A 111,091-nucleotide genomic window follows, 5' to 3' on the forward strand; every position below is an offset into this window, starting at 1 on the left:
CACTAACACTTAACTTTGATGTCAAGTTGAGGGCCACAAAATATCATCCCGCGGGCCGCAATTGGCCCCCGGGCCGCGAGTTTGAGACCCATGCCCTACACAGAGAAATGACACATAATACAGTAGAAAACCACTGTGAGGATTTTTTTTAGAAGCCCCCTCGTGCCGCCCCCATGTGTTATGAAAAATGCCGCCCCGGGCGAATACCCGCTTCGCCCATGACAAAAAACGCTACTGCCTGGCTCTGTCCAAAGGCAAAACAACATAGTACCTCTATATCTCACAAATCAACACGTCATATCTTGTGGTTTACCTCTGTACGGAGAGAGTCTAGCTGTTCCCCCCTGTTTCGAGTCTTTATGCTAAGCTAAGCTAACTGTCTGTCGGCTGTAGCTTCATGTTTAGCTTACTGTAGCCTACAGATATGAGAGTGGTATCAATCAAGAAAGTGAAAAGGGGTATTTCCCAAAATGTCTACCTACTCCTTTGAGGTTATATGATGCTAAAATTTATAGTTTGAAATTGACGGGAGTATGCTTTTTGTAATCTGTTGTTGAGAGTTTTATGAAACGATTGATACCACTCATGTCTGTACTCCAGATATAAGGTTACAGCTATTACCAGTTTGACTGGAAACAAGGCCTGGCTCTGCACCAAATCTGCCTACTGGCACCTCTAAAGCTCACTATTTAACACGTGCATTGTTTGTTTAATTTCTACATAAACCAAAGTGTAATAAGACAACTTGTGGTTTAATGGGTGGATTTTTTTATCGTTGGACAGAGCCAGGCTAGCTGTTTCCCCCTGTTTCCATTCTACATGCTAAGCTAACTAGCTGCAGGTGTAGCTTCAGTACAGACATGAAAGTGTCAATGACAATAAAAAAATATCAATTGTCTTATCTAATTCTTTCCAAAAAAGCAACTAATTAACATAAATCCCAAAATGTTGACCTATTCCTTTACACGATGCATAAAAAACAATTTTAATATATATAGTAAAAGTGCTACATTTCTGAATTTTTCAACATTTCTGAACAAGGCTGCATCTTGTTTTTTTTTTTTTTTTTTGGGAGGGCTTCTTTGGCAATAAGACACAATGTGTAAACTCCCAACCTAAATAACAACACAATAGCCTATAGGCATGTAAACCTTCCCCAGTCAATCACAGGGAAACTTTTTGGAGTTGTTGTTATACGTCCCGTTGTATCCCACAGATTTCTTACTCCGGGGAAAGAAGTCTGCACGGAGCAGGCGGTAGAAATAAACCAGGATCATAATATCCATCACGATCATGGAGATGAGGAAGAATAAACCATTGGTCAGCCAGGCGTAGTTGTGGATGATGTACCAGGTGAGGTAGGCCTGGGTGCCAATGCGGAACGGGATGTAGGTAAGGATGTTGACAACTTTGTTGATGTGGTACATGGAGGAGGACTGAGCTCCCGCCAGCTTCATCAACAGCCTCAGGTGGAGGGTAACACTGTTGACCTCCACAAAGAGAGCGGTTACAGCGCCAGCTACATACAGCTCAGTGTAGAGGGAGTACAGGAAACACGAGATCACCTGGGGAGAGACACACACAGAGATATGGAGGTGTTTTTAGAGCTACTCTCCTGTGTTCAAGTTATATTTGTCTTTATTTGCATTTCCCTTGCTTTTGTTGGTTACTTTTCCCTTTAAGGCATATTGTAAGAAAATCCCAAACTGTCACAAAAAAACTGTGTGCATCAAGAAAAAAAAGTTCAAACTCATAGAGGTTGAGTCTAAATTCTAGTGAAGAAGCCAACGTTTTCAAAAAATACCAAATTTGTATATGCAGAATGTTTGGGATAATGCAAATAAAACAGTTGTGTCAGTACTTATTTCCTGCTCTGGGTCTGTTTTTTTGGTATTCAGTATAAATCAATAGCAGCATATGCAACACATTGTAAAGCCTTAATGTATAACACAGGGTATTAAGCGGGATGAGCATATTTCTGACAACGTAACAGGTTTTTATTTTTCTTATATGACACTTAGAAACTAGAGCTAAAATCAAATCAACATAATAACTTTCCTTTCTCTTCTTCTTCTCTGTCAGTCTTATAAACACGTGGAACCTGTTCAGATCCTCTTCATATCAACTATAACTATCTTTTCTGAACCTTAAATGCAACCTCAATTGTATTCAAAAAGACATGAAAAGAAAATGTGGCATGCGGGCATGTTGTCTTACCACCACGTGATGGACTAGGAATTCCCATGATGCTTTAGCATGTCCTGTCAGGATAATATCACCTGCATCCTGCACAAAGTATCCTGAGAGGGCAGAGAAAATGAAACTCTCTCTGTCACTGGCATGAGAGGAAGAGGACAGGAAGTGGATGAGTTTGAGAATAAAAATCATTTCACATTGAACTGTGCATTTGATTTTCAGATTTTAGGTTAGGTGGAGCAGGGACTCTGAGCAGTTACCAACCATAGTGAGTGTTTTTTTTTAATGTTTTACTGCACCGATACACTGTAGCAATAAAGTAGCAATTTCAGCTTCAAGAGACAACACATGGATGAAATAATATCTTAGATATGGTGATGTTAAACATGTTCCCAACATGTTGAACCCTTTTAGGTCAAAATAGCAGCTTTTAATTTTGTCTTTTTTGTAAAGTAGAAATGCAAACATTAACTTTTTGCCACTAAGTACTTATATCAAGACGTGAATCTAAAGATCTACTTTCTATCTGAGATTTTCAATAAGTTGCAAAAGGGGGAGGGGAGAAATTGACTTTTCACCATGAGTCTGTCCCTCTCAGCCCCCTACCATTGTGTCACTTTGTCTGCTGTCTTATAGGCTATATTAGCCCTCCTACACAATCTGGACTGTGCTCATAACATCTCCATCTCCACCTGTTATATATTGTTCTTATTCTTATTTAATCAGTCAGTGTATAGGTTATTATGTTAATATTTCATAGTCATAGTTAATATTTAAATATGATCTACTGCACTGTTCAATCCCTGCACTGTTCACTTTTGCACTTTCACCATTGCACACAGTCTACGGACTACAGATGGAAATTAGCCCTTGGGCTACAATCTGGCACATTTACATGTACTGCTGTACTTGTTCATCAATGTGCATTGTCCTGAATTAATAAATTTAATTAAATTAAATAGTACCTTCCCTTATGATATGATGGTCTTTGCATTTCTGTGAGTGATTTTGATTCTTATGTACTAATATGTGTATAATATGTGTGTATATGTGTTTGTTTTGTTATGGTTGTCTAAACTACTGGATTCCTAAAATTTCCTTCGGGATGAATAAAGTATCTATCTATCTATCTATCTATCTATCTATCTATCTATCTATCTATCTATCTATCTATCTATCTATCTATAATGCAAGACTTCCCTTGTGTCACTTGTTGTTATTCAAGAGACATTAACCGTTCTTGTTTTTATGTTGTTGTCTTTCAGCATTAGCATAATCAACTTTTATTGTATAGGGCCAAATATGTATGCATTATTGATAGCTTAATGGTTTCATCTCTTGTTAGGGGGACCTCTTACCACCAGTCCAGGGACAGTGGATGTACAATAGCCTCCAGGTGCATTCTGGCACATTTTACTGTTATGTATTGTTTGTGTGCGTTGTCCCTGATAAAAACGTCAATGTTTGCTTAACTGATCTCAAAGCAGTTAAAAGTCTCTCTTCATCATTATTGTTAGAAGACACCAACAAAACAATTCAAAGCATAACCCCGGATATTAAATGTGTAGTGTGTAGGCCCTATTTAGCTGCTAATGATACACACAACCAGCCTCTGCAAAACAGGACCTCCCATATCTGGCCTGGTTGGCCTCAGTGGAGCTAGCTGCTGTTTGCGGTTTGTCCACAGGGCTGATCTCCACAGATTTGTGTCTTCGTTGAAACACATAAGGGACTTAACCTAATACAGTACAGCTTAACTAGACCACAGACTCCTCTGTGTTTATCCTAGGTGTCAGTGGTGATTTAGAAGAGATGCCCATTCGTCTGGTCTGAGATTGAGATGAGAGGGGTGGATCTTTATGTTGTTCCTCTGACAAGCAACAACTGGAAAGGTGGCGGCCTATGCCCCCCAGATGAATTCAAGGCTCAATTCAAGGATGGAAGAGAAAATTCCATCAATCACTACATCACCCACGACTCTCTCTAAGGCAGTAAACAAGAGCTGCAACAATCAGCTGATAAAAAGATTGACAGAAAATGAGTTTGCAACTATTTTGATAATCAAATAATCGTTTTAGTCTTTTTTTTTTTGCACAAATACATGAAATATATTTGAGTTTTGGACTGTTTTTAAGCACAAATACATGATATATATATATTTGGGTTTTGGACTGTTAGTTGCAGAAAAAGGCATATAAATCCACAACCTTGGGCTGTAAGAAGTTATAATTTAAGCACTTTTAAAAACAATTCTGACATTTTAGACAAAACTATGTATAGATTAATGAAAAAATAAGCAATAATGAAAATAGGGCTGCAACTAATAATAATCTTTTTATTATTTTCTCTATTAATCAATTAGTTGTAAGGTCTGTAAAATGAAAATGGTGAAATATGTGATTCAGTGTTCCCCAAAGTCCAAGTTAAAGTCCTCGAATATCTTGTTTTGTCCACAGCTCAAAGATATTCAGTTTACTGTCAAAGAGAAGAAACTGTAATGTATTTACATTGAACTAGCTGGAATCCGAGAATTTGTACCAAAAGCAAAAAATCAATTATTAAAATAGTTGGCGATTAATTAAATAATTGGCACCTAATTGATGATTCTTTTGCAGCTCCAAAGGAAATAATCCTTTGTGCGGCCCTACATCAAACACTACAACCAAGATCATGTTTCTTTACACAATTTTTTTTTGTTGAAAAGTTCACTAACCCATTTCTTTAATTTTTCATTCATTACAAAACCTGGAAAGTTGTTTCACTTGTTTTCCTGAATTGCTGTTGTTTCCCATGATACATTGAGTTCACTCACCTGTTGAGATGCAGACAAGCAGGTAGGATAGGGGCGTGTGGTAAGAGTAAATGTTGCTCAACATCTCGGGCCAAACCGCCACACTGGAGAGGGACACATGTTATGGATAGATGTATTGGCCTCACTCAGACATACACAACTCCTGGACATAGAAGTCTGATTAGGCAGAGACATCAGCTGTTCTGCCTTTGTTAACCCTTTGACCAAAAGATAGATCCCTCGTTTTCTTAATTGGAGAAATAGTGATATCAATGTTTCATCATTTCATTTTGAAACCCTTTACTTTCTGGCTTATATCTGTGTCTTTATAAATACCATTATTTCTACAATTCTAGGACTATTTTTTTGCTCTGATTTTGCATTATTCTTTGTCACTTCTTACTGCTGCTGGCAAAGGGGGCACACCTCAAAAAGCAAAGGGTTATCTGTGTCTCCTCCCTGTATAAACACACCATGGCAGAATTATTGTAAAGAAATGACCTATAACCCTAATGTGACTGGTAAAGCAGTGTACTGATTCACATGTTCCCTTGGCACGAAAACTACTTTTGAATGTGGAAACTTACTTTCTCTCAATTGTTGCTAATTCACATGATCCCTAAACGTATCATTTCATAAGCCTGAGTGCAGACAGCCTAAGAAATATGTCTGTGTTCCTTCTTCGTTATGTTAAAAGCTGAGTCACAATGGTCCCCGCCCAAAAAAAAGTTTCTTATGATGCTTTCCAAAGAATTGTTAAGCCAGCAGGTTTTTCCAGTTGATGTATCTGCAAGCTGTGGCTGGCAGTTGGCAGCTGGCATGTGAGGCTGAAGAAATAGATTTCTTTATAAAATTCTAAAGTACAAGCAAATAGCGATTACAGTTTTATGCAGCTCATACTGTACAGTGGTATTTCCCTCCCCACTTAAAAATGCCATTCTCTCCCCCGGCCTTTCCCTCACCCTGCTAAACATGCCCTTCTTTTCCAGGCTGCCACAGACTGTCACTGCTGCACTCACACATACACACAGCCCCATAACACATCATGTGGACTGTGAATGGACAATGGTGTCCCAGTGTGGGTGGATGGATGGATAGAAGGGTGAATAGACGGATATCTGGATGGAAACTTACCAGGTCAGGGCCCATGTCCCAGTCAGCAGAGAGTGCACCACTGAGACGGAGAGGTTCTTCCACTTCCAGGTACTGAAGTCATCCTGCCTCACCACTTTGGGCACAGGCAGCCTTTGCAGCAACCGGTGGATCACCCTGAACATCAGAGTAAACACCAGCACTGACGCGCCTGGGTGACTCTTCAGCACAGGAACCAGAGCCTCCATCCTCTCCTCCTCGGCCCCTGCTCTCCCTCTGTTTTTGAGCGCTTGCTCTTATTCTCTACCGCTACCTCCCTTCGTCCTTTCCTCTCTTGTCTTTTTCACGTCCCTGTCAACAGCCTCTCAGCTCGGTGATGGACATGGATGTTAAACTTTTTTTCAAGTCTTCTTACCGCAGAGATGATGTCCGACTTGTGCTGCAGCCTTTTTCTTCTCACGCGTTCAGCGCCCCGAGCCCGTGGAAGGAGTTCCTGTAACAGCTCATTCCGAGGAGAATGAGTTTGTCTTGTCTTCACGCAGCTCCTTCCTTGTAATGCTATGCGTTGCCACTCTCTGAGCGCATTTCCGTGCGGGATACAGAGAGAGGGAGCGGGGTGGTTGGGTACTGCTGCGCCCTTTAACCACAAAAACAAGGAGGGGCGAGACTGCGATCACGTTACCCAAGTAACAAAATCACAGAGCAGGGCTGCCGAAACTGATTTTGGGTAAGCATGTCAAAATAGACCAATCAAATAGCTGCATAGTAATCGCCTAACTTTTATGTCTGCTACAGTCGCCCCTTATGTGCGCATGTAACTGTGCGTTAAGATCACGCCCCCTTCTCTCTGCCTCATGAATCTAATTTATTAATATTAATAACAATACTGGCTCTGATAAGTAGAGCCAGGCTATCTCAAACGCAGCGTGAATTTCTTTTATTATGCTACTGGCGCTAAACATTTAAAAGCCATATGGTAAGCGTTTTCGTGGAGAAGGAAATTAAATCTGTTTACACTGTGCGAGTCGTGGATTCAGATCAGTTAGTTGACAGTAGCAATGCCAGAAAGTTAAAATACAAACATAAACATAGGCTAAGTGAAAGTGCAGATGTAAACTAATATTAGAAAAATGTATCTAAATCAGAAGTGTGTTAACTAGTAACTACAGCTGTATAAATGTAGTGGAGTAAAGGGCACAATGTTTCCCCTCTGAAATGTAGTGCACAGTTGCATGAAATGGAAACCAACACATCAAAGATACTTCAATATATGAGGTTTATACTTCAATACACTTGGGTTTATACTTCAATAAACCCACTTTTACTCCACTCCACTCAGGCATTATGCAAGGCTCTTGATTGGTTTTGTACCTTTCTTCTAGGTATGTTTCCTTGTTGAAGTTGAGAGATGAGGACCCGTGGTATACCACAAGGGCCACACTTAGGTCCTTATTATTTTCCCATTGGCCGGATGCAACTGACTCGGCCACATTTTTAACAAACATGGCATACATTCCATGTTTATGCTGATGATGCAAAACTGCATTTCGCCTTAAACCATGTTGCACTGTCAAACATTCAAGCCGCCTTTCCGATCTTTTTGTTTGACAAGCAATTGTCAGGGATATTCAATCATCTTTTACAACAGTGTCTCATCTTGTAAAGTAGTCAATGCTTTAATCTCCTCTGGACCATATAAATCTCTTTATTATGACCAAGGCCAGAAGATGCTACAGCCTTCAGCCCATCCAAAAGGCTGCTGCTACTAAAGTATCAAACTGGTAATTATCAAGTTTCTTTATTTCATATTGTCATCTTTTCTGCCTTTGATTATGTCTTACTACCTTAACCAGTTGCACTCCATCAAGGGGATATTAAAGTTCACTTGAACCTTTATAATTTAAGAGGATTTTCATGATAAGTACTAGAATGATGGCTTCAATGCATTAGATAATCAAATGCAGGATTACATTTCTTTTAGGTAAATTGGTGATAATGTCAGCAGTAAGTATTGTAAATATAGATATGATTGATAATACACGTCTTTGTTGTGTTTGGAGCATAACAATGTAAACCTGGTGTGTTAGACAGGCAGCCTATGAAGTCCTCCTTCCTTGGCCATAACACTTTCCATAAACACAGCATGGCTCTCATCTCATCCGCCACAGCTGGCCTCCCTGCAGCCCAGTGGGGGAAAAGGCAGTGAGTGTGAGTAAAACTCATCTGGAACAGCACAACACACACACATACACACACACACACACACACACACACACACACACACACACACACACAGCTGTCTGTTTGAAATAAAAACCCACTCACAGGGAGTTTATTTTCCTTTACCTACTGAAGGTTTTTTCAGTTTTTCAGCTCATCTAAGCCTGATGCCTTCTTTTTTATTTTTGCATGATTGTCTTCTTTCCTTTGAAATGTATTTGTTTTTGCTTTTCCACACCTATTGCAGGTATCGGCTACTCATCAATTGCATGTAGCCTACTATTAGCACTTACTGCACTTCTCCCAACACACAATATGAGACCAGCACACCTCATTAAGTCTCACAGGCACTCATTCCAATGGAATGCCATTCCACATCATATCAGAACACTATCATCCATCACATATTTCAAAAAGGCATGCAAACAGCTCCTTCTTAACAGTTCCACTTGCACACATTGATTGCTCATGTATTGTCCAAGTCTTGTTTGTACTGTCTGCATTTGTCTGTCCAGCCCATGCTGATGTCCTGTACAAATGTTTTTCCATACCGTAGCTGTATTGTTGTTTTAGTCGTCCGTTTCTGTTTAGTCTATGTCGATGTCCTGTACAAATGTTTCTGTCTCGATGTGCTGGAACTACGTTTCATTTTTTATGTTTCTGCAGAAAAGGAACTTGCTGGAAACCTTTTTTTAAACTGAGTCAGGCCTGTTTATATTGTAGCTCAATATTATTTTTAACTTACCTGTATAATAAATGAAATTAATTGGAAAATTCCTCAGTGAATCACAATATGCCACAATTACTTCATTAGTTTTATGATAGCTGCACTTGCAGTGGTGGAATGTAACTAAATATATTCTCTCAAGTGGTACTTTTTACTTAGCCTTATTAATTGACAGTACTTATTACAAAATAAATAAAATACAAAACATAAATCGACAAAGGACCACAATGGAAATAAACCCCAGGGCTTTATTGTGTTATCCTGACGTTGTTTTGTTTTTTAAAGTATGGTGCAAATCTGTATCATATCTTATAATAAAATAGTATAATGTAAATCTATCAATCAATCAACAATACATTATGACTGTGGTTATTCTAATAAGATACCTGGCAGTTTTTACAAAACATAAATATGTAGCTCCATTCTTACCATCTGCAACATTAATGATGTTTCTGAGTACTGTTATGTAGATTTTAAAGTATATTTTGATTCTTCTTATGTACTTTAACTCAAGTATGACTTGAGTACTTTTACACTGTTGTATCTGTACTTTTACTTCCTTTAGTACTTCTTCCACAACTTGTTGCACCAGGTCAGCCAACCTCTTCTCTTCTCTTATTTCCTGTTAGCTCTTAAATCTCCGGTCAAACTCCACTGTCAAATAAAGGCAAACATCCCTAAATAATACTAAGCCAAAGCTTGGTATAATTATAAATAACACACCAAAGCTACAGCGTTACTCAAAAATAAACCACAAGATGGCGGCAAAACCTCAAGTAAAGAGCTAGCATTTCATAATGACTGTAATGACTGATTCTGTTTTTCTGCTCAGTGACTTTCAGTTCTTCATCAAACCCCTTGGTGGCATCTCTCTCCAGAAACCTCCAGGAAGATCTCTCTGAGATAGTGATTGTTGAGCTGTGATAGATAATTACCTTGTGATTAATAAGGCTGCAACTCCTTTAATCCCAAAACAGTCTGGCACACAGCTTCACATCATGTGTTTTATGTGTCTGAGAGACAGAGAGAGAGAGAGAGAGAGAGAGAGAGAGAGAGAGAGAGAGAGAGAGAGAGACCCTTGGAATAATCCAAGGGTCGTATATCGTATATCTTTGACTTACATCAGTTATATCAAGACACCCTGTGGTTAAAGAGTAAAATGTAACTTAATATAATTTCTTGTGTTTCCTAGTGACCCTACCTCTGTTTATTTTGTATAGTGTGAAAGAATGCTTTCTCGCATAGTTTTTTCACGCACACCTGTAATTACACACAGCTTGCATTATACAAAGAAACAGCTCAGGATTTCAGACAGAAGATGCAAAAGGTTTCGTATTGCACTCAGGCCACAGCAAACACCAGAGACGGTTGAGCTGTTCAGAAGGCCTTGCAATATCATGTGTTTGTGCCTGGCTCAGCACTGAGCCTTATTGATCTCGGGGGAGGGGGGGGCCTAAACGGCCAAACAAAAATGGGTTTGTCTGGTCAGAGGGAGATTTAGTTTGATTCTCGAGCAGTAAAAGGTAAAAATAAAGGTTATGTAAACTACATATGTTTTAAAACTTTTTTTTGACATTGGTTAAAATAATTGATTATGTCCATACTGTGTTTGTAATTCCACATTTGTCAAGTTTTAACTGTTAGGCCGGCAAAGTGCTTGACAAAAACTAACTATAAAACAAAAAAAGGGTGAAACTTACATAGCATACTGTACATATGCAAAAAAAATACATATATATATATATATATACAGTATATGCACATGCTCAAAAAGCCTGTATAGAGAGACTTGTAACAGTAGGAAAGCACGTGTTACTCACATCATTAACAATTCATTCATTTGATTAATAAAACATGTGTTTTTCCTGCTGTGTAACGCCATAATGTCTTGTTTGAAAAAGGCCTCTGACAAAGATGAGAGAGAAAGAGGTGAGCGCATTGCTGTGATGAAGTAACCACCCACAACTTCCTGTCATGTCTCGAGAAAGCTCCGAAGATTAATGGATCATACCTGGGGTTTAGCATCAGTTTCACTGTCCTACACAGTGCATTCCTGGTCACTGACTGTACGGTTGGAGAAAGATCTCCGACAGCAGCACAAGGACAAGTATGTCACTGAGCTGGTCTGAGGAGTTCCACATACACTGCAAGGCTCCTTTAGGTGCTCATTTGAGATATTATATCCCTGAGAAAGAGCAAACTACCTACTCACCTCCCTCTGCATAGCTCCACTTGAAAAAAAACTGCAAATTGCAGGCCTTGAGAAAAGGTTAAATTACATGAAGATCACTGTTTGTGGTGATATATCATTATTTCAGATTGATGATAATAGTGGAGGTATGTATACTTCAGCCCAACACAGAGCAGGCTTTGTCACAGCACAAAGCATTTATTATCCCCATCATGGCTGAGAGGGGAAACAGTGCTCATGCAGCCTTCTTCCTGCTTATATCAGACAAGGGGAAGACGCTTTATAATCAACAGGCGTCTGGATGTAAAGTCCATGCTCAAGACGCTACGCTAATCTCATCTGTCTCACTGTTTCTCTCACTGTCTCCATTTCAGTTTTCACTTCACTTGATTTGTTTCCTGTTGTTGGACGACACTGAACACATTTTGGATATGTCAATACTAATAAAACTGCACTGCATTAGTGACCTTGGTCAAGCTAAGTTGCTGTTAGTTGAAACATTGAAAATTACAACATTAAGCATGACAAAATAACGCCAAATTGCTCGCAATTATTCTGTTCTGATTTCTTTGCTTTGTGCTGTGTTCAGTACAGCTGCACAAGTATACACGTTCTGATGGTTGAAGAAACAAAGTCACCAACTTTAAAAAAAATATGACAAGCAAACCATAAACAGATTAAATATATTCAGAAATGTGCTATAACAAGTCAGGCCATTAAAACTGAGGGAAGAAAAGATAGGCACATAGAAATGACATATTAATAATATATTTTGACTTGTCGCCATAACTGGCACACTGCCGTGAAGTACTGCAACACTTGATTAGAACAAGAGCCATTAGTAATAACACCTGTACTTACCCAAGTGTTTTCTTCCTTCTACTGTAATGGCCTGACATGTTACATATCTAACCTATCATGTACTGTTCATACTGTATTTGATTTACATTGTATACTTATTTATGTCAGGTACCTCCAGCTGTTTATGTATATCAGGTCTTATTATTGCCATGACTTGTACTTGCAGTGCCGTAAAATACTATGTAAACCTCTTGGATTTTGTAGCATTTTTGCATCATTCGGTCACAAAATGTGATGTGATATTCTTCAAATTAACAATAATAGATAAGCTATATTTGCCTTAAATAGTTACATAAAAACAATTTCATGTTTTGGTTTATGTATTGAATTGTTTGCTTTAACAAGTCAAAGTAAGGTTGGAAAAAGAAAGTGAACTACTGTTGTTATTAGCAATATTTATTATTTATGTATTCATATTATTAACCTTTTGTTTTTTTTTCTTCTTTTTTACAGCTGTTACTTTAAGCACATGTTTTTTTCTGCACGTGTTGATCAATTATATTGTTTCAGGAATGTCTTGACCATAAATGGCTCTCTTCCAGACATGTCACAAAATCTCAACTGATTTGAGGCCAGAATTGACCTTAACCATTCTGACACATTGCTTTTCGTTTGTCTGAGATATTTTGTACTGTGTTTAGGGAAATTTAGTGTTACATCTCCCAACTTCTATTAAGTAGGCTATCAGATGACTGAAAGCTACCCTGAAACCTAAACTTTAAAAAATAATTTTGAATTGCTTTATACCCTTCAAAGTATTGTTGGCTTGCTCTCTTTTTTTATCTCTAAATCTCATCCTCTGTAACTGAAAACATGTATTAAAATATGTGCCACCCACTGTAACTTCCATGAGCCTCTCTTTGTTGAGATTGGTATGCATGGCAGCATCCCATATTAGGATGCATTAGAGAACGGTTCAGCGCTTCACCTTTTTGTCCCTCGTCGCTTCCTGTAGTAGTTGGAACGGGTTGCCTGGAGACAGCGGAAAAGTTTGGGAGCAGCGATGGAGAAGTATGAGAAAATCAAAGTTGTCGGAAGAGGAGCTTTTGGGTAGATACACTCTGAGTTTATTAGCACTTCGTAGCTGTTACACACGTATGGTATTCCGACGTAGGTGATAAAATACAGCGTTGTCAAGCGTAAAATAGGAAAGCGAGAACTCCGTTTTCCCTAAAATGTAACGGGATGCGTCAAATGTACGCCGCCCCCAGAAGAAGAAAACCACTGAACAAAACATTTCTGGAAATGAACGCTAGCTAACGGTTTAAAAAAAAGCAGCTGTGTGAATTATCTTAACGCCAAAGACACTCTGGGTTTTTTATTTCTAAACAGACTTTGTGTGGCTTTTCTTTTTCAAAGGTTTATTTTTAGCTAACTAACCTAGGCTTTGGTTAGTTCTCATCTCAGTTAACGGTATTGCATTCACATCACTTTGAATTGCTAGCACTAACATTTGAAAGACATAGCTGTTGTTTGCAGATAGCAAGTTGCTGGAAAGGTTACTATAAATATACTAATATTTACTGTAACTAGTATCCTAAACATTAGCATAACGTTACTACTTTTTCATTTTTTCAGTCACACTTTACAGTGTAGCTAGCTATTTAAAACGTCAAAAGGTTTATTCACTCAGGTTCTCTAACGTTACTGTACAACTGTACATTGTCAAAGTGGTATTCTACTTGAGTGGTCCCACTTTTTCAGAAACAGGATACTGTAGTATTTTATACACAACTAGCTACATTTTTTTAAAGATTAGTTTTTGGAGGATTTTAGTCCCTTATATCCACAGGACAGATGAAGACATGAAAGGGGAGCGAGAGGGGGAATGACGTGCAGCAAAGGCGGCGGTGGGTGCGTCGAGGAGTGATGTCTTTAAACAGGATGTGCGCCTGCTCTACCAACTGAGCCAACCCGGCCACACGACTACCCACATTTACATGAAATTGTAACAGTGACTTTGTAGCTAAAAATTTTACACTAAACAGGTACAGTCATAACATAACTTATGATTTTTAAGGTGCCTATGTGACAAAAATGAACTTATCATTATCAACTTGCAAATACCTGCAACTTAAAGAAAATAATGTAAATCTATATTACAATACATCTTTATTTGTACTAAATGTGCAGTGATTGTTTTTAAAAGTGATTTTGGGACTAGTCTAGACTTCCAGGGCGGAACACCCACTACTCTTCCTCACAAAGCCTCACATAAGCGAATGGAAGCACCATGTTTCATTAATTACCCCATTTTCTTTTTCTTTTTTTTAAAAGTATTTTTATTGGGTAGCAATAGACAGTACAATTCCACAAGTAAAACATAAATAAAATATCTGTTAACAAATACCCAAATCTTACCCACTCTCACTTCCATATCCATCACTTCCAGTGGGTATTTTTCCCCTTTTATAAGTGGACAACAACATTAGAAGTGCATGGAATTCCTCCGGTAGTTCTTAATTTCAAGTTTTCAAAGCATTTTAGTACAAAATGTATACATAAATAAAAGACTCAGGCTCATCAACTTTTCTTTACATTATTTTTTTCTTCAATTTATACAAGATGCTTGTGTCAAAAACGAAACTAGTTCCAGTGCTCAGTAACACTGTCACACCAGAATTAAACTACCAACAACCATCCCGCTAGTTTCTATATTGTTTGTGGAACAATGAATACATCAAATATCTCGTCATTTTCCTCCCCTGTCAGGATCGTTCACCTGTGCCGCAGGCGCGGCGACGGGGCCTTTGTCATCCTGAAGGAGATCCCAGTGGAGCAGATGTCACGAGACGAACGCCTAGCGGCTCAGAACGAGTGTCAGGTCCTGAAACTGCTCAGCCATCCAAATATCATAGAGTACTATGAGAACTTCCTGGAAGACAAGGCCCTTATGATAGCTATGGAGTATGCACCAGGTAAGCTTACTGTAATATCTTGTTACACAACCCCCTTTTGTTCATTGTCTAATGGTTCACTGTTCCCATGGTTTAGTGCTGTAGGGCTCCATACCTTTTCTTTTTCCCATATCAACATCTAATTTTTTATCTGCATGGTTGTGTTTTGAGTTGATTAGGTAACATTTCTTTTATATATAAATATATGTATATATAGTTATGTAAGGTGTTAAGAAAGTTAGATTGCCATCAATTGGTCCAAAATTTCTTCAGCAAAACACAGTATTCAGCCTAAAATCCTCAGATTAGGCACTTTTAGCTGTTTCTGTGTTCAGGTTAAAGACCAAACCTTTGCTGTCAAAGCTTCTTAAGCTATGGATACATTACATTTTCTCATCCTTGCAGTCTGTTGCTTGATTTGCAGGTGGAACCACCACAGCTTACTTGACTGTTATTGATATTTGAAAGTGAAATACAGAGGTATCCCATTTGCTGTTTTTCATGCAGGTGGAACCTTGGCCGATTACATACAGAAGCGCTGTAACTCTCTGCTGGACGAGGACACCATCCTTCACTTCTTTGTACAAATCTTACTTGCCCTGTACCACGTCCACAACAAACTTATTTTGCACAGAGACCTTAAGACGCAGAACATTCTTCTTGATAAGCACCAGATGATCGTCAAAATTGGTGACTTTGGCATCTCTAAAATCCTTGTCAGCAAGAGCAAAGCTTACACGGTGAGCTGATTCGCTTTTGGTTTGGAATGGTGATTATGTCAGCAACATACATAACCTCATAGGTTGAATCCTAACCCAAATCATCAATTCCTCCTTCTTTTCACTCTGCAGGTGGTCGGGACCCCATGTTACATCTCCCCAGAGCTGTGTGAGGGAAAGCCGTATAACCAGAAGAGTGACATCTGGGCTTTGGGCTGTGTGCTCTATGAGCTAGCAAGCCTTAAGAGAGCCTTTGAGGCAGCTGTACGAAAAGCATTTCATTTACAAGAATCCATTGCTTACTTGGTTGAAGTGATTTAAATAATATTACATTTGTGTAAGCTTTTAAAATACCACTACCAATTTTAAAGTGTGGTACTAATGTGAAAATATTCCTCTTTTGGCAGGGATTTTGGGAAGATGACTGCAGATTTTTCATGTATTTCTAATACGTTTTGTAATTTTAATGTATAACCTTCTTACATTTTGCTTTCAGAATCTACCTGCCCTCGTTCTGAAGATTATGAGCGGAACATTTGCCCCAATATCAGACCGGTACAGCCCAGAACTCCGACATCTCATCCTCAACATGCTCAATCTGGATCCATCCAAACGGCCTCAACTCAATGAAATAATGGCTCTTCCCATATGCATTAGGCCCCTCCTAAATCTCTTCACAGATATAGGCAATGTCAAAATGCGCAGGTACTGCCTTAATCACTAATCATTAGACAGGCATTTTGACGCACATGATATGAGATTAAGACTTCATGTATTTTGTGTAAAGAATTTTTTCATTATCTATCTTCCAGGATTGAGAAACCACTGTCTGCTGTGCAAACTGGACATCATGGTAGACCAGGAGGGAGAGTTCCTACCAACAGGTCCAGAGGTCAGGAACTAGCTGCACCAGATAGATCACTGTAGGCCTACTTTAATCACACATTTGACTGATTATTTCTTGGGCATGCACAGATGGATCAGTGGGTTTAGGATCAGGGAAAGTGCATTCCCTCCCGCTGTCGTCGGTGTACACTTGGGGAAGTGGAATCTCAGCGCCTCTCCGCCTCCCGATGCTCAACACTGAGGTGCTTCAAGTGTCTCTGGGCCGCACTCAGAAGATGGGGGTGACCAAGTCTGGCCGTCTGATTACATGGGAGGTCTGTATTTTAAAACTTGTTTACAATGCAGCTTTTATGTTTTCTCGAATTCACTATCAAGAAACAGCTGTGATTACTTTGCACTCCTTGATCAACCTGTTGTTTTACGATGTCTGTTTCCTTATTCTTACAGATAACTACCCATAAACAGCTTAGCTAGTTACAACTAGCTAGTTCAGTTATCTCTTTTCAGCTATCAAAAATATCAGTGGTTAAAATCTGGTTTTGGTGTCAGTCCCTCAGAAAGCTTCTTTGTAGACTCAATAGCCACATTAGAGGGGAAATACTACACCAGCAGTTACTTCAGTGCAAACAGTGCCATGAAAACATGTTTTTGGATCAGAATTTATGAAGAACTTTTTAATAAAATAACAGCTGGAAGCTGTTGAACATCACAGATTGATGCTTCCTAATGGTGTATGAGAGGGTGGATTGTTCTTTTGACATGTTTCGTTGCTTATATTGTCCAGTTAACTGTTACATTTTCACTGTTTTGCCCCCTTTAAGACTAATAATTCTTTACTGTAACAGACTCCATCAGTGGGGTCTGGTGAGGCCAGTCTGCCCGGTGTGGTGGAGCAGATGCAGCCTCAGTTCATTTCCCGTTTTCTTGAGGGTCAGTCTGGAGTCACCATCAAGTCTGTATCCTGCGGGGATCTTTTTACCACCTGCATGACAGGTTGGTGGGCCGGCTGCTTTTTATAACTGTCATAGCCATCACACCCATGCTCAGTTAGAGTAGCAGGGAGCTCTGCTAAAAGGAAGTCAAGGTTTAATCTCTGTTTTGTGCCCTCGCACGCTGCACCACATGACCGTAAAACACTGAGGCAGCATTTGAACGTACTTAAAAGTGTGTATACAGTCAGCTCTTTTTCCAGACTTGATCAGATAGCATGGATCCACTTGTAAAACAAACCTCTCCATCCTTGCCTAGCAGTTTGGAAGTAGTTTTCCTTGAGCTTAAACTGTAGTGCTATGTTAGTCAGTGTGCTTCAGGAAGCTGTTGTCAGTCCTTCCAGCATTGTAAAGCAGATAACAGAGGATTAAAGACCCTTCCTTTTAGCTCAGTTTCCTCTTTTTCATCACTTTTCACTGCACTGACACAGATTAGCGTTTCCTAGATAAGGATTATAAGCATTGCGTTGGCCTACAAAATAATACACCTACATTTATCAACTAATAGTGTCTTAAATCCCTTTTTTATTTTCAATTTGCAGACAGGGGCATTATCATGACGTTTGGTAGTGGTAGCAACGGCTGCCTAGGACACGGTAACTTCAATGATGTAACACAGGTACGTGTCCATTGTTCAAAGGAAAATTTAATACTCGTATTAAATGAACACTTAGTTGGCAGTTTATTAGATACACCTAACTAAATGTAATTCAACAGTCCTGCAATAAATTCTGCTGGTGTTTCTGTATGTGATTAACAGCTTTTTTCCTGCAAAATACAAAACATTTACAATTTACAACATCAACACATCCCCTCCCTTCCTGATCGCCCCACTCATCATCACTACATATATCGTAGGCCTCGGTTGTTAATTTAGTTAGGTAACCCTAACCCTAGTCAAAAATGAAGACAAGATAAAATAATAACCAAACTATTCAAGGCAATGCAATAAAATAATAACAAAATAGACAATAAGCACATATATTACGCCTCTCCATAACACCTGGCTTCTTAGTAGCCCTGCAGAAACGCTGCCACACTAGCTATTTAACAAGCCCACTCCTGGATTGACGACTTCCCTTCATTCCTCCATCCTCTTAGGATAATCTGTCTGGCTATCATTAAACTAGTCTGGACCCAGCTTCTTATGTCTCCTAGAACAAATAGTCCTGATCTGAAGAGAACCTGACTCCTTGCAATCAGACATGCTGTAGGTTATCATGTAATTCTGTTGGTGGTTTAATATTAGAAATACCTCTCAGTATGCTGTAATGCAGTACAGTTAAATTGCACTACAAACTTTATCCTCCAAAATGATAATACAGTTTAGTCAGCACTTCTCTAACTTTCCATTACAACCATTTGTATGACATTAAACTGTATTTGTACCTAAGAAACTGGCGGATCTAGATCTATTTTTTTCCGTGCTGTGAGAAATATCCTAAATTACGAAAAAACATGCCATTAAAAAATCTGTCATTGTAGAACAAAAACTTCAATCAAAAGGACAATTTTGGTCCCTGTGAATTTATTTTGGCACATTTGATGGACAGTTAATAGCAGAGAGGCAGACAAGAAAAAGGAGAGAGAGTAGTGTGACATTAAGCTAAGGTTCCTGGCTTGATTCAAACCAGGGATGTTTAAAGTACATCTGTACTTGGCATCTGTACATCTGTACTTTAAATATGACAATGATGACATTTATTTTCTCTGTCTCTGTTTTTGTACTCAGCCCAAGATAGTTGAGGCACTCCTCGGCTACGAGCTGGTTCAGGTGTCATGTGGTGCTTCCCACGTACTCGCTGTGACCAATGAAAGAGAAGTATTTGCCTGGGGAAGAGGAGACAATGGTATATCATGAATGAATGGGTTGTTTTCAATCTATCTTAGGACTCATCTGTTTGTGTTTGTTTGTTTGTGACTGATTTATGACAAGAGCATCTCAATACACAGCTTGATTGTTGGGTCTCTATCCTTGTATCTATTCTTCTGTCTGGAAGGTCGCCTTGGGCTTGGCACCCAAGACACCCACAACTCTCCACAGCAGGTGTGTTTACCTGTGGAATTTGAGGCCCAAAGGGTGATGTGTGGAGTGGACTGTTCCATGATTATCAGCACCAAATACAGCATTGTGACATGTGGAAGCAACAGGTAATTACTCTATATTTTTCCACCCAAAACCATGGCCATTAGTGTCTATAAATATGTCACTGATTGACGTGAGACATATACGTATAACCTCTTTTGGGTGAATGGGGTGGCGATAATTTAAATGATATAGTGGACAGATATACTTTCCTGGTGCACAACCTGTGAAGCAGCATTCTCCTAAAATGACAAACATTTTTCTGTCATTGGTAATCCGCCCTTCTCCGGGAGGTTTTGGACAGGATGTACTGTATAGTTGTGTAAGAGTAGGACAGTAAACACAACAGCTCATTTCAGGTCTCAGTATGTATACATATGTCTCTGTTCCTTCATAAGTACCTTGATTTTGTTGTTTTGTTGTGGTCAGGTTCAACAAGCTTGGGTTGGATAAGATAACAGCTGGAGAGGAACCAAATCCCTCCAATCAGGTGGAAGAAGTCCATTCTTTCACTCCTGTCCAGTCAGCTCCACTCAACAATGAGAAGATTGTTCACATTGACATTGGTACAGCACATTCTGTTGCTGTTACAGGTAAACTATTCCCATTATAAATATAAAATTTGAACCAGACTCATTTGAAATGATGCATCTATGACGATATGAAATAAGAGACGGTCTCTGTTTCAATAGCGCCAGCCAAACTAGTTTTCTAGGTTCTTGCAGCAACAAATTGAGCGAAACGCTGCTTGGAGAGATCACTTCCAACATGTTCAGCTTTTTCAGTACAGCTAAAGTGCTGAAGCTAAACTAACATGTGAAAAGTACAAAGGGCACTCTTTGATTTTTACAGCACATCAGGCATAAAACAAGGCCAATAAATAAATCAGAGTTTTATTGTGTCAAAGTAACACTCGTGATTTTTAACAATAAAACATTTGTACCCCCTATTTGCCAGAAAGGGGTCAGTGTTTTACCTTTGGCAGCAACCAGCATGGCCAGATGGGCTGTAGCTCCCGTCGTAGCAGCCGTGTTCCCTACCCGGTGCCTGGGCTGCAGGGCATCACCTTGGCTGCATGTGGAGACGCTTTTACCTTAGCTATCAGATCTGGTGAGTAAAAGTGACTATATGTGATATTTTGACTGTCCCAGTTTATAAAGGTCAAGCACTCCTCCCCAGGTTGAAGGCTGGGGTGTATGAGAGGTCACCGGATAACTTGAACTATGACAATGACAACAAAGCTAACAGGAGGGTCAGGGAACTATTACTCTGTCTTTATGGATGTAAGATGACATCTGGTGTGTAAAAGACACGCTGGATATCCCTCCCTGCTTGCTATTTCCGCCTTTGGGGCTTAGTGCTGCCCAAGACAGTTGTGATTGGTATAAAGAAATACATAAAAGCCAGGGCGATTTTCCCCTATCCCAGAATAGATAGGTGGTGTAGCCACACCATACTCCATTGCTGACACAGTGCTGTGGATATGGGTCTGGTAATGTGAGACTAGGGAGATATCAATCAAGCAGAGTCTGCAAACACAGACTTTAAGTCTTTGAAGTTGTTCATTATACAGTGTTTTTTTTTATCACTTTCTCACTGTCCTGACATTGTAGCCAAGTGGCATGTCATCCTCTCTGCTGCTATGCTGTAAATGAGAGGTAAATCCAACACCCTCTCTCAAACCAGAAGTTTCCAACAAGCACTTGTGCTAAAAACAAGAATTTTCCAAAATGACAACCTCTTTATTTTCACTCATTGTCAATCGCTCACTTAAAAAAGTTTGTATGTATGAGTAGTAGTTGCACAAGTAGGGTCATCAGGGTTCATCTCAGTTCTGAACTGAGATACATTTCTCAGATATCTGTAGTTTATGTGCTTTGGAAGAAAAGAGGAGGATTTTAATGAGAGTCACACAGTTTCAAACAGTCCCTGTGAGCAACTATGTGACCACTACAACCTTAGTGGAACTTTAGGTCAAAAACAGAGCTGATTAAATGTTCAATGTGATGGACTTTGTTGCTCAAACACGTTTCAAGTCTCTGGAAGTTTATTTTCATGGCAAACTAAAATGAACTGAAGGTTTAATGGTTACATGGAACATATGGTATAGTTAGCAGTAAAGTAAATGTAAAACATACAAATCCACTGGTCTGGTTCTTTAAACACACAATTTAACAAATTGGTAACAGATGTGTGCATGTTTGTAAGTGTGTTTTGAGGGTAAATTGGTAAAAAGTGATATTGTGCCGGCGATTGGCTCCCCGGGGAGAAAGCCAGCAGTGGCAGCCATGCCTGTAGGCTTCCTTTGCTCAGGGAGTCTTTGTTCAGCTTTGACTTCCTCCAGATAGAGCCATTGTGTTGCCACTGCAGGAGAGACAGAGCTGTCAGTTAAAGATTTTCATGGATTAATGCATCCTGAGTAATGGTGACCAGCGCCTCCTCCTCCTGCTCTTCACAGATGGGGAGGTGTACACCTGGGGAAAGGGGGCCCGTGGCCGCCTTGGAAGAAAAGAGGAGGATTCTGGGATACCAAAGGCGGTGCAGCTTGACGAGAGTCACCCATTCACGGTGACATCGGTGGCTTGTTGTCATGGCAACACTCTGCTGGCAGTGAAACGTAATATTTCGCTTATTAGCTTTTGTTAACAAACACTGAGATGTTGGGATGGTGATGAAATGTAACAGAGAGTGCTAATCCCCAGATGAAAGACAAGCTGAACTTGAGACAAGCTTCTCTTGATAACATTAACAGAGATGCATGTTTATGAAGAATTGAGAAAGGACTCATTTGTAAGTTTGAAAGCTCACTGGCTAAAGACATGACTATATCTTTGTTTCATACAAGCATACATCTTACAGCATTTCCAGTCAAAGGCGCTCTTATTACATTAACAAACAAATTCCTTTCAGCTACACTTGATCAGAACCTTTCTATCTGCATAGAAATAATTCAGTCAAATATTTGCATTGTGGCTATTGATTATAGACTGAACTTCATTACATGGCCATAGACCTCTTACTGAGATGAACAGAAAACAGCAATTTGCCCCTCTTTCTCCCGAAAGTGATGGTGCAAAAGCAACAGATTGTAATGAAAGCAGTGAAGGTGGGGACAAATAGTCCCTCTACCCTCCAAATTGAAAATAGCTGCAGATTTAAAAAAGATTAAAGTGCATCACAATTTAATAAGTAACAGAGATGTTGTTAATCCTCGCTACAGGCTACACGGCTGCTGTTTAAATGTTTTTTGACCTGCACAATGGGACAAGGACATGGAGACCAACATGGATTAATTACACTCATAGACACCATTATCGTAGTCTGATACTGATGGACCAGAAACTGATAAGCATATTACTAGGAGGGGGAATTAAAACAACAGACATGAAGCTTTTAACAGTGTTGCATGTCCATGTTGAACTGTGCAGTCATGTAACTGGGAGAATCCAGATTCATATTGATTGATGTAGACAAGATTGTATTGATATTTAATTAAATGTCAACCACTGATGGTCTCATTATTGCCAAACTGATTGGCCTACAGTAATTTGTACAACATAAGTCATGTGTAAACATTAAGGGCCAAAACTAACAAATATTTTCATTATTGATTCTTTTACTGATTATGGTCTCAATCAGTTGAATACATGGTTTGTCTAACAAATATCAGGAAAATTTCAATTGTAATTTTACGGAGCCCAAGATGGTATTTTTAAATTTCTTTTTTTTTCTGATCATCAGTCCAAAATGTGTTCTTTTAACTATCCTCCTGCTTTTTACTCAGTTATCAAAATAGTTGCCAACAAATGTTATGTCAATCAACTAATCTATTAATTGACTATTTTGAGTATTTTGAGTATCTTGAGCTCTGAAGACATTTCACTCTGTCCCTTCTGCCATCTTGTTTCAGCTTTGCTTGAGGAACCTATCCCAAGATGATTTTGTCCTAAAAACAAACCCCCACCCCCTCAGCAGTCGCCAAGAAGCCCGGCGGTGGCATGAAGTGAAGCTTCCTCTGAATATAACTCCTCCCAGAGGCCCATCTGTGCTGCAGTTGAAAGATTCCCTTTCACACTGCAGCTGTGGCCTCAGAACTCCACTTGGTCTTCCTCTCTGTCTAGTTTTTTTTTCTCTTTCCGGAATGAATGTTGGTTTCATTTGGCGGTTTGATATCATAAAGCAAGGCACAGAAAAGGCAAAGTCCTGTGTGTTGCAGCAGGTGTATCTCACAACAGGAACAGGTTAGTTAAAGGACTGTTGCAACACTTTTTCTGAAGATGGATTACAGGAAGTCATTAGGCAGCTTTCATGTGGTGAGCTATTGTTGTCTATCACACGTGGAGTTAGCATGATAAAGGCCAATAAAAGTCTAACTGGTTTGAGCTCCCTTAAGCCTCTGGTGAATGAGAGGACGCAGTGCGCAGAAACGACAAGAACAAAAGCCACTTGACTGTTTAGGAACTTATCAGTCAAATGAACCAAACACATTAATCTAAATCACATCGTCAGCGCTCACATTGTGCTTTATCGGATTAGTCCTCCAATACATTTGTAACTCAACAGCAGAATTCAAACCAGATAACGATGTGTTCAGGGTTCAACTGATCAGCGTCTTTACAACTTAATGACTGTGTTCCAAATCTTGTTCACTCCTCCCTATATAAGAGAGACTCAATAGTTTACTCTGCAGGGAGCTGTAAACATGGACACCAATTAATCATCCTCATCACTGACATCTATCAAATCTGAGAAATTGCATTTTGTGATTGTTAGCAAAACATTGTTGTGTTCCATTGTAGGAATCTTTGAGAGCACTACTTTATGGAGGATAGATGTCACACTCTGACACTTTGGACACTCAGAGAAAATGTTGGACACTAAATCAAGTGCATTAAATAGACTGGTACTGTATTTTTAACTGAAATGTGTATAATATTTATAATGAAATGGTATGTGTATTGTGTAAACTGTATTCCTAAGATGACCTAAGACTGTTGAGAAAAGAAAACTGCCAAAGCGGTGGAAGAAGTACTCAGATATTTTACTTAAGTAAAAGTAGCAATACCACACTGTAGAAATACTCTGTTACAACTCCTTCATTCAATGTTTTACCATATAAAAGTACAAAAGTATGAGAATCAAAGTATAAAAGTACTAATTATGCAGAACCGACCATTTCAGACCATAATCTATGTTGTATTATTTGAATTATAATTAGTGATGCATTAATGTGTAAGCATCACTTTGATGTTGCAGCTGGTGAATGTGGGGCTTATTCTTTGTCGAATATACTTAATCGATAATAATGCTTCTAAATGTATTAGTTGATTCATTTTTGCCTTAATAATCTGAAAAGTATATGCTGCCAAATAAATGTAGTAAAGTTAAAAAGTTCAATATTTGCCTTTGTAATGTAGTGGAGTAAAAGTATAAAGTACCTTAAAATAGAATACTCAAGTAAAGTACCTCAAAATTTGCACTTACAGTATTTGAGTAAATGTACTGACGGGTGTCTTTTAGTTTCTGGATACCTGAAATGACATTTTGAACAGCATAAACCATGCAAGCTGTTACAAATCCTGTGCTAAATCTTGTATTTTAAATGAGATCATGGTTTCCCAGTGAATAGCACTTAGTTTAGATAAAATATTTCAGAGAATGTAATGTGTCTCATGGCTGCTAATGGACTCCTGGAAACATGACTGGGAAGGTTGACCTTAAAATAAATCACCATGTTAAAATGAATAGCTAACCTGTAGAATAATGCTGAATCTCTCAGTGACAGTCTGATTACCTTTGCTTTTATTCTTCCTCCACTGCCCCAATTATTAATTAATCACTTTTATTGTAGTTTTCATACAGATGTTATCAGTTGGTATGATTATTCTAACTATAATACTATATTAGTTATACTGTAGATGCGTGTGTTTTCCCCAGTGTATTCATAATGATTCAAATAAGACATCATTTATTCTTCAATATATCATTCTGAAGTAATTATTCCTTATTTAAGAAGAGTTCAAACCTATTCTGAGGACATGGATCATCCACATTGTTGTAGTACATGATGATGTAATGATGATGTAATCTGGTGGCAATCCAGCAGGTAGAAAATAATCCAAATAGGTGTTCTTCATTTCAACAATCATAAAATCATATCCGGTTTTAGTTTTGGGTTTCAATGAGTGTAACAATGTGAGTCAGGTTTTATTTGTAACGTGTAAATGCAAATGGTGCGTTTACATTATGGAACCATGAAATACATGTAAACACTATATTATTCATTGTGTGTCTGCTCTACCACCAGAGGGCGTCAGTCACTTCTAACCGTGCCGTTGGCGTCTGTATTAAGTCAATTGGACTTTTTTTATAATATGTATTTGACATAAATATTACCAACAAACGCATCTTCACCTCTGTTGTTAATAATTAGGACTATATGTTTAATAAGTATAACGCCAGAGACAGTTTGCACTCATTATAGGCTTGTATCAGACAAATAAATAATAAAAAGTAGCCATCACATTCCATAGAGGCATTGAAAACAAGTAAAGGATTTCTCAGCAGCCACACATACGCCTTAATGAAAAGCTCAATAAAGAGAGATAAGAGGGATAAATAGTGTGAACAGGGTTTCAGCTTCTTGACTCCTCCTGCGTGGAGAAGGGGGCGGGACTCGGTGCACCTAAACAGACGGAGGGGTTATGCATTGTGCTCAGTCTGTCAGTGCTGCATCCTTTGAGGAGGAGAGGCCCACACACATTAACCCTGAGCTGTGGACGTGCACGGAGAAGGGCTTTCAGGACCGAGCTCTGATCGTTTCCGTAGCGTTTCCTGGACAGCAGCGTCGCTCCTTTGTTGCCATCAGTCGCCGGGGCTGCAGGAGGAAAGACCGGACGACTCGTCTCCTTAAAGCCCGATCGCTCGGTGGCGGAAGGGACGTGATATGAACCCCTCGTCGGCTTAAACGCCAGTGCAGCTAAATAGCCCCGTTTACAGGGGGAGGGGGAGGGGGGGAAGTCAACGGAGGATCAGAGAGGACATTTCTACCTTTTAACCTGCAGCTGAAGGCCGAGAGAATATCCTCGGAACCTGTAGCGATGCCCGGGTTTGATTACAAGTTTCTGGAAAAGCCAAAGAGACGGTTCCAGTGTCCGCTCTGCAGCAAGGCGATGCGGGAGCCGGTCCAAGTGTCTACCTGTGGACATCGTTTCTGTGACACCTGTCTGCAAGAATTTCTAAGGTACGGTGTGTTTGTGTGTGTGTGTTTTTTTATTGTTGATGAGAGATCCACCTCTGCAGGCGATACTGGAAACCGCAGCACAGCCTCGTATAGTTTCGGTCAAGCTACAGTAAATAAAGAATCTGCGGGTGTGTCTTTCTCACCTTTCCTTACCAGGTTTTACATTCATTTTCAGTGTGTATGCACACTGCACGCTGATGATGACAGTAGGCTACACGGGGCCTGGTAAACAGCGCCTGCATTGGACCCCCCCATGTTTTTTAGTTTTAGGTGTGTTTCTTCTCTCCACATATGCAATGATTTAAATACAGTTATGAGCCACTGTGTCAACATGAAATCATGACAAAGGTGCTTTTTGTGTTGGATCAGTCATGCAGGTGTTTGTGTTGTTGAACAGGTAGCCTAGAGGAGGTTGTCATTGTTTTGCTGAAAGGAGATCAGTGCTTTTTGTTGTGGCTACATCATCCGTGAATCAAAAAATTAGGCCTGCAATGATGCTTATTATTCATTATTGTGTGATTTTCTTGGTTGTTTTTTTCTGTATTCAATATTCAGGGTAAAGTCTCTTTTTTATATTGTGGTGTCTTTGTCCTTCCCATCCTGTCTGGGTTTCTGCCCTGGGTTTCTGCCCTGTGTGTGTGTGTGTGTGTGTGGTGTGTGTGTGTGTGTGTGTGTGTGTGTGTGTGTGTGTGTGTGTGTGTGTGTGTGTGTGTGTGTGTGTGTGTGTGTGTGTGTGTCCTGAGGGTCCAGGATTAGACAGATTCCTTCATTGGTGCCAGTCAGGAGCCCACTGAGGGACCTTTCACTCCTAGGTCAGCAGTCTGAGACCCCCCACCCCCACCCCCACCACCCTAATCTGCTCAACATTGAAGTCTCTGTCAAAACTTTTAGAAAGAAAGCCTTTGTTTTATTTTTAGGTGGACTGCTCTAACTGTCCCAAAACCAGTCACTAACTCCAATATCCTAAAGGCTATAATACCAGCCACAATGTATCTAAAAACTATGCATCGTAATACTTCCATCATAAACATCTTCCGGAGTAGACAGAGTGTATGCGTCTATGAATAATTGCTGTTTTAATCTTAATTAAACCTTGACTTTAAGTTTTATTTTAGTAGTTTTCTTCTTCAGGCAGATCCAGAAGTATAGGGCTGTGGAGCTGCACGTTTAGTCAATGAATCAATTGGTCAATCAACAGAAAAATAAAAATAATACTATAATCATTTAATTAATTTTTCAAGCAAAATGCAAAACATTGCTGAACAGGTTCTGCCTTTTTCTCTTCTATAGCCGATGATTGAGCACTGAATATCTCAAATGGACTGTTGCTCAAACAAAATAAGACTTTTGAAGACGCCACCATGGGCTCTGGGAGACAGGGATGGGCTTGTATCCAGGGGTGGAACACTACGATCTGGATCAATACATCAGTATGAAATTCCCACTTGATGTTTATAATTGTTATTAAGAACAATAGGTTGTTTTCCACTTAAACGCCTGATAGAGCTCAGTGATCAAATTGTCAAATCATATTTTAGTAGCTTTTTTGTGAATTGATATAACTGTTTTGATATTGATCAGGCCCCTAAATTAAATTAAATTGAAGCTGACTTTGTGATATTAGCAAATATCGTATTGTTGTCCAAAGAATTAATGGAATATACAGTATATCGTGATGAAATCTGTGATGTACACCTTTCTATAGGACTTTTTTTATAGACTTAAACGTGAATCGGTCAGTTGAGAAACGAAAGTCGAAATATTTGATTGTGAAAGTTATTGTGAAGTTGTTTTCTTCACTTGTTGACTTTTTTTGTCGTATTGACTGGAAGATGTTCACGTAGCTCTCTAGGTCTGGGTTCTTGTCTCTTGTGTTGTTGTATGAACGGCACAATAATAGAAACTATTAGTTCATTCCTATGGTGTGAAAGAAAGATATTCTGTATTCACTCCCAGAACAACCGCACTGATGTTTTTTTCATGTCTATTGAGTTAACATAGAAGAGCAGTTATTGTGCTGCAGATGAACATCAATGTTGACGTGTTGCGTGAATCATATCAGAGCTTCAGTGATGCGTTTGGAAAGATAAAAAGATGAAGACATAACAGAAACTCACAGAGCTGTTTGATCGCTTTTGTTAGAGAAACTCTGCGGAGAACTTACAGCTTCCAAAATAGTTAAATATAGCATTTTATGGTCAGAAGTCAGTGTTCCGGCTCATAAAAACACTGTGGTTTGTTAGTCTGCTATTATCTAGTAAGAAAGCTACTCAATCTGACTGCTCTGCAGTTTAATTTCAGTTACAAAAGTGGCCTTTCTGTTATTTTACTGTCTATAGTTTTACTTGATGAAACTTAATGCCCCCCTCCCACTAGAGGGAAACTTGCCAGCAGATAGAAGTTCTTTGTATACAACACACTCTTTTAGAAAAAGACAACTATGTATTCTAATCATGAAATATCAACTTTTTAGGCTTCTTGTGTCAGAAAACCAGTCTGCTGGATGACAGCAGGGAGGTGGAGATGTGAACAAAAGCCCAGAGTACATGAGCCGCTTTGTTATGCACCTTGAGTCATGAGGGAGCCTCCTCTTGCTTACTAGACAGCAGCAAATTGCATCTGGCTGAAAAGCAGAAGCTCCGATGAACAAAGCGAGCGAGGGAGGAAGAGTTTGGCTCAACGCTTTGTCTGCCTCATCCTGCCCGCCTCCGTCTTCGTCCTTTACTTTGCGCTCTTTTCTTACTCCCACAGTAGAACTGAACGCAATAAAAACTTCCAGATTTGTGAAAGTTTTTGTTGAGTAACTGTTTGCTTCTGTTTGGGCGGGATGTCGGTGCAGATGTCAATATGATTCTTACCGCTCTGGCCTGCACAGGCTGAAGACGTAACAGCTGAGCAACATCTGTTAGACCTGTACACCTTTCACACGCTGTCTGCACAAATAAGTTTAACAATGCCCCTTTATGGCAAGGCACCCCTCATAAAGGAGTTATAACTATGATGATATAAGTAAATATAACTATTGGCAGTATTTGTGCTTAATATATCATTATAAATGGTTATAAATCATCAACTTTTGAGTTAAAAACAACCTTTTGATTGTTTGACTAATTGTTTTCAGAGAACAGCAGACAATCTTGTATTTACACCTAATGATTACAACTCTTTATGACTGACTCATTAACATTTAAAACAAATGATCAAAGGATATGATCATTTGTTTTATTGTGAGATAATGATAATATATAGTGAAAACTCATGAGTAACTACAATAACTGTTAGGGAGAACTGTTTATGTTTTGTTACACGTTTCATTGGTCGAGCTCTAACTGATATCACAAAAGTCTGCCACAATACGACAATACGAGACGATATATAAGCCCATTTAACACAAATTGAATCAATATATCAATCCAGATCATTACACCCCTTATAATGATATAATATTTCAGCAGCTCTTCACCTTTGCGAACTGTGACAAACAGAAATAAAGCAGCATTGTCCCCTCTTTGATTAACCAAGTGTGCCAGTCCAGGCCACGTTCAGCTCTCTTTGGCCTATGTTTGTGAGGAGAGTTCAAGTTTATTGAGGCTGACAGACATTACTTAGCTAATGCTTCGCCCATTGTGCAACTAGCTTGATCCTTTTCTTGTAATGAAGGCTAACTAACATCCAGTCTGGGCTTGCTAGCCGACTCTGCCCACTTTCTCCCTGGCAGCTCTGCCGCTGTTTGCCCAGCTCGCTGCTCTGTTGCAACAAGACAACATTAAGAATGCTATTGCATGGCATTTCTTCACTGGTAATCATCCTCTCTTAACAAATAGTCCTCAATACTTTATTGGCAACACTTTTGCACATTTCACATTTATTATCTGAAACATCACCCCTCCCTTCTGGGTGCTGCACAAGAGGAATAACAGTTAATACGTCATCAATAAATGTCTTAGTCATAAAGTCTGCAGTTAGAAATGTCATAAATCTTTAATAAAGAGTTCTTATATGAATCATGCAATTACAAATGTTAATAACTCATCAGTGAAGGAGTTTAATCATCAAGTCTGCAGGTATAGATGTTAATTAATTTAGAAAAGTGGAAATAATATAAAATAGGCCTTAAATAAAACTATAATGAAGCTGTAAGCAGATACAAGGTCATTTTTACATTTGTGTTGTATTTGTGTCAGCAAGTACATTATAACATCTCTTATAAAGTAATATATAAAACATATGAGTTATACTATATTGCCATTTATTATCTATTTCTACGCCAGCCTACAGTTATGGGTGCTTCACCACAGGAGGCGTCGTAGTTGTTGACTCGTACACTCATAATCACTTAAATCGGCTTACAACATTTCAGTGTGTTAGAAACCCAATTATATACATGTACTGCTTATGAACGCTAAAGGGTTAATGGTGTATTTTCACTTCAAAGGTTGTCAAAATAAACTTCCCTGTGAGGCACTCGAGGAAACGCATGGATTGTACTTTCCCATGTGTCAGCGCTTAGAAGAGCCGGTGTGTGCCTCTTCTGTGTCCAAAGGCATGTTAGCATGTGATGCTAATGGGATGTGTTTCCGCTCCGGATGAAATGTTTAAATACTTTAGAGTCCTGGAGGCTGCCCCCAGCACTGGGAGGGAGAGTCCTGGGGTAAAAGCAGCCCAGCCATGCAGATTTAACACTCACTGCAATCAGATATGACTCACATGCTTCAACAGTTGAGTGTGTGCTGACCGGGACTGGCCTTTGTTTTAGCAACACAGACTCTTTTAATAAAGGAGAGTCCACACTTGGAATGTAACACAATGTCTTTCACTGTGTGAGGGCTAAGCAACTAAGTAGCCCTCACACATGCCAGGCCTCATGGCTCATCAGTCCTGGGTCTACTGAGCCACAGTAATGCCATACAATATGACAGCGGGGTCTCCGTGGGCATGATGCAGTGCTGTGCCGCGGCCTTACCAGCGGTGTAATTGGTTTGTTCGGCTCAGGAGCTTCTTCTTCCATGCAGTCGTGTCGTGCTGCAACTGCTGACTTACCCAGAGTCACGAGGAGCCCCAAAGTGGGCTAATATGAGATTTTGTTTCACAACTCGATTATTCACAGTCCAAAAGCCAGGGGAGGTTTTTTTGGGTATGGGCTATGATTCATTTTAACTTTGACACATCCACAATTTTTTCAGTCCTCATTGATGTAGGTGATACTCCCTCTCCCATGCTTTTATAGTCTGAATGTAGTATGTAGAAGTACTACAGCCTCTTTTACAGTACTCTTCTTCCAGCTGCCTTATTTAAATGTGTGGGCAGAGTTTAGTGGAAGAAGAATCAATATCATTTTATGATTAGTGACCTTTTATGACGGGTTTATAAGGTCTAACTAATGGCGTTATTAATGGTTTATAAATCAATAAATCAGGGCCGCAACTAACAGTTATTTTCACTTGCAACTAATCGGTTATGTAATTTTCCAATTGATTGGTTAACTGGTTAGTCCATAAAATGTCAAAAAAAGTTATATGCCATTCAGAGTTTCACAAAAATCCATAAATGACCTCTTCAAAAAAATCTTCTATCTTCTAGTTTTATCGAAAGAAAGCCAATGATATTCCATTTACTTTTCAAATTTTAAAACAGAGAAAAGTAACAAATGAAAAAGAAAAAAAGATAGACAAAACGGTTCATTGATTATCAATATTGTTGACAAGTCTATTTGGTGATAATGCAGTTATGAATGTTGGTAATCCATTTATAAAAGACCTTTTCTTTTGAGCCATGAAGTCTGCAGTCAACCATGTGAATAAGTTGTCATCCATTTTCTCATCTAACTCTTGGCAAGAAAGCAAATAAGCTTATTTCCTCAAAATGTACAGCGCTAAAAAGACACGTGTCCTGCTGGGGGATAAACACTTCTTTCACAGCCTAGCAACCCCAAAAGTTATTTAGATCAATAACTGATCTTTGAAGCTCTAGAAAGTGATGTATTGACCATTTAAACACTTTGTAAAGGGAGATTTATAAGAAAGTAGTACCATTAAAATCAAGGCGTTTGGCTCCATCAACAAGTGGTAATCAGGGTTATTTCTACCCTTTAAAACACATGATGAATCCACTTCTGTCCACTGTGTGTGCAGCCGTGCAGAGGGATGTATAGAGAGGCACTTTGAGTGTTTCTTAAAGGGCTAAATGAAGCTGTGTTGCATTGGTGCCCAATGTTGTGTGTCAGTCTGCCACTTGAGGCAGCTGGGGCTTTGTGTCTCAGTGGGTATCTCTATCTGAATGGGAGCAATGCCATGGATGGCTGATGAATGACTGTGTGTTCATTAGCATCTCCGTCCCTCAGCCCCATCACAGAGACATTCACAGTCCCCCGCAGGTGTCCTCAGGCTGCACAGGCATCCTGGGTCCAGATCCGGAGAGTTCGGGGGAGGGGGGTGGGCTCTGCTGTCCCATCCTGTCTCTGACGACAACAACGGTGGTCAGTGGGCTGCACACAGAGAGAGATGTTGTCTGGCTGAGTGAAAGCCCTTGGGCCTCCGCTCTACACTGTGGGGTCTGTGAAGGCCTTTTAGAGCTGTGCACTGAAGCTGCTGTCAGCTGATGGACTTGGGGTGACAGAGCTGGGAACAGCCCAGTAAATCTGAACACATCAATGCATGGAAGGAGCCGCTCACTCGGAGAGCACAGCAGCATTTATCTAGGGAAAGGACACTCAGTACTCTATACTCTGCCTACAGTATATGTACCTACACCTCCATGATGTGCCGTACCTGTACAGCCAAGATAAACATCTCAACATCTCTACTGTTGAAGTTATGCCGCCCACTCGTCTCTCTTATTGTAGCGACTGAATGTTCGTGAACGTTACACGTCCTCACTCTCATGGACTTTGTAACTTCTGATTATATAAAAAGTCACTGAAGTTTACTATGGCTGTTTACTTCCTGCTGCTTCAACCGTATTACAAATAGAGTTTCTGAAGGAAAAGCGCTTCACATCAAACCTGTCTGAAGCATTTTATTCAAAATCTGGACTTTGACTCATGGAGTTTGGTTCAGTTTAGGCATTATGAACCAAGGCTGCAGCTATTTTCATTACTGAATTATCTGCCATTATTGTATATATTTAATGGGCTTATCGAATTTAGTCCAAAAGATGTCAGAAAATAGTGTTAAATTACTTAAATTACTACATATTTTTTTATATATATAATCAAAGTTACTGTCCAGAATCTAAGGATATTCGGTTAACAATAAAATAAAATGGATAAAGCAGCAAATTCTCACATTTGAGACCTCAAACAAGCAAATTATTGACATTTGTGCTTAAAAAATAACCTAAATTATAAATAGGTAGCCTAAAAAGTTCCAACCTGTTGTGTCTGCTCATGTATGAACAATTATGCACCTTGACGTCACTGCACTGAAAATGAAAGCCTGAGCAGGAAATCCAAACAAACAACAGGAAATGACCCTAAATCACAGTATTTTATGGGTGTAAGGAAATGAATGTTGACCTCCGACAGCCGGTAATTTACTGCACTTTGTGGTTTAGAATTAGTAAACTCTCACTTTGTGTAAGCACCAGGGAAGGGGGATTATTACAGACAGTCCAATAATTCAGTTTTTACTGACTGAGACAATGAGAAATGGCCCATGTGGCGATTGTTTACATGCTCTGATTCGCCTGTAAACTTTCCCACTGTAGTTTAACTTTATACCCCTTGTCATTTGAAGCGTTTCCATAGAGCTCCGTCACCCCAGAGACGGACAGATGTAAGCCAGTCTGTTTCAGAATAAGGTAATATGCTGCGAGTCTCCTGGGAGGAAGCTGAGAGGCTTTAGAGATGCAGCTGTGACGATAACATTGCTGAGAGAAAGTGTCCTGACCATTTCTCACAGCTGCGAAGGTCCAGAAAAAGATATTATTATTATTATGAGACATATTGTGACAGCTGCTTGAATGTAAAGAAACGAGAGCAGGCACTTAAACTTCTTCGGTGGATTTTCTCATTGAGATGTTTTGGCCTCTCTTTGTGACGGGGCGGCTCTCAATGTGTCACTGTCAGGTCACATCATCTGTCTGCTGCGAGGGAGTGTATTAGTGACAGCCAGTTCAAGCATAACTCATCGCTTTTTTTGAAAGACTTCAGAAAAGTGGAGGATTTTATTTGAATCAGAGTTCCGTCAGCTGCAGCTTCAGACAGGAATACATCCGTAATTATCCGGCTTGTTCAAGAACTCTAAGCCTCCCGTTGACTCCTACATGAACCGTGACTCTTTGTCCAAATCAAGGGACCACAAACCGTGTCTTTTCCTCGCTATGCGGTCCAGAACAATGTAAAAGTTTAGGAAAAAGGCAATTTGTGGTTTACAGAAAGTCTAAAAGCTGTGACTCGACTTTCACACGTAGAGGACAATTTCAAGTTACAGCAATTATGATTCTGACTTCATGTTACATGAAGAGCTAAACTCATTGTTGCAGCTGGTTTGGCGGTTGTGAAGTAGATCGAAAATCTTATAGCTTTGTGCTTTTGTTTTTCTCTGTCAAAATAAAGACATTGTAGACATTGCAAATTGTAGAATTAGGAAAAAAAAAAACTTTTGGTCAGTAGCTTAAACTTTGGGTCTTCAGGATGAGGATTTGACACTTCATTTACACATTTAACCCTCATGTTGTCCTTAGGTCAAAATGACCCGTTTTCAGTTAATTTTCTTTTTTCTTTGTCACAAAAAATGGGCCACCGAAATAAGCGCTGAAAATCCACAACATTAAAAATCATCAAAAAAAGGCACCCACAACATTGAAAAAGTGACACAAATGTCGGAAAAAGTGATAATAATATTGAAAAAAAGTGACCATTGTTGACGTGAAGACAACACAAGGGTTAAAGTGACAAAGGTGTTTTTTTTTTTTTTCATCTTATGACATTACTCGCCAGGTTAGTTGCTGAGATCTGGAAACATGGCTGCATCTCTAAAAACAAGTTTGACGAAGCAGGAAACAGATCTACAACCAGATTATCTAAACCACATTTGAAAGTAGGGAAGGTAGTCAATTAAATGGGCATTTTGTCAACCGTTGCCAGTACTGCCCTCTAAGATTGAAGTACTTATCTATGAAGGGACAGGAAAGAAAAGGGGTCTTCTCTTCTCTGGGTATTAATTAGATTTATATTCATACACTTAATTAAATGACACTAAATTAGCGGCAGCAGTGTGAATGCAACGCCGCTATAAGAGCCAGTTATAGACATGCCTCAACTTGCCCTCCTCTATTAGAGGTCCTTTAAAATGAATCGCAGCCTTATGGGGCCAGACAAAGACAGAAAACATTCCAGCTATGCAGCGAAGCACCTTGCCTCTCGTACAGCGAGCATGCTGCGACCAAGCTGCCAAACCCAGCCATGCTGACGCTGGACTGCAGCCAGTTGGCCCAGATCTGACAAGCACGGCTAGTGCTCACACGTGCCCGGGTATGCATGCTATGTGAAATAGCTTAGATGAAGGTACGTTTGAGCCCCTCAGAAGGTTTGTAGTTGGGGTGTCAAACAGCAAATATAATTTTATCAGTTTAAAGCCATTTCATTGCTCAGTCTGGCCTCATCTGCACTCTGCTCCCTATCTTATTAACTGATCCCCCCCTCCCCCCTCTTCCAATCTGGTTGTGTTGTGCACAGGTCACTGAACTAGCTAGAAAGACGACTGAGAACATGCACCCAGCAAAACACACATGTTCAAACTCCCACAGAAATTATTCCAGCAGGATGCTTTTTTCATTTTTTTTTCCCAAACAGTTGTGTTAACGATTCGCACACCATTAGTTGATGAGTCAGTTAACATAAAATAAATTGGCATCTTTTTTGAATATTAATTAATGCAACTGTACCAAAACAGTCCCTTGTTTCAGCTTCTAAATGTGTCTTATGTGATTCAGTTGTATGTATTTGGGTTGTGGACTGTTGATCAGACAAAACAAGCCATTTGAAAACATCACCTTGGGCTTTCTTTTTTGTTTTTAATCTATTTTCTGACATTTTTATCAATCAAGTGATTAATTGGTTAATTGGGAAAGCAACTGGCCAATTTATTAAATGAATAAAATAATGAGTTAGTCGCAGCCCTACCAACAATTACTACTCCCACTTATATAGAAAACCAATTCAGGAAATGACTGATGCAGCAAGCTAATGATGAGTCCATTTCTCTTGAATTTGAGTCAAACTGAAGAAGGAAGGTCATTTTATCATTCATATACATCTAAGGAACTTGTCCATCTAGCATAGAGCGTGGAAAGTCGTTTTCTGGAAAGTGCACAATATGCCGCATAATCCAGTTTTATCATAAACCCACTGATCGTTTTAACTTTGTCCCCCTTAATATGAGATGCTCCCGTGATCCTCTGGCAGAGGTATTGTTTGTATTGGGGAATTGGCTTCGCCATGAGGCAGCTGAGTGACCGCTGCAGTGGTTGCTGAGCTGACAGGCAAGGCATGCGAGGAATCTGAGTCTGAGGTCTGAAAGGAGAGCAGCTGGGAGCGGAGAGCGCCGGGAAGTGAGCGTCTCACTGCCAAGGCACCTGTCCTCAGTGAAAGGCTCCTCTGTACAGCTGAACAGGTGTCTGCAGAGCAGTTAAGCCCTTCACTTGAAGCGAAACACACTCCTGAATTATAGTCATTTATCTACAGGGGCCCCATCAATGTTAAGGTCACTGGCCAGTTGCCCTCTCATCCTTTCCGCTTCCTTCCTGCCAAGACTCTTCCACCTTCCTCTCATCAGCTGGGCTGTTTGCTGCGGTGGTCCTTTAACCAAACAGCTCAATGACTCTGTCAAATACACTAACTCCCTTGTGTTGTGTCTCGCAGCTCATTCTCAGATATGTCAACACAGCGTTAATGCTCTGAACCCACTTCTTCCTCCCTCTGCACAAGCCAACTATTGATCCCATCAAAGAGCCTGCGCGGGAAGTCGCTCCGTCAGGTGCACGTCCAGATGCATCATTCAGTCAACTCATTCAGGGTGAAGGCGTGCTTGTCTCTAGACTTTCTTAGCTCACCCAAACATGGAAGAAATAGCACAGGATTGGCTGATTGTCGTGGTCAATTTACAAAATGGGACACCTCACTTGGCAACTTTATTATCAATTAATCTGCTGAAGACTTTTGGTCAATAACATTTCAGAAAATGGCAAAAAGAAATTTCAAATTGACCTCTTTTAAGTTGCTTGTCTTGTCCGACAAAAGAAATCTACGTACTACATATTACAAAAGGACCAAAGAAGCAAATACTCAATTGAGGAAGTGGAGCCAGCAGAAAATTTGCCATTTTTGCTTGAATATTATTCAGAAAAAATAATGGTCAGTTGTAGCCCTTCAGGAACATCTCTTCCTTTTTAATCAGCTTGTTGCAGAATGTAACTGTGAAGAAATAAACAGCTGAGTGGTTGTCACACTGCAGTCAAAGCACTGCAAATAATTTAGCAAACCAAAGATCAAAAATTGCATATTCCTCTGTGATTTATTTTTATGAGGAATGGGTGACATCTCTAATCGCTAATTCTGCTCTTTATTTTCTTCTTTGCTCTTGTTACACTGATTGAAAAATCTTGTAATTTATCTCATTGTTGCTCCGGGCAACAGGGGCATGTTGAAGATTTCATGCTAGCCGAACAATGCAGCTGAGGCGTTTTGAAACAAAGGAGGCGAATTGACGTCAGCACCTCGCCTCGCTGAACAAAGAAATTGCATCCACAAAGCAGAGAAGTGGACAACTGCAGGAGGCGCAGCTCTGAGCTGGCTCACAGTCAGTCAGAGGGGGGGGCATGTGCAGGCCGGGGGCGGGTTTCTGTATCGTTTTAATCTACATGCACTCTTTACGGATTCAGACAGATAAGGGAAACAGCCACATGTCTGAGATTATAACAGCTAATAAGAGCAATGAGTAGGGATTGTTTATTTTTGGTGAATTTGTGCATGTGTCTGCAAACTAAACACACATACACACACCCATACCCATACCTAAAAATCCCTCACCTTCCCTCCCAGTTACCATGGACACAAAAGCACAGCATCTAGAATTGTCACCGCTACACACCTCACAGGCCTGAATCAGCTAACTGACAAATCAGGAAAAGGAGCCTTTCCACTCACAGTTCATTGGGAATGCTAAAAGAAATTCACATGAAGTATGAGGTTTTCCTTTTGGACATGTGAGAGGAAAGTGAGACGTCACGTTGACTAGTTTTTGAAGGTGAGCCTCATTGAGGAATCAAAGACGAGGCTGCGAGGGGGAAAAAAGTTTTTCTGCCCGAGAGGATCACAAGTGACTCATGACACATCAGACTCATGGCTGTGCTTCCGGCACTCGGCTGTGATAACGGTGAATCACAGCGAGGCAGGTCACAGACTTTGACAAGTGGAAATCCAAATCGTTATCCCGTCTCTATTCTGTCTAAAACAAACAATTAAGGAGTGGTGTCTACACATTTTCTGTTACTTTTAATGATTCTGTAGGATTGGACTAGCAAAATAATGACTGTGTCACAGAGGGCATTGCACATTTTTCTTCCTCTTTTTGTGGGAACAGAAATAACTCACACAGTAAAGCTGATAATGGTTTACCCACACCTGCTATCTGGCGCACACATAGCAGGGCAGTGTTTGTGTTGAGTGCAGTACTTATCTATGAAGGACAGGAAAGAAAAGACAGCTGGTAAACGACTGCAGAGCTGCTTTTTTTGTTGTTACCAGCAGTTGGATAGAGCGTGTCAGTGACCCACCGAAAAGAAACAATGGTGGTTGATCTATTTCTCCACAGTTAAAACAATTCAAGTTTTCATCCAGATGCAGTGCAGTGATTCATTAATGGCATTATTCCATTAATGGTACCTGCTCTGCTTTGCTCAGCTGTGGTGCCCCGTCCTGCTTTTCCATTGCAGATTAGTATCGCCTCATGCGTGAGGCGAGCCGTGGCTGGTCGTCATAGCAGGAAACTGACGTGACCTAACGCGACACACACAGAACATCGAAGGTGTGTTGCTTTTGATTCTGGGCATGTGGCTGTTTGCCAGAAGACATATAAGTTTCAAAAGAAGCTGGATGGAGCAAAAAACAACAACCGCTAAATAAACTATTTAAACAGGGCTGGTTTTTCCAAGACCCGATAGCAGTGGCGCTTACTGCCAGTGTTGGTGGAATAGCAAGCTAGCGTTAGCAAGCTAACCAAGCAGCAGACTTATAAATAAATACCTTTTAATTTAAAAGGCACGCGTTATACCCACTGATGGCGGTCCGTCCACGGCTGCAGGACCTGGAGCTCACCGCCAGTGTTTCAGTTGGACTGTTAAAAGGGTAATTAAAAGGTATTTACAGTATTTAGAAGCGAGCTGGCTGCTAGTTAGCTAACGCTAGCTTTCCCGCTGTGTGATGCGAGAGAGCACATTGCAGCGGCAGATTCGAGAGGTTGTAATCATTGAGTTGTAGTTGTACTGGAAAAGTGACTGAAGTGGGGAAAAAATAATAATAATACGAGTACAGATTTTTTTTCTACAAGCTCTCAAATCATATTCTACAAGTGCTCACATTGCATCTACGCGCTCTCAGATTTTGCACCATATTTACCTTCACAGTTTTCACGTCAGCTTTTGGTATCGCCTCAGCTCGACCTCGAATGAGGTAGCACCAAAAAAAGTACCTGTTAGCAAGTACCAGGGACTTTTTTTTGTAATGGAAAACCAAAAAAGGCGAGTAGATTATAGTTGAGGCGAGTAGGTACCATGCAGTGGAAAAGCGCCATAAGATTAACAGCTGCTCATTCCCTTGTTGAGTGCCATTACAGAAAAAGAGGGCGCAATGCCAGTCAATCCACAAACGATTGCACGTAGGAAACGTGATAAATGTCAAATAGATGTGGCAATTATGTTTGTCTCATTATTCACAAAGTGTGTTTCCATTGCACTCTGTCGTCTTTTTGTTGTTATTGATAAACCAACTTTTCCTCAGACAAGAATACTGGCTTTTGCGATATTTCAACTTTATTGAATTGACGGAGTGTTTTTTTTATTAGATGCAAATTGAAAATGGTGGATAGAAACTCACATGGACACACAACACAATTAAAATGTGTAACTTTGAAACAGGATAAATTTAATCTACTGTAACTCTTTAGCATTTTAGCAAGCAGAAATTATTTTGTGAAACGGATTAAACCCCTATTTTTTTGTGTTTCATTTCCTTTTCTGGTGTATGGGGTGAACAGGTGCAGGGTAATAAAAAGATCTGTTGTCCATAAGATGTTACTGGTTGGAGGGATTATCTGCCCTGCCACCTGCTGCTGTTGGTCGCAGAAGAGGTAATGCAGAAATGAGGTGAGATAATCTGCCTTTCTGGACCTGATAGTTCAACTTGGTTGCAGGTATTGTGTTGTTTTCTCTCTCAGCTTGTTTACAACTCACGTTTGCGCCACATATTTTCAAAGGAGTGACAGTCACTCTGCAATAAAAGAATAGTTTTAATCAAAGGGTGATGAGAGATGTGTTTTGTGAGGCTTCTTCCCCAGAGGCATGCACTAGATCTGCATGTATTAAAAACAACTGTCTTTGTCTGCTCTATGAGTTTTGGCATTGAGAGCAGACTTTATAAACGCTGAAGGGCTTACGAATTGCTATAAAACGTGATTCATGGGAAGAGAATGCAAAGCCACAGCTCGTTCTTCTCTCCTCTGGTGCCATGAGCTCTTGTGTCTATTGGTGCTGCTAAATCGTGAAACTTTACCTCTAAGTGGCTTCTGATTAATGCCTTTCCTCTGGTGGCCAACAGTGGAGTAAATTCTCTTTAAAGACAAACTGTCCCTCTTGGCCTCTGGGCTGGGATCTTGTTGGGGTGGGGGGTGGTTTTGAAACTCGTATAACAAACCCCCCAGAGAGCAAAAGGAGGTCGTTATGCAGGAATAATGAGTTGTTAGGACCAGCTAACAAGCCACTGGCATCTTCCTCTTCGTTCTTCCACAGGAGTTGAGGACGTCTTGACAAAAAAAGGCCTTTTGGCAGTTAATTCACGCTGAAATCCACACCACTTAATTTTGGAAATGGATTGTGAATGATCCTACTTTTGTGATGACCTCACATACGGCATCTTAATTGGTTAAAGGAGCATGAAACCTCTGGATGCAAAATCCTTTTTTAAATTTTAATGGCTTTTTAACACAAACACCTCATGGGATTTGGTGTTACGATTGATTTTTTTTCTTTATCTTTATTACTGTGAGGGAGGATAGTAGAACGACTCCATTAAAGCTCTTGACTGATGGAGTTTGCATATTTCAAGATCACGCCTCCTCTCTGGGTACTTGAACAGAAACTTTCCCGGCATTTAAAACTTGCTTGAGTCTCTGATTTATGTGAGTGGTATATCTGCTAATGTCCTGACTAATCAGAGAAAGTGTCTTAAAAGTGAAATGCTTTATGATGCAGAATATCTGGATGTACAGGGCATTAACCTCCTAACCTCCCTATCCCAACCATCTGTCACATATTCTGGCCATCAACAACACGTTTGAAGAGATAGATCGATACAGCTTCCATATCTGTCTGCTCACTATGAAGCTAACAGCTACCTGTTTCCCCCATTTCCAGTAATTATGCTAAGCTAATTAAGCTAAACGGTTGCTGGCTTTAACTCCCAGCAAGAAAGCAAATAAGTCTGTTTCCCAAAATGTCCTCAAGCTGAATGATAGGCTCCTTTTTTATTGCAGCATAGTGATAATTTCCTCTCATTCTGAAAGACGGCTTGTACAATGGCCTGAAGCGCAATGCTGCTTCCACACAGTTTAATCTGTATTAGTGCTGCGATTTCATGCTGTGCTTTTCGACGATTGTGACTCCAATAGCTGATTCATTAATGCTATTTGAAGGAAAAATGAGCTGACTGTGTCTAGTGCTCCTTCTCCAGCGCCATATGCATACAGTTGGCAGGCAGATCTCCTTTTTAATAGGCCAGGCAACGCATTGGCAATCTCAGAGCCCCTCCATCCAGTGCACGCATTCCACAGGATTAGCGTGGCAGCTCCTCGAAGCCAGCCGCCGTTGCTGCAGATAGGCCTTTTGAGCAGAAATCTGTCCTCTGAAGCTGAGCTAAAATTAGACCAGCCATCTGTGATTAAAACAGCTCAAATGTACACGTGTCTGGAGAAATTTACAACATGTAACTGGTTTCATTTGGGCTGAGTTGGTGAATAACAGTTGATGCACTATTCTTCGCAAATGTGTGACAGTGGGTAATAAAATGAAGAGTGGGGTTATTCACACTTAATGCTGCAACCTTGACAGCAGCTTTTAGCACTTTTCACAGACCAGTAGGTGCTTCTCACATGTGTGACATGTTAAAGCTCAGGACTTTCATTGATCTCCGGGCACAGTCCTCCACCCGCCCCTCCACGAACCGCCCTTCAACAAGATCAAACGTAAAGCATCTCCTTTCAAGCCTTCCTTTCCTTTCATGTGTGCAGTGCAGGCCTGGGTACGCCTCCGTTGTGGTGGTCTCTTTTTTTTTCTTCCTGTGTACTACGTGGGTGAGGGTGACTGTACTGCATTGCATGCATGAGCTCAGCTCCCGATACAATTGATGGAACAGACTTCTCCCCCCCCCCCCCCCCCCCAACCCTCGCAACCGCCACCCTGCACCCAGATCAGCAGCAGTTAATGAAAGTGGATTGATTTTCTGTACCTCCTGCATATAGAGCATAATCTGGGGGATGAAATCGACCAGGAAAACAAAGATCCTACATAAAATGCATATCCTGACAAACAGTTATTTTAAAAAGGATGTTAAGAAGTTGTTTGACATTTCAGGAAAATGTGCTTACTTTCTTTTCTTAGATGAGAAGATTGACACCAGTCTCAATCTTCTCATCCAACTCCCTGCAAAAGAGCAGTCAAATATCTAACTCTTTCTCTAATGTTTCTCTGAACTCATAATATCGTAGGTGCGAGTCAAGAGCATGTCCTACACAACTGGAGTTTATGAAGGCTATAAATTCATAGTCAACAGAAACAAACTGAGAAGAGCTAGATTAGCATTCCATGTTATTACACTACCCTCTCTAAAAAGACTCCATGTCAAAGGCCGATCACACTGATGGAAGGAGACAGTGTTAGGGGATTATAAATACTGCTAAGCGCGGTCTACCCTCCTCACACACTTAAGGATGGATTATGGCATCTTGCAGGCTTGGGCTCAGCCTGCAGATGGCTGCTGGTCCTCCCTCTGACCCTCCTTCCATTGATTCATCCATCCTTTCTTCCTTCCTTCCTTCCTTCCTTCCTTCCTTCCTTCCTTCCTTCCTCTTACTTTCTTTGTAGCCAGCTAGTCCTCTGCCAAATGGCTCTTTTTTTCCAGTTTGCTATCATGGCATGGTGTTTTCTAAGCTGCCCCTCTGGCAATTTGATGAGTCACTGTATTAATTCCTCACAAATTCAAACCAACTGTCTGATTTTGGATCGCCGGCTTCTCTGAGCTACGTTTTATAATCACACCAGCAAAATGTTTCAGTCCAGCAAATGTAGTTCTGAACATATTGTAAAAAAACTAAATAATATTAATATACTCCCCCTCATATGTAGGTAACATTATCATAAATGGAAAATGTATTATGTCATTTGATTGAGATATGATAGGATATAAGATAGAATTTTAAATATCCCAATTGATCAGCACTTGCCATACAAAATAGGAGTGCAAATGAACAAAATACAAACAATAAAGATTAGATGTAATAAGGTGGAAAAACTAAATGCACAATGCCAGAAATGTATGGTAAGTGTCATAATTGAAAAAACGGGTTAACAGTAAACTGCAAATCCCAAACAATCCCAAAAATAAACAGTATTATTACACCATTAACTGCAGAATATGTTGATCAGAAGTCCCTGTTTTAGAATATTGGTTTATTGTATGCCATAATTCCATAATTTGTCCTATTAATGCAGAAAAAACAGAAGTTTTGTGGGATGTAGTTTTATTGTTTTTAAGCTCTTTTTGTATTTTTACATTTCAAATAAAATGAGTGGGTTGGCATTGGCAACAACATTTCTGTACAGAGTCATTAAAAACAGCATTAAATACACAGTAATATGACTCTTTATCTGCTGGCAGTGCCACTGCAAAACTGACATTTAAGAAAAACAAACTTTTTTTTTGACCTTTGGACGCTTTATAGCTGTGTGAACTCGCTAATCACAACTCACAAATGTCAGCGCGGTGAGGTGAACTGCAAGGAGAAATGAATATCATTACATAAGTGATGACGGCATGAGCAAGCATGGCCTCAGGTGTCCTGACCGTCAGGATCCACAGTGTGTGTTTGTAAAATTATCTCTGTAACTACACAAAAGAAAGGAAACAAAAGCATCAAAACACGCTTTGTAGGTATAGTCTCAGTGTAGCTCATAAGAAAACCTGCCTTTCCAATGTTTTTTCTTTTTTCTATCTTGGTCCCAGTAACACACACACACACACACACACACACACACACACACACACACACACACACACACACACACACACACACACACACACACACACTCTCACTCTCACTCTCACTCTCACTCTCTCTCTCTCTCTCTCTCTCTCTCTCTCTCTCTCTCTCTCTCTCTCTCTCTCTCATAGTAGTGCCTTTCTCCCACTTGCATCATTTTATTCCTGCTTTGTCAAGGCAACATAATAAAATAGTATTCGACTGGACAAGGACGAATAAAATAGAGATTTTAAACTGCACTTTAGAGTTGAGCTGTGCTTGATTTATATGAATACGTGTAATCACCATTGGAAGTAGTTTAATTTTCCGCCTGTCTTTTTAGGGTTGTCAAACACCGAGTCCGCTGTAATTTATGTCTGTCTTGTTGATGACCATGACCTGCAGACTGTCAGCCATTGTTACTTCATCGTAAACAGCTGCCAGTGGCTGTTAGTGACCAGCCGAGGAAGTCGGATGGGATTTTACACGTGTCATGTTCTGGACAGGCGGGCACTAAAGCAGGTTCCTGAAAGTCATCATTAATCTTAATGTAGAAAGAAAGAATGAAGGAAATAAAACATATTCTGTTTGCACCAGACTAGGATTAACAGGTCCTTTTTAAGAAATCAATAAAAGAAGTCTGTTCACTCACATTTACTGCCCTTATACTCGACCAATTGTGAAATAGTAAATCACAGTGGGCTAATATTCATTATATGTCTCCTGTGTTTGGTGAAATATGGTCAGTAATTAATGAGAAGATTATTTAGAGCAGATTGGAACATGATTAAGCACACAGAAGACCTCAATAAATTTAAATAAAATGACAGGAGGATGGCATGTTATACCGGTCTCATAAAACATAAAAGAGAATTTAAGTATCCTCTGTTGAACTGGCTAAAAAGGCTTTGCTGGATACTGGAAGGGCAAAAATAATCCTGCAAGATTTTGTATTTAACTTGCTTAGTTTACAGGGACAGCTGCTAATATTAGTGTGAATCAACAGATTAAACCAGTTCCAAATTTTGATCACTTAAAAGGTTTAGAGCTTTCGTCTGAAACCAATGATAGTTTTCCTAATTCGTTAATCCGCCAATTGTTTTCTTGAATTGTGAAATATTCCTGTTATGATTTACGAACACAACACGTTTAAATTGCTTGTTTTTTCCAACTAAAAACCAAAAGACATTCAGTTTAGGGCTGACTTTAAAATTTCTTTTCATAAACGCTTACTATTTACATCAGTCGATAAATCGTTTGGCCCACGTAACATCAGAAGCTTTTCCTAGAGCCAAATGTGATGTCATCAGATCAAAAATATTCCATTGTCATAAAAAAGCAATATTTCACATTTGAGTAGTTTAAAGGAGGGAATATTTGGATTTCTATCACAGATCATCAACATAGTTTCTAATTGACATCAACTCCTCTCTTTACACTTTAGAAAGTTGCAGTAGTTTATGTATTTTACAGCATTAGCATGTATGGCTTCCCTACTGGAGATAGAGATTTTGTTGATTTTAGTCTTAGGTGTCGGACGAGGTGACCAACAGGCCGAGCTCCGTGTAAAACAGGCTCTTTTGAACTCATTAAGTCCGATTGTGTACGTTGGATTAATGTATTAGAAGGTGACTTGTTCATAGACATTAGCAATGCCTTTCTATAGAAGTGGCAGAGGAGGATGTCAGAGGGTTTATACACAATATGATCTCTGGCAAACTACAGGTATTGACAGCTTATCTTGTAGGTATTAAATCCCACACAAGAAGCTGTCACAGCATCACTCTGTGTGGATGTCCCACAGGAAGCTTGTGAAGGAGCAGTTGATCCACCTGTGGGTAGGTGTGTCATCACACTCTGTGAAAGTAGGAGCTGCTCCTCCCTTTCCAGAGAAATGAGAGGGCTTCAGAGCGCTTGGACGAATGCCAAATCAGCCGGGGGCGAAGGGAGCTTTGCGCTCGCGGTGTATCTGATTCCACAGGTGGAAACACCACCCGGCCTTGGTCCCTGTCACTCAAACCTTGTTTAGGGGCCGCTTTATTAAGCACTGACTGCTCACATTAGGGCGTTAATCCAGCTCGCTAAGGATGAGAGGACGAGCTTCTGCAGGACAAACACCTTTTGCAGCTTTAAAGTCCAGGTAGTGAGAACTGACTTAATGAACTATAAGATAAGAAGAAATTTGTTGACACAGAAAATGTTCTTGCATCGTCTGCTCCATCAATCAACAGATAACATTAAAAACATTAAAAAAAAACATTTGTATGGTCACCCAACAAGCACCTTTCTGTTATGCATTCGTACACACAAACACACCACATCCAAACTAGTAATATTAATTTAAAAAGTTTGTTATGATTGCCGTCCTACAATGGTTTACAGATCACATGTTCATGTGGGGAGGTGGGGGTAGTGCATAAGAATAGATCAGAGAATTATGCTGAAAGATGACAGTACACATACTTGATTAGGTGTATCCTCTACAGAAAAACTATTGCTCCAAAAATGCTTGAGCAACAGAAACTCACAGGCACTATCTCAATTTTCATTTGGAATAAATTACAACCCATTGTGGGTTGTGGTGAGACAGCTCCAGAGACAGCTGGGAAAACATAAAAAGTAATCTATTAAATCTTTGGAAAAACATTTTTTTTCTCTTTGTGAAGCTTCCATAATTAAAGTGGAAGTAGCCGTCCAAAGTCACTCATATCATTTTAATGTCATGACTGCACACAGTCTTATGCACACAAACTGAAAACCAGCCTAGATTTGGAGTGATTATAGGAACTCTATCTGAGATAAAAACACAATTCCTGTTTTCTCTTCCACTTCCTGAGGGGAGAAGCAGGGAGTTTGGTTTCAGCTGTGAGACGAAGAGCCTGAACGGAGGGCACTGGTGGAATTCAAGGTTTTGTTTGTGTTTATGTGAAGTTAATCCTGGTTAACTTGAAAAGACAACAAAGGGTTTAGCACGAGGATGAGCATACAAGCTGGCGTTGAGCTCCAACAGGAGATAAGCGGTCAGTTTAGTCCAGGCTCCTCAACGCTATGTGACAGAGGTCTGTTTAGAGTGTTAATGTGTCACAGACTTGCAAAAGCCTCATACTTTTGATTTAGTTTGTTTAGTGTGTCTCGACAGCCCTGGCCTCTCCAATGACAAACACAGGGAGGTTTGTTTAGGAGTCTCTTAATATAGAGCAGGTTTCAAGGTTACTGTCACCAACATGCCTGCTCTGTGTGGCCTGCAGCCTGGACGCTGTCACCTGGAAAAACACAAAGGAAAAAAAAAAAACCTCTGCTGTGTACCGGTGAGATTAAATCTGAGAGATTTGTGCATCTCACCGTCTGCCTGTCAGGAGGCGTGCGCAGAGTGACGAAGCATGTTGTGACGGCTGTACTCGTGGTATGGGCGGGATGAATGGATAGCTGTTTAATCTGCACCTGAAAAGAAGATTTGAGAGGGGCCAAAAAGAGGGGAGAGGGATTAAAGGTCCAAGCCAACGATGGGTCTGATGAGTGGGTGCATTTCACCTGCAGAGGGGGGTGAATGTGTTTGCTACAAGCCAAAACAACGTGAAAATGTGTGTGCCTTTGTCTGACAGTGAATTTGAGGTGATTTAAACATGATGGTCTGGGCAGCAGAGCAGCTGAAGAGCCCCGGCTGCTCTCACAGTACGAGCGGACAGAAGGAGGTGATGAAATTTTAATGAGGTGATTGTATTATACTGCATGCTGTCTGGTCTTAAGCTGCTCCCCTGTGACATCCCAACACGAAACACTTGTTTATCGGCCTCTCACCCTGGATGTTCACTGACGAGGGCGTGAACTCTGGTCAAAGACAGACATTTGTGTCAAGTTGTTTTGCCTGGCTGTTTGTGAGGTGCAAGTTCCTGCTTGCAAGGATGTGGACAAAGGAGTTGTCCCTTTTATTCTTTGTGTAACAGTTATGTTTATTCTTTAATGACTGCATTAGGGCCGCAACTAACGATTATGCCTTCAGATTAACTTCTCTTTATTTCTATTAATCTAGGGCCCAAGGTGACTTCATCAGATTGCTTGCTTGTCTGACCAACGGCGCAAAACCCCAAAATATTTGTATAAAACTGTATGTCTAATACAGTGGTTCTTAACCTGGGTTTGATCGAACCCCAGTGGTTCGGTGAGTCAGTCTCAGGGGTTCGGCGGAGGTCAAGACACACACCCAACTCATATGATTCGTGATGACACGCCCCGCTTGGCCATCATCAGAAGGGTTCGGTGAATGCGCATATGAAACTGGTGGGGGTCAGTACCTCCAACAAGGTTAAGAACCACTGGTCTAATACATGACTTGTAGGGTGAATCAAATATCACCATTGTTTTCTGACGTTTTAAGCAACTAATTGTTTCACAGGTTTTCAATAGAACTTTCTTGTGATAACAGTCAGAAACATTGTTCAATCTAATCAATCAATAGATCATTCTGTTTATCTATTTCGATTTGTTTCTTCCATTAAGTGTCTAACATGCGAAAGAAAGATAATTTGCTAGCAGCTGTAAGCATGTAGTTCAAGCTTAATGCTAAGTGTGCTAACATGCTCACAATGACAATGCTTACATGCTGAAGTTTTAGCAGATGTAGTGTTTACCATGTACAATATCTAGGTAAGCATGCCAGTATTTTCTAATTTAAAGCCACTTGTATGGTGAAAATGCTAAACATCCATTGGATCCAAGTAGCTGCTGCTTTTATGTTGTTGTTTTTTACACTTATTGGTTTTGGCCTATTGATCAGACAAAAGAAGGCATTTTAATCCTTGGCGTCTGTAATTTAATTTTAAGCCATTTTCAAAAATAAATTACAACATAGTTGTCAGATTGATATGAAAAAAAAAGCCCTATTTGTGATATTCAGTTCTTTTTGGTCATGGTGCTCTCAAGTCTCTTCTAGAAAGCCCTTAGTAGTCCGAGACGATGAATGTAATTGAACTGGAGTTGCATTGCACATCGGCCCAACGTTTCACTGCTAATGTGCTGTCACAAAGCGGCAGCAAATTTGACTCACAAGTGACCAAGACCAAGTTGAGCTCTATTCTCAGCAATGGGGCCCGAACACATGAATGTGTGGCTGGGGGAGCTTCTCTGCGACCAGGGGAGGAATCATCCTGACAGTCTGTGACTTGGCTCTTTTCGCCTGTCTGCCTCTCTGTGTGTCAGATACGGGGCCCGAGCTGGACTTGGCCCCTGGCTGTCCCCTGTCCGGAGCTGAGTGCCTGTCGCTTCCTATCTCCTCTCGCTGCGCGGTTGTGGTGCTCGCTGTACTCCACAGTGTGAGACGATTCCTCGGTGATGGCGATGAGCACTGTAAATTATTTCACTCTACACATGAGATGCTGACTTGGCTCTCCTTGCCTCTAATCGATTGACCCTCTTTTACAGCCCTTTGTGGCTTGTTAATTGGTCTCCAGCTCCCAGCTGACACAGTGACCCTAATGGAGGAGAATTACTGCTGTCTCGTCATGCATTAACCTCCCTCCTCCAACCCCCCTTTTCATCAACCCGCTCTCCCTCTCAGGCCTAACCTCTGCTCCCCCCCCCCCCGGGTTCATAGCAGCTGGATAGACGGGGCAAAATGCACATGCACTCCCATCCTGTCACATGTCGCTGTGCCTCTGGGAGCCACGGTCAGGTGACATTGCAGCCAACCATGTTAAAGCACGTGGCAAAATCACTGACTGTTTACACACTGTTGTCCCTTAATTAGTTTAAACATAATTTAGGCATGGTTGGGGTGTGAGTGGCCTCTTTGCAAGGGGAAGACGGATCAAGCTTCAGGGCTCGTGACTATGGAACAAAAGAATCCTTTCTGTACATCTCTGTTGTCTGCCGTTTTAGTAGATTTTATATGAAAAACAAAACATATTTTGCTGCATAATTCATCTGGTCTCTGAAATTTCAAAATGACTTTCATGGGTTCCCACAATCCCAAACTTGACATCTTTAAATGTCCGACCAACGGTCTAAAACCCAAAGGTGTTTGCTTACTGTCCCATAAAACTGGAAAAAGCAGCAAATCGGACAACTAATGAATCTTAAAATTGTTTTTTTCGAAATAGTAGAACTGGATATAAAGACAGGCCATGAGAGCATCTCTGATCCAGAAACAGCAGGGGAAAGTTGTGACACCGCTGACATCTCAAAAGATGGCCTTTTCTGTATTTTTTAAGTCTTGTTTGTGTGTCTGGATGGTTTTGCTGTGCAACTGCAAGCTTAGATCCTGTTTAGCAGCTTACCCCTACTGGCTGCTGCCTCTATTATTTACAAGTGTGAATATTTCATGATGACATCAGGGTAGGGACATCCTAATGAGCCATGGCACTCGCTCATCTGGCCCTAAAACAGGCCAGTAAGGGTTCCTCTGTGGCGCCACCAAATGAGCTGGAGCCCGTAATAAAATCTTATTTTATGTTAAACTGCTGGAGGAGAAGAAGAACAAAAAAAAAAACTCTACTCACTCACAAATCAGCAAATCGTCTGTTTTTCCTTAGGAAGAGCCTCGAGCTTGAAGGCGTGTTTTACACTGCTTTATTCTCAGGAAAACAGAAGTCTGTTGAAACTAGTTCATTGTTATCTACACTGCGAAAGTCTAGATAACATGTTTTTAAGCTGGGAGAGAATTTCTAGAGTATCTGGAAAGTGGATCATCAATCAACTCTTTATGTATTAGAAATAAAGCAATCAGGCTCCAATAGTTTTGTCCTCGGTTGTAATGAAATCTGTGCAGAAGTTTCCTCTGAGAGGGAGAAGATGAAAGAGCCAATGCCACTGAAGCCAGAAGCTCAAATAGCTGACTTTATTGTGCATTGTGTGTGTATATGAGTGTGTGTGTGATGAGTCAGAGAACTTCTCATATTAAGAGTGTTTGAAGAGACAGAATAAAACCAAAGGCGATGCCGTGCTGTTCTTACAGGCTGAAGTGCCTTTTAGCTCCGGTTGTTCCCAGTCAGGGTCAGAGTTAGTAATCTCACTGAACCCTGAATGTGATTTTAAAAATGTCTGACTGTCCTCATGAGATTCTCGCAAACTGTTTTTGTCTGCAGTCATATTTTCTTTGGAGTGATCCTAATAATAAAACTTCTGTTTTGTTGCAGTGAGGGTGTTTTCAAGTGTCCGGAGGACCAGCTGCCATTGGACTATGCCAAGGTACAATTAACACTCTCACCGCAAACTATTATCACTCAATCGTTTTTTTAAATTTATTTTTAACATTATTTTTGTGGGGCTTTTTCCTTTTTATTTGATAGTGACAGTGGATAGACAGGAAAGGTAGGAGAGAGATAGGGGATGTCACGCAGAAAAGGGCCGCAGGTTGGACTCGAACCCGGTCCGCTGCAAAGGACTTAGCCTACATGGGGCGCACACTCTTACTAACACATTTTCTTCTCAAATATGATAGTAATAACTCTATTTATATAAGACTTTTCAGAGTCATGAAGCCGGATCTGTGAGGCTGTACTCAGGCACAGTGGTGCTTAGAGCTAAAGGCTAATGTTAGCATGCTCACATGCTCATAAAGACAATGCTAACATGCTAATGTGCAGCTTTAATATGATCATCTATTTAGCACTAAACACAAAGTACATCTGAGACTGATGGGGATTAGTGGCGGGCGTATCGATCTAAATACAACATCGATACCAACGTTGGTATTGGTATTGATCAATACCAGTGTAATGAGATAAATACTTTAGTTTTAGTTTCTCTCCAGTATGCATCGCTGTAGTTTCATCAAAAAAGGCGACCTGGCTGTCTGTGTGTATGTCAGTGCCGCTGCTTTCAAGTGCCGCTCCTGTCACACATGCTGTCACAGCGCAGAGAAGGCACACGTCTCCTTCTCCCGCCTCTTGTGATTTGATGTTGTACCGCCACGTAACTCAGCGGCGCCAGGCAAACAAGCAAGCAAGCAACCAGGCCCTGCGGCGGCACAGCACACACAAGCAGGACAGAGATGGAGCAGAAGAGTGTGGCTAGATTTTCACGCCAAAAATGAAACAACGGCAAGCTGTATAAATTGTAAAAAGTCTGCAAAATACTGCGGTAACACAAAAAACTTTATACAAGCATATGAAAAGTCAGTCTTGAGTTTTAAATTAATAATCCAAAGGAAGATTCCCTTAAAGGTCATGTCAATGCATTCAGATTTAGCAATTTGATGATTGCTGCAACAGTATATTGGCCCTAAGTAGGCGGCTAGACATAAATTTTGATAACATGCATTGCTATTTTTCATTCATTTATTGTTGAAATGGGGGCTCAGGCTAGTGTCTCAGGACACAATGAACACATAGCTAAAAAGTTAAAAAGTCTCTGCAAGTACCAGGAGGACTGGGTAGGGAGATACCTCTAGATTACTGCAGTTTTATGTGATGTAAACAAAGTGTTTTGCAATGTATGTAGGAAGGAGTTTGGTATTTCACACGGGGGGGTGGGGGGGGTGGGGGGGGGGGAGCAGCAAACTACATAAACACTTTGGACTCATCCTTCTTTAAGCGGAAGGATGAATCCATGTATAATAAAAGCTGCTGCTGAGCTGACCTCTCATCCTACAGATCGATGATTTTAATGATTTTTTATTTGTATTTTCAAGGTTACATGACAGACAATTGAATTCCTAAATACATTTTTTTTTAAATTATTGTTTTGAAATTCATGTTACTCCCCCCACATCTCGTCCCGTCCTGAATTCGACCCATTCTCATCTGGTCACCCTAGTCTATACATAGTTTTTGAGGAAAGCTCAACATATTATACCTTAAAGCCAGAATCAGTAGTTGCATTTTGTTCAGTTCTTCTGAACCACACATTTTCCCCTCCCCCCAAAACATCCATTCCAGAAGAAAATAAAACTGTAAACTGAAATTTTCAACTGAACTGTTGCTCTCTTCTTCTTTTTTTTAAAGGCTGTTAGTCCGATTTTGCCCAGAGGGGAAAAAGCTAGTGACTAACTGTATTTAGAGTCAGAGGATGTGTCTCTCACTCGTGATATCCCTGTTGTAAAGTGTGAGAGTGCAACAAAAGGATAGAGGCTTAATTCTGAACTATGCATGAGAGATTTAAACCAACGAACAGTTAATGATCATCCCTGTTTCTGAGCAGCTTTTGTCATCGATTTGAAGGAAGACTGCAGTATGTAATTCTCCAATGCGGTTAGTTAGCATTAGCCTGAATTAGCCATTAGCCCGGAGCTGCAGCAGCGCATGTCTGCATGCCGTGCTAAGAGTGATGAAGGCGCCTGTAATAGCAGGGACTCCCATAGGGAAGGATGTGCTCATGGCACACCTGTCAGACATTGTTATTTACCAAGGCTCCCAGTCGCCTGCAAATTACCCCGTCCTGGTGGTCTACTGTCAGGGTTATTGTAGTGCTCGTTGCACACTGTCCTTCAAAAAAACATGCACAAACACAACCTCGCTCCAACAGAACAAGATGGTTGCAGTCATTAAAGGATTGTGCTGCTGCTACTGCTGCTGTAGTAGTAGTAGTAGTGTGGGACTAACAATGGCTAAAGCAGACAGAATAAACCCCCAAGTAGAAGCTCCAGAGAGCTTAACCCCCCTGATCTGCCTGGGACTAAGTTATTAAAAGGTCATTATTGCCGACTCCCTGCAGATTCCAAGACTGGAACAATAAGAGAGTGTTTCAGTCTGCTTCAGAGGCTTTTTTCCCCTCTTTAACTGTGCTAAAAGAATGTGATTATGGCAGCATTATGGCTGCTCTAAAAGTGCAGCAAGTCAAAGCATCTGTTTTAATGTTAGATATATTAGTTTGAACAGGTTAAAACACTTATTTAGTTTGGCAGAGGCATCAATCCCCTAACACAACAGCTAGAAACAAGGAGTGAGAGAAGTGTTTTGGTGTAAATTATTTTCCAAAAGAACTTTTTATTTGAAAGATATGGCTCCCATGTTTCGACACAGAGGCGCGTGAGCACAGTCAGGCTGTAACTGAGCTGTTATGTGTTTAGAGGGCTGGTGTGACATTTTGAGGAAGTGGCTTTTCTTGTTTGACCAGTGCTGTGCTTGTGTGACAGCATGGGGGGATGGAGATGCAGAGCAGAGCGTTAAATCCCCGGGACAGTGGACTGTAGGGGGGGATTTGGGGTGTTTGGGCAGAAAACTAACTTATGCCCATCGTTCTGTGTCTGTCTGTCTGTCTGTCTGTCTGTGGACATTGTATGATATGATGTAGAAACCAACATGCATTCAGTCTTTCCTACTTTGCACTGCAACTGCTGCACAACAATATCCCTCGGATAAATAAAGAGACATCGATCAATACCAATCTCAACTCTGTGCATTAAGCTGCAGTGAAGAATGTTGTGTTAGCTTATAACAGCTAGCCTGGCTCTGACGCCAAATACGGCGACCAACAGCTCTAAAGCTGATTTACTTACAGTGTATTTAGTTTGTTTAGTTGGTTTTAAAAGGGGTTAAATGTTCACTAGCATTAGCACTAGCAAAATTATAAGTGACATGAGTAATGAAACTGCAGCAAATACGTTTATTTCTGAATTCAGATTAACACAGATGATGCTAAACTATTTAAAAATGAGTCTGTGAACGCTGACAACCACAAATTACCCTGCCCTAATATCATGTATGGACCGCGTTCCTGTCTTACTCTAAAATGTCAGTTTTTTATGCCCTAAGAGTATAAGCCCTGTTTTCAGCTTCATAAGTATGCATTTTTTAAGCTAATCCAATGGGGTTTTACATGGTTTATTGGTTAAATGCAGATTAAAACCCATTTTAAACACATTTGCTGTATGAAAGTGGTATATTACAGTCTTCCAGCCTAGTTCCTGCCATTGCCTCTCTGACCTCCTCCTGCTTGTGTTCTTCAGATCTACCCAGACCCAGAGCTGGAACAGCAGATCCTGGCGCTGCCCATCCGCTGCATCCACAGTGAGGAGGGCTGCCGCTGGACGGGCCAGATGAAGCAGCTGCAGGTGAGTAACTTCAATGTCCTCTCATCTGTTTCCCCTCCATCTCTGCTAAAAATATATAAAGCACTCTGACTTGTGTATTTCCTAACATGTGTGTGTGCTGTGTGTTGTGTCTCCCTCAGGGCCACTTTTCCACCTGCGCCTTCAATGTGATACCTTGCCCCAACCGCTGCTCTGTCAAGCTTACGCGCCGCGACTTGCCCGACCACCTGCAGCACGACTGCCCCAAGCGCAAGGTCAAGTGCGAGTTTTGTGGCAGCGAGTTCACCGGGGAAGCCTACGAGGTAAACACCGACTCCAAACCTGTTTTTGTTTTCATTTCTTTCCCTGTTACAACTCAGCAGGAGTTTGACGTACACAAACCACAGTGACGCTACATAATTTCCATGCCTCTATGAAAGGCGTTTTTGTGAAAAGCAGCAGTAGGGAGTAATGCAGGTGTGTCAGTCTGTTATGAAATGGCACGTGTGCTGGCAGAAGGAAAGAAGCTTTGACTGGGTCTTTCATGTTAAATGTGTTTTGCTGAGCGGCCTGAAGTACCTCTGTCATTTCCACCCCTCCTCTGTTTACTCTTGTCATTTCCTGTACTGGTCAATTAATTGACTATTTGTTTTAGCTCGGAACTTTAGTTAATATACTAACTAAAATAATAAATCATACTCTTGTAAGTCCTTTATTTAGTGTAGTACATTTTAATACGTCTTCTACAAAAAAGTCTTCTCATTTTAGTGAAAATAATTAATTAAGTCCCATGACATGGTGCTCTTTAGATGCTTTTATATAGACCTTAGTGGTCGCCTAATACCATATCTGAAGTCTTTTTTTATTTAGACCTTAGCGGTCCCCTAAGACCATATCTGAAGTCTTTTTTATATAGACCTTAGTGGTCCCCTAATACCGTATCTGGTCTCTTTCCCAAAATTCAGTCTTGGTGCAGAATAACAGCCACTAGAGTCAGTCCCACAATGAGCTTTCCTTAGTATGTGCCATTTCTGAATCTGTAGCTTTTGTGGATTGGGATGGGGGGGGGGGGCAAAGCAGAGAAAGGGGAGGTAACCTTGCCCCTTATGACCTCATAAAGAGCAAGATTCCAGATCAGCTGAGCTTTCATTTTCTCAAAGGCAGAGCTGGATACCCAGGGCTCGGTTTACACCCATCACCATTTCTAGCCACTGGGGGACCATAGGCAGGCTGGGGGAACTCATATTAATGTTAAAAAACCTCACAAAGTGAAATTTTCATGCCATGGGACCTTTTAAGAAAACTTCATAAAGTGCCATTCCTTAAAACCGCAGCATAGTGCAACACTAACTTCCTAATCAATATCTCAGAACTTATTTTAATGACAATAAAAATAAGGATTGTTTCCTTTGTCCCAGATTGTCTGATGTATTTTTTGAACTTCTGAAAAAGTAAAGCGAAAATACTTTGTTCATTAAAAGCTGCCATTGAGGAAACCGTAACACCCACAGTAATGCATGTGTTGACTTTATAGGCCAGCTCTAAATTGTAATTGCGTATTTCCTGTGCATTCCAGAACCACCAGGGTGTGTGTCCCCAGGAGAGTGTTTACTGTGAGAACAAGTGTGGGGCGAGGATGATGCGGCGGCTGCTGTCCCAACATGGCCTGGCCGAGTGTCCCAAACGCACACAGCCCTGCAAGTACTGCGGCAAGGAGTTTGTGTTTGACACAATCCAGGTCAGTTTAAAATCCCTGCTCTAATTCTGTCTTATTAGTGAAAAGTTTTATTTGGCATGATCGAGTCTGTCAGTATCATTGTACCTGTCGTTCGTCCTGCATGTGGCCCGTAGAGGGTTTCCAGCCCCGGCGGAGCGGGATGTGGCTGTAAGATGCTGCCGTTCATGGTGTTTCTGTCCTGTGGCAGCTGGATGTTAGTGTAACCTGCTGTTTTGAAGCACCTGCATCTGAGCACATCTGGCCAGAGGCTGAGCAGACAGTGAACCCTCTCCCTTCCCACTCATTTTGGTGACAAGATGTAATAACCCAATCTTAGACACAAAGTGATGATGTGTTTTTTATCTATTCATTTAATTTCAACATCATTTCAGTTAAGTCAGAGAATATTATGTATGTATGTGTGTGTGTGTATATATATATATATATATATATATATATATATATATATATATACTCACAGTTTACTATTTAATTAGTATTTTGATGATCTTTCAAGCTAAAATGCTAAAAATATGAAGATATTTAGCTTTTCTCTGTTTTATATTATTGATAATTAAATACTTTTGGGATTTGGACTGTTGGTCGTACAAAACAAGACCTTTTGAAAACATGACCCTTGAAGTTTTTTATTGAAATTTTATATGATTTTTTTAGATTTAATGATTAATTGATTAAACTAAGATGAAAAGATTATATATAGTAATCTTGTGATTATTTCCTCTAATAGTCGACTGATCGACCCATCTGGTCTTCATCTACTGCAGTGTTAGTACTCAAGACCTGTCTTAATAATAAAGGGGGCTCAGAATTTTATCTCAAGACCAGACAAGACCACAACTGCAAAGATATAACTCAATTGCCTGTGCGTTGTCTGATTTATGTCTATGTTTTAAAACCGGGCAAATCTGGTCTTGGTCGCGTCACGGTCTCCATACGTTTTGGTCTTGGTGATGACTTGGTTTCAGTTTAGGTGGTCTCGACTACAACACTGGTCTATTGACATGTATTTGGTTGATGAGTCATATTTTATGCTTTTTCATGCTGAACAATTTATTTTAAAGAGACTTCTGCACAAGATTTCAACTGGTGTTTTTGCATGATTCTTTGTGGAGAAACACAGTTTTACAGGTCTGTCATTTAAATCAACTAATTTATTAGTTGACAAAATTGTTTGAGTGTTAGTCAACTAATAAGTCAACAGCCCTACAATCTAAAACCCAAAGACATTGACTTTACTGTAATTTAAGAACAAGTAAAGCAACATAAAAAGCAATAACCATGGGGGGAAAAAAAGACAATTAATTATCAAAAGTTTTTTAGGGGCATTACTACCTTTTAATTTCTAGGACAGCTGAGACTTGAAAGTTGTGAGAGAGAGAGGGGAAGACACGTAGGAAACCGTCACAGGTTGGACTCCAACCCTGGACCTTCTGCATCTAGGAATACGTGCACCTGCTCCAGCCCCACAGTGCAGAATGTGTTCTTATCACTCATGCTGTCGGTCAGGAGTGTACACATTAACACTGTTCCCAACTCCTCTGCAGAACCACCAGTACCACTGCCCTCGGTTTCCTGTCCAGTGCCCAAACCAGTGCGGCACACCTAACATCGCCCGAGAGGATCTGGCTAACCATGTGAAGGACAACTGCGGCAGCGCGCTTGTTCTCTGCCCCTTCAAAGACGCCGGCTGCAAACACAGGGTAAGACTGACCGCCATCATTTAACTTTAAAAGATTACTTCTTCTTTTCGTTAACACGACTTTCATTGTTTACATGCATTTTTTCTTGAAATTGTTTGCTTACTGTGTCCAAAGTAATTATTTTTCTTTTTTGGAACATACAGTACTGTGCCTGTAGGCTCTTTTTTAATGAGAGCAATACTTCTATGTAATGGGCATTTCTGTCTATTTTTGATACTGACATCAATTTGAGAAAATGTGGACACACTCGAGGAAGAGCGGCAGATGAGCGTCATACCCGCAGCGCTCTGTTAGTTATTACAAAGCATCTGGAAAACTTTATATATAACATTTACAGAGAGAAAGCAAAGAACAGCACAGTGACCATTACATGTAATAATTAGAGCATCCACATCTTTAGTTTGTTCAGTGTATGGCAGACACATCAATAGAACTGTTGTCTGTTGATGTAAATGGATGTAAACAAATACATTATTTAGATAATGGCTACGAACAGCATCCACATTTTTCCAGTAATATTTATATTTTTTCCATCCCAATTTGCCACAAACATGACACCACATCTTCAAGTCATAATCACATCTCAGCATACCACACACACACACACACACACACACACACACACACACACACACACACACACACACACACACACACACAACATAACTTCCCATTCTGCCCAAATGCAGACTTAAAGGCTATTGACTAAACACTAAGGTCAATCAGTGCAGTGAGAGATGAAACTTATGTTGCACAGATGTTATTTTTTATCTCATGATCTAATATTAGAGCCCGGCACTATGTCCAACTTAGAGTTATAGTAGTTTAGGAGCTGAAGTTAGGAACTGTCTGAAAAGTGCATGCAAAATGACCAAGAGAGACACTTCAACCCAAATTACCATTCATCTGGACGCCCTCCCATTACATAAAAACCTCCAGTTTACAAAGAAAAGTCATGCAAATCCAGCTCAACGCAATTCTTAATTGTATTTTCCTGTTATTAAAACCCCTCATTATATTTCCACTAATCATGTCCACCCGGACCATAAACTTCAAGTTCAGACTAGTCATTTTCTTTTTTGAAGGTGGGCTTTGACTCCAAATGCTTTATTGTTTAATTAATTCATGGTGAAAATATCATGTTGTTATTTTATTTTGGGGGCAGCTAAAGTACATGTACATATGAGAAGTATAAATGACAAACAGAAAAACAGTTTAACACAAAATTAGGCAATGTAGATGCCCCAAGTATGTTGTGAAATTAAAAGCCACAGATTTTGGCTTTGTGTTACTTTATACGTTACTTTATATAGCTGTGAATGTGTAACATCTGTATGTTTTTACGCAGTTCCTCACTTACTAACTGTGCTGCAGCAATTAAATGATTAATCTCTTTGCTTTCTCTCTGGCAGTGCCCCAAACTGGCTATTGGTCGTCACCTGGAAGACACCACTAAGTCTCACTTGACTATGATGTGTAACTTGGTGGGGCGTCAGCGGCAGGAGATCCTGGAGCTGCGGAGGGAGATGGAGGAGCTGTCCGTCAGTCACGACGGTGTCCTCATCTGGAAGCTCAGCGACTACTCCCGCAAACTCCAGGAGGCCAAGCTCCGAAGCAACCACGAGTTCTTTAGCCCGCCCTTCTACACTCACCGCTACGGCTACAAGCTGCAGGTGTCGGCGTTCCTGAACGGTAACGGCAGTGGCGAGGGCTCCCACCTCTCCGTCTACATCCGCGTGTTGCCCGGAGAGTACGACAGCCTGCTGGAGTGGCCCTTCTCCTACAAGGTGACTTTCTCCATCATGGACCAGAGCGACCCGTCGCTTTCCAAACCCCAGCACATCACGGAGACCTTCAACCCCGACCCCAACTGGAAGAACTTCCAAAAGCCCTGCAGCAGCCGCAACTCGCTGGACGAGAGCACCCTGGGCTTCGGCTACCCCAAGTTCATCTCTCACGAGGAGATTAAGAAGAGGAACTACATCCGAGACAACTGCATCTTCATCAAGGCTTCTATAGAGATTCCACAGAAGATTATGGCTTAAAATACAACCTTTGTTTGCTTTTCATAAAGGAGAAAGATTGGTTAAAGACTGGAAGTGATACTTAACCTTGAAAACTTCTACACACGTACCCTTTAGAAACTTTCTGCCCTCAGCCTCTTCACCTCAGAGATTGAAGCGAGTCTGTTTGTGTGTGAGCTGACTCGAAGGACCTTGATTATATCACAGAGGAGAAAGTGTGTGGTCTGCAGAACCATCACTCTCTGGTGTTTCTTTTATCATTTTTTTTATCTGTTTGCTGTCCTTTTATCACAGTCTACAACAAAAAGCCTTGGAAATCAAACAGTGCCTAGAGAGTTTATCTTAAGTTATATTTTTGTTGTTAATTCCACAGACCAGATGTTGAAGATTATGGAAAAGATATTTGGAAAAAGGGGTGAAAGGCTTCACTAAGCCTCTGCACTTAGAATAAAGAGAAAGTTAGAAGCTGGCTAGAGACATCCTGTTGGGGTGATCTGAAGAAGAGGGAGCTCAGCAGACTCATGCTGAAGCCCAACTGCCTTTTGTTTACATGCTCAAACAGTATACTCCGACTGATCCGTTAACAAACACAGAGCCCTTGGTCAGAGACTTGTGAGGTTTGTGTCCACACAAACATCAAATCGATGTTTTCAAGTAAGAAACTTGCATCTCCAATCTTGGTTATTTCCTGTTTTAAAGGAAAAGTTACATTTTGGTTGAGTTGAATGAGAAACTCAATACCACTCTCATATCTGCAAGTTCAATATAAGGCTAAAGCCAGCTGTTGGTTAGCTTAGCTTAGCATAAAGACCGCAAACTACCTGGAGTCTAGCAACTGCTCCCAAGAAATAGCCCTCAGTAAACTTTAATATTGTAATTGTTGTGTTAGTTAGTGGGCTCTAAGGGTGATGTATAGCACCTATGGCAAATTGCAGCTAATTTTGAAGGTTATTGAACTGCTGTTCCTACAATGGCAAGGTTACAAAAATATAACTATAAAATAAAAGGATGTCTGGCTGCCTTGTCATCTTTATTAGTTAACAGTTAGCTAGCTATAAATTGAGAAAAAAAGATTTCATTCACTGTTTTAAGGTGTAAAGGTTTTTCTTGCACTCAATGCATGAGTTCACATCTTGAATCAATCAACACATCTTAAATGTGAGTATGACAATTTTGACAATTCCAATTTTTTTTTACACTGTCTCTCTTGCGCAACAGACGCATTAGTGGATCTTCAAGCGCTCAAAACATTTTTTTAATTGGATTATGCAAACTCAATTTCCTTACTTTAAGAAAAATGGCAGAGCGTCGTTCCTGTGTGCTCCGGCACCACTACACACCTGTAGGCTGAAGGCCGTTGCACACCCAAGCGCCAGTTGGCAGTAGTTTCACAGTGGCTTCTGTGTTGAGTTTCTTTGTGTACTTCAAACAAAGAGAAAATACGTAGGTGGACATGGTGTGTACCACTATTGGATTGATGCAAAAGGCGGCTGAATTTCCTGCGCTTGTCCAGCCACTGAGGGACATGGATGTTTTGCTACCAGGCAGACTAATCACAGTTGTTGTAGTCCGTGCCTATGCACTAGCACCTATAAAACTCACAAATTAACCACTTAATGTATTGTTTTATATTGTTTAATTCTCTGTCCTTTATCTTTGGACAGGGCCAGGCTATTTGTTGATCCTCCCTGTTTCTCATATTTGCGCTAGGCTAAGCTAACTACGGAAAGATATGACAGTGGTATCAATCTTCTTATCTAACACAGCAAAAAGTGAATAATTGTATTTGCGAAAATGTCAAACTATACCTTTAACTAAAATTAAACATGCCTCTAGTACTGCTGATAAAATCATAACACTTTTGGGCACTAAAAATGCAACTGTCAAGCTCCACCAAGGCTGTTTTTTGTTTTGTTTTTAAAGTTGACAAGTTTTTTACCCAATATCATCGAAGCTCCAAATCTTTTGTAGTTAACAACTCCCATCACAGGAACTGTCTGTGACTTGTGTTTGTCAGTAGTACGACCCAGTCGTAAATAGCTTCAGGAGCATGCCAGTGTACGAAACACACACTTCACAATGACCCTGAAAGGCTTTGTGTTTACAGAGAGTTGCAGGAATGACAGGTTTTTGTAGGCCGACCCAAAAAGTTAGCATTGCCCTGGTTCCCTTGGCAGTTAAAAACAACTGAATGTTGATGATGCTTACATATTTTGTTCTGCTAGATAATATTCACAAATGAACACCATAGTTCACAACGGAATACAGTTACTCATAATTTGTATTCTGAATACGTAACGCCGGTACATGTATTCCGTTACTCCCCAACACTGTTGATCATCTACATTAGAATTCCCTATGAAGATCTGCAACTTATTTTATGATTTTTTTTAGCCTAAATGATATTGCCAAAAATAAAATGTATCAAGCACGATAGCTTTCAACCGATTCCAACTGATTTCTTGTGTTCGGTGTGATGACGTTTGTAGTCTCAATTAGCAACTGTCTTTTTTTAGAGACTCCCAGAGGAGGGAACTGGAAGTGCAAAAATGCTAATTAATTTTGAGTTTTAGGACTCATTCCTGCAGCACTCTATTGTGAAGTCCACCAAATGGGGGGAAGCACCTTTCGTCGGTCTTCAGATGAGCAGAGCAGACACAAAGGCCAGTTGTCGGAGTACACGTGCATTTAATAGTGAAGGAAAAGCCATGTGGCCTTTTTATACAGTATGTCTTCGCATGATGGTTTTAGGGGTGAGCCGGGCAACATAAACACATGCATGCTTCATGTGCTACCACCTGGACAAGTTTTGTACTGTAACCTGTATTCTTGAAATCCTTTCCCGTTGATGGCTATTTAGTCTCTTTTTTTGGACTGTTTGAAAGTTGACAAATTGTCAAAAATTATGGGGGTTTTTTGTAGGTTTTTTTTTTTTATATACAGAAAATGTGAACGCTGTTGGTAATATAACCTATAAAGACAATGAACACTTGGCTGTGAAGTGAATTCTTTTGCATAGCCTGGGCATGGCTGGTGAACTGTTTGAAAAGATGGTTAATGACAAGGTCTCTGCAAATATGTGGGTGTCTTGGGGCTGACTACACCTTTTTGTTGTTACCATGGCCACTGGTGTCTATCTCCAGCTCGAGTTGCGACAAGGAGTGGTTGAAGGGATGTGCGATACACCTGCCTTCATCACAGCACCATCAGAGGGGTGGAGGACTTTGAAGATACAGTACACTCACGAGTCATGGCGTATGTGAATACTAATGTATAAATGCAGAAGCACATTCTGTCTTTTTATTATTCTACATGAAAAATTCCTTATTTCTTGTCATAATACCAGCTGATATTTTACAGTGATTTAAAGAAGTGAGAAGATTAAACTTTTTTGTAAGATTCTGTATTTTTTAAAATACTTAGCTGTTTTATACAAACGCTTTTCGTTGGAGAGTCGGGGTTGACTTTGGGAATTTTCAGACCCTTTTGTCTCTTTGGACATTTGGATAATTTCTTTGTACTTGTGGTTTGAGCCTCACATATTCTGTCTGTATTATTTCCTCTTCAAAGTATTTATTTTAATGAGCCATCAGGAGTTTGAACAGATGGCAAAAATGTTTTAATATGTTGATTGAAGAGTGCTTGTCAATTTCTTAATTGAAATAAAATACCATATATTATAGTTGTTTTACCTATTTGGGTTGCATACAGTAGAGAATTCCAAAGCAGTGGCACCATGTTTGTAAGTCTGACTTCAGGAAAGAATCCTAAGAAAAGGCAAAACAATTGATGTTACATGCCGGCTAAACCTTAATGGGCACTCCAATTTTGAGTGTGTTTAAAAACTGGTCAAAATCAAGCACAATCAGCACAGGCTTAGACATCTTTTAGTTCCTACTGTATGAGTCAAGCCCAAAAAATCATGGGTTTTCAATTTCAAATTCATCACGTATTCAGTGATCTAGGTTAGAGGTTAAAGCAGTTTCTGTCCTGCTTTGCTGCTTGAGATGGAGAGAAGCGAAGGAGCAGAGGAAAGGGGGCAGAGGAAGTGAGGCAGACACCAGCCCTGCTTTGATGCAATGCCAGGAGTTTGCATTAGCTTGCGCTTTGGATGATGTTCACTGTAGCGGGATTTAGGGAAGAGGAAAATGAGCTTTTAACGTCAAAGTCCCTGAGAGGTCCCTCAGGGGGACAGTCCTGTTTTCCACTTACTGTACAATAGCTGGCCGAAGTCTTCCTAAAACAAATAATCTCTTTCTGTCTACTTTTTTTCAGCTTCAAAATGAAAACATCTGTTTTAGGAATACAGCATGGCTTTTCTTTGCCTCTGTAGGTTACAATGTCTTCCTTTTTGAGGATATTGCCAATATCCTTGAAGAAAACTGAACTTGTTTTTCATTCAGGATGGCTGTTTTCAAGTTTCCACTCAGTGAGAGCGATTGTTCAGTTCAGGGAGGGGTCCTCTAGCCAGGACAGTCCACTCTGTCTCTCCTCAGACCAATACAGAGAGTGAATAGATGAAGTTGAAGAGTAAAAGACTCAAAAGCCAGCCTCAAACTTTCCTGGCATGGGGTGTACAACAAACAGCCCTGTGCTGATTCAGGGCAATGCAGAATGAAAATAGTAACAGCTAATTACATGTTAGCAAGCTCCACGTTTCCCATGCAATGCAGAGTCACGTGCAGCTCGATGTACAGTGCTGCCCTTTGCTCTCTTTCAAATGACCCACCGCTCGCTTCGGTAAATGATTTGCAGATACAGTCATGTTCTTATACACAATGTGCACACATCAGGGCCGTTCCTGCTTGGTGAGCTCAGCTAATCTTTGATCACTGTATGTTGAAAGTCAGATGCCACCTTGGTTAGGGAAGGAGGAGTAGGAGGAGGAGGAGGAGGAGGTGGTGAAGGCAAAGGCGGGGAAAGGCCCAACCCATGAGGCTTTCCTTGCCTATAAAAAAACAACACATCAAAGAGTTGCTGTGGTTAACAAAGTGGTGCCATGCTGTCGTCCCTCATGCTGAAGTTTAACAGCTCTGAAACACAGTGCAGGAACTGAACCAGGGGTGTTGTGGTGTATCGGGGTGAGTTGGTGAATCAGTGTTCTGCAAAAGTGAAAAAACCCTTCAGGAGTGGGAAACATCTGAGCTGCAAAGCAGGAGTTCACTCACTAGTCGGACGATTCATCTGACAAGAAGACTCAGTCAATTAAATTCAATTTATAGTATCAATTCATAACGAGTTATCTCAAGAAATTTTACAGATAGAGTAGGTCTAGACCATACTCTGTAATTTACAAACACCCAACATTTCCAGCAATTCCAATCTTGACCTTGTGAACAATAGTTAACAATAACTTACACACACTGAGGCAGACTGTGAAATGAAGTTGAAGGCTCTGGGAAAAAAGCTAGTACTGTGAGTGAACCTTGAGTTAAGACTATTTGGTCAAGCTCATTGGTGTTTTGTTATGGGTGAAGTCTCTGAAGAATTCTGTGGTCTTTGGGTGAAAAAGCCCTCATATTTCAGTGTAAATACTTTGTATATTTAGGGCACCGATTACATTTCTACTCTGTAGGCCTACTTACTGATATGGAGAGGGGGAGAAGCACAGGGAACTCTGGGCTAACACGCTTCCATTGATGAGCTATCTAGAAATAAATTAAACTTCAATTAGTACTTTTTAATTTAACCAGTGCGTGTAAAAAATAATTACAGAGTCAGCTCTAGATGCTTTAAATATAATTTACCTCTCTATATATAAATATGACAACCTCTGCTGTGAAAGAGCGGATGTGGGAAAAGTTCGGAGAAGACATGGAGAAAGACTTTTGGTCGGCACCAAGGTGCTTCTGAAAAACCGTTTCAGGAGGGAGAAGCAGGGAACCATCCAAGCTGTGTACAGGAAGGATGGGAAGCTGTTGACTTTAACTGAGGAGGTAATAGGGTGGTGGAAGGAGCACTTTGAGGAACTCCTAAATCCAGCTAATATGCCCTCTATGGTAGAGGCAGAGATGGAGGATGATGGGGGATTGTCATCAATTTCCCTGGTGGAAATCGCTGAGGTAGTTAAACAACTCCACAGTGGCAAAGCCCCAGGGATTGATGAGATCCATCCAGAAATGCTGAAGGTGCTGGGAGTGGAGGGGCCGTCTTGGTTGACACGCTTCTTCAACATTGCGTGGAAGTCTGGAACAATGCAAAAGGAGTGGCAGACGAGGTGATGGTTCCCCTGTTCAAAAAGGGGGACCAGGAGGTGTGTGCCAAATACAGGGGTATCACACTTTTTAGCTTTCATGGTAAAGTCTACCCCAAGGTGCTGGAAAGGAGGGTTTGGCCGATGGTCGAACCTTGGGATGAGGATCAGCACCTCTAAATCTGAGGCCATGGTTCTCAGCAGGAAACCCATGGAGTGCCTTCGTCAGGTAGGGAATGAGTCCTTACCCCAGATGAAAGAGTTTAAATACCTTGGGGTCTTGTTTGTGAGTGAGGGGACAATGGAGTGGGAGATTGGTCGGAGAATCGGCGCAGCAGGTACGGTATTACTTTCAATTTATTGCACCATTGTGACAAAAAGAGAGCTGAGCCAAAAGGCAAAGCTCTCGATCTACCGGTCAGTCTTCATTCCTACCCTCACCTATGGCTGGAAGGAGGCCTCGGGTAAGACCCAGGACTAGATGGCATACCAAGGCGTTCCCAACCTGGCCTGGGAACACCTCGGGATCCCCCAGTCGGAGCTGGTTATGTGGCTCAGGAAAGCGAAGTTTGGGGTTCCCTGCTGGAGCTGGTGCCCTTGCAACCCAGGTAAGCGGACGAAGATGGATGGATGGATGGATACACTAATTTAATTAAATATTGAAACTGTTAACCTTGTGTTGCCCACTGATAGCATTTTTGTAATTATTAAGGTAGGGTAGCTTGTTCTGTCAGGTGGTAAATATCTACCAGAATGGCCTACCTCCTCTATAAATGTAGTTTAACATAGTAGTAAATACTTTTTGTACAATTTATTTACGACTAAAACAAAGTTGTTACCTTCTCATTCCCTAACATGCCAGTCTTCTTTCCTTGATACCCAGTAAGTATGTTACTGATACAAAATACAGTATAGACTAGTTACACTGTGAACCTTCTTGCACGATCTCTCTGGGATTATCCAAAATCTAATCTTCTATTACTCACACGCAGCTCCACCCATCCCTCCAAGCTCTGAGTCATCATTATAAATCCTTTTACCTGCAGAAGACTGTAAAGGTGGAAAATGATTGTACGTCAGAGTGAATATGTTGATATCAGCTTAGTATGTAACTCGTCTCATGCATAAATCATTAAACACATATCTGAAACACTCAGCTGGGACCTAACCACATACATTAATCTAATTAAATCAGAGGCCTGTTTAGAACTGCTGCAATAGATATTATATTCTATGCAAGCCTTTGTCTTTTTTGAGTCACGAAAGCCTTATTAGCCACATGTCATAGGCTCTGGAGGCTTGATTAGTTTTAATTCCCCATAAACTTTAATTTTAATTTTAAGTGTTCTCCACCACCTTTCTCTTGTATTACTGAGTGGATGACAAAGAGTTGTATACTCTTTATGATTGTCTGAAGGTTGTGGTCGGACCACACTGAGCTCACTGACCTGGCTTGCTTCAGCTGGACTGCACAGAATTAGAAAATACATCTGGACGATTTATTATTTGGGAAAAAGACCTACTCTCCTGCCTATTGATTTAAGCAGTTTCTCCATGGATGTATTAAGAGAAAAGATTTTCTCTGATGTGCATCCATCCAGCAAGCTTTTGAAAGCCTGTCGAGTAAGAGCAGAGGCAGTGACCTGGGGCCAAAGGTCAGCCAGATCCAATGTGGCTACCTGCCAGCTTCATGATGCTGCTGGGCTTGGATCAATCACTGGCCTGGATTACTGGAATAACACACCAGCCCTGGGCGGAGGAATTTATATGCTCACCCATACACACCTATGAAATCCCTGTTTGATCATCATAAAAATGCTACAAATACTGTGTTGATTCTACTAATAAGGACGGCAGGGAAGCGTAAATCCAGCAGTATAAGTTAAAACCACAAGCATAACAGATGCCGTAATATTACTTTATTATTGAGAAACATTGCTAAAGGAAACCTCTTATTACAAGCAAAATAGACTATTTTTACCCAAAATTGTTGTCTATGTCACTGGTTAGTTAGGGAAGAAGAGGTTCTGATTAATATAACAAGTTACACACTATAGGAAAATTACATGTTTTGAAAATGAAGACAATTTAGGTAGACATTTATTTACTAATAATCCATGACATGACTATGCCAAAAAAACACTTGCATTGAGTATGACTCGATTTGATGTGCGCCAGCTGCTAGCCACATGAACAACCAATAAATGAAGGCATTTTCAGGTGACGTATTATTTTTGGCCAATTAAAAGTCTGGAATACTGGTGTGGCTGACTTTTGACAGTTGCATGTCATCATGTTTGTGTGCACATGGGGGTAAGCGGGCTTCCACATAGAGTAGCTCCTAATGCTACAAAGCAGTCACCCACCGTTAGCATTCTGTTGACTTCCATTCATTTATTTTTTTAAATATTGTTTTTTGGACGTATTTAGGCCTTTATTGACAGGACAGATGAAGACATAAAAGGGGGAGAGACGAGATGAAAGGGCTGCAGACCGGAGTCAAACCCATGTTTGCTACGTCGAGGAGTAAAACCTTTATATATAGGCGCCCGCTCTACTAACTGAGCTATCCAGGTGTCCAATGCCATTCATTTTGATGCCACTTTGACAGTGAATAACTTTACATCTCAAGCGTTTAAAAACGTAGGTTGTCTATTGTTCCTTTTAAGAAATACAACAATGTATAAAAGGCTACATTACCTTGTACCTCACATTATGAGTCCGTAGTAGACATTTTTGTAAAAATAGGCTAACAATTGTATTATAACTAAGCGACTTGCTGTCGCATAGTCAACAAATCACTGTATTGTCAGGAGAAGCTCGCAGGCAGTTTTGACTTACATAAGCTGTTTAGGTTTAAACTAGAATTTTAACATATACCTACGCTCTCCAAATATAAATTCACTCCAAACTAGAGTCAGACCAATAAAGGATTTTTATTAAGGCCAATACCGATACAAATACTTGATTATCTAAAAATCCAATATTTAGATATATCGGCCAATGAATATCTAAAAAAAAGAATTCAGAAACGCGTAACCAAACATAAACAGATTTCTATAACATTAGTTATTTGTAATTATTTATGAATTCTCACTAAAATAATATAATAATTTGTCATATTGTCACAACAGAAGAGAGGAACATCAAAATATATTAATGTTCTGATAAATAAAATGTATAAAAATACCAACTTAAGATAATTATGAAACTTAAAGTTGTTTGAACCAAAACACAATAAAAAATAAAATAAAAAATCTGAGTGTTGCCAACAGGGACGTTGTAGACCGGTGGACAAACAATGCAACACCAACAATGGTTGACCGTTTTTATTTTATTTTTTAAGTATTAATTTATCAGAATCATTTTTCTGTCATTATTTTCTGTTCTTTTTTTTTGTTTGTTTTTTAATCGGCCCTGTTGTGGGTAGATGTTGCCAGTTGGTTGCAGCAAGGATGAGTACCAGGAATGAGGAGTCAGGGATGCAGTTATGATGAAGATGGGATAATTTTTATTTATCCCAAAGCAAGGCCACACGGCAAAATACAAAATACAAAAATATAAAAAAAAACTAATGAAAATCAAAGACTTTCCAAACAGAAAAGAAATAGACTTAAGAGACAAAAAGGTAAAATAACAAACTGAATACAAAAATATAGCTGTATATAAGTTGACTGTTATTGACAACGTCAAAGGATCCCTACAGACTTACGTCTGACATCATGCAGGTCTCTCGAGTAACTGAAATATCCCCCTTAAATAGCGTAACCCCTGAACTGGATCAAACCATTTACTCACATTCTACAGGGGGGCTCCGGCGGGAATCATCCAAAAGGCTTTTAAATCAGCCAAGACATTAGTCTACGTAATTGAACATACAGAAATATAAATGGCACAAAACCCGCTTAACCTCACTACAGTTTTACAACGGTTTACAACATTTATAATATATTAATTAATTCTGGGTCGCTTCCATTAACCCCGGAAGTCCGCCCGCCTTTAAAATCCCCGGTGTACACAACAAACACCCTTTAACACTCATAACTCTACCATAACTCTAACTCCCCTAACCCTAACCCTAGCCCAACCGAAACCTTCCTGTTGTTATTTTCCTAAACCCAACCTTCCCGTTGTTGTCCCAAGTCCCGTTATTGCTTTCCTAAACCCAACCATCTATTGCTTTCCTAAACCTAAACCCTAACCCTAACCCCCTAACCCTAACGCCCCTAATCCTAACCCTAGCCCAACCAAAACCATCCTGTTATTTTCCTAAACCCAACCTTACCGTTGTTGTCCCAAGTCCCGTTATTGCTTTCCTAAACCCAACCGTCTATTGCTTTCCTAAACCTAAACCCTAACCCCCCTAACCCTAACCCTAGCCCAACCAAAACCATCCTGTTGTTATTTTCCTACACCCAACCTTCCCGTTGTTGTTCCAAGTCCCGTTATTGCTTTCCTAAACCCAACCGTCTATTGCTTTCCTAAACCTAAACCCTAACCCTAACCCTAACCCCCTAACCCTAACACCCCTAACCCTAACACTAGCCCAACCGAAACCATCCCGTTGTTATTTTCCTAAACCCAACCTTCCCGTTGTCCCAAGTCCCGTTATTGCTCTCCTGAACCCAACCGTCTATTACTTTCCTAAACCTAAACCCTAGCCCTAACCCTAACGCCCCTAACCCTAACCCTAGCCCAACCGAAACCATCCCGTTATTTTCCTAAACCCAACCTTCCCGTCGTTGTCCCAAGTCCCTTTATTGCTTTCCTAAACCCAACACTCCATTGCTTTCCTAAACCCTAACCATAACCCTAACCCCGTAACCCTACCCTAACGTCCCCAACCCTAACCCTAACCCTAGCCCAACCAAAACCATCCTGTTGTAATTTTCCTAAACCCGACCTTCCCGTAGTTGTCCCAAGTCCCGTTATTGCTTTCCCGAACCCAACCGTCTATTGCTTTCCTAAACCTAAACCTAAACCCTAATCCTAACCCTAACCCTAACCCCCTAACCCTAACCCCCTCCCCTAACCCTAGCCAAACCAAACCATCCTGTTGTAATTTCCTAAACCCGACCTTCCCGTAGTTGTCCAAAGTCCCGTTATTGCTTTCCTAAACCCAACCATCTATTGCTTTCCTAAACCTAAACCCTAACCCAAACCCCCTAACCCTAACCCTAACCCTAACGCCCCTAACCTAACCCTATCCCAACCGAACCCATCCTGTTGTTATTTTCCTAAACCAAACCTTCCGTTGTTGTCCCAAGTCCCGTTATTGCTTTCCTAAACCCAACCGTCTATTGCTTTCCTAAACCTAAACCCTAACCCTAACCCTAACCCCCTAACCCTAACCCTAATGCCCCTAACCCTAGCCCAACCGAAACCATCCCGTTGTTATTTTCCTAAACCCAACCTTCCGTTGTTGTCCAAGTCCCGTTATTGCTCTCCTGAACCCAACCGTCTATTACTTTCCTAAACCTAAACCCTAACCCTAACCCTAACCCTAACGCCCCTAACCCTACCCAACCGAAACCATCCTTTTTATTTTCCTCCACGCAACCTTCCCGTTGTTGTCCCAAGTCCGTTATTGCTTTCCTAAACGCAACCGTCTATTTCTTTCCTAAACCTAAACCCTAACCCTAACCCCCTAACCTAACCCTAATGCCCCTAACCCTAACCCTAGCCCAACCGAAACCATCCTGTTGTTATTTTCCTAAACCCAACCTTCCCGTTGTTGTCCCAAGTCCCATCATTGCTTTCCTAAACCAACCGTCTATTGCTTTCCTAAACCTAAACCCTAACCTTAACCCTAACCCCCTAACCCTAATCCTAATGCCCTAACCCTAACCCTAGCCAACTGAAACCATCCCGTTGTTATTTTCCTAAACCCAACCTTCCCGTTGTTGTCCCAAGTCCCGTTATTGCTCTCCTGACCCACCGTCTTTACTTCCTAAACTAAACCCTAACCCTACCCTAACCCTAACCCTAACGCCCCTAACCCTAACCCTACCCAACCGAAACCATCCTGTTGTTATTTTCCTAAACCAACCTTCCCGTTGTTGTCCCAAGTCCCCTTATTGCTTTCCTAACCTAAACCCTAACCCTAACCCCCCTAACCCTAACCCTAGCCCAACCGAAACCATCCTGTTGTTATTTTCCTACACCCAACCTTCCCGTTGTTGTCCCAAGTCCGTTATTGCTTTCCTAAACCCACCGTCTATTGCTTTCCTAAACCTAAACCCTAACCCTAACCCCCTACCCTAACCCTAATGCCCCTAACCCTAACCCTAGCCCAACCGAAACCATCCTGTTGTTATTTTCCTAAACCCAACCTTCCCGTTGTTGTCCCAGTCCCGTCATTGCTTTCCTAAACCCAACCGTCTATTGCTTTCCTAAACCTAAACCCTAACCTTAACCCTAACCCCCAACCCTAATCCTAATGCCCCTAACCCTAACCCTAGCCCAACCGAAACCATCCCGTTGTTATTTTCCTAACCCAACCTTCCCGTTGTTGTCCCAAGTCCCGTTCTTGCTCTCCTGAACCCAACCGTCTATTACTTTCCTAAACCTAAACCCTAGCCCTAACCCTACCCCTAACCCTAACCCTAACCCTAGCCCAACCGAAACCATCCCGTAATTTTCCTAACCCTTCCTAAACCCAACCGTCTATTGCTTTCCTAAACCTAAACCCTGACCCCCTAACCCTAACCCCAACCCCCCTAACCCTAACTAACTAACCCGGACCGTCCAGGTATTTCTTCTGTTTAAAATCAATGAATTTGTTTTGGTAAAGTTTGTCTGTAATATCCCTAATAAGTGTTTGTGTTTCTATTTGTAATGTGTTAGTCAGTGGTCTATAATATGTGATGTCATTTAACTGTCTGTTGGCTTCAAAAATGTAATTGTTCTTGTCTTGAATAACTATTTGGCCCCCTTTGTCTGCAGGTTTTATGACCATGTGTTTGTTATTACCTAATGAATTAATAATCTGTTTGTGTTCCTGACTAATGTTGGGTGCTTTGTGTGGAAAGGGCGCCAATGTATGAGTGCTTGGTTGTTTTTATTGATTAATTGTGCTATTTCTGGTGATATTGTGCCAGGTGTGGTTCCCAATGGGACGGTCCGGTGAAGAGCACAGGTTCCCCGCCTCTGTCCTCCCTGAAAGTGATCCAGGAGTTTAAGCCTCCTGTGAAAGATGTAGGTCCCCCCTGAGCTCTGGCCGGGTGGGAGGTTTGGGTGTGGGGATGAAGGTGAGGCCCTTCTCCAGGATCTCCAGCTGTGCAGGCGTGAGGGAGAAAACAGCAGAAAGATTAGTTATGTTTGACTGGGGGTTGTACTGTGACAGTTGGTCCCCGTTATTAGTTATTAGTTTCCTCTACCCTATCTTCTTCTTTTCCCTCTTTTTTCCAATATTTATATGTTATTATCTAATCTAATTCACATATGTATTTAAGAATGTTCTTAGACAATTTTTTATTTTATTATTATTAGATGTGGTTTGCATGCCCTTCCTTCCTTGATGTACAGTTTTTCTAAGCACTTATGAGATTCATTGTTTTTGCATGCCTTCTATCAAAATATTATGAATTTGCTTGCATTTATTTATTATGTACTTATTTATTTATTATCCATTATTTATTCCAGTGTCAGCTGGAGGTGTGATATGATTTTACTGGCACCTTGATTTGCCCAGCACTTACATTTATTAAACTTTTTTAGAAGTGTGCATGTTTATAATGTATTACCGTTTGTTTTACTTAGGACTGGAGCACTTATCTCAGCTCTTCTTTCAGACCTTTTTATTGTTGTGTTGTCTACTTTTTAATCTATTACATGTACCTCTCTCCTTGTAAAGTTAATTCCATTCATAACCTAAAAAACACCCTGATCCCTTTCCCTTCTATAATTACACACAAAGGCCAACGTGGTCCCCTGCTGAACATTTACCATTGTCATGTGGTCCATTGGTGTTGCCACGCCTGGGTCTCGTACCCTGCTCCTCTGGTCCTGGGGTGACCAGACCTACACCTACACTACCAGTCCATCTGTCAGCTGCAGATACACAGTCCATCTCTTGAGGTAAATAATAAAACCCAAGCTTCCCAGAATTCCATCCAATTCCAGACATCTACCTGGCCCAATGGGAGGAAACAGCCTTCCATCAACTCACCATCAAACCCCTGCTTTATTTTTGGTACTTGGACGACATCTTCGGCCTATGGGACAACACAGAACCGACTTTCCTGACTTTCCTGGACACCCTCAACTCACACCACCCTAAAATAAAACTCAAGCACACCCTTCAACCCGTTACAGTGGAGTTCCTCAATACGAGGGTCTTCTTCCACAGCCCCGGCGACCAGTCGAAGACACTAGCCACCAAGGTTTATTTCAAGGACACAGATCGCCATGCACTCCTTCATAAAACAAGCTACCACCCCAAGCACACGTACAGAGGCCTCATCAAGTCCCAGCTGATACGATTCCACAGGATCTGCACCTTCCTGGAGCATGTGGAGGAAGCCACCAGGACACTTTTTAGTGCAATGAGGTTGAGAGGTTACTCGAGGCGCTTCCTTAGAGGCATCAAGGCGGAGGTCACCACCATCAATGTGGTCTATGCAATTAGATGCAGGGCCTGCCATAAGTTTTACGTGGGGGAGACAAGAAATGCTCTGTATTTAAGGATAAAAGAACATCAATACATTTTAAATAAGGGCGATGGCACAACTGTTTTATATGCACATTTTAAACTCCACGGCTCTCAAAATGTTCCGAGCATGGGCCTGGAGAGCAACAGAACCTGGACCACGGGTCAGCGCCGGGCAGCGGAGACGAAGTGGATCCATTTTTTAAAAACAATAGACCCTACGGGTCTGAACGGAAAATACTAACATGGGTCCACTTCTCTTTTTAATTAATTTTTTAGTTTCTAAAAACCCTTTACCCCCACTTTTCTGGTCTCCTCTCTCCTCAGGTTTTATCGGGACCTCCTCTGCAGTCCACCAGAACCAGTCTTTTAACCCCCCTACATGTTCTCCTTCTTTTTCCTTTCTTTCTATTTTTATGACTCTCTTATTTTATGTAATGCCTTTCAGATTTTATTATTTTTTTCTTTTTAGGTAACTGATTTCTGCCTGCAGGGGGGGCCCGACTTAAATATAGACAGACTTTTACATGTTCACTCTTTTAAATAAAGTCATTTTAAGATGCCTTGGTGATCCTATATTTTAATGATATTATTAATATTTATTATCTTGTTTTACAACATGGATTGCTTGCCTCTGGATTTTAACATGATCATACACATACCATTGGTTTTATGCATGCTTCTAACAGTGTGATTTTATCCTATGATGTATTTAAATGTTTTATTATTATTTATTTATTTATTTATTATTGCATGGCACTTTTATCTTTATAAGCACTTTTTAAAGCACTTATTTACTAATTTTAATGGTATATGTACTTTTTATCCTTAGGGGCAAGTAATTCAAACAGTATTTTAGTATTTTTATATGTTTTGTGTAAAAAAATTATTTTAATATATTTTAACATATTTTAATTGAATTTCTTTTAGACTGGACACCGGGCATTTTATTTATCAACATAACTTTTATATATTTTATTTATTTTATTTATCTTAACTTTTCTTTTTTCTCCCCCCCCCCCCCCCCTTCTCTTTTCTCTATGTATATTATATATTTATTATTGTAATTTTTACAAAAACTGTTTTTTAAAACCGAACCAGGTCTTTTAAGGAGATTTTAAGTGTTTGACTCACTCCGGGGGTCCCCTTGTGCCCGTGCCCCTCGCAGCGCCCATCCAGGGCACTGTGTTCTACCCTAACCTAACCCTAACCCCCTAACCCTAACCCTAACCCTTCCCTAACCCTAACCCGATGATACAGATAGATGGGGAAATGCCAGCCTGCCAATATATTGGACAGGCTCTATTCCAAACTTCCAAAGCTATTGCAATGGATGTATTTTACTGTTATTAGTTTTTTACATAACAAACAGGATTAAAACCAATGGCCAGCAGTCATCTGTACAACTTGACTTTACTGGATTAAAAGGAAATAATCGTCATAATCCACTCCAAACAATGCCGCCTACCCCTTTCACAAACCATTCATAGTAAGATAAATCTCAAATTTGTCTATGCCACCGTGGCCGTTGAATATAACAATTAATACCGTGGCCATTATAATGAATATGATGATCAAGTCTTGAAATAGTTGTATTGCTGGGAGATTGTATGCTGTATGTTTAGGCTCTGGTTGCTTTCCATTTGCTTTGTTGTTCTTGTTGTTAGTGTAGGTATGCACATCTTAGCTGTCATCTTTTCCTGTATCACAGATTGATGCGCCTGCAAAGTTATGTCAAGCCCATGCTCATAGGCTAATATTGATAAATAAAAGAAATGTTTGAGTTTCCTTTTAATGTTTTTTGGTATCAGCTGGTGTCATGATAGAAAATATAGACTTAAAGGTCCCATGACATGAAACTTTCCCTTTATGAGGTCTTGTAACATTAATATGAGTTCCACCGGCCTGCCTATGGTTCCCCAGTGGCTAGAAACGGTGCCCTGGATATCCTGCCCTGCCTTTGAGAAAATGAAAGCTCAGCTGGGCCGATCTGGAATCTTGCCCCTTATACCTTATAATTATTCTTGACAGACTCACAACTGGCACAAACTAAGGAAAGCTCATCGTGGGACTGGCTCTAGCGGCTGTAATTCTGCACCAAAGATGAATTTTGGGAAAGAGGCTTCAGATATGGTATTAATGGACCACTAAGGTGCACCATGTCATGGGACCTTTAAAAGAAAATATCTATTTTACACAGGCCGGTCCAAATCTTTTCTCCCACTGGTGTGCACTGTTGTGTGTTCTCATATGCATGATGCTGCATGACCTCTTAGATTTGTATTATAATTGATTTTAACTGCTCTCACTTCCACTGGAAACCTCAACCCCAGCTAATGTTCTTTTCTTCTGCTAAAACTACTAAAGTAAGATGTATTGCAAAAATTGCATGAAAAGGGCCTGTGAAATCTTTTCAAACTTTACTCTGCTCATCATGGATATTTTAATACATTTTTCAAAACACCACACAACCAGTATTTGACACCTCTGTGAGGATTCTCCAACAGCTGTGGTGTAAACATCCAGAGAGGTGTGAGAGTCTGTCAACCTCTGTCTGTTTACTGCAAGAGAGAAAACAGTGTTTAGATTGTGGTTTCTTAAATAAGTTGTTTCCTGATATGTCCTTGTGATTCAAAATAATTATGACTATGATGAGTCTGACCGCCTGCACAAACACAACCGTTAGTGAATATACGTACCTTTGATTTTGAAGAAAAGAGCACAGCAATGTGCACTAACGGAATTGAGATTTCATTAAGAGAACATTTAAAATAGACTGTAATAGTAAATTAAAAACATTTGCCAACTAATGTAGCCTTAGGGCCAAAATAGCAAGACTATTCTGCAGAGGCACTCATCTGCTGCTACAAAAACACTAAGATTGAATTATTAATTTTTGCATTTTTTAATTTGCCTGATATTTTAGTCCATGATGTCTTTCTTTACTATTTCTCCTTGACTGCATTGTCTACTTTCACAAACTATTACAATGAACAAAGCAAAGCTAAAAATCTTGCCAAGAATCCAGTGTCACCCTTTGCGTTAGATTAACTCCATGCAGTGTGCATTCTTAAGGCTATTTTCTCTGTAGAGATCTGAGAATAATGCAATGCGTAACCCATTGTGAGCGTAACTCACAACCTTCTACCCGTGAAAGTGCCCTGGAACGGCAGTCAAACCCGTAACTTACTACTCCTGAACTTGTACCAGATCATTGTTCTCCCAATTACAGTTTTTGACGTCAGACACACACATAAACAACAATGGCAACCCATTTTGATGCTGTACAGACACCAGTGATTAAAGAGAAATAAATATACATAAATAGCCAATGTAAAGTAATTCCGCACATTGTAATCAAAACAAATCACAAATGATTGTGTACTAATACAGGTTATATTTATTAAATGAAGACTAGAAATTGCTAGTATCAGCCAGCTAGTGCTAGCTAACATCAACGGTACGTAGCCGCTAGCCATAACTAGCGCTACCTAGAAGGCTTTCTCATGACTGTGCCTGGAACGCTACCAAGTTGTGAGTTGTGACTTGAAATCTTGACTTACAGGCTAAAAATTGTGTCTGAAATGCAGCATAAAAGTCACTCCCCAGGGTTTGGCATTTTAATAAGCACCTTCTCAGATAAAACAATGCATGTTTAACTTTCATGGTCATGTGTGCGGTGCGTACGTAGTTTGAGTTGGTGAACCTAAAAGAGTCCTTCAGTGACCCGCCGTTGCTTTGCTTACATGAGTCAACATTCATGATGACAAATCATCCCAACGGCGTGTGAACCTCTGGAGGCTTCCTGGTCATCCACATCAAAACCTCTGTGGAAGAATGTCACTCTGACTTTACTGTGTGTCCCTGTGGCATGCTATTCTCTACTTTATTTTCCAAATTCCCACCCAGGCAGATCTTCAATTTGAATTTAGTCATATCCCAAGTGAAAAGAACACACTTTTGTTCATAGCTCAACTCGACCATTGTGAATGTTTATTTTTCTGATTTTTAAGTTGGCATTGTAACAGGTGAAGTTTCTTGTTAGACTGTCTGCAGTTTAAAGTAATGGCCAACAGTGAGTTTAACTGACTCAAGACAGGAAAATGCTCATCAACCAGAATTAAATTAGCTAAATATTGGATTTAACCGTTGCCACCCCAGAATCCTCTCACTACTAAACACAGTGTTGTGTTGTGGTAACAAATCTCTTTGGCCCGACGTCCAGCAGATAATCTTAACTCCAGCCTTTAGCCCCTAAGTAATGGCTTTCTGTGGCCCCAACCATGCAACCCATAATCTGGTCATATGGTCAAAGGCCACATGGCAGATACATGAGCAGAGCAAGAGACTTCAGATATTTTAGTCTAGACTAAAACAGACATGTTGGTTTATTTCTATCACCCATTTTCTGGAGTATATTCAGTTTTGTAAAATAAATAGCTGGTATTGGCCTTAAAGTGACATATAAAGTTCTTTGGAACACACAAGCAAGTGCTGTTTTACACATTGATTCACACACACACACACACACACACAGTGATCCTGAACCTCTTAACCCCGCAGATGAGGCGTTTGTCTAATTAGGCAATTAAACACATGTCCAGTAATGCCAATTAATGTTCCTATGGTTGAGTGGGATTGAACTTGAGTCCCTTCATTTTGATGATATTCTGGCAAAACAGCAAATAAGTTTTACACTTTATCATTTAATTACATGTGAGTGTACTTCTGTAATGTGTCTTCTAACAGAATGAGAGAAAAAAAAAGTCTCTCCTGGGGATCAATAAATTATTATTGTTATTTTGTCATAAACATAGACATACTAAGCAATACAGAGCTAATCTTGTGGAGCTGATATGCTTAATTAGCTTTTTATCATTTGGCAATGGCTTTAATGTTAGGAACGTTCAGTAATATAAAATAGTGGCGCAATATAGTTTTAAATACTTATTATTTGAAAGTATTTAGAGCGATAATATTGTGTGGCAAACTTTTGGAATGAATCTGTTCTTAAACTGTTTTATCACACAACAATAATGTAACCGTACCAGAAACTAATGCAACTGGATATCATGGATGTAAATATTGCCATAACGCGTTTTCCACTGATTGTTCTACATCGCAATAGAAACAATGTAAAAAGATATTTTTTATTTTTCATATTATATATATTGTCATATCACCCAGCCCTACTCGGCATGTGGAAAACAGGCAGCAGGTTGCTCATACTACCTACAGTATAATTCAGTGCTCATGGAGTAATGCCCTGCTGTACAATGTCACACTCCTGTCAAACCCAGTTTAATCCTATTGCAACCACTTTCATCATCACCAAGATATCTAGATTAAATTCCCTGTGTCAACAGTGATCATACTGGGTGGGCAATGGGATTTCTGAAGCATCCAGATGGGCAGCAGCCACTGGAAGTGATCAGTAATAGTATAAGCATAGATTATGTAGTTCACCACTGGCTTGGGATGCTGCACAAGTATTTACACTTTCTGCTACACATGCCGGTCAATTATCCATTTGAAGAAGTAAAATCAAATCCATGTGACTCTTCAGTTACATTTCAAGACTACAAAAATACTTTTTTTATGCTTTTCATGGGAAAAGAGGAAATCAGAAATCTGGCGAAAAGAGAGAAAATCTTGACCAGATGGTGTGGCCAAGATTATCCTCTAAACATGTCTTCCCAGTTTCTCTGAGCCTCTAAAGGCAACACTGTCGTTTCAAAGAAGCAGTGGAGTAAACACATTTAGCTCTGTGTCAAGCAGGTCTCTCCACTGGGGGGTCTGCATATTTAGTATCTCTGTATGTTTGCTGTAACAAACACACAGGGTAGGGTTACTCAAATAAGTGTGGTTTGTCTTTTGACCCAGCTGCACTGAAACACACAGCACCACCCACACTTGTCTTGAGTTGTATTCCCACATCTGCGCTGTGGCTCAAATATCACTCCTTCCCCCCCACAAGCTGCTGCTGCTGCTGCTACAGACAAGCTTGCAGAGTGTCTCATGTCTTACTCATTTGGAGACACCACCCTCAACCCCTGAGATAACCTCACTTCCTTATGTGGAATATTTGCTCTGGTTAATTGGGGAAATGGTTTTGCAGAAAGCATGTAAAACACACACACACACCCTCCTCTGCTCAGCCAGGGTCTACCTCACCCTGAGCTGCAAGAGCAGCCAGTTTCACCTCACCGTGGGGTGGTGTTTTGACCATCTGACGGAGACAGAAAGATCGGTGTGAGGAGTGTAGAGTGGAGCAGTTGCCACGGTGAACGTGCTCTGTTTCACCAAGCCGGCCTCTGATTGGCCGCAGCCACGGCTGAGGGAAAGAAATTCTGCCAATTGGAAACAACTGATGTCTTGTTGCCGGGCCAAGCTGTCCTGACACAAAGCTGACATTTATTGGCAGCTCCTCAGGTTTGAAAAGGTGACAAAAAGGTAATTCGTGCGGCTGTTTGAATTGACAGATGGATTTTTTCCTGGATGAAGTGACAGAAAAATCTACCAGCAGTGGTGCAAGAACTATTATGATCTTTCAATTAAGTACAAGCATCAATACTGCACGTACTCTACACTTAAAATCAACAAATGAACAGTCTATAAATAGGCTGTTTAAATCAGCTCTTTCCCGAACGACTACAATATTAAACTGTTGCTTACATGGTTATGCATAGGTAAAAATAATAAAATATATTTATGTATAAATAAGATAACACTTAAAAGGGGCCATTATCCTGCATAACAATTACTCTTACTACTACTTACTACTTACTACTTACTAAGATCAAGCAAGAATCTACTGCACGTTTTGCTTGTACATTACAAATAAAACAAAAATTTAAAAACGATTAGAAATAGCATATGTTAGCCATGATTTTAACAGAAGATAAAACTAGTGGCTACATTTTAAATAAAACCAAGCAAATAAATAAAAAGAGAACAGCTCTTTTGATTTTCACGCCTATAGTGCGTGCTTATATATATAATGCTATATAATGTTTACACACGTTTATGGTGGGGGGGTCGCTAGTCACTTGCACCGTTACTTTGGGGGTCGTGGGCTGAAAGTTTTGGGAACACCTGTGTTAGACTATGTCAAAGGCAGGAAGGAAGTGATAGAAACTGGTGGTAAAATAGTTTTCTAGTTGAACCAGCAGCCACTGTATCTAGTAGCAAATAGAACTGGAGTGGTTCATTTGTGGATACAAGGACCAAAATTGGCACAATTACTCAGTGTGTTGTGCTCTTTCAAAAAAGTATGTCCGCCATTGCAAAAAAATGTCATGTCAGCCGTGGCGGCCAATTTACTTTCCGCCATAGCCAAATTATTTATTTTGCATTATATCTCCTGAACGAAACATTAAACTGCATAAAGGATGATGTCTACCCCCGTGTGTTGATGGTCAACGATTACAAAGATACCACACACAACATATATGTAGGCCTCCAGACAGCTGTGGTGGCCATTTTGGATTTCATCATAACCAAATTATGCATTTTCCATCATATCTCTTGAACCAAACTTGATAAATCACAAGTGGTGATATTTATCCCTATGTTTTGATGGTCAAGAATTACTATGAAATCATGTTGAACATCATAAACTATTTATATCAATAGTTAATGTACTGTACCAAGCCAGCAGCTGAACTGTTAAGTGTTTAGCTGAACACATTATTATATACAGTATACAGAAACCGGACTATTGATTACTGAGGGTTGACATCTGAATGATGAGTTCATATGACATACAGTTTGTAGCATCAAAACTCTTGAGATGAGCAGTCAATGCTTGTATGAAGTACTATCAGAAAATGTATGCTGTTGCAGGTTTAGTAAGATGCTGATCTCATCGATTCTTTAAAAAAAAGACAGATTACCTTCAAATTCAGCTGCGTATGTCAAAGAAAACCACATACTAGGTTTGCAATATGTAAGATTCTGGAATCTTTTTACATACTTTATTAAATCTGAGCAGTTCATACAAACAGACCCGCCCTGCTTAAAATCTCATCCCGCTATGATTTCAGGCAGGTTGAAGCTCTGGGACATGAACTTTGTGAACTTGGTGAAGAAAGATTATAAAACAATGAGTTCAGCGTGCTCCATGGAGGTTTCTGTCTCTTTACAGTATTATTCCTTTTTATTGCCCCTTTTATAACTTGGGAGTGAGCAAGAAAACTATTTAGCAATGACTTTTATTTCCATTTTGCAAATGTATAAAAAAGTCCCAATGGATGTTACATTAAACTACACTTCTGTTCTCATTTTATACATCATGTTACACATTCAAGAAGGGAAATTACAGACACCTCAGAAACATCAAAGAATAAGAAGAATTCATAATTTATCACTGGAATATTTTTGCTGATGTAAAAAGATTTCTAAAAGGAATATTGAGTTACTTGGATGACTGTGTCTGTGGAAAATCAGGCTTGAAGCAATGCAAGGCAGCATGTCCTGATGTCATTCATTGATCGTGCATCTTAAACAGCCAGACACTGATTGTCAGCTGCACGTGAGTAATTGAATGAGCCTGGCATGCTTAAACAATTGGCTCTAATTGCATTACTCTTTTGGACCATGACAACTATTGTCAGGCTGAAATTTGCCCCTTCAGCACTGCTAATTACACATGTAAATCAGCAATATTTGGCCCCTAACAACAGGCGAGAGTAAATGGCATAAAAAGAATGTGTCCACTGCGGTTGATTTGCAACCGGACTGGCAGGCATCCACTGCTGGAGGTTGAAGCAGACAACAGGAATCTGTTCAACTTTGTTTAATCACTGTACGTAGCACTGTATCTATTAGAAGAGATGATTTCATTGGCTTTGTTTTGGCATGGACATCAGAAGGCTAGGGGAAAGGGGTCGGAAGTAATATGGATATTTTTTTGGGGGGGGGGTTGGGGGCGGTAAACGGGTGGGTGGTCTGATTAAAAAGATTCTAAATCTAAAAATTCTAAAATTTTAATCAGGGGCAATGTGTTATCCAAGCTCGCTCATAAAACACACACACACATACACACACACAGACACACACACGGTGGATGCAGGATAAACCGGAGACGTACATGATGATCTAAATTGAGGACAGCTACGCTCTTTATTGTAAGTGCAATGATGATTTAAAGACCAATAAGTCCTTTATCAAACCAAATGTGTGTCCCAGCCCAGGGTAGGAAATTAACTAACAATGTAAAGCTCAACAAGCCACTGACAGACACGTTCATATTTGATTCATTCAATAAATTATTATTTTTTTGTCTTAAATCCACCAGGAAACTTTCACCCAGGAAACACATCTTCTTGTCCTGGTACTAACCCCTAGGTGTTGCGGAGAAAAATCGATATATCATAGTATCGTGATATTTTCAGTGGCAATACTGTATCGATTCACAGGCGCCAAGTATCAATGTTTTATTATCTTTTATTGGTAACTTTCTTTCAGCTATACTGAACTGCATCAAATGCTGAAAGCATGGCTCAAATCACATTGCAACGCACTGGACCCGGCTTACAGCGCTGAAAGGAGCGTCACCTCGCGACCAGACACTTTTTTCTTTTGCTAAACTCAACTTCATCGGGCTCTGAATTGACTGCCCCCTCACAGTGACCGGTATCCGGCTTCCAGTAACCTTTTCTCAGCTAAATGTAGTTGTAAGGGCCGCCCTTAACTTAAATGTCATGTGACCGGTTGTCATGTGACCAACCGGTGGTTGCCTATTTTGTATGATAATACACAAAGCTTATTTGAATGCAGTTGAGTAACTAAATGAATATCTTCATTAGTCCCTATCATGATTTATGATTATTTTTACGGGGGTTAAAATAATCATAAATTATAAAGGCGTACAGGAATCTCCCCTTCATTGAGTCTAGACTGGTGGTGGTGATAGAGTGAATGGGTGGAGTAGGCTTGTGCCAATTAGCGATCGGATTGTATATCCACAATTGAACAATTGAAGGGATGATTGTTGATTGGTTTTTCCTACACCGATATTAGGCTGTTTTTAACTAATTTACTATCAGAACTAAGAAATAATCTCTCTGTGCCCTACCGTTCATATAAAGATGTTTCTGGTGGGGCGGCAAATCTGCCTGCTGAGTTCCATTAATTAGCAAAAGGGAATTTTTAATCCTGTGCTGTCTGTTTTCCATAGATTTGACACCTGATAGGCAATTATTCTTTCACCCAGCCTCCCCTAGTCTTGCTTTGGCAGAGAGGAGGGTCTGGCGAGTCTACAGAGCATTCTGGGAGAAAAACATGCTTGGTTTTAATGGCTTTTTTTATTTTTATCAGGGCTGTCAACATTACCGCGTGAATTGCGAAGAGATTAACCTTCTGGAACCAAGAGACTCGTCCACGAACAAAAACAGCACCAATGATTCATATTTGAATAATTTAATAACCATAAAAGAGAGAAACTTACCGATTGTTGTAACTAAAAGCTAACGAGATAGCAGTTACGGAGGTCTCTTCGGGGTCTTTCTAGCCTATACAGATGATTTTCTATCCAGCATGGAACTTGTGCCTATTTCAAGGTCGTTGAGCATTAAATCCAAACTGTTACATCCAAGATTTATCCACTTGACATCCATAATTCATCGCGTTTTTGCTCATTTCTGCCGCTAGTTCCGTTCTCCGTGTCTTCTCTCTGTGTGTTGGAAGTGAAGGCAAGCAGCATGCCCATATATGGGCAACGACGTAACCAAAGAGTTCAGTGGGAAAGATAGTGATCCGGGATTCCCCCCAGTCAAACTAGTCTAGTATGTGATCAAAGATGCGTAGCAGACAAGATAGAAATCTACTGTTTACAGAGGAGAATGGCGTCACTGGTTTGAGATTTGGCATAGATTTGAAGAAATATAAATAGTATGTGCTTTATATGAGTTATAATGTTTATTAAGTTTTATTTTTTGCATATAGGAGAACTGTTTTGGACACACAAATGCTTGTGTAGCATTGCTGTGGGTGTAATATCAATAAATATGGCATTAGTATGTTGATTATTGGCATAAGTAAATGTCATGAGGGCAAAAGCGTCTGGACTTTCTTTGAAAGAAAATTATGTATTTTGCCAACTATATAATTTATAATGTTTATTTCTTCCCTTTGTGACTCCCAAGACATGTGAGAAGTGTTTTAGAGAGGAGAATGGCTTAGGTTTTACTGCTCTGTCTGTGATATCAATATATATCTGTGAGATTCATGTTCTTTTATTTATTTATTTGTCTTAAAGGTCCTACAACCATTTTTAATATTCAAGTGACCTCAGTGGGTGGCTAACTGCAGACCATCTTGACATCTTGTACATGCATTTTTGCTGTATAATTTATGTTTACATTTTTAAAAAGCAAGCTTAAGGTAAGCTATATTTCAGAAGACACTGGTTGTGTTACCTCAGTCCTGTTGCAGATAATCAAATAAATCTAAAAGTCAAGATCATAAAGTAACTTTCTTGCATTCATTTGATTCCCAATCAAGATACACCGGTAAGAATTGGTTTACATTGATAATACAGACTTAAATCGCCCATGTTATGCTCATTTCCAGGTTCATAATTGCATTTTGAGGTTGTACCAGGATAAGTTTACATGGTTTAATTATCAAAAAACACCATATTTTTGTTGTACTGCACATTGCTGCAGAGCCTGTTTTCACCCTGTGTGTTTGGGTCTCTGTTTCAGTTACAGAGTGAGACATCTCATTTCTAAACTATCTTTGTTGGGAGTCGCACATGCTCAGTAGCTAGGTAAGATCACATCAGCCAAATAACTCTTTCTCCAACTTTGGTCAGTACAAGGCAGGATTAGCTGGGAGACTTCTTCTAGACAAGGGACACTTGTAAAATCCCTGCAGAACAGGGACATGGAAGTAGTTCTTTTGGAGATTATGGTGAACTATGTGTGTTGTAACTGTGTGCTGTAGCAGTGTTTTGTCATTGAGAACAAGCTAGCATGCTAGAGCTCGCATGTGCTACGGTTAGCCACCTCGTCTTGGCTAGTGACATAGAAAGCTCTGCAGATTTTGAACAGCTCACCCGGAGACTGAAGGCAGAAGACATTCAGAAACCGTATCTCACTCAAAATAACATGGATAGTTTTTTTTCAAGTCTGTATTCACGTGGAAGCACCAGAGACACAAAATAACGGGATAAAGGGATTTTTATATAACATAGGCACTTAAATTTTTTATTTTAGTCATGTGATAAAACGTGCAATTAATCACGGTTAACTATTGAAATTCAGCAATTAAGAAAAAAATTTATCGTTGGACAGCCCTTCTTTAAACCAATCACAATCAATGCAATGGCGCCTCTGCAAAAAAGCCCCAGGAAGGAACTTGTTTTGGTGGAATATTCAAAGGTTTTTTAGTTGTGCAACAGAAAACTCATTGGACAGATTTACCAAAAGATCTGAGGAGCATAGTCCTCATAAACTTAAGTTTAAAATGCCTACACACAGAAAGCCCAAGAACATCAGACCTAAATGAGGGACATTTGGCTGAATTTCCGCCGGCACCTGAGCAATCCCAGAAGTGTGTGTATAGACTCGGGGATGGCTAACAAACTACATTAGGTCGGCCCACACCGACTTCTGGGTGCTTAGTTACAGCATCTAATGTACAATTGATACCTCTAACTGATTGAATTGGTTGAAACTTCCTCAGTCAGCTGATTGTTTCAGTCAAGAGTAAGGTCCAAAGAAAATATTGTATAACACTTGGCAAGGCCTTGCTTTGTTTTTAGGTGAAACACAAAATTCAGCCTGCATCCCTACCAAAATAATTTTCATACAGTCCCTTGTTAGCTCAGAGTCCTCAGAGTGAGTTATGTGTCACACAGGGTGGGGCAGGGAGCCTCAAGGATGACAGGGTCACGTTTGAATTCCCCTGCCACAGTCCCTCATTCCTCCCACTGCTGCTGTGGAGTCTACCTTGTCCTCCTCTTCTTTGGGGCGTGTTGAGCAGTGCAGTCCTTCACATCTGGAGCTGCAGCCATGGGCGTAAACATGGGGCCAGCCCAGCGCTGAGCCAACACCACAGAAAAAAACACTCATCCCTGTTTGTCCCAAAATGTCATTGTGTGGTGGGGAGTTCACTGCTTACACCATTATTTCTGCATACAGAAGTTTTGAAGGACTGGACATACAGTTGTTAAGGTTGTCACTTCGACAAAGCAGGAAAAAGAGTCACTCTACTTTCAAAATCCCTCCCACTGAAGTGCCCTTAAAAGCTCCTTAAATTAATCCTGTGAAATTAACATAAGAAGTACTGTTCCTTTCTCATTGAGGAAGGGCAGACCCTCATGCATGTTAATTGTTTTCAGTTTTTATAATCCAGTCTTCCACATGTGGGACCTGATCCAGTTTGCCTGTTTCTGATTAAGAATAAACCACGTGGGACAAGACATGCTGAGACAGGGATCTGTGGTACATTTTTTCAGGGTTTGTGGGATCTGAAACCATTTTCTTGATTGGCTGGCTGAAACATTACTGTCATGCTCGGAATTGTGATTATTGCTAATTTTCCCAGCTGAATGAAAATAATACATGCCAAATAAAGCCTTGTAATTACATATGTGGAGAAGGCGGGCAACAGGATCGGATCAGGATTGGTTGATCACTCCTTTTTTTGAGAGAATATTTTGGTCCTACACCACTCGAAAACCTTAAAACTGTAATCTTGTACTTTCATGGGAATCCATGTTGGGACGATGTCCGAATGTATGTCACTGTGTGAGAATAAAAATAAAAAGTGTAATGGCAGATTAGTAATAATATTAGTAGATAAGTTAACTCATGCTTGCCTTTGGTTGCCATAAGGTACCCCAAAGCAGAAATACTGTAAAATAAACTAATAGCATGCTTCAATTTGCTATGAATTTTTTATTTAATATATTTTCATCATAACATATAGGCTTGCAACAAGTTCAGGCAAAAGTTAAGATGCAGTTGAAAGCTCAGGAAACGCTAGTAAGTCAGCCTCTGACTCAAGATCATTGTCACACAAAAATGACAATATTTAAAAAAAAATGTGGATGAAATTAATTTAAGTGATTTATCATCTAATTTTATAATCTAATAATCTAATCGCAACATAGTCAAGTTTATCCAGACCATTCTTTTTAACTATGCCCCGGAAAACATTAAATATTCATGGTTAAACCAGCAAGTTATTTGCTCATTTATCAACAGAAATGGCAAAAGTACTCGCTTTGCGAACTCAAGTAGAAGTACAGATACTTGTGTTAAAAATACTCTGGTAAAAGTAGAAGTACTGATTTAACGTCTTTACTCAAGTAAAAGTAACACAGTACAGGCTTGGAAATTTACTTAAAGTATAAAAGTAAAAGTAGCCTTGCGAATGACAACCATTATTTATGCAAAGCTACCTGGACCACACCAATGTTACTAGAGTGCACGCTTGGAAGAAAAGGCTCTTTACATGCCATTGCCTACATTTTAAATTGATGTCTGCCAATAGACCTAAAACATCATATATATGATTATTGTGACCGAGACTGGGACTCCAGGTTAATACGATTCTAACTGAGTAGCAACATATGAATTGTGATTCTGTGAGCATTCACAGATCCAGTTTCTCTTTTTTAATCTTCCCCTTAACATTTAACGGAATCTCCATGTATGTGTGTATGCTCAAATATGGCTTCTGCAATTAAATAAAGGATAGAATATGAATTACTAAACAGACATTAATTAAAAAGTTCCCGATACTTTTAGAGTTACAACTAACAACCACTTGACGGCAAATTGTAGTGGTGCTACGTATATTCCCATCCAATTAGTGTATCAATGACGCAAAAAATGATAATGGTAAGAGTAGAAAAATACCAATATTTGTGTTAAAACTGTAAGGGGTAAAAGTAAAAAGTTGGCACAAAAATAAATAGTAAAGTAAAGCAAAAATATCTGAAGAATCTACTTGAGTACAGTAACAAAGTATTTGTACTTTGTTACTTCCCTTCTCTGTTTATTAAGTTAAAGTTAGGAATAATTCTTCAATTTTTAATGTGGTTTTCAATTTAAATGTTCAAATCTCTCAGAAATGTCTTATGTAAAATAAACATAACTGTTCTCATATTGGCCGGAAATATTTGTTTGTTAAGAATCCAATCACACATGTTAAGAAACTGGTTGAGAAATAAGTTTTTAGGGCCATTGAACATGTAATATATTGATGCTTAACCCTCCTGTTGTCCTTGGGTCAAATTTGACCCATTTCAAAAAGTTTCTATATCAGAAGTTTGGGTTTCTTTCAACCAAATTGTCAAAAAAATTAACTTGGATGGTTCCATACAATATTCTTCACAAGTAAATAAATCATACACTATATACAGTATACAATTTCTTCTTTAATTACATTTTGGTGTTCTATTTAATTTGAAAAAAATGACAGAAAAAAGTGACAAAAACTATGGGGGAAAAAGTGACAAAAATTATGGGGGAAAAACAACAAAAACAACAACAAATGCGCAGAAAAAATCAACAAAAACATCTGTAACAGTGTAAAAATTTTTAGGAAAAAGCTTCAAAAACATGCATGGTAGACAGGAAGACAACACAAGGACTAGACTTGTGGCCCCTGTGGTCTCTTGCTTTACGGCCCCTGGCTGGATCCTAGATGCTGGAGCAGACCAGGCTGCAGGTCTTGGGCTCATGGAAGATGACGAATATGATCATTAGGCAGGGCGGTTTGAAATTGATGGGTCACCAGGGAGCCGTCCATCACTGACAAGGCCGTCCGTCCTGTTGTGCCTCTGCTCAGTGTGTCAGGTTTCAAGCACATGGAACAAATTAACTATATGTGGCACTTTACCAGGGTTACGTCCACCACAGCCTGACTAAGCGGTGGCTGGTTTGTTAGGGGGTCCTGCTTTGTTTTCTCTATAAACACAATGTACATTTAAGACTTGTTGTTGCAGGATGGCATCCATTTACAGCAGCCGAGGTCGTTGTTGTAAAGCAGTCTGAGGAATGTTGCTGGAATTTGGCACCTATTGTAGAGGAGAAGAGTAATTCAATTAGGAGTAAGCCATGGCTTTTATGTTGAGATTTTACCTCAGTAATGTAATTTAGTTTTCTTTTTGATACAGCTTATCAACACACACTGCTAATTGAGGGATGCAAGATGATCACATTATATTACTAATATGGAAAATAAGTAAGCATGTTCGATTCCGTCCGCGTTCTTTGTGTCAACTGCTCCTCAGATCTCTGCATGGAATATTGAGACAGCTAGCTAGACTATCTGTCCAATCTATGTTTTTTCTTGCACAACAGCGGCTCTGTGCAGAGCTTAGCACCACCCATAACAACTGTGATAGGTTTAAAGACATGCGATTAAACCAGAGCTTGTTTTTCTTCCGTCCCAGAATGCTGTGTGGACTAACCAGACCCTCCTCCGTTCCGCAGCGTGTGGATGGTCTGGCAAAGCGAGAATGGGTCTCCATCAACTCCTTAGGAAAATATCTAGCGCTCTGGCAGCTAAATGCTTCGTTATGTTTAGCAGCTATTTGTTTGGTGCTGACTGAGCAGGTAGCCCAGAGGTTTTCTCTGTTAAAAACAACTATCTATTGTGGCTAGAACCAAAACAGTAAAGTTGAATAGTTAGCTGAATAGTTCTAAAACGCTCTGTAGCGCTGAGGGGAACTGCAAAGTTGGGTGATAATTCTCTGTTGGTTCACTATAAGCAACCCCTTTCATGATGTACACAGATGTTTCATCCATTGTTAATATGGAAGTATTGAAAAGAACAATTATAAAGCTACATTTCTGATGGTTTTCTTGATATTACCTATGCTATTCTATAATTTTGTGAAACTATCAGTCTGGCGTCGTCATCTTCTTGAGTTTGCTTAATGGCAAATATTAAAATTAAAAGAACCCCTAAGCACAGTGCATACAGTATGTGAGAATTGGTTCATCCAAAGGGAAATACTTCAGAGGGATTAAAGTGCAGGGTCAGCTTGAGCAGTGGTCCAAGACTGTGTGTGTTTTGCTCAAGGACACTTCAGCCATCCTGTGAGACTTTATTGAGCTTGTGTGTACATTGCACACGTCCTCCAGTTTGGACAGCACTCAACATTCCTGCTTTTTTAATACATCTGAGTGACTCCAGCGTCCTTTTGTGTCATTGTCAAAGCTGCTCAGCATGATTCATACATTCCACTTGTATAGAAGCAGACTTTTACAGCCAGGGGAAAGTGTAAAACATTAAACCATGTTCAACAGTCAAACAACTAAGGGACTTTCAGCCTGCATCATGAGCCGCCAGTGATAAAACACTAGAATTATTTATTAACATCAGTCCCAGAGCCTGGACACAATGGAGCTGAAACTGCAATGTGCGCTCCCATGTGCGTTAGAGCGAAAAGTCAAATTAGATTATAAAAAGGGTTTTGTTGGCCGCCCATGAGAAATATCTCTCTCATGGGTGGGCCAAATTCTCTGGCTTGGCAAAACAGAAAAAAGGGGAGGTAACCTTGCTCCTTATGACCTCATAAGGAGCAAGATTCCAGATCGGCCAATTTGAGCTTTGATTTTCCGTTGCAATGAGGTGTTGTTAGAAATCTCAAAACCTGAATGAAATAGTTTGACATTGTTGAAAATACCCTTATTTGCTTTCTGCCGAGAGTTAGATGACAAGATTGATACCACTCACATGTTTGCATGGTAGATACAAAGCTTAGTTCAGCACAAAGATTGGAAACAGAGGGAAACTAGCCTGGCTCTGTCCAACGATGACAAAATATGCCTACCAACACCTCTAAAGTTTATTAATTTACATGTTGTTTCTTTTTTTGGAATCTGTACAATTACCAACGTGTAAAAATGACACGTGACATGCTTTTACGGGGTGTTATGTGCTGGAGTATTTCTTGGCTGGGTGTGGACTTTACTGCACCCAACAAAATAGATATATAATGTGTTAATTATTGAGCTTTAAAGGTGCTGGGATAGGCATATTTTTACCCTTTGGACAGAGCCAGGCTAGCTGTTTCCCTTTAAGTCCAGTCTTTGTGCACTGTTGCTAAGCTAACTGGCTGCTGTAACTTAATATTTACCATGCAGGCATGAGAGGGGTATCAATTTTTTCATCTAGCAATCAATGAGAAATCAAATACACTCACATTTGAATTTCGTCTTAATTATACTTAATTTAGTTTTTTCACCTTTGCTACTCATGAAATCATGGCTGCAGGGCTTCGTCAGAGAGTGTCTAAACCATCTAAGAAAATACACAAACAAATCTAGGCTCATTTCATTTGCAGTAAAGAGAAAAGTGCTGGACTGGATCCACATGACAAAACAAATAACAAGAAAACCAAAAGAGTAGCCTGCTTACAATCTAGGATATATAACGTTAATAATCAGCAGGAAAGATGGAGAGTTGATACACACTGAACCAACACTTTTTTTTTACATTCTGTGTCACCCAAAGGATGAAAAATATGTCTTTGTCACCTTTGTGTCTATATCCCCTCTCCTACGTCTCCACACTGCATATATAATAACAGTGTAGACTCAGTAAAGCTGACTGAAAATAGATAATGATGTGTTATCGAAGTCACTGATGCTGTACAGTATGTAACACTGCCTGTCCTCTGAAGAAATCGTCAGTTTGGATGTCTCACTTTTCTATCATGTTCTTCTAGATCCATCTTCGCTCAGCTCTGGTAATATTAGCTCTGTCTTATCAAGTCATATACGTCTTTACACTGGCAGGATGAATATGTGAAGGAGGGCACAGCTGATACTTGTGTGGCGTGGGAGCTTTGAAACATGCTTATGTGCTTAGTGACTCAGGGGTGGTTATCTTTAGTCTAGAAAGTTAACATGAGGATGAGGTCCTTCACATCTCAGAGTCTTTCTCCTGCAATCTTGTAGCATTAGGCTTTAAAGAATGGTCCATATCCCATGCAGATTGTTTTGGATTCATCCGCACAGATTCAGAAAGATCTGTCTAGTATTTATGCCTCAGCCATAGGAGTGACCGTCTCTCACTTGTGAAGCTCGCAGCACTAAAATAGGCCTCTAACATTAAAATTCAACAGCAACCTGTCCTTCCAGAAACATTGCCCTGATTACTACGGATAATCCACAGAAAAGAGATGATATCTGTGAATGTTTAGAATGCATTTTTTCAATACTGTGAACACCACGAACTGGGTGGAGGCAGATACCTCAAACCCCAGCAGATGAAACCAAAATGCCAGAAACCACGGGATGTTTGTGAGAAACTATGTTTTAGTTTTCTCTTAGATATGTATATAAATTCATTCATTCATTGATATACACATTTTTAGGCTTTTACTGCTTATACGTATTGATAATTACCTTTTTAGTTTTGTGTTTTTTCTTACTATTCCTTTATGTGTTGTAGTGTACAACACACACACTGTTGTATGTGTACCAAATAAAGTGTCCACCAAGTGTATTGGCCCTACAACAACCATTAATTAAATGAAATGGTAAATAAAGACTAATTAGTTGTTTATACTCGTTTGCGTCACCTCTACATTTTTAATTCAGCAGAGCATTGTGCTTTCCTGCCATAAAAATAGCATTTTTTTGTGTGTTAAATAGCCAAAACATCACCCAAAGTTCCGATTCATAATTTTCATACAGTGTTCCACTATTGCCGTCTTTCACACAGATATTATTTGAGTTTTAACCTCTTGTGACACCTGCAGATTCAAACTGTTTCCCGATGCATTCCTCTGAAAGAGACAGAAAGAGAACGACGTCCTCTTGCAGATATATTACATGATGTCTTGAAGCCACAACAAAAAAAGGATGCCCTTATCAACTCATCAAGGAATCTACTGTAAGTCTCTCTAAATGCATTTGTGGTGGAAGATGGGCGACACTCAACACACTGCTGATCAAACAAGTATATGTGAAAAGGTGGTGAGAAATTAGGGCGATAACATTGTGATGCGTGGGTATAAATTGCAGTCTGCTGAGCCGTTCGAGACAGCTGAGGATGAAGGACTTGAGGTTGGAAGGTCATGAACCGTCTTTATGAGCTTTGTTGTTGACAGATTACATAAAGATGGATGATAGGTGACTCACTCCTCTGCCCGCGAGTCAATCCATCTCCTGTCATGGTCATCAAACCAGACAGAGAAGAACAGAGTTGATGTATGGAGACCTCTTAGCGGGAAAATGATCTTAGCTGAAAAGAAGGAGCAATCAGATACAGAGAGTAAAAATTTTAAAAACAGGGATTGGTACTGCCAATAAGCAGCCGTGTTTGAACAATAGAAACCGGTGATGGAGGATGAAGAGTCGTAACCTAAGCTGTAGGTTTGATTTCAGTTTGCATATGGACACAGTCCTCTGTTAACACTCATCTACTCTGACTGGCAGGGAGGGACCTGACCTTTGACCCCAGCTGCCTATTCTTGTTTTCTTCCTGCTGCTGCTGTGCTGCTGTTTTAACAACATGAGGAAAAAGTCTTTCATCAAGGGAAACAGCCATATGTCTTCTAAACCCCCACCCAAAAAGGGGACCACCTCGCGTTGTCATCTGCTTCCATCAGGACATTATTGATTATCTCTGAAGAGATTTACATCATGTGTCAAATGTGAATAAGATTTACTTAAGGGCAGTCCAGTGGCTGCTGACCTCTGCTGACAAATACATTTCACATGGAGAAAGACTCACATGTTGTGTGTCGCTGTAATCCACGGGTGAAATATTGAACGAGAGGGTTCAATATTAATCCGCACCTGCAATTTTTCTTATCTTGTCAAGATCAGAGATAACCCTTTATTGTCTCCTATAGGAGAAATTTGTCTTAAAATATGGAGCTGCAGGTTTATGTGACCACATCAAAACATTGCAATCTGCTACATGCAGGGCCTGAAATTAACACCCGACCACCCGCCAAATGCAGGTGAATTTAGCAATTTAACACCGTCAATCTACCTGCCACATTGACGGTGTTAAATTGCTAAATTGTTGTTAAATTGTTAAGTTGTTAAATTGTTAAATTGCCAATGAGAAATGAGTGATTCTTGAATGAACTGTTGTTCTTTAACATTTCTAAGATGTCCGCCATTTTGTTGGATTTTAGCTAAAAATGCACATTACTGGGATAAAGAGGCCGGCTAAAATGAACAACTGACAAAAAGATTAGCATGAGTCAATGAAAAGTAAAAGAAGATGTTTTAATACAAAGTGGACCATTGGCGACCACCAACGGCAAAGTTGGTGAGGGGTTGACTTATGACAGCAGTACAGGACAAATGTAGTGCAGTGACTGTCATGTGTATGGCTCAGAGAAAGCAAAGTCAAATCCTTTTGTAATCTAGACTAAAAACTTAAAATTAGAAGCAATTAAGGATCACGAGTCAGCAAAAAGCCATCTACACACGATAAGTTGTAAACTATCAAAGACTGCACTTCCAGAGGAGACTCCTGCGGTCAAGGCACTGACGTCCATGAAAGCAGCGCAGCTGGAGAGAATGCATCTGCTGTTTTGGAACGTTCATGTTATTCCGAAAACTGGCAGGTAAAACAGTAATTGTGGCGGGTGGATTTTCAAATCCCCTGGATTTTTAAATCCACCCGCCACAGTTGCTGGTCGTCAAAAAAGTTGACTTCAGGCCCTGGCTATATGTTTTACCAGTGTAATACTATCTCTCCCCACGATACAGAACCCTGATCAGCCACATCCAGCATAGAGAACACCATCTTTTAACACCAACTAGCAGCTTGCTCACTATCTCTCCGTGTGTTGCAGCAGCAGCTTAATATATCTATGGGCTAACAACTCTGATGTTTAAATTATCAGTATAATGATGCAGGTTATTATAGGTTATAAGTCATTAACATTATTTACATTCTTCACAAACGACCCCTAAAGCCGGGTGTAATCTGATTTATCAACATAAACACTTGTCTCCCATCTATGTACGCTAACAACTAATAATGTATATTACATTGATAATATAATTTGGAATAATTAGCTTGTTACACAACAGTAAGCTGTATGTTATACTATAAAACTGGTCAGATATTTGCTAAAATGTAGGTGTAAGTGATCACAAGCACTTTGAGTGTAGACCGGAAGTTAAAAGATACAAAAAAGGGAGTTTAAGAATGTTCTTGTTGCTGAAACACATTCCTTAAGCTGAGGCTAGCTGCAGATTTGTGTGATGATTCTCTGCAGGTTCATCTTTATGAGCGACCCTTTTTTTCATTGTCACATTGTTTTCGCATTCGTCATTTGATACAATCGATTATATGATTTCATATAATTTAAATTTCCCAAGTGTCAAGATAGTTCACTGATAAGTAATCCAGTGACTGACCATTTCCCCACCTGAATGTGTGTTTTGGTGATTTCTCTGTTAGGGTTATAAGGACCTGAAGCTGCACGATTACCTCTCTTTGTGAAGCACCACTTCACATGCACTCAGGCAAAGTGCAGCGACTCTGGCTGAATAACATCACCGGTTGTGGACAACAGCAGAAAGTGAGGACAAGTATCAAAGACAAGCTTTAACACAAAAACCCACTATCTTCATATTTTGCAGCTGTCTTGTTTTTTCCTCAAAATTTCTTTTTTGCTCTGCACTTATGTCACTTCCAGTGTTAAATAATTGAGGTGGACACATTTTGTACATGTAGTCATGTAGAAGGGGAGTAGCTTTTTCTTCTTTGATACATTTAAGTTGAGCATTGAAGCATCGGCTGGAGTGGTGGCCTGTTCATGAATTAAACATCATGCCATCAAAGCCCAGAGGGAGTGTTACCTTGCCACCCGCAGCAGAAGAGGACCAGCTGGGTCTGTCTGTACCAGACTCTCAAAACTTTAAAGTTACACATAACACTTGCAGTTGCATCATTTCACTTTAGTATTTATAACCCGCCTTAATGCATCCTAAGGCTGATTTGAAACATTAGGCTTTATGAGCAGCCTCAGCACTTCTTCCCCCTGAATAACACACATTATCAGCACTTTTTACAGTGCACACTTACTCTTGGCACACTTTCTTTCTATCTTTGTTTTTGTAGTTTGAGTTTGCCGGGATGAGTTTGCTGTGGCGCTGCTGGTGGTCCTGGACCCTTTCCTGATGATGCAAAACCACAGGGTACAATGATAGCACGTAATCGCTGAGAGGCAAAAGAGGAGAAGTAAACAAGAGACGACCCAGCAGCCCAAACAGAGTGAGAGCTCTGTCAACACGGAGGTAATGCAACAGTGTCACCAGATACATGAGCTGGCACTTAGATGGTGGGAAGAACAATAAGCACAAAAAAGAAAAAGTTCAATATACAGTATCTTACTTTTGTCATTTATATAAATTCAAAGCATCTAGCAAAGAATAAATTGGTAAATGCTTTCCGTTCAAATGTTTAGGACACAAAAAAGCTGCATACAGTGCTGCATCACAATGCACTAACCTAATAAAACTTTAAACTCAATAAATAATGATTTATTTCCACCTTTACTACAAAGGGCACTGTGCTTTACTGCATTATCTTTGATTTATGATCAGTTCTGGCGTCTCTTTAGAAGAATTATCTGTAAATTAAATTTGATTAGTGTGCTCACAAAAAGTTGCATAGAGCACTCTGATCAGCTCACATCTCCTCTCATCTGGAGTTGGTGGATGGACAGTTAGAAGATGCAGTTTTGTGGTCTTTTAGTAAATAAATCAAACTGAATCTGACAAAAATTTGTATGTTGGGCTACTGTAGTGGATCCGTAGTGTGACACACTTTATGTATTGTGGGTAACTTTAGCTTCCACACATGCTGTTGTAATGTGTAAAATAAATTAATATTCCGTGGTAGTCCGGGTTACAAAAATAATATCTAGTAAAACGAAACCATGTTTCCCATTTTTTAGTGCAGTGTTGGTGAATGTATTTGCTTGAAGTTTGCTCATTAATGATTTTGTTTAGTTAAACATTCACAAGAAACTTTATTGTTGGCATGTGTGTGTTTGTGTGTGTATGCTGCAACAAATCTTGAGCCCGTATCTGTGTGACTGTGTGCCAAGCAGATAAGAAGACCGTTAACAGATTTAGTGCACTGAGAGTGAGAGCCTATACAGGAAGCAGGTAAACTCAGCTGGAGTGCAAACAGGAAGTGAGTGATGGATTTAAGGTTTTGTTGCAGGAGAAAGGAAATGCTCGACTGTTCCTCAATCGCTCCAGCATGTGGTTGAGTTGTTAGAAAGCTGTTACGTTGTTGCAATGCAGGAAAAGGAGTTTCTGTGGTTGATTGAGGGGTTTCCAGGGTTATATCATGCAGCAACGTATTACACTTTAAAGTTGGAGTAGGCAGCAAGCAAAAAAACAAATGCCAGAATATGAAATAGAGTGAGATCTCCTCCTTCAGCTCTCTGTCCAGCCCCTCCCATCATACGAGCATGGGCACATGCACTAACTTCATATAGTAACCTGAATGAGTACTAGTCATTCATCTCATCCCAGTGCCATTATAACAGCAATTCTATGAGAATTACCATCCTGTTTTCTCTGTAAAGCTCTTTTAGATGGCATGCTGTGATTTGAGGCTCTAGTCAGCTACATAAACATGAACCTGAATTACGCTCCATCCATACTAATACAATACGTTGGTTAAAAACGCAAATCTTTTGCTTTGTTAATGCCTCACGTCCACACTAATCCAGCGTTTCTGAGACCCTAAAAGGGAAACATTTGGAAACACTGCTGACCCCGTTTAAGTTGGAAAACTCTGGGGTTGCTTTGTAGTCTTGAGGCAGAACCTATTATTTTGACTGACATTGCGATTGCGTATTGATTCATGATTTTTGAGGGAATGATAAACCTTTTTTCATTTTCATTAAAAAATATTGAAATTAAAATGATCACGGTGTGATTTTTGCGAGGGTACTGTATGTACCAAATTATTATTATTTCTTTAGTCTGCAGGATGTGATTTGTAGACTTGGATGTCTTTGCAGCACCACACTACTTTATTCAGAATGGTTTGACCCCCCTCCCCCCCCCCCCCACGATATGGATATATTCACTAGTTTTGCGGTTTTGATAAGATTGCCATTTATTGTGCAGCCCTAGTTCCGCCTCATTGTTGGTCCCAGCAAATAAATCCCTGGTCTTTTCACCATTGTTGTTCTTTTTTCAAAGTAGTAGCATATTCTGTTACTTGTACATAAATATTTTTTACGGCAGAGTAGCATTAGACAATCATGCTAAAATTCCAGCTTACTTACACAGCCTTCACCGTCTCTTCTTTTGGATGAATAAGATTGCTTTTTAACAATGAGATCTCAAAAAGTGATAGAAGAGGAGGAAATACCCCTGGACTTCTACTACAGTAGTGTTTGCAGTTCTTGGTGGTCTTGGGGTTGTGACCCCCCTGTTCTGCTGCAGCGACAGGTACTGCCACAGTTTTCTCATCCTATCACATCTGCTGCAGACAGTGGTGCTTAAATTAAAGCAACTTCCTTATTGTGTAATTGAAAGTTTCGACTCAAAATTAAAACTTCTCAACAAGTGTTTCATTTGTTTGTCAGCGTAAAAGTCAAGCTGTCTGTTTCCATTGCAGGTGTTGTTGCATGACATTACTTAAAAACTATAGTCCGTTACTAAAGAACTTGCCAGTAAGAGGAGTTTAGATTTTAGGATATTGGTCCACAATCAATCAATATCTTAGTTGTATTGAATGCAAACTCAAACTTAAAGAAAACTAAACTAGCCAGTACCTTCTGTAATCATCTGGGATTAAATTTACTGTAAATTAAACCTGTGCTTGTCCAATTACTGCCAAATAGCTTCCTCTCAATGTCAAGTGCTTATGCTTACGATTCATTCAGAATAAAATTACATTTGCTTTCTGAAAGCCTGTTGATAAAGCAGGAATCTGAATAGAAGGCTGATGCTGTCTTTTTTACTGTGAGGGTTAAAAACTACAGGGTTTCAGAGAGTCAATAACTGAGCCAAACCTTCTAATGAGACAAACAGAAAGCCTGGAGGTGGCTGGAGGCTCACAATAACACAAGCGCTTTCATCTTGTTTAATGCATGCATTGTATTTGTACACATTTCTATATCCCTTGACATTCATTGTATTTATGTATTTCTACTTTTGTACTGGCAATCTGCCTGGAAGAGAGAGACACATGCTGCATAATCAAGACATTTTCTCAAGCCTAAAGGCAGACACCTGCTTGTGAGGTTTTTGTCCATATGGTTATTGAACTTCTATGAGCAGTGCTCCTCCATGACATTGCTTCTTTACCCTCTGTCAGACAGTTCATAGGTCAGATTGGTACCTCGTTTTTACTTACTCTGCGTCTGGTGTCACATTCCCCTGAAACTGATACAGCTGACACAAAAGATGGACTTACTTTCTTGTCACTTTCCCTCCACAGATGCCGAGGTTCAGAAATAGCAAACCTGTTCACAACTGATGCCAAAGTGAAAATCACTGACTCACTGACACCTTTTGAATCCCAATGCCTTCGCATAAACGTCTGCTGAAATGCACTCAGATGTGTGAGACCTCTAGAGATAGATCTGGTAACTTTTTTTTGCAATCAAGATCTAAAGCAACAAGTATTTGGCTTTTTTTATTAGGTCAGTATCAGATATGGCAGCTCTTTAGTACAAATACAATTTAGTTGCCTAAGTTACAGTTTACCTGTTCCCATCATTGTCCAAGATGGCAGTATACATTGAACAATACTGCAGCAAGAGTCTCTTCACTATCCTATTACGGTGAGTGGCATAATAACAACTTTGAGTATATCTGTGGTGTTGTGGAGGTGGGTGCAGAGCCATGCTGTCTCTGACACAAAACAGGATGTATGTGCATGCCTGTACAGTCTTCCTGTAATCAGCATGCTGGCTGCTGGAGATAAGACACAGTGGCTTTCTGCCAGGAGACTTCAGGGCAGGGCATCCACACCAGCAACATTGTGGACACTTTTGCCGGTGAAGACAGACACTATTTGACTCTGCCATCATTATCCAACACATCATACCACCCTGACACCTTTGCTCTATTTGGTCATTACTGAAAAACCTTGCAAAAGACAAACACATCTTTGTTAGAATCACTCATCTAGGATAGTGATTCCTTAACAAAGGTACGCTATGGGGTACTTCTACAGTTGCCAGGGTGTACGTGGAGAGATTGTGTTGTAGCTAAACTATTTTGACAAGATAGAAGTTATGATTTGATTACAAAAACATATCCACATCTTGATTCGGCTGTGATGTGTGAACATTACTTTGAAATTGCATTAATTCAAATTAGCAAACAATCAGATAGGTAACATCTAAAATACGTGTATAAACAGTTGAAATAGTGAGCTAATGGTAATGTATTACATCCTGCTTATCTGCCACTCTGGGTAGTGGTACAAACAGTATGCAAAACCAACCTAAATTCACACGAACCGTCCAACTGTGTGAAAAACAGCAACAAATGCTACCACTTTTATATAATCAATATCAAATGAAAATGATTAAACATGTGGAGTCAGTGAGGGGTTACTTGAGGTCATTTGAAATGCTTGTAGGGATAGAGGGTTAAGAAAGAAGGTTTGGGAATCTGATCTACGTTGCTCCTTTTATTTCAATTATTCCTGTTTGTGTGATTAAAACCTGGATATGTCAGGTTTTTTTTAAAATTTGCTTGACAATCTATCACAGTAGACAAGATGGCTTAATTTGACTTGTCAGTTTCTATGCACCTGAGTTTTACCTTTTTTTGCATGTCAGTGCACACATTATGTTACGCTGAGCAATCATCTGACAGCCTGAAGAATAATCTCTTAAAAACATGTTACCTTATTCACCTTTCTTTAATAACATTTTTCAGTTCATTTTCAGCTACGATGGACAACAAAGTTTGCATTTTGAAAACCAGCAAACAATTAGTATATTAAAAAATCTGTACACAGCAAAAAGTTGAGGAAATGTAAGCCAGATGCAGACTCAAACTGACATCTTTTCAACAGTTGACCTTAAATAAAAGGGGAAGAAGTTATCTTTCCTTAACAAAAAACGGACCTGTAAAGCATCTTTTATCACATCTAAACAGTCATTTTTCCTCCTTTGGACCGTAATTCCCTTATAATAACTTCCATTCTTCACTGATTGCTCTTGGACTACCAACACAAGGAGCGCTTTCAGAAAAGCAAAGTCCCACTCTACCAGATTCATTTCAACAACAGTACTGTACAATAAATCAGCTCCCAAACTCCTTAGTCAGGAAAGAAACACACTCCATGTGAAGTTGTACCACGTTGCATCAGCCAAGAGAGTGGGGAAAAAATGTTTTTTGACATGCAAAGAGGGTCTCTCTGTGTGGCTGTGTGAGCCAGGGGCAGCTCTTCAGTCAGAGCTCCATCTTTACGAGCCCACAGACACAATCACACTGGAACATGTGGTTTTGATCGGCTCACGTGCAAGGCCGAGGCCAGTGAAAGCACCAGTACACCACGATCATTCACTACGCTGCAGCAATGAGAACCACATGCCAGTTTAAACCCAAATGCCCCTGATCCCTGTCCCTGTTTTCAGTCATATCTTGTCCCGTGGGAGGCCTGTTCCCAAGCTTGCAAACAATGACACTGTATTCATTCAACTTTTTCAAGCAGTTGTGAGACTGTGGAGTCTCTTCCAAACACATTTTATTGTGATTATGGATTATATTGGCTGATGTGTTGGAGTGTAAAGGAATGTTCCTTTTTGTCTGCCATAGTTTCAGGATGTTTCTCGACCATCACCACACTTTTTTATCTATTAAGATATTAAGGCAATATCAGCCTGCCGGCTTTATTACGTTTGCCTGTGATAGTATTTTCATGCCAGGAAAGTGAGACAAACCACAAAGCAACATTAGCATTCATTTGGAGTTTTGTTCCCTTGCAACCTGGTGAATTGAAGTCATTCTTTTTCAGCTCTGTTTTTGGTCTCCATCAACACCTTAGGGAAATATCTGTCTCTAGTTGCTAAATGTTCCACTACAGTTCTGATACAGTGTGTCTGTCTGCAGTTTGGTGCAGAGTACATAGTGTACAGTACAGTAGGTTTTTAAAGCTTTTTTGCTAAAAAAAAAACAGCTGCTGAAAACGACGCCATTAGAACCATATCGGAACCAAAACAGTAAAGCCTCATCTGGACCTGGACTGCTAAACAATGAGCTAAAACTCACTATAAAGCTGTGTAAAGTCAAGGGGAGGTGCAGATTCAGGCGGTAATTCTCTGTTAGTTCATCACTACGAGCGACCCCTTTCACTGTGTCACTTTTTATACCATGTTTTCATAAAACATATTGTTAGTAGCTGCTTGAAAAACACAGGAGTCTACTTTGAAATTTGTCTGGAGATCCCAAAGTTTCCAAAGATATCAAAATTAGAGTTGGGCGGTATCAAATTTTGATACCTCAAACCTCCTCCCTATTTCACCCAGCGGTTTACTGTGTTATCATATTACCGCCCAACCATAATCAAAATATACTGAACTTTGAAGAATTGTTCATAATGATAATTAATGATGCAAAGGACATCTGAGAGATTTTCATTTTACAAATGGTTTAGTCATAAATGCTCTTGGCTTTGAATTTACTCCGTGCAACATCATATAGTTACAATGAAGAGCTGCGACAAGCAGACAGAATACCCATATAGACTGCCAGAAAGTGTGGAATTAAAATATTTTTCAACTTTAGCCACTTAAAAGTGGAAAACTAGTGTTATAGCTAAATTCAAAGCATTCTGTTTTGAGTTTTCTTTTAGAGCTGCTATTGTCTTTCATGGATGATGACTTTGGGCACCAACAGGGTGTGGCGGGCACTTTTCTTACTATTCCTTTTCATTAGACAAAATCAATACTGAAAAGAAAATCATTCATTTAAGCCCTATAAAACCCATACAGAACAACTGAGCATTTGGCGTATTTCTCTAATAACCAACAAAATAATTCTGTTTTTTGTGCCGGTCCATTTTTTTCTGTATTTTTTTAACTTTATTCCCAAAACATGCCAATTAGATTCCAGTCATGTCAAAGGTCTCGCCTGACTTATCACACTTTCTCACCAACTCTGCAATTGGGATGTACTTGTAAAATTTACTCCTTTTGCCCTTGTCTGTGCTAGGATGTCTGCAAGTTAGCAGCAGCATGTCCTCTGTGTCCCTCTGCTGTTTGGTGTCATTACTCTGCGTCCACTGACCATGATCAGGCTGTTAAAAGCACGCTCTGTACTCTCGTGAACCAGTAACTGGGGAAAAAATCTTCACATTCCCCCACCCAACAGCTGGCTTCAGTAATCCCCTCCTGTGATCTGGTCCCACAGAAAACTCACAGTGGACACCCAGGCTGAGATATCTAGATATGTACATTTCTGCTGTGAAGTAGAAAGCAGAGGTCGTAACCCTGAACTGGTACTGTGTGGTAAGACTGGTGACGTCTCACCAACATGTGTCTTTATCTCTCTCTGTCCCTGTCTCTGTCTCATGCCGTTGTCATTGCATTCCTGCTCTGACCCTGCTGTTCATTGCTCATTCAACACATATTCACTTCTAAAAGAGCAGGTGACAACCAAGAATACTTTCACTCCGTTGACAGGCTGCATACCACTGTGAGAGGAGAATATAGTGATGACACCCTGTAGAAAGAAGACATTATGGATTAGCGTGAGGCTCTCCTTAGTTTCTAATGAGGTCATCCGGTCATGCTCTGAGGATGTTTTTTTTCTCATAAAAGCTCTAGGGCTCAAGGCCGTTTATGCTCCAGCTACAACTTTTTACATTGGCCCGCGTGACCCCTCCTTATTATTATTTCTGTCCATTCTCCCAAACGCCACTATGGACAATGCAAAACACACGTCACCATTCTTCCCCCAGATTAAGCCGAGGGCGGTATTGTGTTAGGGATCCCTCTGCAATGTACTGAGACCGAGGCAGGCTAAACAGGCTGTTAGGAGCAGGACTAAAGCAACAGGCCTGTAGTGTCTCTCCAGGGCGCCACTGGGAGAACCCGAGTGTGGAAGCCATCAAGCTCCAGCTGCTCATGTGTTCTGACAGTGTTGTGGTAGAGCCGCTCTGCCGTAAGAGGTACATAGGAAACACGGTGCGGTTCACATGGAGAGCTCTTTTTCCATCCGCAGCTCAGCCTCAGCGGGTATCCTTCACTCTGTGTGCCTGAGTGTGAGTGTTTTAGCCAAAATTTCCGCATTTCAGCCACAAAAATCTCTATCCCTTGGCTCGCTAAACATAATTTTGCTGCTGTGGTGGAAAGTACCTTGAGTACAATAAGCACAATTTTCCTTGTGCTTTACTACTAGTGTTTCTACTTTATGTTGCATTATACTTTTACTACCTACATTTTATAGAGGAATGTTGTACTTTTGATACTTGAAGAACATTTAACTGATAATACTTCTGTAAGACTTCTTAAAGCGTGATTTCGAATGCAGGACTTTTTACTTGCAAACTTTTTTTAGTAAAGGATCTGAGTACTTCCGACTTCTGTTGTCCTGCTCCCTAGATTGTTGGAATTAACCCAACGGCTCCTCAGACGCTGCGGCCCTTTTTGAGCAGACCTTGTGGATTTCCAGTTTGCTGTGCTGAGGTCTGACACGTGTTTTCTCAGGGCTAGTGTGTTGAGGTACACCGTGTGGGAAACACTTGCATTCCACACCCACCTGTTGACCTCCCTGAACTCTCACTTTGCTGATTCCTCGGTGTTACCTTGGCTGAGGGGGGGGGGAGGACGTCCACCGAGCTCACAGGGAGGAAGAACATATGTAGAGTATGGAGAACCTCTCGTTCAGTGAAAATAAACTAATGACACATTTGTGTGTGGGAGGCATCTGTTTTCATGAATTTATTTACACTAACACTGCTTTAGTAATTTGTAGATGCTGAAGGAAGTCAATCTGGATTGTTATTGAGTTTACATGGAAATCTGCAGTGCCAAGTACTGCATTTGAACCCCACTTAAAACTCTCCACTTAACACAAAACATGGATGAAACAAGAAAATGAAGTTTAACAGCTGCTCCTCACAAAAACGTGATACTTATCTAGAGTATCAACAACACATGAGCTTTCTGTTGAAAGACCTCTGTCCTGAGTCACTTGGCACCATGATGAGAATCTAATCGTACTCCATTAGTGGTTCAAATGCAATTTTATGAAGTTGTTCTCGCTTCAGGAATGGCTTACCAAAGGTAGTGAAAGTAGTGGGTTCAATTTAGTTCCTTCATCTTAGCCAGGGTACACACTAAGTGTTAAAGAGATACTCTAATGATTCCATTTTGCACTTCCATAAGGCTCCTGACTTTAAGTCCCCATGTTGAACTGAGCTCCAAAACCTCTGCATACTACAAATTCTCATAATGCACCTCAATAGCTTAGTCTTATATCCATGTTCATTGCGTTTATTTACATGCCTGCTTGTTTTTTTAGACACTTTAGGTGCTATCATTAAGCTTCACCAAGTGGGAAGTTGAGCGGCCATTTATAAAAGGTGTGTGGCTGCATCGTCTGTAAACACGACACCAAATTTTTAAAGTGCCCTAATGCAAGGCATTGCAACCCTATCATCTATCAACTGCTCTGCAGCTGTGTAGGAGTAATGAATAAGGAATTTATGTAGAATGACTAATAGTACAAGGTATAGACTTTTTTTAAATATAAAATTACTCCATTTCCTAGCCTCCCATGCAAGTTGTGCTCCCTTGTTCATCTCAATGAAATCTGTCCTAATATTTAACTGGGATTTTTTTTGTGATGTTATTATGAGTAAGTGAGCATTTACCATACAGTGTCATGCATTTTCATTGACTTTATTGGGAATTACTTTTACTTGAAACTTACTAGTGTTTTTAGTGTATTTAGAATGGTAACAATTCCACACAAATAATATCGTTATGCCCAATGAAGTGTCTTCCCTGGATATGTTTTCAAAATCAAAAAAGACTTGTTTCTCTCAATGTGTAATGCATTCATTCCATTTGGTAAGTGGACCTTTTCCTGTGAACACAGCAACTGTATGGTAATTAGCAATAGTGTCCAGATGGGGGCAGGTAGCCTAATTAATCTGAGCTGAAAACATCCTTTAGAGAGTGATTACGCAATTGCTGCTGTCATGTCCCTAATTGCACACTAAAGAAATATAATTTTTTCTTTGCTGACCTTTACTCATAATCCAAATTGCAAAGCAAAGCTCTCAATGCGTACGGCCACTCCAAGCAACCACTCATTGTGCTGATATCGACATTATCCAGGTGTCTCCTCATGTTGCCTTCTGTCTGGACTTATTTAAGGGCTTGTGTCCATTTTACCTCTTTCCTTTTTTTAAAGAGGCTTAATCTTGTTTAAGATCATTTCCATGACAGGAGCAGTTTGACTCTTTTTTTTCTTAGCCTCTAAGGCGTGTGCCAGATGCCCTCTTTTTTGTTGGGGCCCTCATATTTAAATCACAGCAGCTGGGAAGTGCTTTGCTAAGAAGCAAAGGATTGGGCAGAGGCCGGGGGAGTTTTTAAAGATCTAATGGGGAGGGGGTGTGCGTTGTTTGGCCGGTGTATAATCTGGCACACTTCTATAATGGAGAAACCCCGAGGTTCTCATTCTTTGATCCACACAAGCAGTGTGAGGCCTGCAGGCTGGGGGTTTGCCTGGTCTTTCAGGGCTTTTGCTCTGAATGTGAAGGCATAGGAGAGAGGCAATGTGGTTAGGCGGGGGTGGCATGTGGCTGAAGAGACAGCAGGTTGGCTGCCTACAGGCAATGATGCAGCAGCAAGGGCCGTCATAAGGGAGCACACATGTCACTTTGTAAAGCTGACATTATTTTCTTTGTTAGTCTCCATTTGAATTATGGATTCTGCCAACATTTGCTGCCAAGGTGTGATATTATACAATATGCTTCCACATAAGCTGACCCTGGCATTGCAAATTGGCTGCAGTGGGTTGTTTTATTAAAGTCGTATGGAGGCTACAGTACTGTCAACAGTTACATACAAGTTGGGCTGCAGAAACATTAACAAATGTTTTCAGATTTTTGTGGTTGCATTTTTACCTTTATTATGTTGTTGACAGTAGAGATTGACTTCATCCCCTATCCAACCCCTTTGGGATGAACTGGAACCCTGAAACTACTAATTTTTTCTACTACTAATTTTTTCTATTTTTGTTATTGCCACTCTTCATTCTAACCCCAACCGGCCCGTCAGACACCGCCTACCAAGAGCCTGGGTCTGACCGAGGTTTCTGCCTAAAAGGAAGTTTTTCCTCGCCACTGTCGCACTATTGCTTGCTCTGGAGGAAACTACTAGAACTGTTGGGTCCTTGTAAATTCTGGAGTGTGGTCTATCTGTTAAGTGTCTTGAGATAACTCTTGTTATGAATTGATACTATAAATAAAATTGAATTGAATTGAATTGAAAGCAAAGCCAGGCCTTTTTGCCCAACATCAG

General features: G+C 40.3%; 3 protein-coding genes and 2 long non-coding RNA genes across 7 annotated transcripts; 2 read left to right on the plus strand and 3 right to left on the minus strand.

The window, feature by feature from the left end:
- Positions 1–312: 312 nt before the first annotated feature.
- tlcd1 (TLC domain containing 1) lies at positions 313–6,808 on the minus strand. The gene is made up of 4 exons (XM_032506651.1): positions 6,122–6,808; positions 5,009–5,091; positions 2,218–2,300; positions 313–1,565 (listed from the first exon to the last, which is right to left on the minus strand). Exons 1-4 carry the CDS (start codon positions 6,325–6,327, stop codon positions 1,161–1,163), a joined length of 777 nt encoding a protein of 258 aa, XP_032362542.1. The 5' UTR covers positions 6,328–6,808; the 3' UTR covers positions 313–1,160.
- Positions 6,809–13,021: 6,213 nt separating this feature from the next.
- On the plus strand, positions 13,022–24,465 carry nek8 (NIMA-related kinase 8). Of its 2 annotated transcripts, none has more exons than XM_032506670.1 (15): positions 13,022–13,147; positions 14,791–14,996; positions 15,483–15,715; positions 15,827–15,958; positions 16,191–16,399; positions 16,507–16,586; positions 16,670–16,854; positions 17,386–17,533; positions 18,072–18,148; positions 19,262–19,379; positions 19,530–19,680; positions 20,045–20,208; positions 20,573–20,725; positions 22,074–22,232; positions 23,526–24,465. In XM_032506670.1, exons 1-15 carry the CDS (start codon positions 13,092–13,094, stop codon positions 23,552–23,554), a joined length of 2,100 nt encoding a protein of 699 aa, XP_032362561.1. In that variant the 5' UTR covers positions 13,022–13,091; the 3' UTR covers positions 23,555–24,465. The 2 variants fall into 2 exon arrangements, with proteins under 2 accessions (XP_032362561.1, XP_032362572.1); XM_032506681.1 differs by having other exon boundaries at positions 13,023–13,128.
- A 1,841-nt stretch (positions 24,466–26,306) lies between these two features.
- traf4a (tnf receptor-associated factor 4a) lies at positions 26,307–65,453 on the plus strand. Of its 2 annotated transcripts, XM_032509826.1 has the most exons (8): positions 26,307–26,858; positions 41,111–41,219; positions 52,495–52,546; positions 56,247–56,351; positions 56,471–56,632; positions 57,886–58,047; positions 59,592–59,747; positions 61,160–65,453. In XM_032509826.1, the coding sequence occupies exons 2-8, from the start codon at positions 41,215–41,217 to the stop codon at positions 61,790–61,792; spliced, it is 1,275 nt and encodes a 424-aa protein (XP_032365717.1). In that variant the 5' UTR covers positions 26,307–26,858; positions 41,111–41,214; the 3' UTR covers positions 61,793–65,453. The 2 variants fall into 2 exon arrangements, with proteins under 2 accessions (XP_032365717.1, XP_032365716.1); XM_032509825.1 differs by lacking the exon at positions 41,111–41,219.
- An 11,117-nt stretch (positions 65,454–76,570) lies between these two features.
- Positions 76,571–94,720, minus strand: LOC116683188 (uncharacterized). The gene is made up of 3 exons (XR_004330532.1): positions 94,710–94,720; positions 94,442–94,450; positions 76,571–76,905 (listed from the first exon to the last, which is right to left on the minus strand). It is a non-coding gene; the product is annotated as an uncharacterized LOC116683188 (long non-coding RNA).
- Positions 78,019–80,075, minus strand: LOC116683199 (uncharacterized). Its single transcript, XR_004330533.1, has 3 exons — positions 79,763–80,075; positions 78,915–78,918; positions 78,019–78,030 (listed from the first exon to the last, which is right to left on the minus strand). It is a non-coding gene; the product is annotated as an uncharacterized LOC116683199 (long non-coding RNA).
- Positions 94,721–111,091: the final 16,371 nt, after the last annotated feature.

The sequence above is a fragment of the Etheostoma spectabile genome, chromosome 3 (genome assembly GCF_008692095.1).
Source record: "Etheostoma spectabile isolate EspeVRDwgs_2016 chromosome 3, UIUC_Espe_1.0, whole genome shotgun sequence".
NCBI classification, from domain to species: Eukaryota; Metazoa; Chordata; class Actinopteri; order Perciformes; family Percidae; genus Etheostoma; species Etheostoma spectabile.

Coding starts and splice junctions, on each gene's coding strand:
- nek8 (XM_032506670.1), top strand. CDS start 13,092: ATGAGAAAATCAAAGTTGTCGGAAGAGGAGCTTTTGGGTAGATACACT. Junction 17,534..18,071: donor TTTTACCACCTGCATGACAG/GTTGGTGGGCCG, acceptor TTCAATTTGCAG/ACAGGGGCATTATCATGACG. Junction 19,681..20,044: donor GTGACATGTGGAAGCAACAG/GTAATTACTCTA, acceptor TGTTGTGGTCAG/GTTCAACAAGCTTGGGTTGG.
- tlcd1 (XM_032506651.1), bottom strand. CDS start 6,327: ATGGAGGCTCTGGTTCCTGTGCTGAAGAGTCACCCAGGCGCGTCAGTG. Junction 2,301..5,008: donor GCTTGTCTGCATCTCAACAG/GTGAGTGAACTC, acceptor CTGCCCTCTCAG/GATACTTTGTGCAGGATGCA. Junction 1,566..2,217: donor TCCTAGTCCATCACGTGGTG/GTAAGACAACAT, acceptor GTCTCTCCCCAG/GTGATCTCGTGTTTCCTGTA.
- traf4a (XM_032509825.1), top strand. CDS start 26,716: ATGCCCGGGTTTGATTACAAGTTTCTGGAAAAGCCAAAGAGACGGTTC. Junction 56,352..56,470: donor GCCAGATGAAGCAGCTGCAG/GTGAGTAACTTC, acceptor TGTCTCCCTCAG/GGCCACTTTTCCACCTGCGC. Junction 56,633..57,885: donor TCACCGGGGAAGCCTACGAG/GTAAACACCGAC, acceptor TGTGCATTCCAG/AACCACCAGGGTGTGTGTCC.